The sequence below is a fragment of the Quercus robur genome, chromosome 8 (assembly GCF_932294415.1).
Source record: "Quercus robur chromosome 8, dhQueRobu3.1, whole genome shotgun sequence".
NCBI lineage: Eukaryota > Viridiplantae > Streptophyta > Magnoliopsida > Fagales > Fagaceae > Quercus > Quercus robur.
In genome coordinates this window covers 60,566,705-60,677,625 of record NC_065541.1, presented here as the reverse complement: position 1 = coordinate 60,677,625, position 110,921 = coordinate 60,566,705, and the positions used below count along the sequence as shown (strand labels likewise).

General features: G+C 33.4%; 13 protein-coding genes across 17 annotated transcripts; 4 read left to right on the top strand and 9 right to left on the bottom strand.

The window, feature by feature from the left end:
- The first annotated feature begins 5,824 nt into the window (after positions 1-5,824).
- LOC126697427 (zinc finger protein ZAT12-like) lies at positions 5,825-6,699 on the top strand. The gene has a single exon (XM_050394422.1). It carries the CDS (start codon positions 5,958-5,960, stop codon positions 6,522-6,524), a length of 567 nt encoding a protein of 188 aa, XP_050250379.1. The 5' UTR covers positions 5,825-5,957; the 3' UTR covers positions 6,525-6,699.
- An 11,081-nt stretch (positions 6,700-17,780) lies between these two features.
- LOC126697426 (uncharacterized) lies at positions 17,781-18,480 on the bottom strand. Its single transcript, XM_050394421.1, has 2 exons — positions 18,144-18,480; positions 17,781-18,016 (listed from the first exon to the last, which is right to left on the bottom strand). The coding sequence occupies exons 1-2, from the start codon at positions 18,219-18,221 to the stop codon at positions 17,930-17,932; spliced, it is 165 nt and encodes a 54-aa protein (XP_050250378.1). The 5' UTR covers positions 18,222-18,480; the 3' UTR covers positions 17,781-17,929.
- A 1,931-nt stretch (positions 18,481-20,411) lies between these two features.
- LOC126697425 (protein SOSEKI 5-like) lies at positions 20,412-22,853 on the bottom strand. The gene is made up of 3 exons (XM_050394420.1): positions 22,035-22,853; positions 21,801-21,870; positions 20,412-21,396 (listed from the first exon to the last, which is right to left on the bottom strand). The coding sequence occupies exons 1-3, from the start codon at positions 22,252-22,254 to the stop codon at positions 20,790-20,792; spliced, it is 897 nt and encodes a 298-aa protein (XP_050250377.1). The 5' UTR covers positions 22,255-22,853; the 3' UTR covers positions 20,412-20,789.
- A 697-nt stretch (positions 22,854-23,550) lies between these two features.
- Positions 23,551-27,166, bottom strand: LOC126697424 (phragmoplastin interacting protein 1). Its single transcript, XM_050394419.1, has 4 exons — positions 26,512-27,166; positions 25,644-25,815; positions 24,468-24,514; positions 23,551-24,372 (listed from the first exon to the last, which is right to left on the bottom strand). Exons 1-4 carry the CDS (start codon positions 27,039-27,041, stop codon positions 23,796-23,798), a joined length of 1,326 nt encoding a protein of 441 aa, XP_050250376.1. The 5' UTR covers positions 27,042-27,166; the 3' UTR covers positions 23,551-23,795.
- A 14,151-nt stretch (positions 27,167-41,317) lies between these two features.
- Positions 41,318-43,561, top strand: LOC126697423 (F-box protein At2g39490). 2 transcript variants are annotated; one of them, XM_050394416.1, is made up of 4 exons: positions 41,318-41,480; positions 41,562-42,374; positions 42,505-42,663; positions 43,177-43,561. In XM_050394416.1, exons 2-4 carry the CDS (start codon positions 41,568-41,570, stop codon positions 43,513-43,515), a joined length of 1,305 nt encoding a protein of 434 aa, XP_050250373.1. In that variant the 5' UTR covers positions 41,318-41,480; positions 41,562-41,567; the 3' UTR covers positions 43,516-43,561. The 2 variants fall into 2 exon arrangements, with proteins under 2 accessions (XP_050250373.1, XP_050250374.1); XM_050394417.1 differs by having other exon boundaries at positions 41,411-42,374.
- Positions 43,562-45,648: 2,087 nt separating this feature from the next.
- LOC126697422 (aquaporin TIP1-3) lies at positions 45,649-47,621 on the bottom strand. Its single transcript, XM_050394415.1, has 3 exons — positions 47,364-47,621; positions 46,796-47,046; positions 45,649-46,207 (listed from the first exon to the last, which is right to left on the bottom strand). Exons 1-3 carry the CDS (start codon positions 47,494-47,496, stop codon positions 45,833-45,835), a joined length of 759 nt encoding a protein of 252 aa, XP_050250372.1. The 5' UTR covers positions 47,497-47,621; the 3' UTR covers positions 45,649-45,832.
- Positions 47,622-54,858: 7,237 nt separating this feature from the next.
- LOC126697419 (receptor-like protein kinase THESEUS 1) lies at positions 54,859-58,058 on the bottom strand. Of its 2 annotated transcripts, XM_050394414.1 has the most exons (2): positions 57,789-58,056; positions 54,859-57,340 (listed from the first exon to the last, which is right to left on the bottom strand). In XM_050394414.1, the coding sequence occupies exon 2, from the start codon at positions 57,159-57,161 to the stop codon at positions 55,206-55,208; it is 1,956 nt and encodes a 651-aa protein (XP_050250371.1). In that variant the 5' UTR covers positions 57,162-57,340; positions 57,789-58,056; the 3' UTR covers positions 54,859-55,205. The 2 variants fall into 2 exon arrangements, with proteins under 2 accessions (XP_050250371.1, XP_050250370.1); XM_050394413.1 differs by having other exon boundaries at positions 54,859-58,058.
- Positions 58,059-61,483: 3,425 nt separating this feature from the next.
- On the top strand, positions 61,484-64,390 carry LOC126697418 (photosynthetic NDH subunit of lumenal location 1, chloroplastic). The gene is made up of 8 exons (XM_050394412.1): positions 61,484-61,659; positions 61,771-61,870; positions 62,439-62,522; positions 62,622-62,695; positions 62,907-63,029; positions 63,109-63,180; positions 63,282-63,378; positions 64,132-64,390. The coding sequence occupies exons 1-8, from the start codon at positions 61,570-61,572 to the stop codon at positions 64,233-64,235; spliced, it is 744 nt and encodes a 247-aa protein (XP_050250369.1). The 5' UTR covers positions 61,484-61,569; the 3' UTR covers positions 64,236-64,390.
- A 1,969-nt stretch (positions 64,391-66,359) lies between these two features.
- On the bottom strand, positions 66,360-78,862 carry LOC126697417 (ABC transporter B family member 20). Its single transcript, XM_050394411.1, has 11 exons — positions 78,061-78,862; positions 75,601-75,655; positions 75,336-75,511; positions 75,008-75,208; positions 72,059-72,318; positions 71,664-71,974; positions 71,246-71,466; positions 70,798-71,138; positions 69,768-70,552; positions 69,436-69,677; positions 66,360-68,164 (listed from the first exon to the last, which is right to left on the bottom strand). Exons 1-11 carry the CDS (start codon positions 78,445-78,447, stop codon positions 66,935-66,937), a joined length of 4,209 nt encoding a protein of 1,402 aa, XP_050250368.1. The 5' UTR covers positions 78,448-78,862; the 3' UTR covers positions 66,360-66,934.
- Positions 78,863-82,589: 3,727 nt separating this feature from the next.
- LOC126697416 (psbP-like protein 1, chloroplastic) lies at positions 82,590-85,916 on the top strand. 2 transcript variants are annotated; one of them, XM_050394409.1, is made up of 8 exons: positions 82,590-82,764; positions 82,866-82,968; positions 83,593-83,673; positions 83,883-83,965; positions 84,114-84,236; positions 84,357-84,428; positions 85,151-85,247; positions 85,601-85,916. In XM_050394409.1, the coding sequence occupies exons 1-8, from the start codon at positions 82,699-82,701 to the stop codon at positions 85,702-85,704; spliced, it is 729 nt and encodes a 242-aa protein (XP_050250366.1). In that variant the 5' UTR covers positions 82,590-82,698; the 3' UTR covers positions 85,705-85,916. The 2 variants fall into 2 exon arrangements, with proteins under 2 accessions (XP_050250366.1, XP_050250367.1); XM_050394410.1 differs by having other exon boundaries at positions 82,598-82,764; positions 82,872-82,968.
- A 2,143-nt stretch (positions 85,917-88,059) lies between these two features.
- LOC126697409 (60S ribosomal protein L23a) lies at positions 88,060-90,530 on the bottom strand. 2 transcript variants are annotated; one of them, XM_050394405.1, is made up of 4 exons: positions 90,432-90,530; positions 90,226-90,281; positions 88,760-89,123; positions 88,060-88,400 (listed from the first exon to the last, which is right to left on the bottom strand). In XM_050394405.1, the coding sequence occupies exons 2-4, from the start codon at positions 90,239-90,241 to the stop codon at positions 88,316-88,318; spliced, it is 465 nt and encodes a 154-aa protein (XP_050250362.1). In that variant the 5' UTR covers positions 90,242-90,281; positions 90,432-90,530; the 3' UTR covers positions 88,060-88,315. The 2 variants fall into 2 exon arrangements, with proteins under 2 accessions (XP_050250362.1, XP_050250363.1); XM_050394406.1 differs by lacking the exon at positions 90,432-90,530 and having other exon boundaries at positions 90,226-90,283.
- A 3,549-nt stretch (positions 90,531-94,079) lies between these two features.
- Positions 94,080-94,885, bottom strand: LOC126696566 (uncharacterized). Its single transcript, XM_050393284.1, has 2 exons — positions 94,280-94,885; positions 94,080-94,157 (listed from the first exon to the last, which is right to left on the bottom strand). Exons 1-2 carry the CDS (start codon positions 94,883-94,885, stop codon positions 94,080-94,082), a joined length of 684 nt encoding a protein of 227 aa, XP_050249241.1.
- A 1,774-nt stretch (positions 94,886-96,659) lies between these two features.
- On the bottom strand, positions 96,660-98,033 carry LOC126696565 (uncharacterized). Its single transcript, XM_050393283.1, has 2 exons — positions 97,431-98,033; positions 96,660-96,755 (listed from the first exon to the last, which is right to left on the bottom strand). The coding sequence occupies exons 1-2, from the start codon at positions 98,031-98,033 to the stop codon at positions 96,660-96,662; spliced, it is 699 nt and encodes a 232-aa protein (XP_050249240.1).
- Between the last annotated feature and the right edge of the window lie 12,888 nt (positions 98,034-110,921).

Genomic DNA, 110,921 nt, shown 5'->3' with positions numbered 1-110,921 from the left:
TACTGCAAAAAAAAAAACTCAAAAATTTAGATATTAAAACTTCTAAAAGACCAAAAAATATTAAAAAATCGGATGATTCACTGCTTAAAAATTATTGAAAATATGACTAAACAATAGAGAAATATAAAAGAAAGTTGGGTTACATTCAAAAAAATAATTTCAATTATTGCAAGTTTTTTTTATCTTTTAAAAAATGGCTAAAGAGAGTTTGGTGGTTCATATACGAAAATCACTTTTTAAAAAATACATGAAATGCCATAAAATAATTCTTTTTAACAAAGTAGAGGAAAAGAAAATAACATAAGAAGAGCTCATACCTCTACTCGGTTTAAAAAAAAAAAATTTGGGGTTTGCATTGCTTTTATAGTATTCATGATTAATTTCGCAAATTTTGAGATAAATTATCAACTTTTGAGTTTGAGTTCAAGTTGAACTTCTTAGAGAGATAGAGTTTCACTCCTTATTAAGTTTGAATTAAACAAAAATAATTTTATTTTAAAAAATGATGAGTTTGAGTTTAATTTGGACTTGTTAGAGAGATAAAGTTTCACTTCTTATTAAATTTGGACTAAACAAAAATAATTTTATTTAAATAAAATGATAATTTTATTTAAATATTATGCTGACGTGGGTTGTTTAAAAAAAATGATGAGTTTGAGTTTAAGTTGGACTTGTTAGAGAGATAGAGTTTCACTCCTTGTTAAGTTTGGACTAAACAAAAATAATTTTATTTAAATATTGTGCTGTTGTGGAAAATTGTGAGAGTTTCAGAGGTTTTGGTTATATATATATTATTTAAATATTGTGCTGACGTAGGTTGTTTAAAAAAATGATAAGTTTGAGTCTAAATTAGACTTGTTAGAGAGATAGAGTTTCACTTTTTATTAAGTTTGGACTAAACAAAATAATTTTATTTAAATAAAATGATAATTTTATTTAAATATTGTGTTAACGTGAAAAATTGTTAGAGTTTCTGTTATATATATATATATACACACACACACACACATTAGTGCTACGTCCATAATATTTTTACAATATTTTCACAACAAATCATAGATGCTTAATTGTTATTAGTTAATTTTTTTTTTTTTTGTTTTTGTTTTAGAAAGTTATTGGTTCAAATTTGAACCTACCACTAAGATTGTTTTTTTACCCTAACAATAACAATCAGTAACAACCTGTTACTTAGAATTTGTTTTGAAAATGTTGTGGACATAGCATTTCTCTTAAAATTATTAACATAGTTTATTTTAAATAAAAATATATTACCAAATTCTTAAAAAAAAATTAAAATACTACTCTAATAAATCTCAATTATTAAAATTTTTAAGAAATTTAAACTGGATTTATTTATTTAAACTATTTTATGCCTATTATAAATTTTTTCTTTTTTTTGTTTTGGTTTTAGTAAAAAATTGGTATTACATTATGTGTTTTCACCATTGTTATTTTATTTTTATTATTGAAATATTTTCTTAGATTGCATATAGTTTTTGATTAATCCATGAATCAAACGAGCATAATACTAATTTTACATGAAAGGAGGACATGGGTCATTTTTTATTTGGATAGCAGAGGCCAGAGGACATGGATCATTATAGTAAAATTAGTGTAAATTACACCTTAAAGTTTGTGGGTTTTTGGATTTTATATATTGGAGTTTCAAAATTTGTATTTTGCCTCTTGAAATTATATTTTATTTGCATCAAACAACTCCTCCATCCATATTTTCACTAATTTCCATATAAACTTTCATGCATGTTTTGTTTGTCCAATAAAATAATGCCATGTGGCATAATGAAAATTACGTGACATTATTTTATTAAACAAATTAAACACACACTACAAATTTGTGTAGCACTTAACGAAAAATAAGGACATAAGAGTTGTTGATGGAAACAAAATATAATTTCAGTATTTATTTTATTGTTTGATTTCTATTGTATTTGTAGGGACACAGTTTACAGCCCAAGTCCGAAATGTGTGGGATATTGACCCAATAAACCCAATACAATAAATTTGTAGAGAGTGGGTCGAAGAACTATGCCCTAATAAATTTGACAACGGCTAGTATGAGTTTGGAAGATAATCAAGTAAGAACAAAGAAGGTAAAGCCAAACGACTTCACCGTCCGAGGAGGTCCAACTTATATAAATTGGTTACAATTGAATACAAGAACAGTTTAGATTACTACAGTGTTCTCTCTCTCTATTTTCTGATCCTCTTCTCATGGAGGGTTTTTCACATTATATATCTCCCTTTGGACCATCTTCATCCTACACTTGTTGATTATTTAAGTCCTTACTTGAGTACCTATCCCATCAGACACCCTCTTTGGTTTTTTGTGAGTTGTGGTAGTTAAGGCAGCACTGTTTAGAAGTCTTCTCCACATAAATGCGATCAAAAAAGTATCTGTAGTGCATTTAATGCGATGGTGGCGGCTTTCCCTTAGATATTTTTGGGTTCCCTTTCTTTTCGCATGTTCATGAGGCATGTCCCTATCATTGGAGCTTCTTGGAGGATCACTCTAATTGCTAGAGTACATACTTGAGCTACATTCATCATATCCGAGGAGGAGTTCCTCCTCGGACCACCTCCCCTTTGTTCCTTACTCATGAGACTTTAAATTGGAATTTCTAATAACTATTTGTTCATTTTCGGACCATCCAACGTCCTCAGACAAAGCCCAAGGCCCAATATACGATTCTGGGCCCTTAACCCTACAGTATTAATGAAAATTTTTATTTAATTTATCTATGTAGTTGTATAATACAACTATATAAGCATTCTTATCAAACAAGAAAACCATTTAATATACATGTATATATAAGTATAAGACCAATGCTAGTTCCAATTAACATTGAACAATAGGATTCAAGGGAAGTACTATTCGGATAAGGAGTATATGGATCATCTATCTCTCAAAGAGATGTGTTATGTCCATAATATTTTCACAACAAATTATAAGTGGTTAGTTGTTATTGTTTCTAATTTGAACTTATTACTGAAATTACTTTTCTACCCCACCAATAATAACCTATAACAACTTGTTACATAAAATTTGTTATAAAAATATTGTAAAAATGTTGCGGACACAGCATTTCTCATCTCTCAAAATCCAGCTACTTTTCTTTAGGTAGAAGATGCTACAATATTTCAAACTAATTTAAAGAAAAAAATCTCAAAGAATCTTCCTTTTTATTAATTCCTTGGACATAGCAGAAGAAAATTATATATTTGTGGATAAGCGATAAACTTTGTTGAGGTTTCTTGAGGAAGTCAAGTTTAAAGCTATTTCAAATTTATTTAAATAAAAAAATCTCAAAGAATCTTCCTTTTTTTTCCTTGGACATAAAAGAAGAAAATTATATGTTTGTGGATAAGTGATAAACTTTGTTGAGGTTTCTTATGGAAGTCATGTTTGGAAACAAAGAAGTTTGTGCAATGAAAGTTCCACAACTTAACAATGGTTGACTGACACACATACATTAATAAAGTAGTATCAGTCTTTGTTGAACAACCTCGAAGTGAATTAGTTGAATAGCACCATTTATATACCTTATACAAAGAATCCAAATTCCAAAGGCACCCATTTCCAACTTGATGAAGCAAAGTCATTCTCTTCACTTTCACAGAAATTATCTAACAACCCACGATAGCAACTCCATTAAAGATTGCCGATTTGTTTGTTTTTCTTTCTTAAAGAGATAAACCTAATTATTTGTAGTGCAAATCTACAAGTTGTTCTTTGACACTCACTTAGGACCCATATGGATTTGGCTATGTATGGTTAACATCGATAGTCCACGTCATGAGGATGACACAGATACAATTAGGCAAGCAATATTGATGCCCTAAGATTGTTAGACACGGAACTAGAACAGTCTACACGGTACGCCAAACTTTCCACCTCAAGTTTACATAAAATTCAACATCAAAATTATGGGCGAAAACGTGGAGTGTGTGTGTGTGTGTGTTCCCTACACAAAAATGACTCACCACCTGCAAAAAGAGAACAGGAGTGTGTGTGTGTTCCCTCCACAAAAACAAAACAATGCAATAGAAAGATAATAACGTTTCACAACCTGCTGCGTGAAAATCATGAAAAATTGATAGTCTTTTTTTTTTTAAAAAAAAGAATCTCTAGAGGATTTGAAAGTCACTATGGGATTAAGATTTCCAAGATTTAGTCAAGGTTTAGAAATTAGCACAAAACCCAACTACTTAGCAATCGTTTTTTTTTTTTTTTTTGGGTGGGGGGGGGTGCTATTATATGATTTTCCATGTGTTGGTTATTGATTAATTATTCAAATTTAACCTCTAAAAAATAAATTAAAAACTTTTTTTTTTTAAATTTGATAATTAGAATCTTTATCTCTATATATTAAGAGTAGCAGAAAGTTAGTTATGGCTTAAAAATGTCAAAAATACCCCTAATCTAATTAGATAATCTTTATTCTTAAAAAAATAAAAATAAAAATTGGGTCAAAATTATAATTCAACAAAATTCAAAAAAAAAAAAAAAAAAACACTACCAGAAAAACTTTTTTTCCTAAAAATTAGCATTCTCTATTTAAATATATCTCAAACATTTTTTATAGAATTTTTTTCGAGAGGTGCTACATCCACAAAATTTTCATAACAAATCATAGGTGGTTAGTTGTTATTGGTTCAAAGTTGAACCTAACACTAAAATTACTTTTTTGCCCCGACAATAACAACCAGTAACAACCTGCCACTTAGGATTTGTTGTAAAAATGTTATGAAAATGTTGTAGACATATCATTTTTCTTTTTTCTATAAAAACTAGCAAACATTAAACCAGCAATTTACTCCATTTCAAATCCTAAATTTTAGTGTTTTTTTTTTTTTTTTTTTTTACAAGATAGAAATTCTACTTGTATCTATGTGTGAAACTTACTCCTGGAGACTTGAACTCTAACATTTACCCTTACACCCCACAAGCACTTATACCTATGGAGTGACTATCGCACCAAAGGTGTGCAGTGGTTAAATTTTAGTTTCTTAAAAATTCCTTCTTGTATAACCTTTACTAACAATAGATAAGTTCAAATTGAAAATTACATTAAACTAAAAAAAAAAAAAAAAAACCTCATTACACGTTCGGAGTGCGCGCGTGTGAAAAATACTCACAGATGGTTTTATTTATTTCCTCGAAATTGGTTTATGATAAATTATTTCCCAATTGAAATTACTAGGAATAGGATAAAACGTATCCTTAACGATCAAGTATACAACAAAATTTGGGTCCCTTTTAAAGGAATTTAATTCATAGCAACCATTTTAATAATAAAGAATTTAATGGGTTTGCACAGATTTTTGTTGAGAACGCGGTTCTTGGTTCCTTTGATTAAGTCTGGCGACTCGTGCCCACAATTGGCACAATTTCCCTTCGCTGACTCACGTTGCTGCTTGCTTGTGCACTAGGCTGGGTGTTTCCTCTTTCATACTAGGGGAGTACTAAGATTTGGATTCTTCTAGAAGTTGAAGATTCTCGGAAATGCTCACTTGAGGCTTTAACACTTAGAGACTTGTTCTCTGTTCATTATTAGCTCAGCCTTGTGCTCATGCTTACGTTTTTACATATGTCAGTTTGTTCACACACAATCCACCCCATATTTTACTTCCCCAAAACCCCCATTAGTCACCTTGTTTTATCATGCAATTAACGAGGTTATTAGTGTCATTCTGAAATGTCAACTTTATAAAAAAAAGTCACACTCTTCAACTAACAAAAATTTACTGAAAAAAAAAAAAAAAAAAAAACCCAGCCAACTCTATAAATATGAATTGCCCATAGACTAGTTAAGTTTCATTCAGTTCTTTATGTCAAACAAAAGCTACTTTTATTTTTCAAACCAAAAATCCTGAAACCTTTTCAAACGTAACTTGATTTCTCAAAAAACCCAGTTTTTGTTTTTGTTTTCTGAGCCATGATGAAGAGAGAGAGAGAGTTTGATCATAGTGTAACCGTGGCAAACTGCTTGATGCTACTCTCTCGTGGGAGTGAAATTGAAGCTTTCTCCAACTCTCCTAGCCGTGTTTTTGAATGCAAAACATGTAACCGGCAATTCCCATCGTTTCAAGCACTGGGTGGTCACCGGGCAAGCCACAAGAAGCCGAGGTTGATGGGAGGAGAGCATGGAAGCCTTGATTCCCAGTCACAAGGCTCACCAACCAAGCCCAAAACACACGAGTGCTCAGTCTGTGGCCTTGAGTTTGCAATAGGTCAGGCTTTGGGGGGTCACATGAGGAGGCATAGGACAGCCTTGAATGAAAGCCAAGTCCCTTTGAATCTTACGGAAAACATGCAAGGTCCTCTAAGTTTCACTTCCTCACAAGGCTCGGCGACTAGTCCTCTAAGTTTCGCTTCCTCACAAGGCTTGTCGACTATTAATAGTCGACGAGCCTTGTGTCTGGATCTGAACTTGACTCCTTTGGAGAATGACTTGGTGATTCTGAAGCTGAAGCCAGCACCCATGGTTGATTGTTTTTTGTAATTATCAGTTAAGCTAGCTTAATTAATTATGTAGTCATGATCAATGTCTCTTTTTTTTTTTTTTTTTTTTTTTGTTTGTATACGGAATGATCAATGTTTTATGCATGCTGTAGTTTACAATCTATACCTTTGTTCATTTATACAGAATAATCACACATCTATATTTACATATATAATTTAGTCCAATTTTTTGAAATTAGTATATATATATATTCAAATTTGAGACAGAGAGAAGGAAGGCTGCCAAGTGTGGTTTACCCTAGAAAACACACACGAGCGATTGTAATACTTTGATGCAATACCCAGGTGCTAATATATTAGAAGTGTGCTGAAATTTTATTACAAATTCGTAGAAGAAAATATATTTGAATCATTCTATAACAACAAATAATGGTTGATTTCTCATTGTTACCAGCTATGTATCATATGGTATATTATGAATTATTACAAATACTTTTTTTTTTTTTTATGAGAAAATATTACAACTACTTGATCAATGATAAAAATAATAATTAGAAAATAAAAGAAAAGCTTGATTGGTTGGTCTGTGGGTCAATAATAAAAAAAAAAATTAAGTAAATTAGTTAAGTGCAAAATGTATGACTATAATATTCTTCAAGAAGAGAAAACAATCACTCCTTGCTTTAACTAATTGAAATATCATTTTCATTACAATTTAATCTGTCCAATGCGATCTAAAAAGATTGTGTAGTGTCGTTCTCGGGCTAATACTTTGATATTATCTCATACTATCAAAATGTCAATTCAAAATTTTGAATTAAAATATGACAATTTGTGTTTTACATATATATATATATATATAATATTTCGATAGTAATAAGGTGGATTTAAGCCATGGTTTTCCTTAGAATTTAACAATTTACCGAGTTGAGATTATCATTAATCAGTAATCACCCAATTAAAGTGTCATGGAAAAGAAAACTATATATATTATAGCTTGTTGTTGTAGTATATATCAATACTTCAATATAAAAACCAGGCCATTTAAATTAATTTTTCCAGGTCATGGTGATCTAGAAGAAAACTGAATTTGAGTCTCCAAATCACAGTGCCGTGTGGTTCATAATACTGACTTGCCAAAATAAATAAATAAATGAAGAAGAAGAAGAATAAATCGTATGGTACATGTTTCAGTCAGTATCATTAAAAGCTGGCGTAGACTATTTGATCTACTATAGGTGTAGTAAGCCCGAAGCACAAGTTTGTCATGTCCCATCCATGTGTGTCTCGCAAGTAAGAATTGTGCGTGTTGGGCACAAGCTTTGTCATGTCTCACACAAATATATTGAAACTTCACACCAATTGATCAGGATCAATGTGTTTTTGTTTTTATTGTTTTTTAAAAACAATATAGTGTTAGACTAAATAAACTATAAATTACATCCAGTACGGTTACGAACGAATAAAGGAATGTGCTAGTTTTTTTTTCCAAGAATTAGACAATGACTGCTATTCTTGGCTGTGGGCCTGTGGCTAAACCCATGCCTGCCTTGATATTCATAAATATATTTGAGTAGCATAGTTTTTTGGCTAACTAGCTGAGTTTACTTGCCTCGTAAGATAATATAAATCGATAATTTAATCACTATTGACTTTGCTTTGGTACTATGAGAACATAAATAACAACATAATTGTCTTTATCACCATCATCAATCACTAATAGCCTCAGCTTCACCGTCCGCAGGCTCGTCATTGATTACTGAAAGCAAAGGAAAGAAATATATATATAAATATATATATATATATACATACACATTTAAAATTGATAAATTAAATATTGCTAGTGGGTGAACAAGCTTAGCTCAAATCAAATAATCGAGTCTAAGGTCAAATTATTGGCTTGTGTCCAAAACTGCTAAACCACTTCTTAAATTCATTTAAAATATGGACAAAGGTCTTGCTCAAATAATTTACACAAAAAGTCACAAAATATTAAGTATTATTAATCAACCAAAATAAATAAATAAATAAAGGTATTTCCTTGTTATTTCTTAATTAATGCTTTGTCAAAATTTTCCTCCATTGTAATTGTTATAACGTTACTATAAACGAGCACCACTTTACACGATCAACAATTTTTTTCTCTTTTATTTTTGGTCCTAGCTAGCCAGATTGGTAAACATAAATATATACAGCAATTTAAAGTTATTTGCACGCTACAACTTAGGCATTAATTAGTGCAAGACTGTACAGGTAGCTAGGTTATATACACAGTTGGTGCAACCGATTGTCGAATTTTTGACTAAATTCTGCTAACAACCATAGGTACCAGTTTGGACTTTATCTGAAGCATTCTTTGCTTCTTCTTCTTCTTCTTCTTTTTTTTTTTTTTTTTTTTTTTTTTTTTTTTTTTTTTTTTTTGATCTTATCACATTCTTTGCTTCTTAGTCAAGCTAAAAACAGAGTTGACTTTCTTAATTTCTGCCATTAGATTTTACACTAGTTTCGCAACTGGGAGCAGTATTCAAATTGAATTGAGATTTTAGAGTGTATAAAATAATCAATGCGTACCTGTATCTATATCTATACAAACAGTAATTAATTAGAACACACAAGCATACGAATTTGCAGATGTATATATATATATATATATATATATATATGTATGTATGTCTACTATTTATGTACAAGCTTGGAAACTAATGGTTAGGAAGACTCAAGTAATATATATGGCACTGAATGAAAATCAAGTTATAATTTTTTTTTTTTTTTTTTTGCTTCTGTTTTTTCTTTTTTCTTTAAGGGATTTTTTTTTTTATTTTTTTATTTGTAGGTACATACAACCATTGGAATATCGGTATTTGGAAAATATATTAAAAATCGATCTTAGGTGCTATATAAATTTCCCTGGTACAAAACCCTAATGATGAAGTAAAAAATTTAGATTTCTTTGTGGTGAGCCGTGAAACCCTAGTAGGTTAAACACTTGTAGTTAGATCGTCCAATCACGTATATTCTTCTATTTTTTGTATTATGTTTGTTACGTTTTTGTTTGGATCATTATCCGTGAGTTGTATATTGCACATCAAAATGTATAAATATTGTTCGGCATCATCGTCAATTCCTGCAAAAACTTCTATATTTTATTTTATATAAAAACCTACTTTTTATATTTTACATAACTATTTTTCAAAAACACTCATATTAAATTATTTATTTTATATTATATTTCATTAAAATATTTCTTTATAAATTTTATATTAATCACTCAAATTAATCATCCCTCTATGCGTATATGAATAAAAAAGTATTAAAAACTAAATTTGCACATAAATAATAACCATGTATATTTACACATATGGTTATTATAGCAAAAAATGTAAATATACATATTTATAGATGGATTGAAGTAGGTAGCTTTTGAAGTTAAATTTGTAAATTTGATACAATTTTTCTATAATACATATACATATATGAGTGCTCTAAGGTACTGCCCGTGTTAATGTGTGTGGGAACTCAGAATTTCAGCAAGTTAATATAGATATTAGTATTACATGTGCAAAGTGCATACCTTTGAAAAAGCCAAAAAACTGAAAAAGTCATACCCAAGAAATTAAGAAGACGTGTATATGAGTCAGTATTCACCTACCCTGAAAAGCATACAGGTACAACCAAAAGATGATAATCATGTAATTAAGTAAGTGGTGACGATAAGAGAAAAGAGAATTTCCTTTTGGTTGCAGGAATTAGAGTACAAGTTACATAGCTAAAGCTCAAGTTATTTAAGTGTGAAGCCGCAGCAGCAATCTCTCTCTTTCCTTGCATTGATCATTTCCATTCTATCATTTTCCAAAACGTAATTTCCTTTGAATTTCACATATCATGTGTAACAGAGTCTTTTTTTAACCACTTCACTTTTAAAGTCCTCATCCTGTGTATCAAATTAATCCATTCCACGTACTCAAATGCTTTATATGACACAGAGAGAGATCTTAAGAACAAAGTCACAGAACGGACCATAAAAGTCAGTATTTTATGTCCACCATTAGTGCTATCAGATAATATATATGGTCCCGCAAGAAGCTGGTAGCTAGTGTGTCTTGACACTGCTGGTGATGAGGAATATAAATTGACTTGAAATTGTATGACCAAGACAGTTGCATGAACTAGGCCATGTCATTTGTAATTTCGTGTGAACATTTAGCCATATTACCAAGACACATATCTAGATATTGCAGTTTTGCCCCTAATTACCAATGCCAACTTATCAAACTCCGTCGATCTCAAAAATTAATTGGTATCTTGATCTGATAATAAGGACAAAATTTGGCTCAATGACTAAATTAATATTATTATATACTTTGAAAATCTAACTGTTGAATTGCATATTTTTTATATTCCTAATGCTTATGTCAAATTTCGTATTAATAAGATATTATTTACTATTCAATTCATAAACTTATTTTTTATGCATAATTTTAGACTACAAAAAACTAAAAAATTTAAATATTTAATTGATGACATAACTATTGATTTTTGATCTTCTGAAAATTTTGCAAGCATGTGTAGTATAAGAAGATGATGCAATCAGTGCTAGATTTGTCAAAATTCACATTCGATAAAAATATTGAGTAAAGTTGTAGCCATTAGGTACAACTAAGTTTATAGCTAAACTTTGTCCTGATAATAAAGATTAATTATCACGGAACAGACACTACAAGTTGAAAATCTATTTTATTTATGTATAAAATAAATAAATAAATAAAAATTTCAGCTTATCAGATTGGGGCACTTTGTTATAAGACACGCTCAATATACAGTTTGAGGCCTAATGTGATCATTTTAAATTTTGATATTTAAATATCACCTAAAATAATATTTAGTTAATGTTCTATATTATATATATTTTTAAAAATTAAATTATTCTTACTTTTAATATGATTAATTTAGTTAATAGTGATTAGCTTGAATTTATATTAATCCATAATTTTTTTGAGTATTCTAAAATAAATACAATTCATATATATATATATATATATTTAAAAATCACTTATTATCCTTAGATCAAAGTTTAGTAACAAAATTAGTTGTAACCTAAGGCGCAAACCATACTCAATAAAATAAACATTATTACATATTTTGAAAATCTAACCATGTCAAATTTTGTGTTAGTTGGATATTATTTACTATATGATCTATAAATTTATATTTTATGCATAATTTTAAAATACAAAAACGGGTAATTTAAACAATGTATTGATGACATAGCTATTGATTTTTAAATTTTTAGAAATTTTGCAACTATAAAGAATATAAAAAGAAGATTTTATCTAATGGTAGATTTGTCAAAATTCACCTCCAATAAAAAAATATTGAGTAAGGTTGTAGGCTAAGGCTACAACCAATTTTGTAACTAAATTTTGTCTTTATCCCTAGGCCAAGGCCTAGACCGACCTTGCTTTGTTAGTTTTATTATAATAAAAAATGACAATAGCATTAGAGGAATGCAACACATCATGAAAGGCTACAAAGACAAAAAATGACATGATTAACACATGATGGATGAGATGCTACTCTCTCACTAAAAGTATTACGAGTAGAGCATGTTATAACACAATGGATAAGTATTCTAAAAGACTAAAAATGATGTTACATGTGGTGCAAATAACACCAAAAAGACATCAAATATAGATAGAGACTCACATTCCAAGCAAGGGACACATTGCAGGACTAATCATCATTGTTATCATGCTTGGTTATTGTTAGTTTCAGGTTATTGTATATCTTAACACGTTGATAAGAATAAGGTAAAATTTAACGAATATCCTAAGAACATTGATCTAAGATTTTTTTTTTTTTTTTTTAATTATGAAAAAAAAGTAACTGAATTTTTTGACTCATTTTTATTCACTATAGTTACTTTATCATATTGATATTTACTCTCTCAATATGCAATTACTTTAGTACCATAAGCATTATTCTAACTTTTTTTTGATAAGATATTCTAACTTTATCTTATGGTAAAACTTAGCATCAATGCGACAATATTGATTTTTTTTTTTTTTTTTGGGTAGAAAAAAAGGGGTTTTTTTTTGGGGGGGGGGGGGGGTGGGGGGTGTGGACGGGGGGCGATATTGATATGATATCTATAGATATTTATATATATTTTTAGAATAGATTACTTTTATTGCACTTTGACGTAGTTAAGCATTAAATTCCATCTTTTTCCATTGACATAGTTGCTACTTCATATTACTATCACAATCAATGTGGCGTAGTTAACTTAATTAGAAAATATAATTGCTTTAGATAAATAATAAAGTCTTACTTCTTTTTAGACGAAGTTGGATTATGAAATTGAGATATATTGAGATCAATGATGCAGTTTACTACCAAACCAACTCGCAAATTAAAAAGTAAGTGCAAACATGCATATCATTAAGTTATGATTAAGGAAAAATAATCGATGGTCGCCTATGTTAATTGGTTATATCATGAATTAGTATTATTCACAAGCTGCCAAAAATAAATATATATAAATTGGTTAGGGGATTTGTTGCAAAAAAAAGTAGAGGACGAAGAAGAAGAAGTGGGATTTGTTGATACATCAACTTACTAAGTTGGAGTTGAGGTATTTTTTAAATGACTTGGTATTTTACAATTGGTCCAGCTGATCCCAATATTGTAGGGATTGCAACGCATATTTGCACCTGTGCAATTCTAGAACCACAAATTATTCCACAATTTTTACGTGGCAAACTGTGAGTAGTTTCTTATCACTTCCACATGAACTCGCTATTTTTTCTTCACCACTCACTTTCTACTGTATCATAGTTATGGCAAAAAAGTTAAATAATTATTTGAGGTTATGCTAGTACTATATAAAGTGGCATAACTTGTGCCACAACTCGCCCACGTGGCAAGTTATAATTGGTAGAGGAGTGATGATGGGTCCATGTAAAGACACCACTCATAACTCGTCACGTGGACGAGTTGTGACACAAATTGTGCCACTTTATGTGGCACCAGTGTAACTCAATTATTTGTGGTACTAGATTTAAGAACCAAAATTATTCTTTCTTTTTTTTTTTTTTTTTTTTTTGGCTTTTTTAGGCTTTATCTGGGGGAAGGGAGGTTTTGTCGTTGTCTTCTTCTTCTTCTTTTTTAATTTTTGGTATTCTCTTGAGTAACAACGGTTCAAAAAAAGTATGCTAATTAATTTCAAGTTCAATAAACGTTTCTTGAATGGATCTGGTAGCTAAACAATTGCTCAGCCGGTCTTATAAGTACCTTGGTCTGTTGGTCTAACTTGTCCTACCAAGAACTCCTAAACAGTACTTTTAAGTTTGAACTACTCTTTGCTTCCTGGTCAAGCTAATACACCACTTTGACTTCCTCACCATCGTTTTACCCTGGCTTAGAATTTGGATTTGGTGAAACCGTTCAACTTGGATCAATGATATTATATATATATATATATATATATATATATATATATATATTCACACACTTAAAATACAAGTTGAAATACAATTACTTTGCTTGTATAAGACTAAAATCACTTTGCCTGCACTCCAAATGGAATTAGATATAATGAAGTTGGATTAGAGTTATTTAACAAATTTGGACTTTGAGCACTAATCAAGAGTCTTGTATTTTAGTACACATAACCTGTTTCTTTTTAGGAGAATTTTAGTATTCAAATCTCTCATTCTCCGTTAACACACCTATCAAATTAAATTCGAAAACGAAAAAAATTGGACATTAATATATTTAAGCAAATCAAATATGAAGTAGGTAGTTTAGTTACCTTCTCTTTGAGTGAGTCCTCACTCACTGACGTGGAAAGGAAAATGATAGGATAAACAACACGTACTAGATCATTGGTGACCATAAAGACTTAAAGAAGTAAGGATTACTCAACAATATTCAGGGAAAAACAAAAAATAACAAAAACAAAAAACAAAAACAAAAACTTGTAGACTACTCTGCAAGTCTTGCCGTGGAATCTTTATTAATGGTTGGCTCGATCGTACTCGCTCAAAATACTATGTCTGAACTTGTCTTCTTCTAACTTTTATCTATCATTGTCCTTTCATTACTTTCTTCGATTTCCGTATTCAATGTGTAACACCATCTTAATATGACTGCACCTTTAAAAGTCTACATGGATACGAAATATTTTAATACCAAGTATTTGAAATGCCTTGTTAAGTTTAACTTGTAAGAGAGAGAGAGAGAGAGGATTATTACTAATGAAGTCAAAGTCCTTTGTTTGTATTATCAAATATGGTTGTGTGAGAGTTTGAAAATATCTTGCAAGCCATACTGAGTATTGACTTTGGCATTGACTATTGGGGTATAATCCCATGGATATTCCACTAAAAATGCTAATCTCTCTTGATCTTAAAAATATAGTACAAGAGTTCGCAAAATGTTACCTACTATAATGACACAACATAAATACCGTCTTTCTAAACTGTCCATTCAAATTAGGGACAATAAATACAAAATACATATATACCTATCTAATCTTAACTATTCATATATTATTATAAAATAATATCTTTTATATTTACGTTCAAAATTAAGTAGGCAGAGACATACAAACAAAAAGTACGCATCATATAACTTCTTTTAATCATTTTCCTTGGCGATGAATGAAGGTCTATGGACATGGGAATAGGTTTTTACATAACATTGCAATGCAAATTTAACAGACAGTTTACTAGGAGAAACTCAGAAAACTCTCATGTCAGAAAAGTGAGCATTGTTATTGTTTTTGTTTTTTTTTTTTAGTAAGTTGTACAAGCACTCATTTTGATCCATAACCTCTACTTCTACCTAGTATTTGTGTTTAGCATAAGCAAGTCTTCCAAATTCTATCCTCGTGTATGCATGTCTTGCACTTTTCGATGCATCTAGGATCCGTTTGGATTGAACTTATTTTTGTTGAAACTGAAAACTGAAAATACTATAACAAAATAATTTTTAAATGTGTAAATAGTGTCGTAGGACCCGTGAACAATACATGAACAGTGTTTTTTGTCCCCTACACAGTAAAATCATGTGATATTACTATTCACGCGTAGGGAAAAAAAAAAGTCTGAAAATGCAAAACGTAAACACCACATTTAGTTGAATCCAAACGGGTACCTAGTACTCACCCTACAATGTGGCTCATTTTTTTCAAATCCCATCTTACCCCACCTAGGGGTGATAAGAATTAAGATCCAGTGCTAGGGCAATTGCACCATCCAATTACCTTTCAAGAGTTGAGATTAAAAGTTAAAAAGTGCACTTTTAATCTCAACCCTTGGATCAGAAAATTTTTTAACCTTTTCACTTCTTATCTTTTGAACTTTTCTTTCTCACATTAGTGCAATTGTACACCAGATCTAATTTCATCTTGAGGCCATCGTCTTGAAGCAGTATTGCTATGTTAAGGGAAGAAACATAGAAAATACAGACAACAACAACATTACAAGGTTCATAGATTTGGACATGTAATTATGCCCTAGTGATAACAATCAAACATCTTCACTTCCAAGAGCAATTACTACAAGATATGCAAATCCATCAAAAGATTGAAGGGGAAATGAAACTCGTATACTATATTACATAAAAATACCATACATGTCCACAATTGAAATGATACATCAAGCATCCCTGAGAAATTCTCTTGAAGATTTTAAGAATATTCCAAGAAAAAGAAAGAGACAACTACAGAAAAATGACCAAAATGCTCACATCCTGGTCACTCTCACAACTTAGATCACCTTAAAATCAATTAGTTTCCAAATTATAACCCTCATATTCTCAAAAGTAAATCATGGTATTCATGGGGACATAATATCAAGTGAAGACATTAGAATGCAATCTGATCTTTGATAGAAAATTGAGTAGCAGCATGAATTCCTTTTCTGTCACTAGTAGAAAGCAACAGCAAACATTTGTTTCTACACCAGCATTTCATCTAATTCATGTCAATGTTATGGATTCTACCTTTACAGTGGAATAATTTCAAGTGAAGACATTAGATGCATGTAGTAACAAGAATGCATTCTGCTCTTTGATGGAGAATTGAGTAAAAGCATGAGGTCCTTTTCTACCACTAATGGAAATCAACAATTAAAATTTGTCCCTATACCATCATTCCATCCAACTCATGTCAACAGACTCAACACTATAGGTTTGTGTTTACACAATTTCCTACTGTGGCAAGTACTGGCAAAGTTATAAGAATTGTTTCTTCAAGCAGTGATGATACCCCCGTTGGGCTATTCTAGCTATCACCATTCACCAATTGCTACCACAAGTCGTTGAATAACAAAATTTAGGGGCATTGAAGTTACAAGACATTGGAATTTTACTAATAAGAATTTCAAGGACACCCACCAGGGAATGAAAGAAGAGGAGGGGGGGCTACTCACATCTAATGTGGCAGTCAAGTGTTAACTAAATATCCCAAAAGATTATCACAATTTGTTATACATAAAAGCCGAGTAATACAAAGCACATATATGTTAAGGCACCAATTTCTTTATTATTTGACACTTGTGAAAGAACATAGCAACATTGTTTTATCCTATCATATTGTTATAACACCATAAAATGGCCTTCATCCTACGCCATTATTTCTTGATTCCTGCATGTTAGAAGCTGCAGATGTACCAGGATAAAACGTCCCATGTTTACTGTCTTTCCATTTCTTTTCCATATCTATCATACAACTGGTGTGAAGAAAATCTCAATGGTCACAAGATATAAGCTACTCAAAGCTACATATATTTATTAGCAAGAGTGGTATTACTTACAACTTCAACTAGTTCTATAACTTTAACTGATAGATGTATTTGCTATCAAATTTGCCTTTGATTATGCTACTCATTTACGCAAAAATTATGTATGGATTCAACGTGGTGTCTCACTGAACTTAGAATCTTCATCTAACCATGAACATTACAAACTGTCCTATAAAACAACCAAACTCCATCTTAAGGATTCTGAATTCAGCCTTTCAGTCAAGGAGTTATGCAAGTTTTTACAAGTTTCTTTCCAACACATAACCACTTTATTTTCTCAATATCAAAAGCATTGTACAGCATCCACATTAAGCAAAGTACCATTTGAAATACTTCAAGCTATCCTTCCCAATTCCCATTACTAAAAACTTAGTGTATATCTGTGGTGCCGCCCATAAAATTAGATCCAAGCCCACAACACTAATATCTTCAACCAACATGCTAGCAAGTAACCAAGCCAATCAGAGCAAAAACTAGACAATATTCAAAAATTAAGAAATGGGTCTTTTTATTTACATAAAGACTGTAAATTTGTGATCAGTTTCACAAGTATTCTCCAAAAAAGAAACAAGCTTTTTGACTTAAAAACTTTGCCCCCAAAATGTAGCTCTGCTTAAATCTAATCTAATATCAAAGTGACTCATTCTTCAGCATCACTAGTGTTTTGATCAATATTACCAAACTTCTGCTTGAATGAGTCTTGCCTCTGCAACCATATCATGTGCCCCTGCACCAAAACCCACAAAATTTTCCACAAATTCTATCACAAAATTGAATGAATGTAGTATTATATAATACAGTGTTGAGTGTACTACAACAGTGTGGGTTGGGGGATGTATAAGAATTTAGCTTACTTGGAGAGCAGCAGCCCAGGCAATGAGAAAAGAGGCGAACCAGAATTTCTTGTCCTTGAGCAGATTCTTCACTTCCATGTTCAAATTCAAAACCCTAACCCTTGAAATGCTCTGCCTTTGTTGCCTTTATTTTTGATCGGTAAAACAGAGCTTTTGAAAATAAAATTTTGTTTTTGGACCAGAGATTAGTAGATTTGGAAACAAAGCTTGCCTATATTGATGTAGCCCAAAACCTTTAGAAAAGGTGGGTTAGGCTTGGCCCAGTTCATGCTGATACTACACTAACTCTGGTTATGTTTGGTTTGAAGGGAAAGGAAAGTAAATCCAGTGTTTGGTTTAGATGAATAGTGAAAAAAAAAAAAAATGGAAAAGTGAACTATATATTTTCCACTCAGGCCCATCATTTCCTTTCCTTGAAAAGGAGAGAGAATAAATAGCTTTATGGGTAGAGCCCATTGATAAGCCATTTTCTTTTCTCTGACCCTTTTTCTTTCTTTTCCATCTCCCTTGTGTTTTCCAAACATAGTGTAAGTCTTCTTACCAAAATTTTAAAATGGGTTATGATCCTCAATTGATTAAATACCGGCATTCGGTCAACTTCGATTCATTTCAATTTCATTAGGTCAATTCGGTCTAATCAATCTATTTCAGTTCATTTCGGTCCACTTTGGTGTATTTTAGTTTATTTTGGTCTCACTAGATAAGTTCGGTCCATTTGGTCCACTCTGATGCATTTCAGTCCATTTTGATACCATTGGGTAAGTTCTGTCTATTTTGGACCATTCAATTTATTTAATTTACTTCAATCTATTTTGGCCTACTTTGGTCTATTTCGGTGCACCTACTTTTTTTTTTTTGAGAAATAAACTAACTGTTAAACATACACACTTAATTACACTCTCTCACCAAGTTCAAATACATTTGGGTTAAGAGTACTCATTAAGAATAGAAAAAAGACAAATTTGGGTTAATAGTACCTATTCTAAAATCTAAATCCGAATTTATTAAAAAATATAAATTTCAAACTCGTATTCATAATCAACGGCATTATTTACTCCCCATTATTAAGCGGTGCATGTGATCAAGCTCACGTGGTTGTTCTAGCTTAGATTCAAATTCACTGGAAGCTGAAAAAACTAATCAACATGGGCAAGAGAGTTTCAGTTTTTAAAGATTTTTTATTGGGATATTGCACATATATGTTGCATCTTGAATTAAAAAATGAAGAGAGATGCCATTTGGCTTTATGAGAGGAGAAGGAGCCAGAGATGTCATACAATTTAGTAAATATATTAAAAAATAACAATAGCCTAAACTTTGGGAGAAAAGTGCAAAAAGACATAGGGCTCCACTAGACAAAAGATCATTAAGAAACTGCAAAAATCATAATCGAACCCTTGCAGTTGGTTAATATTTTTGTTTTCTTTGGCAAGGAAGGAACAAGAACCATGGAGTTGGTCAACAGCAAATCTACTGATCTCTGCTTAAATAAAGAAATATTTTAGTGAAAGAAAAATACTATTTTGTTTACAAGTGTACAGTTAGTTTACTTTTTTGTTTGCATGCAGTATGGAAGAAAAATACTAATCATTTCTAATATGAACATCCATATTTATAAATTCTAAAAGTAGGGTCTAGGGAGAAGTTCTGCTATACACAATGTAGAATTATCAATTTAATTTCTTTTCAATACAGAAAAGTGAGTCATTCTATGATTAGTATAATTCAATTTCCATGTTGGTTATGGTACTTGTAAATTGGTAGTGTTACTTGGCTATCCCAGAAATGAAAAATTGGATTTGAATTCTCTAACCTTTCGTTAGTCCGTTAGTAGTTGTAAGGGGGAATAAACATTTTTTATATATATAATTACATGAATTTGGGAAATAAGAGTGGGGTTGATACTTATGTGAGACACAAATTATATGGAAATTATTCTCGAAGTGGATTTTCTCATAGTCCATCAATTTTATATGATGAGCTAACTGTCTCACTGTAGACATTTATCTGTTTCTAATGTACTTAAAGCAATCAAACAGAGAATCAAGTGATAGTATAGGATAATGACATTCTTTATTGTGTCTCATATTTGTGATTCAAATCCCATATTTCCTCCCCTCTCATTATCTACCTATAAAAAAGAAAAGAAAAGAAAAGAAGCTCAGCCACACAGATCAATCAAAAGGAAGCTAAGCAAGGAGTATAAGACAAAAGATACAAATACATTCCATAAGCAATGCTTTACAAGCGAAAAATACATCATGAATATGTACATCAAACATTCAATCCAATCATTGAAAACCGCATTGGCCCATGTCTTCAAATTTCAAAAGCAACAAAGAAATCCCAACTAATGACCTCATGAACTGTAGAACAAAATTCTTCTATCACAATAAGAGTGTTACACTTTATAGTGCACTGACTATAATGTGCATAGCTCATTTCTTGATAAATATATCCACAACTCATTTTTGTACTTCTTATGGTACTTGTCCTACTTTACACACTCTAGATTCTCTCTGTTTCATTTGAAATACACATGGCCCATTTTACGATTAAAAATTTATTTTGTAGAACTTACAGCCCTGAATGTCACTTTATTTAAAAGTTTAAATAACATGAAATGGATCCATTCTTGCTATTGACTCACAATCGATCTTTGATCCCTCTTGATCCACAACTGATCAACTGCATCAGAACCTTAGATGCCTTCTTCTTCTTCTCACTGGGACAATCATTCTCCGCCAGCAGATTTCTAACACGAACCTCCTTAGACCCCTCCAAACTACCTAACCCTCCAAAACCATCCTTTGAAAATGCCAAGTGAACCTCTTCATGACCCTTCATCTCAGTTACATCATTCCCTTCACACTCTTCAACTTTTTCACTATCCTTCCTTTTCTGCCTCCCCTTATCCTCAGTCTGTGTGGCTGCATTATTAGATGCTTTTGCAGCAAATTCCCCACCAGCTCTGGCCTTGTAAACTTCATATTCACGAAGGTCATCAAATGAATTCCATGACTGATTCTTTTTCCTCACAATGACTGTAGGGATATTGGAGTCTATACTCGAAGTGCTTGTGTCGAAGGAATTGTTTGAGGTTGATGATATTGATGATACTGTTTCATAGGATCGAAAGCTTAAAGAAGTTTCAAGGAGTTGTGAACCTTTGAAAACGTATTCTTGGCCGTGACAAGGGTATATGAAGTCATTGTCAGACAAGTCTTGCCACACAAATCCATTCTTGTAGCTCCTGAATGAAAAAATAATATATAAAAATTAAATGACACAATCTATTTGGTTGCTGAAAAATAATATGAAGAAAATTTCAAGATAGTATTAAAATTTTGACTCTTACGATTAGTTTATTAATTGTTTAGCTGAAAAGGTTTGGTTTATACCTAGGAAAAATTACAAATTTAGTACTTTAATTTAGTACTTTTAGTCTTACAATTTGATGTGTCACCAATCGCAAAAAAGTAATTTAAACATTGATTTATTATGTTGTTGAAGTGACATCAATCACGTTCATTATTAGGTTAGTTTGTAAGCCTTTGACAGTAAAATTGGTAGTGGCTTTAGCATTTTTCCAATTTCTTAGAAACCGGCCAGAGTTTAAAGGAGCAAAATATGTGCAGGGAATATAATTAGATTTACCTTTTTGAAGACCAGGAATACATGTTGGCCATGCCTTGTCCTCGAAGAAAATTTAGTCTGTTCATCACATCTGAGAAACAGAAAATTTTAAACAAGAAGATACTACTAATATTGAATTTTCATACTGTGTTTAGTGCACTTTTGGGTCTCTGACTCTTTAGTATTCAAGCTTCATATTTGATCAAGTGATACTATTGAGTTTTACTGTGTTTTGTTCTGTTTTACGGAATTTACCTCTGAGATAGAGTCCTTTTGGTGAAGAGAGAGGGACCTCCATGAAATGAGGTTGCTCGAGCTGGCCATTGCGGGAGAGGTAGTAAATGACGGGAACTTTTTGCTCAGTTGTCTTCGACTTTGGCTCCATCCAAACCTTGGTTCTCTCGGGACTAGTGTCTCTGTCTTGCCATTGCCTTGGCATGCATGACACTTTCCTTCCTGCTGAATCGACTGCCATAATTATCTGAATAAAGTAAAGCAATTCATTACTTAAGGTACATAAAAAAAAATATAGTTGGGAAACGTGAAGTTTTAAAAAGTTATATATAGGTAGTCAGGGAGATCATATTTATAAGAACATGGCTTGGGAAATGACAGAAGTAATATATAGTAATATAGAGCATGGCTGGTGGATTTGGTTAGTCAATAGAGGGAGCAAACCGACAGCTTTTATCAAACAAAGAAGTAAAACAATTGAAGTTTTGCCCATCAAATTTTGTCATTGCTGAAATTTGAATCAACATCAACCAATCTTAAGGTCATTTGCATATAAGTTTATGCAGCAAATTTCTTATGAGGCAATAATTTAGAACGATCTCTGTAATGTTTGGTGCAAGTGTAGGGCCAAATGCCAACATGTTCCATAAAATGTATTGTCTATTATTAACAAGCTCACGGGTTAAAGTAGGCTTAAGACAAAACTTCTTTTTTCAATGCATCAGTAAAAGCCAAAGGCTAGTCCCGTGAAACCATGACGCTCTTGGAAGGCAAGTTGGACCATATCCTATAGCTGCCAAACTGAAACCACGGAAGCTAATAGAGAATCTGCTGACTCTGAAGCTCCAAACAGGAGCTATTACTGACTAAGGCTAAGCTTGATTTATCAAATACTATCTCCCGGCCATCCATTATGTGCTGCTGAGTGCAAGAACTCTTCCACTCCAGTTTTTCTAGTCACAAATAGGAAGAAATGTCCAAAATCATATTAAATGTTACGAGAGTCGTGATCACTTACAATATTTCTGTCACATTTTTGGCTAGCTAGTGCTAAGCTTCGTCTGAGATTTGGAAAATCAACCAATTTGTTTGACATTTGGTTTGTTTCAAGTATTTGGATAGAATAGAATCATGAATTACTATTTACCATTGAGTCCAAACAGAATCCTTTAAAGGGGATTGTGTCCTTTCTGGAATAAGCACAAGACCAACCTCAGAACGCAATTGAACACCATCCAGAGCTATCCTTAAACGTTGCTCATAAGAAGCCCGGATGTTGTGAACTTTGCTTGGCCCAAAGGGGTTGTGGAAGAAACCATAGGTGATGGCTGATACAGAAAATGCTAAAGCTACAATCAATTTTATTATAAAAAGGTTTACAAACTAAGGAGATACATGACAATGATTGTGATTAATACCAGTCTCACTAGATCAGACGGGGCAACAAAAAGTGTACCATCCGAATGATTGAAAATTAATGACCTAATGAAACAACAATAAGATTTACATCATTTATATGAGTAATAATAGGAGAAAGTAATCAAATATAATGTGCTTCACTGATTCCTTAGACTCTTTGCAGCAATCATTTTGAACAAAATTTGGAATACTAACTTTAACAGCAACTACACGTGGCTGTTCAGGCCGTTCCAACAAAGTTAAGCAAAAGTTGTTCCTAAAAAGAGAAATAAAATTAAACAAAAAGAAAACTATTTCACCTATCTATGAATATTGATAGATCAACAGAAACAAAGGATGGCAATTCTGTAACTCCCTATATGCTTAACTAGCACCAGAATTTGTTGGATCAGCATTTTGCTTCTTTGGACAAGCTGATGATAGATGGCCCTTTTCACCACACTCATAGCATGTTCTCCTCCTTATCTTACCACTGACTGAACTCTGTTCAGCTTTATCAGCTACTTGATTTGCAGCATTATCAGCTATTTGATTTGTAGTATTATCAGCTCCTTGACTTGTAGCATTATCAGCTACTTCGCTTGTATGCGCAGATCTTGACTTGATTCCCGCTCCTTTCATAGGGACTGCACAACTGATCTTGACAGGTCTTCCGCACACAATTTGTTGATCCAACTTTAATGCCATTGTCAGTGACAAACTGTCAGAGAAATCAACATGGGCATAGCCACGGAACTCCCCTGTTTCCTTGTCCTCACCAAAACGTATAGATGATATATTGCAGTCGGAAAAAAATTTCCGCAGTTCATCCTCCGTTATATCCCATGACAAATTTCCAACATAGATTCTATTGTATCCCTCAACAATTTTGGGGGCAAAATCAGGTAATTTGATGACTCTTGTTGCCTTATAAGGCTGGATTTTTAGATACAGTCCACCCCTGATACATTAGAAGCTACATAAGCATGATGTGGAATTACGCAAAAACAATATATATGGGTAATTGAAGGGAAATTTTGTGTATATGCTACTCACATATCAGCTCCATCAAGGGCCAAGGCTCGTTTAGCTGCAGCTTCAGTCTGTAAAAATGTAAGAGTTAGATCAAGCAAAGCAGGAATTGAAAATTTAACAGTAAGATCAAGCAGACCAGGAATTAGGAAACAAGAACCATTCAGGATTCAGCAAATTTCAGGAAAAAATAAAGAATCTCAAACCCTTGGAAACTTTGCCTTTTTGTTTTTCAGCAAATTTAAGTTGCTCTATCCAATCTGTTAACCAGTTTATATGCCATCATAGTAGAAATTGGCCTCTCTGCTATTCCATAAAGATTTAGTTGACAATGAAAATAAGGAACTTTTATCCATGTATGCGGTGCATGCCTAAGGTATAAATGAGCCTACATTTCAAGGCATGCTCCTAATATCTTACATGCATCACATACGAGGGAGCATGCATTTGAAAGGATAATGCCAAAGGTTGGGTATTAACATTGAAGTACAGCAAGAAACAAGAGGCTTGAAATTAGTTAAAAATTGAAACCCTTGTGATTCCTACAAGAAAGAAGCCACCTTCAACTAAGAATGGTCAAGAGGTATAGCAACATGTGCCTCCCCAAACTATGCCCAAAGAGGTTCTAGTCCAGCTCAATGGTCAAACCGGAAAAACAAACAGTCCAGGTAGGAACCATCTTGTTCCTTTTGTTCCTTCTTTCTCTGTCACCACCACCACCACCACCCCCAACCCCTACCCCTTTTCATTTTCTCTTGCAAACAAACACAGTTTTTTATTGGAAGTCATGGACTTAATGGTTTCAAACCCATGATGGCATGACCTCACATTCCACCCATACTTGTGGGAGGAGGAACTGCCATTTGCCAGAACTCATTGGCCACTTCCAAGCAGACACACACATGGCCACAACCTTTCTCAATTTTTTGAAAACAAGATCTCATGATTTGGACCAATCTTGTGCTAGGCTGGCCAGTTAGGTTTTTAGATCACCTCAGTAATCTTAAAAAACAAGAGCATTGATGTGATATCTTCATATTTATAAGTTTATTTTCACTTGTTTTCTATAGCAACCAATATCTAGCTTTTAAGGGAGCAAAAAAACTCATCAAAGTTATGTTACAATTGTAATTATCAAAATAGAAAAACTTCCCAGTCTAAATTATCTAAATGCGGTAGACAATCTACGTAATTACTTACCTTGAAACTAATAATGGCAATTCCTCTGAACTTCCCACTCTCAGGAAACTTCATACAATCAATTTCAGTTATAGTACCACAGCTTTCAAAGAAACTTCGAATATCATCCTCCGTCGAGTAATATGGAATGCCTCCAACATAGATTTTTTTAACAACCTCCTCATATGATTGACTGTTAAACAATATAGAAAACACGCATAATGAGTGAAAAGCTACAAAACCATCATCATTCCCATAGAGAAAGAAGACACCATCAATTCAAACTAAAATCCTTTTTTACATAAGAAGATGATTTTTTGTTTATTTAAGGAAAATGTAGGGGAGAGGACCTAAAACGATCTAATATCTTTAAACTTAGGTTTTGCCATTGTTATGGCCAATGTAAATCAAAATACAACTATTTGGCTTAGTGGCTGTGAGTTACACTATTCAGTTCTTATATTATAAACCAACATCAAGCATTAACTTAAAATTCGGAATATATATAGGAATACATGTTTTGTATGAAATCACTGCACCTACCCAAGTTAGTCTCTACAGTCATTAGTAAAAGCATCATATTTAGAGTGGAAAAAGCAATGTCATGCTCAATATGTTGATTTCCTTCTCCTTTTGCCAGTTTCTCTAGCCAACCAAAACAGAATAACAAATGCATTCAATATCAATACCACACAATCAACTCAAAACCACAATATATAAACAAATTTAGAACTCAATGAAGAACAAATACTTTTCCTACTGTATACTAAGAAGAAGCTAAGACCTCATAACTTCCTATATGCCAAATAAACACAACATAATCATACAAACAAAGGTGAACAAAAATGACAAAACCCAAAATGGGCACAAGGGTATCTTCTCAAATTACCTCTCACCATTCTTATTTGTCTCCATGACCCCTTTCCCTTCACTCCCAAGCTCAGCAGCATTGTTCTCTTCCTCACTCTTACCCTCCTCCTTCTTCTTCTTAACCTTTTTCTTCTTCTTCTTCTTATTAGATTTCTTGGCCTCCTTCACAACCCCATTTTCCTCTGAATCCAAAGCAACATCCTTTACCTCCTCCTCCTCTCTCTTCCTCTTCTTTTTCTTCTTCTTCTCAACCAAACTCTCAGACCCACCTTCTTTCTCTTCAGGGTCACCACCACCACCACTTCTCCTACTCTTCACAGCCTCTGGGTCCTCTAAAGATAACTTTTTTCTGCGTTTCTCTCTCTTTGTCAATCTGGGTTTTTGCGTCGCCGAGTCTATAAGCTCTTTCAGAGACAATTGGGGCTTTGCATTCGGGTCTGGTTTTGTCGGACCACCGTTATTCGGGTCTGATTCTGACACGGTTTTCGTTATTGTCTCGGCTAGCTCGGCTCTTAGCTTTCTCTTTAGCTTCTTGTTCGATAAAACCATCCTTACAATACTACAACAATGGCGGCTTGCTCTTCCACACAGAGAGAGACGAACCGTTTGGGGGGTTTTCTTTGTAAAGCTAAGAAGTAGTGAAACGCACCGTTTTTCTCGAACAGCGCAGCGGAGAAGATAGTAAACTACATGAGTTTGTTTTGCCGTTTTCACTTGCAGACTGTGGGTCGTTTAGTATCCACGTCAGCTAAATGGAAAAGAAAAAAGAAAAAAAAAAAAAAACATTTTACCATCCTAAACTATACTCTAGATTACATTTTGTACTGTAAGTTTTTTAAATGCACTCTAAACAATGACTCTTGCTACACTGTACATCCTAATATTAAGTTTGCTGTTAACTTGGAGGAAAATAAAAAGTTTAAGATGCAAAGTGTAATCAAGAGTATTGTTTAGAGTGGTAAAGTGTAATTTTTCCTTTATTTTTAATGGATTGAGAAGATGGGAAATTGGTTCATTTCACATTATATCATACCTTTCCATCCAAGTTATTGGCAAACTTAATGTCGGGGTGCAAAGTATAACAAGGGTAATAGTTTAGAGTGCAAAATATGCATTCGAAAAATTTAAGGTGCAAAGTGTAACTTGGGGTATAGTTTAGAGTAATAAAGTATGATTCAAAAAAAAAAAAAAAAAAACCCTTTGATCGGACCACACCTTTTTATCCTATGACTAAAGTTTAGTTGCAAAATGATTAGATTATAATCTTACTCAATAAAATAAAATTATTATATATTTTGAAAATCTAACATTAAATTGCATGTTCTTTACACTTTTAATACACGTGTCAATTGGATATTATTTACCATATGACCTATTAGCTTATATTTTATGCATAATTTTAAACTACAAAAACTTCCAATTTAAACAATTTATTGATGATATAGTTATTAATTTTTAATTTTCTAAAAATTTTACAAGTATGGAAGATATAATAAGAAGATGTAATCCAATGGTAGATTTGTTAAAATTCACTTCCAATAAAAAAAATATTAAGTAAAGTTATAAACTGCGGCTACAACCAATTTTGTAAATAAACCTTGTCTATAAATCTATTTTGTCAAAATTCACCTTCAATTAAAAAATATTGAGTAAATTTGTAGACTAAAGTTACAACCAATTTTGTAACTAAACTTTGTCCATAAATCTATTTATGAGAAAATATTTTTCAAATTTTGATTGAATTAGTGAAATAAAAGTAACATTTATTTTACTTTGGTGTGTGTGTGTCTATGTGTGTGTGTGTATATAAGTTAGGTTTAGAAGTCGTGATTGTACCAAATGACTTCACTAAATTGTAGCGATTTTCTTTCTCAAAAAAAAAAAAAAAAAAAAAATTTGTAGCAAATTTTTCTAAGTTGTAGTTGCACCAAGTGGTTTCACAAAATTAGTTTGAAGGGTTTGGCTTACTTCCAGTACTTTTTAAACTGGAATCTCCTTTGATTTTAATAAGAAACGGTCACATCACCCACTAACTAAATAAAATGTGGAAATTAAAACTCACTATCACTTGCTATTGTGTATTTAAAACAAAAGGACACCTCCAGTTAAAAAAGTACTAGAGGTAAACCAAACCCTATTTTGAATGAAAACAATTTTTTAGATAGAGTCAACAACTTATTAGTTCTTATTAATTTCTTTAGATAAAATAACAATAAGTGTTTTAAGGAAACATGCAACATGCATTTTCTAGTTGATAAAAACAAATGTAGTTGTTTAAAGAAGTGATTGATTATTGTGGTTTTATGGACTTGGGTTATGAGGGTTCAAAATACACTTGGAGTAGGCATTTTGAGAATGGTAATTCAATTTGGGAACGACTTGATAGGTGCTTGGCCACTAGTAGTTGGTTTTTAAAATTACCAGGTACAAAAGTTCATCACTTGAGGTGTGATTCATCAGACCATATTCCTCTCCATATTACCATCAAGATTGGACCCTCCTTTGCGGAAAAAATTATTCTAATTTGAGGAGATGTGGTTGTCAAATAGGGGGTGTGAGGAGGTAGTTTTTTCGGCATGGAAAGGTGATGGAACTTTCAAGTTTAATGGAGATGTTTTGGCCAAAGTTGACAAATGTGGGAAGGATTTGACTTGGTGGGACAAAAACGTTTTTGGAAATGTGCGAAGAGAATTGGACCGATTGAAGAAGCTTCTACTAAAAGCTGAAGAAGCAACCATGGTCAATGGGAATAACTTTCGGGTGAGACAACTAAAGAAAGAGATTGATGTATTGCTGGATAGGGAGTCTACTATGTGGGCTCAAAGGTCAAGATTACTTTGGACAAGGAATGGGGATAGAAACACAAAATATTTCCATGCTTGTGCAACAAGAAGGTATAGAAGAAATAAGGTGGAGGGTATTAGAGATGAGGAATGTAATTGGCGTGTCCAGCAAAGTGATATTGCAGGAGTGTTGGTTGACTACTTCAAGCCCTTTTTTCTTCAAGTGAGTCAAATGGGTATTAGAAGGTGTTGTCATGTGTCCCTACAATTATTGATGAGAATATGAATAATATGTTAAGCCAAGAATTTAGTGAACAAGAAGTAGATACTGCCTTGAAGCAAATGGCACCCCTCAAGGCTCCTAGGCCGGATGGAATGTCAACACTTTTTTACCAACACTTTTGGGGCACAGTTGGTCAAGACATCACTTCTTCCATTTTAACATGGTTGAATTCAGGTATCCTACCCATTCCTCTAAACCATACGTTTATTGCTCTCATTCCCAAAATTCATAATCTTGAACATGCTCACTAATATCACCCCATTAGCCTTTGTAGTGTTATTTATAAGATCTATTCAAAAGTCCTTGCAAATCAGTTGAAAAAATTAATCCCACACATTATAACAGAACACCAAACGACCTTCATAAAAGATAGATTGATATCTGATAACATCTTGGTGGCTTTTGAAACCCTACATAGCCTACAAAATTATAAGTCTAGAACTCATGGTTTTATGGCAATTAAACTAGATATAAGTAAGGCTTATGGTTGGGTAGATTGGAATTTCCTTGAAAAACTCATGAGGAAATTGGGGTTTAATGAAAGGTGGGTGCAGTTGATTATGGGGTGTGTGAAAACAATTTCCTACTCGGTCCTAGTAAATGGTGAACTATGAGGTTTGATTCAACCTACCCATGGGATTAGACAGGGTGATCCACTATTTCCTTTTCTATTTTTGCTTTGTATTGAAGGGCTGAATGGGCTTATAAAGAGAGCGGAAAGTAATGGTGACATACATGGTTTTTCTCTTTGTAGGAGAGGACCAAAACTAACCCATTTGCTCTTCGCAAACGATAGTCTTCTCTTTTGCAAGGCAATTATGGAAGAATGTGGCAAGGTGTTGGAGATTTTGGACATGTATGAAGCAGTTTTGGGACAAAAGGTTAATAGGATCAAGACATCATTATTTTTCAGCAACTACACCTCCACTGAAGTGAAGCATGAGATTATGGTGGCCTTGGACGTTCTTGAAATTAAGCAATATGATCGGTATTTGGGTCTTCCTTCCTTTGTGGGTAAAGGTAAAAAAGCAAGATTTAACTACATCAAGGAGAGGGTGTGGAGAAAATTGCAAGGGTGGGAAGGAAAATTACTATCTCAAGCGGGTAGGGAAGTTTTGTTGAAGGCAGTTATTCAAGTTATTCCCACCTACACAATGGGATGTTTTAAACTACCCATTGGCTTGTGCAATGAAATCAAAGTTTTAATTAAGAAATTTTGGTGGAGACAACAAGGAGATCGGAGAAAAATTCATTGGGTGAGGTGGGAAGAAATGACAAAGTTCAAGACAATTGGTGGAATGGGGTTTAGAGATCTAGCCATGTTTAATGACTCATTACTAGCAAAACAGGCCTGGAGACTTTTGCACAACCAAACCTCTCTCTTTTACAAGGTGTTCAAGGCACGTTTTTCCCCAACACAACAATCATGGAAGCTTCAGATTCAAGGATGGGGTCGTATGCTTGGAAGAGTATTTTGGTAGGGAGGGATATCATTCAAAGGGGTTCAAGATGGAGGATTGGAAACGATGAGAAAATAAACATATGGCAACACCGGTGGCTACCAAGAAAACAACTTCCTCTTTTGCCCATATGCCCTATTGAAGACTTTGAAAACAATATAGTGAGTTGCCTAATTGATCAAAACACAAGGCAGTGGCATACGGACTTGGTGGATGGGCTTTTTGTGGAGGAAGATGCTGAGTTGATAAAAAAATTCCACTAAGCCGAACAGTAAAGGAGGATGTCCTATACTGGCCTTATTCAAGTAATGGTGAGTATAGCTATAAAACAGGCTATAGATTTCTTAAGGAAGAAGTAGAGCTGATGGACACAGACATGGTACCACTACTTAGGGACAAATAGTTATGGAAGACCATTTGGGCTATGCGTGTGCCTTAGAAGGTAAAGACCTTTATATGGAGGGCTTGCCGCAATGCAATGCCAACAAAGCAAGCTTTGGTGAGAAGAACCATCATCACTGGCCCCATATGCGAATAGTGTAAAGATGCTGTTGAGGATCCGTTGCATGCATTATGGTCCTATGCAGAAGTTGATATAGTTTGGGCAGATCGGACCTTATGGGATTTTCGTAGTTGAAGCTCTTCGCATTTATGGCTTGGTCAGTTTGGAGCCAACGAAACCAAGTCCGTGTACAAGCACTTGCAATAGCGCTTCACGACATGGCTGAGGTCTCAAAACTCTCCTTGAAGGACTATCGCTCCAAGCTCCTGGACACCGAACCTCAAGTACAGAATCGAAGTCAAAGCTCTCGGTCTCATTGGACGCCTCCTCTAGTGAATTTGGTCAAAATAAACTTCGACGGCACGGTATTTTCAAAGGAAAACAAGTTAGGAATAGGTGTGGTGGTCCAGGATGAAAACGGATTGGTTTTAGGCTCATGCACCAAGCGTCTGCCCCAGGCTTACAGTGCAGTGGAGGTTGAAGCAATGGCGGCAACGGCAGCTTTGGACTTCGCTAGTGAGATGGGTATGAGGTAGGCTATCCTTGAGGGGGACTCCTTGGCTGTTATAAAAGCTTTGATAGAGGTTGAACAATCATTATCTCCAACAGGTCTGCTACTGGAGGATGTGAGGTTATTTTCTCAAAGATTTGAAAAATTGCTTTACTCTCATACTAAAAGAAAAGACAACTTTATTTTCTACCACACATTCAGTCCTCTATACAAGCTAATTTGGCTTGCTTGTATTAATAATATTTACACCTTTCACTCTCAAAAAAAAAAAAAAGTTATTTAGATTAGTAACAATAAGTGTTTTAACAAAACATGCAACATGCATTTTAGATAAAATAATAATAAATGTTTCAACAAAACATGCAACATCTATCTAAGTTTCAATTAATTGAGACAACAATTTATTTATTCTTATCAATTTCTTTAAATAAAGTAACAGTTATAGTTTTTAGACCTGGACCATGCAACGAACCGTAAAAACAAAATGTTTAAGATTTTTGAGGTTTAATCGAAATTCGATTGAGGTTAGACCGTGATGAAATAAGAATTTATTAATATAAAAATAAAATAAAGTACCACAAAATTCAAAAATTTTAACTAAAATAATATTTAAAGAGGTTAAATATATCTTCTATAATCTATATAAAAAATGAGAGTTTTGGTGGTTTGTTTTGCATATAGATGGTGGTTTTGTAGAGCTTTTTGGTTTTGTTGCTTGGTCAATACCACTAATAAAAAAAAGGAGAGTTTTGGTGGTTTGTTTTGCATATAGTTGGTTGTTTTGTAAAGTTTTCTGATTTTGCTACTTGGTCAATACCACTGACAAAAGTGTGTGATGCAATAGGCTATGTAGTCACTTTTTGCCCCCCTTTTTTTTTCCCAAATTTGGTAGGTTGTGGTTGGGAAGGAGTATTGAGAGTTGAAGTTGTTTGGTTGTTGACGATAAATGGGTCATGAATGTTTTTAGGGTTTGGCAAGTTAGTTGTCAGTTTGAGCTTGTGTGTGTGTGTGTTTTATTTTTATTTTTTTATTATTTCACACTTTGTTATTGGAAAAGTTGTTATATTGTAGGTATTGCATATATTCACCAATTATAGGAGATAAGGTCCCAAATTTTACAAAATTAATTTTTAACTTGTCCCAACGAAAAATTATGTATTTTTTTAATAATTAAAGTACTATACAAAGGACAAACAAAGGGCTTATGATATTGTATGTATTTAAATTAGGAAAATGTTGAAACAATAAATGTTGTTAACAACATGAGGGTTTGGGAACTATTTTTTGAAATATTTTATTGAGAGAATGATAAAACAATAAAAGTTATTGACAACTTTTTATAATTCCTTTGAAAATGATGTCAAAACTTTCCTATTATAATTTATTAACAATTGCCTTAAGGGTATCCATTAACATGACCCTTTAAATTATAGGTGGGGGATTTTATCCAAACAAAAAAACATGTCTAATTTATGGCTTTGTGCACAAAAAATGTAATGTATTCAATAAGTGAAGCAAATATGCTCTTGCAATCTTACTTTGTTTTTGAGTAGCTGTTTTTTTATTTTATTTTGGCCATTCGAGGAATGCACATTGCATCAAAGTGTGAATTGCCATTTGTTGTTGGACTAATATGTTTTCCGTATAAGGTTTTGTAGTTCTATTTTAAAGACCAATGAACACTAGCCTTTTTTGATATGGAATATAGACTTCCAAAGATATGCTTGCTACTTTTCTACTGAAATTTCCAATATTGTATGAAATTGGTACTTCTCTTTAAGGAGGTGAAGGAACAACCAACTAAGAAAAGATAAAACTTGGTCTTAAGCAAGAGAAGATTGTTGAACCATTCAAAAGGAATTCATAAGGATAAATATTTAATACTCACAAATAAGGATAAATACAATATTAATAAATGCATTTATTTCATTCCATATATGAGCTCCTTAACATTTGGCACATACATTGTAGTTAATAGCACAAAAACTTCAAAAGTCTAATATCATAGATATTAGATTTATATTCGTAAAGAAAACAAAAATCTACTACAATTTTAAACTTATCTATAAATACTATGTTAGGAACCCATGAGTAGAACTCACATTTGAAAACCGGCTTGCAAGAGAAAAATGCCTAAGAGCTTATAAACACATGGTTAAGCTTATATTTAATCCATTTGGGACACTAAGATCATAACATACTATATAACCGAAGTCGTGGACTTTTTGTTAACTTCATGAGAATTTGGCACATCAATTTTTCATGTCTAACAAATTTACACCTTAGTTATTTATTTAATTATTATTTTTAACGTTTATTTTCAGCTCCCTGATGCCCTGTTTGTTTTTTTTTTTTCCATCCCCAACCTACAAAATCGATCACTTCCGCTCCCTCAACTCAGCCAAAACCGACACTGAATTCATCATTCTCTCAAGACCCAACCAAAAGATGCAAAGAAAGATAAGTGAAAATCCAATATGGGTCTAACTCCTTTGTTGAAAACACACTCTATACCTCCTCTTCTGCTTCTTTTAAATCTCAAAGACTCTTCTTCTTCTTCTTCAAAAACAAAGTTAGGATTTATTTTTAAGGTTGAGATCAATCAATTGTTAAGTCTGGTCATCTTTCTTTGTGAGCTTATTAGCAATGTCTCTAATATAGACCATTAATATAGATCTGCTATGTTGCTCAAACCTTGATTAAGTTTTATGCCTAAAACTATTTGGAAAATTAAAAGAAGAAGAAATTTAGTAGGTTTTTTTTTTTTTTTTTTTTTTTTAACGTTCATATTTGTTTGATATGTTAGTAATTGTGGCCATTCCGGCCTATTTTGGTGAATTTTGGCCGAAATTAAATGAAGCTAGCTTTTAAGAAAGAAAAAAAGAGTAGAAGAAAAAGAAGAAATTTATAGCTATGAATTGTGGTGGACGAGGCTCCAGTAAATTTTGCAAACCTTTTTACAAGATTACATATGAACCACACAGAAAGTTAAATTAATTGACAAAAAAAAAAAAAAAAGATGAATACAAAGTTATTTGAACAACCATCTAAAAAAACTTTATTTTTGCCTCTTCCTCATTAAAAAAAATATAATAAAATAACTTACATTGGAGGCTTGAAGGGTTTTTTTTTTTTGAGAATCAAATCAGCATGTTGTATTAAAAAAGCTGAGCAAAACTAGCCAAAATCGGTTAAGAGAATAGAGTTTATGTGTCTTGGAACATTCTCCATTCACATCATAAGACACGACTGACATGTTTAATAAGGTTATGAACAACTAAGTTACCATGTCTATAAATATGAGAAAAGAAAACGGACGAAAAAGAAGCCGACAAAATTTTGGCCTCAACCTCATGTCACAACTAGGCTACTCCTTCCCACAAATCAATAACCCACTAAAACACATTTATTATTTTATTTATTCATTTTACCGTTTCATTAGTTCTGGTGGACAATGGCATTTTACTTGATGTGGTTCATATTTGTTTGCTAAAAAAATACTCCTTTTTTCTTTTATTTTTTAATTTTTTTTTTATAAATGCTACGTCCGCAATATTTTCTCAACGCTTTTTATAACAAAACATATGTGATAAGTTTTTATTGGTTCTAATTTGAATCTATAACTTAAATTATGTTTTTGCCCACTCATAACAATCTACCACTTAGGATTTATTGTAAAAGTGCTGTGAAAATATTATGGATATAACATTTCTTTCTCTTTTTTTTTTCTTTTTTTTTTCCCCATTGACAACTTATTCTTACCCCACTTATTACCAAAGTAACTTTAACTGTTTACTAGCCTAAAATATCTTTAAACTTTATAGTGCTAAAAAACAAAAGCTTAAATATTAAGTGAGCTCAACAATTGCAAATCCTGTTTCTTCTTATCTTAAAACTGGACATAGCACTTACCCTTTTTCAAAGCCACCTATTATGCAAGTTTTGGAATTATTTTTTGAGATAGTCATGATTCTCCTCTTATAGTCCATACTAAATTAATTTCTTGCCAAGGAAACCCATTGTGGATGGCTGCCATGCTCTATTGAGTGTTACACTCTTGTCACAAACTATGGATCAAGGATTTGATTGTGGAGCTTGCCAACTCAAAGTTGCTGGCATCAATTGGGTTGCATGAACTATGCTTGAATGAGATTTCGGATGTGTTAGAACAAATTCATGTATTTTTTTGTGAAATAGGTAGGACATATATCCTGTAGGATAATTTCTAGACTATGTAATAAGTAAGCGCAAGTGTTGGAGTTCTATCGCTTTTGAATTTTTTTTATTAAAAAAGAATATTTAGAATGTTTTATAAATATTTCATATTTGGAATTTTCCCATGCATCGCACGGATTAACGAATAGTCAATATATATATATATATATATATATATATATAAAAGTAGAGACCTCATGTGGGAAAGCACGATATTCTACCAAATGGCACATTGTATGATATCCTTCTCATTTAAGCTTCCACCTCATCTAAATTTAGCATTTATGTCAAACTATTAAGTAATAACAAATGCATTTATTTCAATGTATTAATAAAATTCAAAAATTTTGTATACATTTATAACTTTACATGCTTTGAATTGACATGGATGTATTTAAAAAGTCATGGGAAATGTAGGAATAAAATTCAAAGAATTTTTATATATTTATAACTTTACATGCTTTGAATTGATACAGATAGATCTAAAAAGTCATGAGTAAGGTGGGAATAAAAAAAACTTTTCAATTTTCAGTGTAAGACTAACTTCAATGCAGAATTGCAAGAGTCAAATTCAATGAATTGGGCAAATATTATTTGTCTCCACATCAATTCAATATCAATCAATATATATATTGTAAGGACTCAATTTGTAACGATCTCAAACTCGTATTGGGTTCGAATGCTAAAGGCCCAAACAATAAATTTGTAGAGCGTGGATATAAAAGAACTGGATTAACTTCAAAAAAAAAAAAAAAACGATTAAACTTAACGTTTTTAGATGGATTAACACAAATATTACGATCAATTTCTCTTTGAAACAAGCTAAGTTCTTTATTTCATAAGGTTTTTCTCTAGGCGTCACTTGTTTAGAAGTTCCGATATTTTCTCTCAATGCATTCTTCCATATTATATACTGCCCTCTTGGTGTCATCTTCACCACACACGTGTAGGTTGGATTCAGAGGATCCCTTCCTGTCCCATCCGACACTTTCTGGAACCTTCATTCAGCAGCTGTAAGGTTGCTTCATCACTGTTCAGGCATCACTTCCACATTAATGCGGCCAGAGAGTTGGTTGAGAGGCAATTAATGTGGAGGCAGCAGTTGTTAAAGATATTTGTTTATCTTTTCTTTCTTACCCTTGGTCCCATGTCTCACCTTTAGTGGTAATGTAGCTGTGAAGTGTGTTTGTAACAATATGGCGTTCAGGTCGTCCTCGGACACATATTGCCGAGAAGGATTTTGTCATCGGATGAATACTGGACCCATCTCATGTGATATCTACTCTTCTTTTCATTTGGTTCCTCTTATAACTTTATACGGGTCTCCTCGAATGGTTTAACGTCCTCAGATGGGCCACAGGCCCAGTTAACACAGTTTTAATAATTATTGATTAACTTGCTCTCACATATATATATATATATATATATATATATATAAGCAGAGACCTTACGTGAGAAAGCATGAGTTTTTGCCAAGTTGCACATTGTATGACATCCTTCTCATTTGGGCTTTCACCTTATCTAAATTTAGCATTTATGTCAAACTATTAAGTAATGACAAATGCATTTATTTCAATCTATTAATAAAATTCAAAGAATTTGTATACATTTATAACTTTACATGCTTTGAATTGATACGGATGAATTAAAAAGTCATGGGAAATGTAGGAATAAAATTCAAAAGAACTTATATACATTAATAACTTTACATGCTTTGAATTGATACGGATGGATCTAAAAAGTCATGAGAAATGTAGGAATCAAAAAACTTTTCAATTTTCTACATAAGACTAATTTCAATGCAGAATTGCAAAAGTCGAATTCAATGAATTGGGCAAATATTATTTGTCTCCACATTTGTCTAGTATAAATCTCCATTTTCATTGGACTTAAAAATTAAATTTCCATAATTTTCTCACAATATCTTTGTATTTCTTTCTAAGAGGTATGTTAATTTTCAAAATATTACGTTCGTCTTAAATATTTCGTTTAAATTTTATGTATATGATTTTACTTATGGAGTATTGTAAATCTCCTTACCTTTCTTTGTTTTTAAAATGTCTCCTGTGTAAGGTGTGGGTTCAAAACTAGTAATTAAAAATAAGATGATATTTTTTTTAATTTATTAAGAACATTAAAAAATAAAGTATCTCTTATATTATTTAAAATATTTCTGAAAATTTAGACAAGATAATTAATTTTTTAACTTCTTTTTACTTGTCTTCAATCTTCATTCATTTTCTCTCTACCCGGCCCCACTTCGCAATGCTTTTTCTTCTCTTTCTTATCTTTCTTACGTTTTCCCCTATCTTGTTTTATTCTCTCTAGTCTTATCTATAAACACCAATCCTAATGGGAAATGTTAATAGATAAATGATAGAAAAATATATAAACGTAGTCCCACAGCTTATTTAAATATTTGTTTTCTCTCTATGAAGTTTGTCCTATAGCTTATAATGCTAAAAAATGACATAAAATTGCAAAAAAGATAAAAAGTAAAATAAATAAAAAAAAGTAAAAAAAAGTTGTTAATAAACACCTTACAATGCAATTGAATTATCTTTCTATCCTCTTATTCTCTCTTCTAGTCTTTCTTAAGGATTCGTTTTGTTGGAGGGGCAGAAAAGTAGGTGATAAAAAATTGTAAGAGAATAGAAAAGATTTTAATTTCTCTGATTTTTGTTTGATTATGAGTGGAAAAGTAGAGGGATGAAAAAAAAAATGAGTTTGTATAAATTTACTCATACACCATTGTTAAAAAATGATGGCCAATTAAAACAAAAAAGTTACAACAACCAAAAAAAAAAAAAAAAAAGCAATCACCCAATGTATTAAAAAATAAAAATCATGTAAAAAAAAAAAAAAAAAAAAAAAAACAAAACAAAACAACTATCACACCCACAACCACAACCCAGGAAGGGGGAGAAAGGAAGAGGCAACATTCCCAAGAAAGCACCAAAAAAAAAAAAAAAATTTGTATGACAATTTTGTCTATTAACCAGCCCAATTTTCTCCTTTAATTTTTTTCTCCATTTTGAATAAAAAACTTGTTGGTCGGCCCGGGAAGAAAACTCTTGGGCCTCACTATTTATTTTTCTTCCTCTTTATCTAAAATAATATACTCCAAAAAAGTTTTCCTTCCTAATTTCTCTCTTTTCTTTATTTGTTTTGGTCAGCTCCAAGAAAAGAATGCCTGCAAAATTTCTCTTTGAAAATGCATGATTCAACTTTCTATTCTAGAAACTCTCATGCCAACGTAAGTTCGCTCTCCCTTGTCCATTACTCTATTACTTCAGTCTCTCTAATCTCTATCACTCTCACCTCTCTCTCAGCCTTTCTTATAGAATGCATAAATTTTCTCATAGAATTTAGAGACTTTCCTATAAATATATAGAATTACCCAAAAAAAATATACGGACTTTTTCATAAAATATACAGAACTTCCCACAAAATGCATAGACTTTCACATAAAATGTATAGACTTTCCACAAAGTGTATAGATTTCCCACAAAATATACATTCCACCCGACTTATCATGTTATATTTTTTCAAAATTTTCATGTCGGCTTACTGTTTTCAAGATAAATGACTAAAGGCACAAAACAACCAAGGAGAAAGCACCAAATTACAAACGGCGTTCCTCCAGATGATTTCAACAAAAGCTACAGGCCCATACTAAAATCAAATTATTAGATTTTGTTATTTTATTCAAACCCCACAAGCAGACAAGCACATAGTCTATTACTATAATCCTATAAATTTGTTCATAAATTCTTCGCTACATTTTTTTAAAGATACAATAACTTTATGGAAGAAGTGTAATTACAAAATACTCTTAAAATAAGGATCTCCTCTCACGTCAAACAATTATGTTAGCATTGACAAGTTTCACTGACCAATCAATCGAACGTTTCCATGGAACTTTAATCAAACAAAGCAAAACCTGTTTTAGCGACAAATTCACCTACAATTTCACGATAATAAGTTATAATCCGTTGACTATTTCAAGTTTTCAACCGGCTTACAATGCATGTTTCTTAAATCTCTCTTAATTTCTTGAACCAACTCATTTGTCATGTTCTATCAAATTGTGAAGGAAAAACAAAAACAAAAAAGACCTTCCATTTCTCATTTTCATGTTAACATTTTGCTTTTTAGACTCATGAACAGCTCATTTAGCTAAAATTTAATATTTTTTATTGAAAGTGTAGAAAAAAAAAAGTTAAAAACTAACTTAATAGTACCAAAAAGTGCAATAAAACTTATAAATAGTATAAAAAAGATGCTACAAAATCAAATAAGCTGAAAGTTTTCATCACTGCCCAAATGGACTCTTAGGGTTTGTTTGGATATCGCTTATTGTTGAAAATTGAAAATACTACAGTAAAATAATTTTTAAATGTGTGAATAGTGTCGTGGGATCCAAGTTAGAAGTTATATTTGTCAAAAGAGGTACTTGTGGGTCTTGTGAACAGTGCACTTGACCCATCCAAGGAAACGTAGACGCGGATAGCAACACGTTTGCGTTGCTATCCAAACCCACTCTTAATATAAAATTTCCCTTCCTTAAAAAAAAAAAAAAAAGACCATTTCTTGAGGAAACTCTTCATAATTGAATGACTATAATTACATATTGGTTTTTTTTTGGTTATTTTTGCCTAAAGTCCCTGATATCAAGCTAGACTGTGAAGTAACCAAAAAATTAAGAAGAAGAAAATGTGCAAGTGCAACTCTTGAAATGGACTTAGGGACCGCAATAGATGTCATGTGACAAATTTTATATTAGGATGCCGCCTATTTGACAAGTAAAATGCCTTTGCTTACGAAGACGACCATTTCATTATTCACACCCTAATTTATTTTCTAATTATCTTGAATCCAACACCTGGAGCAAAGCTATCTCATCCCATTGGTTGGCACTGTCCCTTGTTATTAAATAAAAGGCTAGTCTAAGCTTTGATCAACTGAGGCTAGTATTTCTTTTCCCCTAAGCCTCATCAATGTCTATTACTAATTGAAAAAGATTTATACGCTACTATGATATATATATATATTATAGTATGAAAGTCAAAAGGCTGAAAACCATAGAATTGGTCCTAATGCTACAGTCCCCTTTTAAGGGTGGAGCTTAATTAGGATAAAAAGCCTTAGAGGATGAGAGGTATCAGGACTAAAAGCCCAATATAAACTTGGTTGAGTCTTCAAACACCTGAGACAGAGAGGCTATCAAAAAAGTAAGAACTATTATACTCTTTTTCTTTGATACGGCATAATTGTTCTGTTAGTCTACTAAGACCACTCTCATTTTGCAACAGGAATTCATGGAAGAAAATACAGTGGATTTGCTAAGCAGTTTACCAGATGAAATCCTCGGCCGGATCATTTCCTTTCTCCCTTCTGAATCTGCACTACAAACAAGCTTCCTTTCGACTAGATGGGCAAGCCTATGGAACACAGTTTTAGTGCAGCATGGAACTACAGAAGCTGCTGTCGCTGCAATTTCTGAATTCTTAACTCATTTTGATGAGCTTGATCCATTAAGGCAACCCCGGAGGCTTCAATACCACTTTGGCAAAGGTAGTACTAGTATCCTCTTAGCTACCATTGCGGCTAATAATAAACTTCACATGGAGTTATCTACTGGCAAGCAAGAGTTTCAAAAGCAGTTTGATTGGCAGTTGGGACTGAATCACCAAAGCCTTACTGACCAGCCGAGTTCATCTACCTTCTTTGTCAAAACCCTTTTTCTAAAATCTGTAGGCTTTCAATCCAAAGAGGCAGTGTCCTCTATAGTATCAAATTTTCAGTTTCTTGAAAGCTTGAAAATCATTGAGTGCAATGGATTACAAACTTTAGAAATTGACTCCAGTCCAAGGCTTAAAAGCTTAACCATCTTTGATTGTCCTCAACTGAAATCTCTCTTCATAAGGTCTTTGAAACTTAGATCTTTCCGGTATCGGGGTCTGCTTCCTTGGCTCTTGGCTGAAAATCATTTTAATCTGAAAGATGCAATGCTGGATTTCAGACAAGGGCCAGGCGACAGTAGCTTTGGAAGTTATGATTTTGACCCAAGTCTATTAACCATAAAGAACGCTGAAATTCTTACACTATGCAAATGGACTTTTGAGGTATGTTCTGCTAATTTCTGCATTTTCTAGTACTGATTTCAAAGTTTTATGATGCTTGAAACACATGCCACTGATAGCCCATGTTGTCCCCTTATCTTACATAAATAAGTTCATATCGTTTATTTTGCAGAAATTGATTTGGCCATCCATTTCCTATTTACATGGAAATTTCCAGTTCTACAGATTGAAAGAGTTATGGTGGATCGATAATTCCTCAGAAGGATATAACAGTGATGCCTTAATCTCATTCCTAAAACTGTGTCCTGCCTTGGAACAACTTTTTGTTACTGTAAGTTTCTTCAACAGGAAAAAAAATGGAACTCACATCATTTGCATTGTTCCACTGATCTGCTTAACCCTTCTTTTTCCTTTATTTATTTATTTATTATTTTTTAGAAGACTCAACCATTGTTATTGATAAACTGCCACTAATTCCAAAAGGCTTAATTTATTAGTTAATGGTTAATTTAATTATCTAAGGTTAAATAAATGGGTGTTTCCTTTAGTCCACGAGCATTTTTATTTTTTAATTCTTGAAATTTAAAATAATCGCTTTAAGTCCCTTAGTTAGATGACATGAGCAAATTAAGAACTAGCATGTTATTATTTCATTAGACACATGGATCACTTTAAGCTTTTTAGTAATTAAAAACGATTATTTTAAGTTTATTAAAGATTAAAGGCTATCACTTTAAATTGTAGAGACTAAAATCGCTCATGGGCTAAAGTAAAAAAAAAAAAAACCAATGCCTTATTTTGGCAATCAATTAACCATTATTCTAACAGTTATGTTTTTCTGCAGGTTGACACTAAGAGTTACTCCATGCCGATCACTACTACATACTCAAAGAAAGTGGCTAGGCATTCAAAGCTTGAACATCTCAAAGTGGTCAAATTGGTGGGATTTACAAACGAAGAGGATGAACTCTCATTGGCAGAACATTTGACTAAGTTAGCTGTGAAAGAGCCATTAATTATAGCAACGGCAGATGGGATTTGCTTGCGTAGTTTAGTTAAGGTTCATTTGTATCAACCAAAGCTAAATCAAACGCAAGTGAAGTATACACACAACTACAAGTTTGTCGAAGAAAATGGAGATATTAATGAGCTATGCGTAAATCATGCCCACATGGGGTTATAAATGTAACAAAGACATATACTGCTATAATAATATAATGTTGACAGCACTGTAGCTTCGGTAGCTCAATCAGCTTCAATCAGCTGTAGCTTCTGTTGTGTATTTTATTAAAAAAAAAATAAAAATTGACATGTCAAAAGCTGCTGCTTAAAAAATTGGTAACTTTTTTTTTTTTTTTTTTGATGAAAAAAAAACGGCAACTTGTAAATAAAAGTACCTCTACTGTTTGTGTTGCAACTTACACGAACAAATATATAATGGCCATAGGCCAATAAATTCTTGCAAAGGTCCATACATAAACCCAATCAACAAAATGGCCCAAGTATGACAGAATGATTTTTGTACACACTTTGAGCCTAAAGAAAGAAGAAGCATGTGGACTTGGAGCACATACATTTCTGAGCCCAAAAGTGTCTCAGTGTAAGTCAAAAGTCAAGAAAAACTCCGCATATCTTTTATTTCACTCAATGTTTCATTTCATGGCTCATTTCACCTATTCACTCTCATTAAATGCTCACTGGCATAATCTCCTAAATTTAGCAGTCTCATTAGTCATCACGCTAGAAACCCTCAAAGAAAGCTGCCTAAGACATTAGATTACCCAAAATCATTAGTCATATTAGGCTAGTATTTGTGTTCAGTTCTTGAGACAACGCAGCTAGCCTTCGCCACAAAATGTGTTAACTAGAGTAGCAAACTCAACCCCCATCTTGAACCCGGGTCCAAAAGCGAAGCCAATCTAGACTTGAAACATGGCAACACAAAGAAAAGACCCCCAACAAGTTGTTCTTAAACTATTTCAGCCAAGCACAAAACAAAGCAAAGTTCTGGCCAAAAGATGAAACATAGATCTGAAAAAGAGTCAAGGAATCACCTTCTGTATTCATTTTGTATATCTCAAAATTTTACTTTGAAAAAAAAGAATCATCTCAAACAGACAATTGAGCATACAGTTTTAGCCTTAAAAACTTAGAGGTCTTCAAATTTGTTGTTAAGGCGTTTTTAGTAATATGTCGACATTATATTTTATACGTTGCTCTAATTATAGTTTTTTGCAACAATGTGCAACCCCAAGCTTGTTTGTTACTGAACAGTGTCCTAAGGCTAAGGATTGCTACAATAAGTAGCACTTTCATCCTGTAACTATTTTTACATGAAACTGACATACGGGAAAGGAGCCTTTCAATTAAATTCTCCAATTCCTTCTCATTTTTAGCTGGAAGTGAGATAAGTGAGATTTATTTAATTTATAAATGTCACGTGTCTTACATCTAAATAAAAGTTAGAGATTCAATGGGAAGAGGTCTTATCCCACATATACTTATAAGTGTAGCTTTGATTGTGGTACATATTTTTTTCACTTTAAAAAAAAAAAAAAAAAAAAAAAATTTGAAAGGGTACTTGAACCTTAGAAAATAAACTCTAACTCTAAGGATTTATAATTAATACATATTTTCATTTCTCTACTTGGTGTGCCATACAAAGGAATGTGCTGGGCTGCTGGCTGCCATGCATTTTTCATTCCAGTAGTTTCTTTATTAGAACTCCTGCTTTGCATCTCATCTTATTTTAATATTTCTTGAGATTGTAAAGCTTATCTAAAACGTGGAAGTGGTATTGTGTACTAATAATGTTCAAAAACGAGTGTGTAATAATTATTATCCTAAATGAAAATGGAAGAACTTGGAATCCCTATGATCTCCAATAATCCTGGAAGAAGTGGGGGGTTTATTTGTGTTTTTGACTTATTCATTAATAAAATATAACTGCCTTTATTATTATTATTATTTTATTATTTTTTTTTTTTTGGATTGCTTACTTTCCCTTGTCTAACATTTGGTCATAAAAACTGCACGCTTTAGAGTGAAATTCATTTAAATGTTTAATTATTATGCAAATACCTTGTTGGGTTATAACCTCAAAGGGTCAAAGGTTTGGTTCCCCAATTTACACTACTAGTCATGCAATCCAAAAATTTTAGTGCTCCCCATGTCTCAACTAAATATGATCAGTACCAAATATGACTAATTTTGTCCAAGGTGAATAATCATGTGCAAAAGCTGCTCAACTAAATGATAGCAAAACAAAGAAGACATCCAAGAATATAGATTCTCAAAAACGAAAAAGAAAAAGACATCCAAGAAGCTCATTCATTCCTAAAACATAGATGAAACAACACCACCAAAACCTATAACAAGAGTACATGAAATCCAAAGTACACTCCCCAGCCCATTACAAGAATAATCACTTTTTTTTCCCCATTATTCTTCTCTCCATAACATGGAAGGAGAGGTTTAAATCTTAAGAAGATACAACATTTCTAAAAATCATTGGTGGGAAGTGGCTCATGTGTACTCTGCCCAATAAAGATGGTGTCATAGACAATGGCTGCAATGGCAGCACCAACCATTGGGCCTAGCCAGTAGACCCAGTGGTTAGTCCATGACCAGCTAACCACAGCAGGACCAAAGGAGACTGCTGGGTTCATGGATGCACCATCAAAGGCACCACCAACTAATATATTAGCCCCCACAATGAGACCAATTGCAAGTGGTGCAACTATGCCTATGTTCCCCTTCTTTGGATCCACTGCTGTGGCATAGACTGTATAGACAAGGCCAAAGGTCATCACAATCTCAAAAACTACAGCATTCCATACAGACACTCCAGATGATAGGGAGAATGCTGATGTTTCCTGCAAAATGGGTCAAGTACAAAGTCAAAAGTTAGGCATAAAAAACATTATATTTGATTTGAAAGTATACCTAATATAGAATAAATCATTGATTTGAAGTGTATGGTTGGGGCTTATGAACCAAGGGGAAAGAGTCAAATAGACTCACTTTATGGACACAATAAATTTCAGAATTCTTTTTGACAATTTGTTGAGGCGACATACATTACTTTCACGTGAGATTATCACTAACCTCTTTTATGTTGTACACCTATCACAATTTATCATCTCACCAATTATAAAAAATATTATTAAATTTGTTGTGTTGTTAGATTTACTTTAACAAATATTGTCCTTATCAATAAAAAAAAATTAATATATATATTGTCTTTAGGTAAAAAATTTCAAATCGTTCAATTTAATGTTAACTTAAATACTATTGCTTCAAAATTTAGACAATACTGATTTCTACAAACTACCTCAAAATTAAATTCACACAAATAAATGAGAAAACTGCATTAAATTAGTCAAAATTTCAAATCTTACAATAGAAATATAATTGCATATTGTTCGTCTAAGATATAAAATTTCATTTCCAAAGTTTCTTACCAGTCCACCAGTGGCAAACTTGAGAAGCAAGCAAGCCACAACTGAACCAAGCAACTGTGCAATCCAATACAAAATGCTCCTCAACAAAGAAATGTTGCCTCCAATAAAAGCACCAAATGTCACAGCCGGATTTACGTGCCCTCCAGAAATGTTTGCACCAACCGAAACCGCCACAAAAAGTGCGAATGCATGAGCCAATGCAGCAGCTACAAGGCCAGATGGTGTGGTTGGTCCATCACCAGTAAGCTTGTCTGCAAAAATATCCACCAATAAGTCCTTGCCAATTATGAGAAAGTAACACTCATAAAATCCAATCGCGACACCAATTCCATGAGATAAGTTATGTGTCCGTTTACTACTACTTATTTTTCAGTAGTTTAAAAATAAGGAACTATTTAATAACGTTGTTTTAATTAAAAAAGTGTTATGAAAATACGTACGATTGTTTAACAATACAACCAAACAAACTCTAAATTTTAATGAAAAAACTCTATACAAAAAAGAAAAAAGAAATTTAAACATGATTTGGTATTGCATGAAAAACTTATATTTGAAATGAAGATCTTACTGAAAGCCATGCCAGAGCCTTCTCCAGCAAAAACAAAAATAACCATAGAGAAAAACTCTGCAAATGCAGCTTTAATGGCATCGGGATGGCTTGCCTCTCCCGGTGAACCAATTGCAATTCTACTAATTGGCATTTTTGTTGAATTTCTTTTTAGCTCTTCTTCTTCTTTCTCTTGAGCTGGAGAGTTTTATTACTAGTTTCTTTGCTTCTTTCTCTCTTGTTTATGTACTAGTAATATCAGCTTATATTAGTAGAATTTAGTTAGGACAGTTCTTTATATACACCAGGATTAACGGCTAGGGAACCGGTCTAGCCGGTACGCGTTTAAAAAAACATACTTACGATCAATGATTAAGGGTTTTCTCGAAGCCCACGTGTCGGTCACTTTACAGCTAAAAGAGTTGGTCCTATGTCTGCCACGTGTGTGGTTGTGATTGAATTTAGGTTTTGATTGAATCGGCGATGTCCGTAATTGGATCGCCAACAAGTGACACGTGGTGGACCCCAACTGAAATTTTATCCAATAAACCTCGTGCGCGCGCGCGATTTGGTCGGCGAGTTTTTTTGGATTTAGACAAGAACCTCGAACCGACCTTTGAAAATTCCAAATCAAACGTGCGTTTGGTTTTTGTAAGTTTGGGGTGTTTGGTATATGCATTTAAAAATTAAAAATTGTTATTTAAAAATATGTGTGAAAATATATGTGCTTAAAAAATGTGTAAAAATACGAATAATGTTATTTAAAAACTGAAAATTATTGTTTAAAAACATGTACCAAACATCCCTTGAGTTTTTGTAATGTGTTGGTGGGACCATTGAGGTTAGGTTGAGTCGGCTCTTAATGGGCCTACATGGGTCCCAATAGTTATTAATATCGACCGTCGAAAGTGGTGGGCCATTGTGGATGTATTTGGATCGTGTGGTGGAAGTAGGTAAAAGTTTGCAAAGACAAGCTTGATTATTTGTTTTGCATTAAATCCAAATAGACTACATAACTAATAAATTATCATTCCCCTCAAAAAAAAAAAAAAATAATAATAATAATAAATTATCACTTACGACTTCATAGGAAATGATTGATCTCAGTTACTTTTTTTTTATAGGATTGATTTCAGTGACTTAATCTTTGTTTAATCACATTTCCCTTTATTGAGGAGCAAGTTAAACATGTGTAATAATAGAAACAGTTGGCTGCTTATATTTGATAGGAAATTTTCTGTAAAGATCTTTTTTTTTTTTTTTTTTGATAGAATAAGAAAAAATAATTTAAAGAAAAGCTATTTATAGTTAAAAGAAAACCCCTATTAAAGGTATGATTTATTTTCTAGAAGTTGTTTTCTACTAAAATTTTCTAAAAAACAACTCTATTACATATTAAGCTAAATTAGGGAAGTCAAGTGATAGTTTTCCAACTCATTTTTAAGATCACTACTAAACATAATAATAATAATAATAAATGAGATAGTATTTTACAAAAAGACGGGTTCAAGTTATACATAATGTAACTCCATAAGAGTTACACTTTTTATAAGCCATAGATTTCTAAGAGATCTAATGGTTGAAAAAACATCATTAAATGTTAATATTTTTCATCTTACTACCTAATTAATACTAGTATTTTTTTCTCTCTCCTTATTTATTGCCTTCCACTTGATTAAAGGGCACTACCATTTTCAATAACTTGCAAACCTTACATATGCTTGAATGAGATTAGAATCTCACACTAAAGTCAACACAAAAGCTTATGCTTTCTTGGGTCCAAAATTATTTAGACAAATCCATAGCTATAAATATAATAAATAAAAACCAATGTCTTGATAATTAGTAATCATCTACCAAATCAAAATTTACCAATATGAAAATATAAATACTTCACAAACAAAAGACAAATTTATATAAGCAATTGTTGCTCAACATTAATGCTTATTATGTGGACCAATTACGAAAACAACTTTAGCACAATTTACTTACTCATCCCGCCATTATATTTATATTTATATTTAAAGCTTATTTTGGTCCATATGTCAATTTGAGTGAAAAAAGGCATTTCTTTTGGTAAGTTTTATTAAGAGGTAATCTTGTAATGGTTTTGTTCTGCGTTAATATATAGTTGTTTTTCTCTTAAATATTTAGTTTTGATAATTGGGTGTAGTTTTAACTTTTGTTTCAATCACTGCTTCATATTCTTCCTTCTTCTTTAGTTGACTTTTGGGTTCCTTTTTTACTTTTCATTTTCTTCTGCTCTTTTTTCTTTTGGTGTTGAATCCTGTTTATTGCATTTGAACAGAGATTTTTTTTTGAAAAAAAAATTCTTGGGTCTAGTGCTCTGTTTGGAAACTGAAAAAATGAGCAAGAATAAAGGTAAATTGCAAATCTGATTGATATTGAAAAAAACAATTTTGGACCCAAGAAAGCATAAGCTTTTGTGTTGTCTTTATCGTGAGATTCTAATCTCACTCAAGCATATGTAAGTTTTGCAAGTTATTGAAAATGGTAGTGCCCTTTAATCAAGTGGAAGGCAATAAATAAGGAGAGAGAAAAAAATGCTAGTATTAATTAGGTAGTAAGATGGAAAGTATTAACATTTAATAATGTTTTTCAACCATTAAATCTCTTAAAAATTTATGGTTTATTAAAGATATAACTCTTTTGGAATTATACAAGGTATAACTTGAACTCATTTCTTTCACAAAATATTTTTTGAAAAATAAATCATTTTTCAAAAAAGCGTTAACCTTGAAACAAATGGAGCCTAAACTCACATGTATGGGCATATAGCAACATTTTGTGAAAGATCTCAAATGAGAGTTATACTGATATGTGCTCTAGCTTTTTGACTTTTCAAGAGAAATTGGGTTAAGGGATATCATTGTTTAGGGTGTTTCAATACTTTTTTTTTTTTTTTTTTTAACATAGCATTCAACCAATTACAAAAATTTCAATATCAATCATATCATCCAAGATGTAAAAAAGAGTCAAGGTTTTTTCCACAAGTTAAATTCCAATTTGTTTTCAAAAAATTTAATAAAGCTATCAATAAAATCTCAAAATATAGATGTAGAAATTAAAAGGTATATGGTGTTTCCGCCATATGCACATCATACTCATAGGTTACGAGTTTCACATGTGAATAGTGCCCACAAATTGTGAATTATGTTGCATAACAAAAGGATAAACTTTAATCAATGACATGTAAAAAGGATAAACTTTGTAAACTTAAATGAGTACAAATAAGATAAACTTCAATCCCCAAAGTCAACACCTTTCCATTTTTACAGCATTCCTATTTTGGGATTCTATTTTCCGTAAAAATTTGGTTGGAAGATATACTAGCTTTTCTTGTAAAACAAGTTTTGTTTTTTAATAATTCAATTATTGCAATAATTTGGTTGCAAAATAATTCAATTGATGACATGTAAAAAACAAAAGGATAAACTTTTGAAAACTTAAATTAGTAAACAAAAATGGATAACTTCATCACCCAATGATTATTCATAGGAGTATATTCTAATCAACTTAGCACCAAAAACATGATTTTTTTTTAATAATTCGTTTGTTGCAATAATTTGGTTGGAAGATAATTCAATTGATGACATACAAAAACAAAAGGATAAACTTTTGAAAACTTGAATTAGTAAACAAATCTATATATTACTAAAAGATGAAACGTAGCGTTTAATGCTGCTGCTCTCACATTACGCCACATCAGCTACCACGTCATTTTTTTTTTTTTTTTTAAATATAATATGTCCTACAATTTTAAAATGATTTTTACAATATTCAGCCCTATAAATGCAACCCACTACTTATTTATTTACTTCCATTATCACCCTATAATAAATCTAGCCCACTACTTATTTATTTACTTTCACTATCACCCTATAATAAATCTGTATAATTAATCCAACCCACCTCTTATTTATTTAGTTCCACTATCAAGCCCAACCCAAAGATTTTTCAATTCAGCTTTAAGGTTTTGTGTGAGCCTTTTCAACTTAAAGGAAAATAAAAAATAAAAAACAAACAAACAAAAAATAAAACGTTGAAGCCTTTCAAGCTTTAGGGTTTTTTTTTTTTTTTTTTTCAATTTTCTTATAATTGTTTTTAACATTTATTTTTTTAATATTTACACTTCTCCAACCTTTCTCTCTCCCTTGCCATTTCATCTCCCCACTACTTCTTCAATCTTTCTCTCTCCCTTACCTTTTCATCTCCCCATTACCCTCTACATTAATATCATTCTTCCTCTTTCCCTTCATCTTCCTTTATTTTTGTCTCTTCTTATTCACACCCTCTTACTATAAATTTGTCACTATCTTTTCTATTCTAGGCATAGTTTTCCCTCAAAAAAAAAAAAGGTTCCCTCTCTCTCTCTCTAAATTTTTTGGTGGATTTTTTATTTTTATTTTTCTTGCATCTCTACTTTAGGTTGATAATTTTTTATATTCTTTAAAACTCTATTTTGGGTTAATGCGATTTAATTTTGTTTTTTAAATTGTGATTTAGTTTTGTTTTTTAAATTGTTGTTGTTGTTGTTGTTGTTGTTTTTATTTATTTTTTATTTATTTTTTATTTTTTTATTCTCTTTGATTGTTAAATATTATCCTATTGTGTTCTAAAGAATTAAATATAGCATATAAAAATATAATATTATTCTATTACATAGCATGATTTGGATAATTTGGTATTTATTCTGTTACATAGCATGATTTTTTATAGTACTCAATTTAGATGTTAAACTATGAAACTTTACTAATTTTTGTTTATTTTCTAATCCTTTGTGGTGGACAAAGTACTCTTCATAGTTGTATTAGAAGTACTTTATAATGCCATTTATTTAAAGAAAAGCAAATGTTAGCCAAATGAAAATAACCGGATAGGTGACAAATTTTAACTTTTGCAATTTTATTTTTTTTATTATTATTTTATAACAATGCATGTATAGAAATTTAATTCTTAGATTTTGCTAATAATTGTTTATTTGATAATATGTTTTGGGCGGCCGAAATTATAATTTCTACAAAGAAAATAACCTTAATAGATTATCAAAAACAAAATTTTATCATAATATTGGTTCAATTAATCATTGTTAAGTTTTATTAATTTTTTTTAGTTTATGTTTTTTTGGTGTTTTGGATTGTTCCTATATTACATTTATGATTGTTCCTATAATAAATAAAAATATAATTATGAAATACATTACTCATTATTAGATTAGTTTAAATTGTAAATTTTTTTTTAATAAAACCACCATAAAATAATTATCACGCGCAACGCGCGGGTTCGCGACTAGTAAGAATAAAATTCATCACCTAATGATTATTCATAGGAGTATATTGTAATCAGCTTAGCAACAAAAAAAACCTATATCCTCAAGCGTATCATATTTAGCTGTCAAGATCATAATACTGAAAGCTTATAAACAAGATATATCTCTAAGCAATCCTTCATACAGCAACTCAGTGATCTCACCTATATTTGACGATTGCAAGCATCTGGCTTTGCAAATTCCCCAAGTTCGTATTAAACATATCTATCGAGAGGTTAATAAATATGCGGATCGTTTAGCTAATTCAGGTCATTCACAACCTTTAGATTTTGTTGTCCATTCTGCCCCACCTGTGGACTTGATATCCTCTGTTGAGTCTGATTGTCATGGTGTATTTTGTAACAGGCTTTGCCCTGAGTTTTCTCTTTCTTGTTGGTTGAATAATATGTCCATTCTACCCAAAAAACAAAAAAATAAATAAATAAACAAGATATAGAAAAATCATTCAAAAGTGAGAAACAGTGGGCCTGTTTGGCTATTACTCCGTGATGGAATGGTTTCTTGGGAAGTACTTAATCGAGATGGTGGTTTCACTGACCTATGCTCAAATTATTTTGGCAATTATGTCTCTTCTTTGTTGCCAATTTTAGTGGGAATTCTCTGCTCAAGTTCATCCAAAAGTCTTAGGAAAGAGAAATAAGCACGCGGGGTTTGTAGCTTTATATATATGGTCCAAAATAAAAGAAGAAAAGAGTAGTTGCACAATGTTAAAAAGTTGCTCTCAAAAAACATTGCTTTGGTGACAAATTATCTTTGAACATCATGCATATAAATTTCAAATGCCGACAAAAGGACTAGTATCTTTTTTATCTCTAGTGGACCGACCATGTTTTTGAATTGTTGCAAAAGGAGCTGAATTCTCGTGCATCAACCTGCATCATTTGCTATGATTGAGTTTGTTTTGTCCCATATAAGTCCAAGTTTGAGCAGATATTCCAGCTGACACTGATATACCAGAGAGTTGATAATCATGTCTGAGGTTGGAATAAAAATTTTGGGATCACATTTTGCAAGCAATACTGGTTTTTCTATGGTATGGTACTGATTAAATGGACTGACCTATGAAATTTCAAGAGCCTGACTGAGACAATACCTGGCTCACATCATGAGGAAGCTATAAAATTGGACCTAGACATTGGAAGCTAAAATTGGACTAAGCAGTCTGTGAGACTTAGACATCATTAACAAAAATATTCTGATTTATTTGACTCTAAAATTGGACTTTTTTTTTTATGGATCTAAAATTGGACCTTTGAAACTTATTTAGACTGTTAGAATTTAGTACTCAGTTGTCTTCCAAGGTCCTTGACCTTGAGGAAGCATCATCACCTTTCAATATGTTTTTACTTTTTAGTTTTTACTACTAATAGTCTAATACTATTTTCTGAACCTTCACTAATTATGCATTGAAATCCTCCTAAATAAATCCTAGTACTTCTATAGATGTCTCAGTACTAACAGACTGAAACATAGGCTTCCCCATTCACATGCTAAAAATGAAGGGACGGAAACAGAGATATAAATGGAAGATTTGAGGCAGAAATCTTCTGCAGGGTAATTTCTTGGTAGCTGGAGTTGCAAGACTCTGACTTTACATGTTCCATTTTGTTGTAACCTTTTACTTAACATCATATTTGCCAAAGATACAATCCGAAAAATTTATAATCTAAAACCAATTTGCACAAAGGGTTTGGTCCAAAAGTTGTTCAGCTGTGCTCACCATACATTGGCCTGTAAGAAAGAATTGTTGCCTTTGTCTACAGATTCAGAGGCTGTCCTTCACTAATGGCTGTTATGATCCAGACAATGTTATTGCAGATTTCACAGAAAAATCTTAGAAGTGAAGTATTAAAGATACTGTCGTTTATGGGTTACAAATGTAATGGCCAAAGAGGCCCAAATACATTTTAGGCCCAATTAGGGAGAACCTAACTCTTATATATACACTACTTATGGTTCATTGTATACACAGTTCATGATAGTAAATATGTAGCTGCTAGGGGTTTCCTCTGTGAACAAGGCTGTCAAGCAAAACCACGTAAATCCTTGTTTTTTTCTCTATTGCTTCTGCTTCATATCAACATCAATTATATATTCTATATCTTCAAAATTTAACTAGAAGTAACAAAGGATTCTCTTGAACATTAAAAAATTTTATCACGCAAGTGCAGTCCAAACACAAACCTTTGAAAATGTAATTAATAATTATGAGCACAAACAACAGAAAGATCAACTTGGGCAGATTAAAACTAAGCATGTGGCAACATAAACAGGAATCAGTCAGGGAAGCGAGCCATGTAAGTAAAGGAAGACGTTCATTGTCAGCGTTTCATTGCATTTATCTGAAAAGCTATGAAACTATCAGCTTCTAAGAGGTCAGCCTATTGGAAGTCATGATCAAGATTGACTACTTATACAAGACTCAATGTAAAAAGAAAATTTTCTGTTTTTGGTAAAATACAAGAACTAACATTCTCAACAAAAATTCATGTTAGAGGCTACCTCTTGCCAAACTATCTTCCACTTGGATCCCCCAACTGTGAGAATACTCCACTTGATGTTACTGTATCAGATTCTTTGTAGCTAACACTGTCAGCACCACCACCTTCAGCGGTTTCAATTTGGGGAACCCATTCTGGAATATCCGGAATATAATTTGCACTGTTCTCAGCCGAAACCATTTGTATAGAAGCGTCTTGAAGCTGAAGAGCATACTCCAAATTCCACAAGATGTCTCCCATTGTGGGCCTGTCAGTCCCATATTCAGCTAGGCACTTCTCTGCTGTTTCACCAAATTTTCGCAGGGATTCAAGATTAACAGATCCTACAAGATGGGGATCTATTATCTTCTCTAACTGCCCCCTCTTTTGCCAGTACATGGCCCATTCTGCTATGTTAACCTGTTCCCTTGGAAGAGAAGGGTTTATAGCTGGCCTAGCACATAGCACCTCCATTAGTACTACTCCAAAAGAATACACATCAGATTTTTCTGTGAGTTGTTGTCGACGAAAGTACTCAGGATCGAGGTAACCAAAGCTCCCCTTCACTGCTGTACTCACATGGGTTTGATCCAGAGTGGGGCCTAATTTAGACAATCCAAAATCTGCCACTTTTGCAGTGAGATTTTCATCAAGTAGTATGTTGGTTGTTTTAACATCACGGTGGATAATACTCTCTGCTGCTCCAGTATGAAGGTAGTGCAAACCTTTTGCAGCTCCAATGCAAATTTGAAGCCTTTGCTTCCAAGTTAATGGGGGAAGTCCTGAGCCATACAAGTGCTTACGAAGGGGACCGCCAGCCATGAACTCATAGACAAGGATCATCTCATCAAGCTCTTCACAGTAGCCAATAAGAGAAACCAGGTGTCTGTGACGGAGCTTGGAAAGCATCTCTATTTCATTTCTGAATTCAGTAAATCCTTGCTGGGATCTTGGGTTTCCTCGCTTTACTGCAACCACATCCCCATTTTCTAGCACTGCTTTATAAACCTTCCCAAAACCCCCAACACCAAGAACCAAGTGTTCATCAAAGTTCTTTGTTGCTTCACGAACCTCAGAGAAAGCTAGAACACGGCTCAGACTACGAGAATGTGCTGTTGAAGCAAAGCTACCAATTGAAACTTTGCTATCAGAATTTCCTACGTGTGTAGCAAGTGGCAACCAAACTGAGCTCTGCCGCTTTGGCTTCTTTGGATGGCACAAATACAAGTAAAAAGCCGCTGAGATGAGCGCCAAAAATGCAAAACCGATTGAAGAAGTAATTGCCAGCAGTACCCACTTTTTTCTCTTGGGGGTCTTGGAATCAATATAATCTGGTCTAAGATTTCTGACAAGGCTGTCACTGGGATTGCTCATTTTCATTATCTCCAAACCATTTAGAATTGCATTGGTTGGGAAATACCTTAGATCAGGAGGACCTACTTGAACCAAAATCCGATTTGAGACCATTGAAACATTGGCAACAAAGTCTATGAAGTAAGCAGCTGACAATTCCATTGTTTTGCTTGAGATATCGAAAGAATCTAGAGCAGATTGATTGTTAATATACACATTGAAAACCAAATTATGAAGACTTGCGCTAACAATGTCACAAAAATGCATCCTAATAAGATAGGTGAACATGGGTTCAACTTCAAATGCCCATGAAATGTTAAACCTCTGATCAGTGACATTTGCATCCGCCATTTCTTGTGCCGTTGCATAAACCCAATTGGGTGCAATTTCTACTGATACCCCATCAAGGTATTTGACCAAACTGGGATTAACTACTACATTCCGAGCTGTAGCAGCATGAACAAGAAAAGATTGATCTGGTTCCCATATCCTCGATTGTGAATCATTCTTAGGAGTTAGAAGTGGACCTCCCATGTTAATTCTGTAAGCCGTCTCAAAAGCTACATGAGTGGGGATCTCAACTGCAGGCCCTAGTGGCACAGGCAATGCACTAGGAGGGAATTGCCCCTCAGGCATAGAAACTACCTCTATTCCACTAATAAATGCAATTGAACCATTGAAGGGAGACAGGGTTAGCACCAACTTTTCTGAACTCGAACCACCCACCTCAATTGCATATTCTTTAAAGAGACAGGACTGTTTGCCTGACTTGGAAAAAGAAAACCCATGAAGCAGCACAATTCCATTGGCCAAAACTGAAAATACCGCAGATTTCAAATTATAATGTGGACTCTCCACTGGACAAAAATGCAACCTTAGCCAATGGCGGCCAATCTGCTTAGTATTGATAGTGTAGGTAGAAGTTTCTTTAAAAACCCGAGCAGAATTATAAAGAATTGAGTCATTTGACTTGCCTATTTTGTTTCCAGAAACCACAATGTGGGAATTTGGAGACAACCCAACATACTGATTCCAAGAATCAGGCTCAAAAACCCGGCCATCGTCGAGTTTCAACGCCTTACTTCCACCACAATCAATCAAAATACTATCTTTTGGAATAAAAGAAGCGCTTGTAATGAATGGAACATAAAGAACACATAAAATCCAGGTAAAGTACAAACAATTGGAATGACACATGTCTTCACACATAATATCTGCTCAAGCTAAACCAATATAGTGCAGAAAATGAAGATAGGAACGTACATTTGGATCACCCACCTCTGCATTCTCACTCAGTTCTTTATAATCATCCAGCTAGAACAATGTTGAAGAAGAGCAACTTGAATGAAAGAAGGCGTGCCTGTTTGTGTAAAAGAGACAGATAAAGAGAAAGCTTATCACTGAAAAAGGAAAAGGAAAAAGTAGGCACGTTTGGGGTTAGCTAGTGTGGGAGTGATAATGGTAATGCCCCTGTTTCCAAGATCTAGTTTGTGAGTCTCCAGGGACTCAGAGTCCTGGTGAGAGCTTTAAATATTATCTTTGTTTTCTTAAAGAAAACGAAAAAGAAATAAAAGTAACATTAAAATTTGCGAAGTAAAGAACTGATTTAACTGTAACTTTATGGTTAGTTTGTTTCTTTCTATATTTCGCGGCAATATGATTGGGTGCTTGAACTTGATGTTCCAGCCAAAAAAATAAAAGTCAGGGAGTTATGATTAAACAGTTTATTAATAAAGAAAATTTAAAATCATTTTAGTTCTAAAGGCTTTGTAGTTGAATTGGCACCTTCCTATATATAAAGTGTTTGGAATCTAGGAAAAATTATTCAAGCTGCGGAATTAATAGCATGTTATAATTATTTCTCAAAAAAAAAATTTATTTTAGTTCTAGTGGTGATCAGTGACCTCTTTTATGGGCCTGGCCAATGAGGAGAGATCAAGGAATTCTAGAGTAGTTGGATTGCATTCATTACATCTCCTCAACAAATTACATATTTATATCCCTTTGAAATAACATGACATGATATAATATTGATTGGTGCTTATTACCAAAAAAAAAAATATTGATTGGTGCTGACATGATATAATATTGACTGGTGCATGTCCTTAATAATTTTACTTTATTCTTTTAGTAATGTCATCTGCACAGCAGATTTTATAGCAAACTTCAAGACAGTTGTAATTGATATAATATCACTTCACGTAATCACTAATTATATTATCTTTATTATACACTAGTATAATTCAGATAATGGTACTATTTACATATATAATTGATGTATATTTTAAATATAGAGTACAACAAAAGATGAATACTCATATTTTATATATATATATATATATATATATATATGATATTTCTCTTACTTTCCTCTTCCTTTTTATGCTAGTTGGTCTACACAAAAGTTTGCTTTATGGTAGATGTGCTCGAACTTTACGTGCCAGCCTCTAGCTAGGAGGTCCTTACAACTAGAAACAAATACAAATGTTTATGGTAAGACTGTTAGCTCATCATGTAAAATTGATGGACTAAGGGAAAATCCACTTCAAGAATAATGTCCACGTAATCCTTGTTTCACATAAGCGTCAACTCCACTCTTATTGCCCAAATTAATGTAATTACCTATATGAAAAATGTTTTTTTTTTCCTTTACAACAAGTAACGAAGAATTGAGAATTCAAATCTAAGTTCACCTTTATGAGATAACCAAGTAACACTACCAAGTTACAAGAAACTTAACTAACATGGAAATTGAATTGTACTAATCTTAGAATGACTCACTTATCTGTACGAAAAAGAAATTAAATTGATAATTTTTACCTTAAGTATCGCAGAACTTCTCCCTAGACCCTAATGTTAGAATTTATAAATATGGATGTTAATATTAAAAAAGTGTTTCGTATTTTTATTCCATAAACGCATGCAAACAAAAAGTTAACCAACTGTACACCTGTAAGTTGTAACTAATAAGAAATTCATTAAGGCCTTAAGGGTAGCGTGAAAAGTTTCCCTAGGGAATATAAAACCTCTAAAATATTCTTTACTAAAGCAATGATCAGTAGATTTTCTGTTGACCAACTCCATGGTTCTTGTTCCTTCCTAGCCAAAGAAAACAAAAATATTAACCAACTGCAAGGGTTCGATTATGATTTTTGCAGTTTCTTAATGATCTTTTGTCTAGTGGAGCCCTTTGTCTTTTGCACACTTCTCCCAAAGTTTAGGCTATTATTATTTTTTTAATATATTTACAAAATTTTATTACATCTCTGGCTCCTCTCAAAAGGGTAATTGGCATCTCTCTTGATTTGTGAATCCAAGATGCAACATATATGTGCAATATACCAATAAAAAATCTTTAAAATCTAGAACTCTATAGCCCATGTTGATTAGTTTTTTCAGCTTCCAGTGACTTTGAATCTAAGTTAGAACAACCCTGTGAGCTTAATCACATGCACCACTTAATAAATGGGGAGTGAATAATGCCTTTTATTATGAGTATGAGTTTGAGATCTATATTTTTTAATAAATTGGGATTTTAAATAGGTATTCTCAACCTAAATCTATTTTGAGATAAACTGAGATGGGCCAAACTGGACCAAATTAACCGAAAGGACCAAAATGGACTGATGTGGACTGAACTGGACCGAATGAGACAGAAATGACTGAAGTGAACCAAATGGACTGAGGTGGGCCGAAAAGACAAAAATGGACTGATGTGGACTGAAGTAAACCGAATGGATGGATCAAAATGGACTGAGGTGGACTGAACTAGACCGAATGGGACAAAAAGGATTGAAGTGGACCAAAAAAAGACCAAAATGGACTGAACTGGACCGAATAGGACAGAAAGGATTGAAGTGGACCGAAGTGGACTGAGATGGACTAAACTGGACTGAATGGGAAAGAAAGGATTGAAGTGGACCAAAATGGACTGAGGTGGGCCGAAAAGACCGAAATAAACTGAGATGGACTGAATTGGACCGAATGTACAAAAGTGGACCGAAATGGACTGAGGTTGACTGAAAAGACTGAAATGGACTGAGGTAGACTGAATGTACAGAATTAGACCGAAATCGACCGAATAGACCAAATTGGATGGAATAGACTGAAGTTGACCAAATAGACTGAAATGGACCAAGTCAACTAAAGTGAACTGAAATGTGACACTGATGTGGCTCAATGAAAGTGGAGCAATAATAAATACTACGTTTCATCTTTTAGATATTATATAGATATAAGTATAGATTGGAAATAAATTATTAAAAAAATTTGATTCCAAAATCTACCTTACTGTGTGACATTGTACAAAATTAAAGTACAGAATTGTACACCAAGACCTAAAAATAAAAGTACAAAATTGTACACTTTTGGAATCCTAAGTTTGGAGAGATTTTTTATTGTGATCTTTCTTGTTTGATTTCATTTTTATATTGGTCATGTTGTGACTTAATAGTGTAACTTATTTGGAATTTAACTGTCAAATTACTAACAAAAACTGATGTCATGACCAATACAAAAATGGAATTAGACAAATTTTGAAATGAAAATGGTCAAGAACAAAATAGCCCAAACTCTAAAGACTAGAATTGAATTTTAGTCCTAGGTTCGAAATCCCTTGCTAGTTTTTTTATACCACATGGGATTTATTTCTATAATAACTTGGTATGTGTGGAACAATGAGCTATATACACTCGAGAGAGGAGTGAGATACTAAAAAAGGTTTGAATACCATCATTTGTTAAGCGGTTAAAAAAAAAAAAATCTAGAGTAAAAGGGGGTAGATCCGGCAATTATACTGGGCTGGGCTGGGCTACGTTATGCATGCAGGACTTGGGCTTTTTTTTTTTTTCCTTCTTTCTTCTTGGGCTAGAGCAGGCAGGACTCATGCGCTGCTAGCCCAGTCTTGAGTCTGGCTTATCCCCCTAAAATTAAGCTCTCCCACTCATTAGGCTCTGTATCATCCACTAAGAAAAGGAAACACAAGTCCAACATCAAGCTCGTAACCATCACGAAAGGACAAGCTGCACTATCCAATAGCCACTTTATGAGAAGCCAGAACTGCTTCTCTTACCAGTTGAATATGGCTGTGTCCTCACTCTCATTGAGCTGGGTTTCAACCACTTCATCCAACAAAGTCAGTGCATGAGCTTCTTCCTCTCTGGTCTCTTAACATTCTTTTATTCAGATTATATATGCATCTCTAACATAAAGTATTTGGTTTTGTGCAACATGCATCATTTTCCAGTTGAATTTGCCTTACTCCAACGACTTACCTAGAGATACCGCATTGTCTTCACGTAACAACACCATCACATGCTCAAGAGAGACAGCCTCCAGTGATGAAAGTAAGTGCACCCACCTGAATTCTATTCACACTTTTCAATCTTGTGCATGATTGCATATTATACTTCACAGACATGCCTATTTGGAAGATTGTTTTCTCATCAAAATTGCCTTTGATAACAAGGCGTTCTATGCTTAGTTATGGTGTTGTCCTAAATTGAACTTTACATGGCATGGTTCATTTGATGTTTCATCATAATCAGTAAGTAAACTATCAGTTTTATCTTGGAGAAATGGTAGACCCCTGGTTTTTTTTTTCAAGTAACCAGGGTTAGTGAGGATTGGGTAGGCCTTGTGTTCTGATCATCCAGAGGATTTTTTTTTTCATTAATAACAATAGAAATATTAGTGACACTTGCTAGTATAATACCATTCCGTTTAGATGAATTGCACTATAATTGATGGCAAGTGCTCTCCAATGCTTAGGTGAAACACATGATCACTTCAAAAAATTCTTTAATGGGTTGTTAAATTGTTATCATATGCTTGTTCTAGACTATGATTGGATTTCATAACATTATGAACTTCTATGTCTATCATGTCAATAGCCCTGATCCTGCTGAATTTTAGGTCACTGCAAGAGAAGGCTGCTATTATTGAAAGTTGGAGCACTGACTGCCAGTTTACTCCCTGCAAGTTCCCTTTTTGCTCAAGGTATCATGGTCGGTAGTTACTTTGTTTGACTTTATAACTCTATGTTAATATGAAGCAGTACTTGCAAATATTAACTTGATATTGTATCATGCTCTGTAGAAATACCAGCAAATTATCGAGCTTTTGTTGACTCTGAAGATGGGTATTCTTATGTTTACCCCTCAGAATGGAGGGTAAGAAAATTTCATTAGGGCAATGATACTCTCACATCTACTTTTATGTTTTAAATGTGGAGATTTTATTTTCGGCTTTTAAAATGTGTATATAAGCGTATTAATTGTAGATATTGTGTAAAATGAGTGTGAGAGAATACTTTCCCATTTCATTATGTAAGGAAGACTGAATTTTTTCTGTAGAGGTAATTTCTATTTGTCTCTTGTTCAGGAATTCGACTTCAGGGCTCATGATTCTGCATTTAAGGACAAATTTATGCAATTGCATAATGTTAGGGTGAGATTTATACCAACTGATAAAAAAGACATCCATGATATGGGCCCAATGGAAGAGGTAAGGAATTGCAATTTTTTCTTAGTCCTTTTTTTTAGAGGACTCTAAATGGTCTTCACCAGTAACTATGTTTTAACAGGTCGTTTACTATTTGGTGAAACATGTGTATGCTGCACCTAATCAAGTAGCTGATATAATTAACATGCAAGAGGTTTGTACCTTCCTCTTCTCACTTCCTCTCTTAAGAAAAATTCCAGTGTCTATGACTCCAGAATGTCCAGGAAAGATATAATTTCTCTCCTCTGGATGCAGAAAACTGTTGATGGGAAAAATTATTACACCATTGAGTTCCAACTTACATCTCCAAATTTTTCTACTGTTTCTTTTGCAACCATAGCAATTGGAAATGGTAAGTATCCTACCATTTAGAAGTATCATAATCATAAATGTTTCCATTTCCGAACCAACATCATGCATCTTAACTCATTTGTCTCTAAGAAAGAAGCTCCCATTTAAAACATTTATCACGGATATAAAAAAGAACTTAAAATCAATTGAAACATTTAATTTTGTGTACAGACACATAAACACTGTTGGGGAGGTACGTGCATTGAGATAGGAATGTGAGAAGGAAGTTAGTTCTAGAGTTTTTAGATTGGGAAAAGTACCCCATGACCATCATGACATAAACAACCACTCACAATAATACTGTTTCTTTAATGTTCTGCTTCCCTGTTTTATTTGTGTTACTACATCATCATGCATCAATCGTATATGTTACCAGACCAGCGGGGTTATTGATCTTGCAGAAAGCTCACCAAAAGTTGCATCTAGCTTTACTGGTCTGGGAAACTGAGAAATTCAAATTGTTAAAAACCTGTGTCATTAGAAAAGCAAGCCAGTGAATGATGTAGAAAGGAATATAGTCTTACATTTAACCTTAGGCTGTCACATTGGCAGTGTAGATGTGTACCAGAAAAATCTGAGAACTTCCCCAAAAAACAATAAAAGGCAGCAGCTCCAGTTAGCCCCAACACAAGTGAATGATGAATAGCATTACTAGTGAATCACAACATAGCAATTCAACACCAATGGAAGTGGAAAAATCACTTTTGTAAAATGCTATCCTAAATAAATCATAAACAACTTTCTCTTTGTACAGGAAGATATTACACTATGATTGTCGTTGCAAATGAAAGGCGTTGGAGAAGATATCGCGATAGGCTTAAAGTGATAGCAGACTCTTTTAAGGTGCTTGACATCTGAAAACTGTTGGAGAGCTGGCAATCTCAGCATGTGAATGTTAATTTGTTTTTCCTTTTGCTTAATTGTTAATTTACGTTATGTATATATTAAAGAAAAAAAATTAGCTTCATACAACTATCATCATCTTCATCATATTTAAGTGATTAATTATTTCACTTGAGTTTCACTAAATAATGTCTTATTTTGCAACTGCCCCATTATACATAACATGGTAAAGGTTCTCTGCAAAATTAAAGCTCCATTTATTGTGCAGATGGTGAGGGTTTTATTACCACAATTCTTTCAAGTTAAAGATTCAATCGAGCTAATCAATAGTTTGGACGGACATTGCAAATTGAATGGAAGATTAGGGTGGAAAATGTTATTTGCTCTTAAGTAAAAGACAAACAACTTCAAATTATAGTAAAAATGAGAAGATACATTACTTCATTTTTTATTTTGCTTGAAAACGTGGTCAAAATTTATAAAATATACACTAAAGATACTCTTTTACTTGTTTAGTGTCCTAAACTAGTTGATTTTTATAATATCTTATGAATTAAAAAAAAAAGAAAAAAGAAAAAAGAAAGATAAGTATGCTTAAATTTGAATTATTATATAAGGTGAGATTTTTTTAGGAAATATAATGTATTTTATATTCAATTATTATATAAGGTAAAATATTTTGTAAATAATGTAATGTGTGATTAGAATTTGTTTCGTACTAATCCTTACAAATAGTTGTATGTCTTGAATAGCTTAAAAATGAAGTAAATATAAGTAAATTCATCACCTATATTAAAAAAAAAAAATACAAGACTTTAATAACATATAAAAAAATGTAATTTTATTAAAAATTTACCAACATTACATTGAGAATGTGACATTATTGTCAATAAAATTGCTCCTCTTTCTACACAAACCTCTCCTCCCAAAACATCATCAAAGTGGACTGAATAAACTGAAATGGACCTAATAGACCAAATGACCTGAAATGGACTAAGTAAACCAAAATGGACTAAAATACTATGTTGATGTGGCTCAATAAAAGCATAATAACAATAAATAATACGTTTTAACTTTTAGATATTAATAATATATTATATAAATATAATCCAATCACATATTTTTTAAAATCGTGAAAATTTGTGTTGCAAGACATTTTGAAATTTTTAATTTTTGGATTTTAATTTCTAGGTTTGTGTTCTTAGATCTGGGTTTGTGTTCTTGATGTTCTTATTCAAGACACACTTAAATCTTAATTCATGTGATTTTTGGTTTTTAATTTTGTTTTTAATGTTTTTTAGTTAGTTAAAATTAATAAATTAATTTTTTTAATTCAGATACTGACGTGGCATTTTTTAATGGCAAAATAAATTTTTTTATTATTATTTTAATAGTTCTGTCTGCCACGTAGGATGGGGTTGTTAGGGTACTGATGGAAATGACTAAAATGAGACGCATTTTCCAGAATAAGGACTAAAAACAGTGGAAAAAAAAAAAAAAAAAACCAAAATGAGAATCGCGTGAAAATGTAAGGACGAAAATGAATTTTTCACCTAAAAAAAAAGGACCAGAAACGTAACTATAAGAGCGGGCTAGGGTGAACACACAACTAATGAGGGAAGACTGCAATATTGAGATGGTTGGAAGACATGCTAAACCTGAAGGATAAGAACCACCTTTGTGTAGCGTAAACCACACCTCTTAGGTTTAAGGAAAGAAAGATTATTGTTTCACACTATTGTTTCACACTCTCCTGTACACTCCGTACACACTTTCTCACCTGGTATCTACATTTTTCCAGAATGTTCACATTTATTGCATGATATGTATGTATCAAGAGTGTATAAAGAAAGTGTGAGACAATCAAATTCCTTGAGAAAATAAGACATGTCATAAAAGTAGATTTGATATAAAATTAGTCTTTATTATTTTCAATTTCAGCTATGAGGGGGAAAAAGCTATAGAATTCACTCCAAATCTGTACACAAAACTCTAGGAGTTTATGCCAAATTAGGCAGGACACCAAATGCCAAATTACATGCTCAATGCTCCAAGTACAGCACAAGTCAGCGAGTGATAATCAGCCAATTCACAATTACAGAATCTAACAACGGGAGCTTCATGGCATATTTTAACTCGTGGGATCAAACAGGCAAAACTGAATAGCTTGTAAATTATCAGTATTTATTTACAAAGGTTACAGCTTTTTATCCTCCTGAACTTTCTACATTTTTCACAATGGAAGTAAAACTTATAAGAAAAATAAATACGTCATCATCGAAGCTAGAGAGAGAGTTTCACTAAAAATGTAAAAAGAAAACCACACCTCAGTAGAAAAACTAGAATTAATTCCAACCCACTGCTTGAAAAGCAAATCAATATACCATGGAGACAACCAATCTAGCGATGCCTGTCTCCAAAAGAATAAGCATCCAGCCCCGAGAGAACATCCTCCTCAAAGGCCAACCCACTCCAAAAACCCTACTTCTAAAACCTACTTTTGCACAACGTATCTAGCACTGCCGCCACTGCATTCTCACTGCCCCTGCCATATAAACAATGTTATCAGCCTCAGCAGTCTCATTCTCCCTGCCTACTCTGGAGACTCCACCATAATTCTCAAGGAAACAACCATCGGTATAGATATCACAGTGATTCAGATTGAGCAGAATGAGAAGATAAAGGGCCAAACCCAAACAATCACAAAACCCATTCTAAACGAGTCGGTGCTGACGCAAACCTTTTCCGAAATGAGGTTGCATCAAACGGACATAAAGACCATTCTTTGCCACCAAAGAATCATGGCTCCCTTCCTCTACAATTCGTCCCCCATTTAGAACTACAATATTGTCCACATGCCTCATCATTGCAGCCCTGTGGGCTATCAGAATGGTTGTTTTGTTCCCCATGATCAATGTATCTAGAGCCTCCTGCACCACCCGACTTGACTCAGACTCAATGGATGAGCTTGCTTCATCTAATAACAAGATGGGTGCATTCTTTAGCACTACCCGAGCAATTGCAATTCTCTGTTTCTGTCCTGGAGTCAGATCCACACCCCTCATTCCCACATGTGTGTCATAACCATGAGGCAAGCTGCTGATGAAATGGTGTGCATTTGCTATTCTCGCAGCCTCTTTCATCTCAGCTTCACTAGCATTGTGCCTAGCATATATAATATTTTCCCTAATGGTTGTTGAGAATATAATTGGTTCCTGCTGAACAAGACCCAGGTGGCTCCTCAACCATCTCAAATTATAAAGTTTCAAATCTCGTCCATCCAGTAGTACTTGACCAGCAACCGGATCATAAAATCTCTGAATCAAAGAGATTATGGTACTCTTTCCAGACCCTGAAACTCCCACAACAGCTACAGTTTGCCCCCCATTCACTTTAAGACTGAAATTGCTCAACACCAACATTTCTGGGCGAGTGGGATAACAGAAATCGATATTTTTCAACTCAATGCTTCCATAAACATTAGGTGGCTTTAATGCCGTGTTATCATCTGGTTCAATCTTAGGCACTCGATCTATGATCTCAAATACTGAAATAAGAGATTTACGTCGTTTAAGTATGTACGGAGCCAATCCAAAAGGCTCCACCAGTGCAAATGTAGCAAAAGAGAAAACCATATACTCCTTGAGAGCAGTAGGTAGGTCCATATATTTGTACTTTACGGAGTATGCAGTGTACCAGAGGAGAAGGGCATTACAGGCAAAAAGTAAAAACTGTGAAAAGCCAAATGCAAAACCTATGGCCATTCCATGAAGGAAACTCTGCTTGAATATTTTCTTCAGTTGCAACCTGTAGAGCTCCATTACCTTGTTACCAGCACAGAATGCTACAACAGTGTATATGTTTCTAACTGCATCCTCAAGGACTAAAGATGCCTTCCTGTGCATCTCCTGGATACCCCTCGAAAATCCAGCAAGCCACAATTTCTGCATTATTTAAATAAGAAGCTATTAAGGATTTGGGCGCAAAATATTCAGATACATTAGTACTTCATTATCAAAAAATGAGTAAGTGAAAGCGAATCATATACACGGAACTTTTGCATCTACAGAATACAAATATATTAGAGCAGCAGATATTTCATAAATCCAGGCACATCAGTAAGGTTAATAAATTGACTAAACGATCATAAAAAAGTAGATCCAAATATAAAGACAATATAGCTATTACCTAAACACAATATTGACCCTTTTTTGGGTCACCATAAAGCTATAGAGTTGGCAACTGTGTCTAAGACATGGAAAAAGCACCTCCTTATAGATCAAACAATGTATAAAATCAATTCTTTTTAATAGTAATTAGAAAAACAAATATAGTTTGCTGTGTGTTTGTGAAAATCAATTAATGAAATGATGCATACACCAATAGTTATTCAGCCCCGCACCGCAAGGGTGTGCATGCAAAAGCAAATACATGTGTGAGGTGCATACATTGTTTTTGTAGGATGGATTGGATAATATGGGACGAGAATTATTGTGGTCACTATTGGCTGATTACAATTAGCTAGCTGAGTGTGTGTGAAGTGGTTTTATGTGGATGAGTCAATGGAGTTGATGCACAGGCTTCTGTCATGGGACCCATAAGAACCAATTGGTTTTGGATTAAATAATGCAAAAGCCTAGTTTATTTTATTTTATTTTTTTCAATAGATTCAATAGGATTTGGATCATTGGCATCCACTCCATGATCATTGCTCTTTATCATCAGATCAAGACACCAATTGGTCTTTTTGAGATCCCTTATTCAACGACAAGAGACTTAACTAGTTGAGTAGACTGAAACCTACAAAAACTTTAAATGGAATTATTCTTAATGCCTATTCTGGAGTTTAGGTTTTAGTAATTTCCTTCCTAAGCATTTTAGGTATTTTGTAATCACCTTTATGTTCATGTCATGAACAAGTCATTACTTGTAGCCATTGAAGATAACGAAAATATGAGGTATTCCCATGCAAAACAAACAGAATTTCAGTGATTCAATATAACAGTGAAAAACATACCATTTTTAATGATAAAAATTTCAATTAAAATAAAAACTTTTTTGCATGTAGATCGTTTTCTACTAAAAAACAGAGCCTAAAAGTAAAGCTCCTCGAAGCTGATGAAAACAATAGATATATGCAACATGGACTGATTAATGAATTTATTATTTATCAGAAATATAAATTTGGGATCACAACTGAACTATCAGTACAGACCTGTGCAATAGCGGAAAGAGTGAGAATTGGCAGGGTTGCCAACGCCACAAGTGCTAATCGCCATTGCAGCAACATCCCGATTAGAACAGCCACAAGAACAGCAGCACTGTCCTGTATAAATATGGAAAGCCTGTTGCTAAAAGCAGCTCGCACAAATGTAGCATCATTTGCCAAGCGCATGGATAAGGTGTCAGCACTATTTTCCTCTTCATCAAACCATCCAACTTCATTGCGCAACATTGCTGTCACATGGAATAGATAAGGTTATATGAATAAACACAATTCTGTTATCTAAAGAAAACTACTACAATAGTAAGGAAAGAGTCATGCACCTGAGAACATCATTCTACGCACTCGTTCAGTCATCTTCTCCCCCATTATACCAAAGTAGAAGTGCTGCAAGAAATTGGCAACCACTGTTACCACACCCATGCAGGCAATGATCAAACACAATTTGTTTACTTCACGTCCCAAGTGATGATGTTCTTCAACATAGTATGCTGTGACTATCAGTGCAATAACATAAGCAAGAAGGGGATTAAAAGATCCGAAGATAGCAGCACCAGTGCTTCCTAACACAGCGTAAAGCCACTCTGCAAGACTAAGTTCTGCCAACCTCCAAAATGATGGTACTTCCCGAATCCGTGTATTTTTTGCTTCCTTCACTTTCACTGGAGTATCACCAGCTTGACTATGCGGTCGACTAAAAGTCTGTGAATGGGAACGTTCATTTTTGGGATCAGATGTCAAAAGGGGTGAAACAGGGGATTCAGGATCTGAACCATTTGATGTTTGTCGATGTGCAGCCTGTACATCAATCTTGGGTAACTCTGGTAGTCTCATTTCAAAACTATCCTGCCTTCTGATTGAAGGTTCCTTATCTGCTGCATCCATAGGCTGACCATTTTCCAGCATCTTCTCTGGTGGTGGGCTCCTAGCTTTGGGTGATTCCTGTGAGTTAAAGGTGCTCTCTGAGGACCGGAACATGCCAGAAGCTCTTTGGAGAGAGGGTGATTTGACCATTTTAGGAGATGATGGTTCTTGGAAGCTATTACTTGCTGAAGAATCCTTTTCAATTTGGAAAGCTGCAGTCTCCTTGTAGTTTCTCAATGGAATCCTGGATGTAGCGTACATAAACAGCACCTATTTAGATTGCAACTTAGAAAAAAAAAGGAAGTGGGAATTGGTTGGGGGGGGGGGGGGGGGGGAGGGGGGCGCGGATTTAACATCCTGGCAAACAAGTTCAGAAGTAACAAAATATATATTTCCTCACAACGAAACAACATGCTTAAACAAATTATTGCTAGGTAGTCACCCAGAATGCTCCATGCCAACAAATGCGTATTTGCTTTTGTATTATACCTCCTAGGAATTTTCGCAGCCTCTTCGCATTTGAGAAGCTCTGCATAAAGGCCATCCAAGGTTAGTAATTCATCATGTGTACCCATTTCTACAAGTTGACCCTCTTCCATAACAGCTATGTAATCAGCATTCCTTATAAGACTAAGCCGCCGAGCTATTATTATTGTTGAGCGTCCCAACATGAGGAGATCTAGAGCCTCCTGAACAGCTTTTTCAGCTTCAAAATCAAGTCCACCAGTAACTTCATCAAGCAGAAGAATTGATGGATTTAGAAGCACTGCTCTAGCAATAGAAAGTTTTATTTTCTGCTCTTCTGTTAATGCTAATCCAGCCCTACCCACCTGAAAAGAAACTGAGTTATTTAATTTAATGAACAAAAAATGATCCAGAAGGTGCCAAGAAACATTGATCGGAGTTAATAAATGAATATTTTGTCTTTCAAATTCACCTGTGTATCATATCCTCTCCCAAGTGAACTAATAAAAGTATGTGCATGTGCTATTTTAGCAGCTTCTTCAATTTGATCGCAGGTAGCATCCCTCCCGTAAGCAATATTGTCTCTTATACTCAAACTTAGCAAAGCAGGTTCCTGGGTAACTAGTCCAATTTGGCTTCTTAGCCATTCCAGTTTCAGGTTCTTAATATTTTCCCCATCCAAGAGAACTTCTCCTGCACCACAGAATATTAAAACCATTAGAATCTGCAAGCATACTGTGGATTTCAATGGGACCTTGTTGAGATATCATACGCAACATTGTAAGAGGAGAGGTATGTGACCACTGTACCCCACACAAAACATGCACACACCCCAAATAAATACAAAAAAAAAAAAAAGGAGAGGAAATTAAAAATTAAGACCATCGTACCTAATGTAGGATCATAAAACCGCTCCATAAGTGGGATAATACTGCTTTTTCCAGAGCCATTTCTGCCAACAAGTGCCACTGCTTTCTTAGCAGGTACAGTGAGGTAAAACCCACTCAAAATAGGGATTTCAGGACGAGACAGATAGCTGAAATATACATTCCTAAACTCGATATTTCCTTGCACTGAACCTGGGGTAGTTCCATCTTGAGTAACTGCAGAGGATGATCGGCTTATCATCTCAAAAAGTCTATAAGCAGCAATTCGCCCTTGGTCAAATGAATAGAAGTTTGTTGCAGCTTGATTCAGCCCACTAAGAAAGACAGAAAAATGACATGTAACAAAAACAGTAGAAATGATCATCACAACCAAGGAAAAAAAATTGAGAAAGACTTACAGGCCACTTAAAATTATAGCAAATAGAGCTGTTATAATTTCACCACCATGAGCTTTTCCATGTGTAATTAGGAACCTTCCAACCCACAGTTGTAAGGCACAAGAACATATTGCAAGCCCATATGTGAATCCAAGACCAAGTCCTTGCACAAGGCTTATTAATATACCATATCTCAGAGTTGCTTGTAGTGACGTTGCATAAGAATACTTTGCCAATGTTTCATTTGTAAATGCATATAACGTTCTAATGTAGGAGACTGCCTGCATGATTTCAGAAATTACTTACGCTTCAGAATACTGGCATTAAATGCTTTACCAAAATGACTACAATTATAATTCAAAATTGTTCCTAAGTTGAACAAAATACCTGCCACTTCATAAAAGAAATTTAAAGAAGTAAGAAGTCTCACCAATTCAACAAATACAATTCAACAAACACATGCTGAAAGTACTGGCCAACAATAGAATAGAAATGTGTTGCTTGTTATGTTCTTGGAAAATAATTTTCAGAAAACAGCTTTCGAAACACAACAGTTGTGACTTTGAGCATTGATGTTAACAAGAATAACCTTCCAAAATCTGCTTTTGCAAACACATTCACAAATGTGCTTTCATACTGTTTATTTTTAAGAAGAGGCAACTGTTCTTGGAGAATAGAACCAAATAGGCCCTTTGCTTCTATAGGTAATTCCCAAATTGCTCATGAAAAGATGACCACACAAGTTGTTCCATCACCATCAGTCAATTATATGATCTACCCAATACAAATACATAGATGATGATGATGATGATAATAATAATAAACCTTAATAAATGCAGAAAATATTTATAGAAATAAGTTTGTAGAGATCATTTAATAATTATAGTACATACACAAAGTCTTATAAGCATTCAGTTTCTCCTCATCCATAGCTTTTTTTTTCAGACATTCCCTGAGAAGCAAAGGAGCTACACATAGCCAGCAACTCTTATAGGGTTTAAAAGGCAAAGAGAGCCTACTTTTTCTTCCTTTTTATTTTTAAAAAAAAATAAATAAAGAAAATCAACCTTTTAATAGTCAGATAAGAGCTGTGCAGAATTGGGAATTGGAATCTTTGTAGAATTTCATGGAGATAGTTTATAGTGCATCAGTAAATGGCAGTGGGGAGGATAAACTGTGCTGGAAACCAGATAAGAACAAGGGATTTACAGCGAGCGGTTACTACAAGATTCTACTTGGCAATGGTGATCTTTCTTTCCCTTGGAAGAGCATATGGAAATCAAGGATTCCTTCTAGAGTTGCTTTCTTTATTTGAACCGCAGCTTTGGTGAAAATCTTGACAATTGACAATTTACAGAAAAAGAATATGTGGCTTTTAGATGGGTGTTATATGTATAAATGAAATAGGGAATCAGTTGGCCATCTCTTACTTCACTGTCCTATTGCTACAGAATTGTGGTCTATGGTGTTTGGTTTATTAGAGTTTGTTGGGAGTTTGCGGGTAGCTGCCCTGCATTGTTTGATGTGGTGTATATGGAGAACTGGAGTTTTGAGGACTCACAAAGAACTATGGCCAATCTCAAATTACTCCTCTTTAGAACTTTTTAGGATTGGATGTCAGCTTTGCACAGTCTGACTTTATGTTCTGTTTTTTATTTAATAAATTCATGTAATATCCGTGTTTGATTGTATGGTCCCCAGATGTATACTCCCTCCATACTTGCGCAACTCTTTTATTTTATTATATATATATATATATATATATATATATATATATATCAATAAAATTGCATTACTTAACAAAAAAAGAGAGCCAGAAAGAGGCTCTATTAAGGACACCGTTGGTAAAAACACAGTAAAGCACCCCCCCCCCCCCAAAAAAAAAAAAAACTAATTGCGGCAAACTTGATAAAGAGATAAAGTCAGTAATTTGTTTTCAGTTAATCTATAATTGTTGCAGAGGCAGGAGAGTGTATTGCCTGAGCCTTTCAGATGCTCGCATAGAGAGAGAAGGGGACTAGGGATATGAGATGTAGTGAAGTTTTCATCACTTGAGCAGAAAGCATGTCAGTTCAACAATGTTATCTGACAAGAATCATACATTGAAGAAGGTTCCTAGAGGTCTCTCAAAAGGATCTTAATATAAAATTTAAATATAAAAAAATAAAAAAAGGGTTGGGGTTCAGAAGAGAAATCATCACCAGCAGAAGAGAACCCAAATCTGAAAATTTTACACATTGGTAATAGCGAGAGGTAAAAACAAAAGAATAACATGTTAGAGAAGAAAAGCAAGCAACAGAGAAAAGAGAAACCATCAAAGACTCATAAGAGAGGGTATTCTCAACCCCCACAAAATCTCTCATACTCAGACAACCAGATTCAAAAGGAGGCGGGATATCAAGTTGGAAATAAGGTATTGTTTCCATTGAGCTTTGGGTGTTGACTTAGTTGCAACATCCACATATATTCTTCTTTCACAAGAGAGGGTATTCTCAGCCTCCACAAAATCTCTCTCATACTCAAAAGACCAGATTCAGGAGGTGACAGGATATCAAGCTGGAAAAATTTTCCATTGAACATTGGGTGCTGAGTTAGTTGCAACATCTATAAGTATTCTTCTTTTAATATATGTTTGATAAGTAGCCCTGGAAATTATATATATTTTTTACAAGATTCATGTGGCAAAGTGATTGGTATGATGGCATCTAATTTAAGAAACAGCTGCAGACACATTCAAACCAGTGGCTCCACAACTTTAACAGAATCTGCAATGGAGCAGATCTTATAATACAATGAGTAATCTGAACCAAAATTACAAAAATAAACACAAAACACTACTCTTACTGCATACAAGTTATTATTATTCTTTGAAAGGCCAGAAATGATACTTTCCTTATCTTTTTTGGGGTTTTTTTTTAAGGGGGGCTGGGGGGTTTTTAAGTGGGAAATAAAAGTAAAATATAAATAGACCTGTTCAGCAATGCTAGCTGCTTCAGCATATGCATCTTGAATATTCTCAGCAAGCCTGTGAAGAAATATATTTGATATTCCTCCAGCGGCTACAATGAATGGACCAGTGCCTAATGTTATAAGTGCAATCTGCCAACAGTTGACAAATCCAATAACAAGACCACTGAAAAATGTAGCCATATTATGAATATAATTTCCAACCTGTATCATCAGAGGCCAATAAACAGATTAGACAAAATAATGCATGCAGAGAAAATCATTATTGTAAAGAGAATTCACAAAACACAACAAAAATACACGCAAGGCAATTTGTTAAATCTTAACTTACTTTTTCACTAAGAGCAGATTGAATAAGTAACACATCACTCAATACTTGACTCACAATGTCCCCGTTGTTCCCATAGGTATCAAAAAAACTCATGTCTTGGTTAAGTAATACTTGCACATAATTTGACCTGATGACAGCAGTCTGCCTTTCCCCAGTCAAAATCCAGCATGACACCTCTATTACACAGAACAAGTTAATATTGAAGGCAGCAAACATGATACAAAAGCAGGAATAACGTAATGACTAATTCTGATAGATGATTTACCAATCCAACCAGCACCGAAAACACCCACAGCAATATACAGGATTGTTAAAGTAAGCTGCAGCAAAACAATAAAATAGTCCATGAAAATAAGCTCATATCTAGAATACTAGTTCACATATGAAAGAATCAATGTAAAATTCATATTGTCAACTTCTAAATCGCAAAGAGAACTAACCAAATAAGGATGGGCGAAACACAAAATATGCCAATGATAATAACAGACGGCTGTTACTTAAAACAGAAAGAACGGGAAAAGCATGGCAGGAGAATCTAAGCCCCAAAGAAAATCAAAAGCCAACTATTTGTTAATAGACTTTTCTGCCACAGAAATGATTTTTCATTTTTATGGCTAAAAAGTGATAATATGGTCAAATAAGATACTTTTTCTTTCAGATGGAAACTTCAGAACTAAAGGAACCTCACAAATCATGGACCTGAGTCATACTTAAAAATAAACAAAAAAAGGTCATGGACCTGAGTTGTATTTGCAGTTTACATTTATCTTAGTCATTGTTATAATGTTTTGACTGAATAATATTGCTAATTACTTTTAGGCCATCACTTCACAGGGAAATGAAAATCCATACTACATGGATTTTTTTATTAGACCTTTTCCCAATAATTAAATACAACTAAATCAATTTTATGTATCTTTCTTAGTTAAACCCTTATAATTTTCATTAAAAAGAGGAGGAGGGAGAAAAAATAATTATTATAATAACTTTATAAAGAAGAGAATAATTTAGGCAAAAAAGAAATAATATATGCGTTTACCCTGCTCCAGCCCCAAAATAAACAATAACAACAACAACAACAACAACAAAGCCTTAGTCTCAAATGTTTTGGGCTGTGGATCCTCAACAAGATGTCTAGCCCCAAAATAAAGATGCTACAACATATAGTACCCTAATTGACAAACAAACTCAAACAAGAAGCCATTAAGTGGTTAGCCAATTCCAGTAATGAACAAAGTACAAGAGTAACAAGATGTCACTCTCCAAGTAGATTTATGACCACCAATTCTGTCCTCACATAAACTGCTATAGCACTATCATCATTATTTGAAAACCAATCAATATATCAGACTAGCACGACATCCTCCCTCTGGACTACCAGTTCCGTAAGCATGCTCTATTCTTCGTAGTGAAGAAATGTATTTGGAATCTGAATAAAAAAGAATGTTGAATTTTTCAAATAAGGTACAACTTTTAATGCCAAAAATGGTTCTTCAAATGGCAAAAGACCTTAGGCGCAAACCGCCAATGAGCTCTGGTTCAAACGGCATCTCCTCTCCTTGTAATGTGTAATTACCAATATTATAATAATAATTTTTTAAAAAAAATCCCTAGGTGCAGACAAACAATAGCCCATCCAAATATCTGATAGTCACACCTTCTAGAGATTGTAGAAGACTAAACTGATAAATGATAATAATACAACAAAAATATTTGAGAACTAAGAACAATATTCAATATGATCAATATCTTTCTATTTCAGCTCACATAGCGGGCCTTCGATGCCAAATGAGTTCTTCAAGAACCTTTTTTTTTTTTTTTTTTTTTTTTTTTTTTTTTAAATAATAGAAATTGAATTGAATAAAAAAGAACCCCTCACAGCCTCACTACACAAAATGTATACTAAGAGAGCGTCCTTCAAAAACCTCTTGAAAGTCAAGTGCCAATTGCCATTATTAACCTCCAGCCCAAAATAAAATTGTAGTCTGATTAATTCTTTATAAAATTAGTCTAAGCATCTAGTAAGCTTGTTCTACTCCATATTGATCTAGGCTTCCCTCTAAGTGCAACATATATGTAGTAAATGGCAACTTTAGTATTTTAGAGCCAGCCAAAAAAAGTACCAACTACACTCATCTAAGCCCAGGTAAAACTATTCAGCTAAGTTGCCTTAACACTATTCAATTCTCGAAAACAAAACAGCGGGAACATGAGACTCAAAGAACAAACTTCAGCAATCCTTTGTTCTCTTCGCTAACAAAAGAATGATATTAAAGCAGTGAAGTCGCGCAAGCCCTTCGCTTTCCTTCATATATAAGGAATGAATTGTTGAGTTTCAGCCTAGCCACAACTCGTAACGAAATTCACAGAACCTTTTGCAATCGTAATCCGTACCAAACCGATTCTTCGCAAAGTAATAGAACAGTATACAATACATTAAAAGCAATAACCTAAAATAACTCAGCAACCAAAACTATGAACTTCATAGTTGCCAATCAAATAGCATAAACAAATAAATAAAAAACCAAAATTTTGAATTTCTTATTCAATATTTCGTCAAGTTAGCTAAGCTAAACACAATTAGTAAAGTTAAGCTTAATTAAACCTAATAAAGCTCAACAAAAACCCTAATTTGTTCTATATCACCAAAAAACTAATGTGTAGCACCAAAATTAGGGTTTCAGAAACTGTAAAAAAGAGCATAAAGAAAAAAAAAAAAAATTACCTCCCCAAGCTTATCGAGCTGTAGTTGTTGATTTCCATCATTGTGAGGACGGATAATGAGGACGTGGACGATCTTCGCGAAGTAGTGAAGGTAAACGACGAGGGCGGTTCCGTGAGCGGCGGCGGCGAAGGAGCCGACGAACATGAGCGCCCAGTCGAGGTTGTCGGCGCAAGCGAAGAGCCTGGAGAAAGGCACGGCGGCCGGAGGCGGCTCGATCTCCTCGGGCTCGTCGATCTCGTCCTCCTGCTCGAGCTGCTGAGCCGCCGTGTCCGCGCTCTGGTCGAGGTACGGCGACGGCGACTCGGGCGGCTCGGACACCTCGGACACGGGCGTTAACGGCTGTATGTGCGGCGGGGACCACCCGAACAGTCCCCTAGAGATCATCATCTTCCCCCCACACCCCTCCTAACACACACACACACACACTCACACACACACAAAAAAAAACACACGCAGACACACACACTATCTAACTCAGTAAATCTTATCTGAATCGCTTTCCCTCTAAATTTAGCAGATCTGCTAAATTTAGAGGACCGATTGATTTCTCGAACGCACAAATATTTTCTTTTCAAAAAAATTGAAAACTTCTTCGCGTTTTTTGCTTATTTTCTCTCTCCTAAAAGCAACAGCAACAACAACAACAACAATAACAACGAAGAACAGAGAGAAATGAGAGTCGTGACTCGTGGCGGGTGGGTTTGTGTGACTCAGTCAAAGAAAGAAAGCGGAGAGAGAGAAAAGATTTGAGAGGGTGGAATTTTTGACTCACCCATGGGGACACCAAAAAGTCTCTGAAACTCTCTCTCCGTTTTTTTTTTTTAAATAAATAAATAATAAATAAATAAAATTATGGTTAACGGTCAAATGCCGGCGAAACGGTATTTGAGTTGGTTAACCTGAAAATGTTTGGTGGTGTTTTTGGTAAATTCGGTGACCAATGATGGGTGTTGGTAAATGTGTTCACAGCTGTATGAGGTAGTGGGTGTGAATCTTAATTTACGTTTAAGTCCTTTTTAGTTTGTGAGAGGTGGTGACACTTGGCGTTTTTTTAGTGGACCATTTTTATTAATTTATGAAAAATAAAAAATAAAAAATAAATATATAAATTGTTGTGTTTGACGCTAAATGATAAATATATATCTTTTGCCATAATTTGCTTATACGACAAATTGTAAGTGATGAAATAAAAGTAGGTCTACAATTTTACTGCTAACGACTTATTAGGTAGATAAATTATGACAAAAATTATAATTCTAGCATTATGCACGCCAGGAGCGAGGGAGGGAACATGGGGATGGAACTTTTTTTATTTTTTAAATGCCAGTCCATTTGCTCTGTTCCACGCCTTTCCTTTTTGGTTTTTTTGTTTTTTTATTCAATTTTTTATAATTTACCTTTTTTGGATGTGGGATGTGTTGTATTTGTCTATTTCATTCCTTTTCTTTCTTTTTATTTTATTTTTTTGTTTTTATTTATTTTTTTTTTTTTTTTTGTTTAATCAAATACGTCTTCATGCATACACAAACAAGACATGTAAATTGCTCAGTCTGTTTGTGTTTTTTTTTTTTTTCTCCTCTATGTAGGGATGTCCATGGGTCAAGTTATGAGGATTTTTTTACCCAATTCATTATGATGGGTTAAAAAAAATTCAATCTAACCCAACCCACATGGATCGGGTTAAACCTATGGGTTTGACAATTTTTTTATTACTATTATTATTAAATTAAGTAGAAAAAAAATATAAATATAAATATATTTAAAAATTCAAAGATTAGTATCAACGTAACTCCTTAAAGGTAAACAATACTAATAACTAAACAACAATAGTAATTTACTAGGATTTGTGTGAACTAATTGGCTTTTATATAGAATATGAAAAGTTGGTTATTTTAAAAAATTTATTAATTATATAATTGTGGGGACCATGGCCCAAAATAATGTATTGGGCCTTGGGCCTTGTCCGAGGACACTAACAAGTCCAAGGAGAGAAATACGACTCAAATTATATACGTTACAAGCTTCTTCAGTGGGAGACAAGGAGAAGATGGGCCGAGGAGGAACTCCTCCTCGGACATGGCAAATCCAGGCCAAGTGTATACTCAAGTAGTTGAAGTATGTCCTCTGAACACGTGAAAGGGAAAAAAACTCAAACTATCTAAGAAAAAGCTTTCACCATCACATTAAATGCATTGCAACTACTTTTCTGGCCGCATTAATGTGGAGAAGACCCTTGAACAATATTGCCTTGGCTGCCGCAACTCACAACAGACTGAAAGGGATGTCTGATGGGATGGGTGCTCAAGTGGGGGTCCAGGTGATCAACAAATGTAAGGTCCAGATAATTAGGAAGAGCCTATATAATGTGGAAAAACCCCCATGAAGCGTGGAGAGCGAAAAAGAAGAAGATAATATAGTAGCATGTAAAAGAACCCTAATGTGGTGATTTGTATTCATAAGTAAAATTCTAGTCTCCTCGGATAAAAGGTCCTTTGATCATAATAGTTTTTATTCTTGTCTGATTGTTCCTTAATCCCATGCAAGCCATTGCTCAACTCATCTAAACCTAGTTTTTTGACCCATACTCTAAAAAATTCATTGTATTGGGCTTTTTGGACCAGGATTTCATACAGTTTGAGCTTGGGCTCCAAACTTTGCCCCTACAATAATATATTTTAAATATATGAGTGGATCAGGTTAGGTTTGACGGGTTTGGAATTTTATAACCCGAACTCAATCCAACCCACTATTAAAAAAAAATTTGTAACCCAACCCAACCCACCAAATCCTAAAAACTAACCCAACCCAATGGGTCGGGTCAGTTTTGGTAGGTTGGCAATTTGGCTGCACACCCCTATAGCTCTATGGGAGTATTGCTCTTTCATGACATGATTGCATAAGAAAATGTGTTTGCAACAACTTTGAAAATGACATTTTCATTTGTCATATTTTAACCAATTAAGCTTTCGATTTATTTATCTAAAGTAAAAAAAAAAAAAAAAAACTTCCTAGGATTTGCTAAAGCATTTCTATTTTCAATTGAATAATTCAAAAGATATTATGACATGTAATGCCTATTGGAGAAGGATGAAATCTTATACCATATTTAGTTTGTTAAATGTATAAAGCTGCTAATGAAATTGAGCTTTAGCTTTAATGTTTGTATCATTAGGAGCGGACACCATAGATCGAATTTCTTTCTTTAAAAAAAAATATATTTGTATTTAAAAGAGCATTTAATACTTACTCCTTCTTTGATGTTATTTGATTGAATTTGAGAATGAAAGATCTAAATCAATCAAGGCTGTGTTTTAGTTAATAATATCAACTAAGATGATCATCAACACGCATGATAGGTGTAAAATTTATTCTCATTTTCAATATAAGTGATTAGTCTATTTTGGGTATAAAAAAAATTATATGATATTGCTCCACAAAATGTTACTTAGTTAACAACATTAGGGTTTGTTCATTTGAGATTATTTTCATCCTAAAAGAGAATATACACTTTTTTTTTTTAAAGTATCATACTTTTTAATGTACAGTAGTACCTTTACATAATAAACACAAGAGAAAATTTACATTTTTTTTTTTTTTTATGCGAAGAAAATTTACATTTTAAACTCTATAATTTAGGAATGTAGTAAATTAAACCATGAAATTTTTAAAAGTAGCAAAATAAACATCAACCCATTTTGTTTGAGGTTTAATATTAGTCGAGGGTTTAATTTTTTTTACTTTTGAAACTATAGGATTTAATTTATTATTTTTTAAAACATCAAAGGTTTAAGTTATTGCTTTTGAAACTGCAAGACTTTTTTTTTTTTTTGAAACAGTAAGATTTATTTTGTTACACCTCTTAAACTGTATGGTTTGAAATTTAAATTCCCCAAGCTAAATAAATTGATGAAAACAAATTCATCCGAAGTAGAGATAAAAATATTGAATATTCTTAAGTTAGTTAATAATAAATTAGGTGATAATGACAAAACAATGTCTTCACAAATTTATTTGAGAGATTACAACAAATTTTGGAATCAAGATACATAAAAAGAACATAAATTTAACATGACAATTCACAATAAACTATTCAATTCAAAAGCAACGATGTCTAATCTTATAAACAAGATTATGTATTCATGACCTTTTATGTTACCCAAAGAAAAGATACCAATCTTTTATAGTAAGATAGGAATGGAGGTTAAATAAAAAAAAAAGAAAAAAAGAAGGCCTCAATTATTTTGCTTTTTATCAAAAAGGCCTCCATTATTTGTTGAACATAAAGATAACCATCCAACTAAAGATTCAAGGAACTAATAACCTTTTTTTCCCTTTTACATCAAATGAGAGAAAAGGATTTCTTTCCATGAAAAAGAAAGAACAAAAAGATTAAAAAAAAAAACACAAAAAAAAAAAAACCTTAATGATGTAGCCACAAGATGTGTCATATCTAGGAGGCCTATTGTCAGTGAGTCCAAAATGTTTGAAGCCAACTACCAAGTACCAAAACTATAACAGATAAGTAGACCAAGATAGAGAAAAATAGATAACATAAAGTCTCCACCACAAAGTCCATAGACACCCAAGATTTTCTAAGTCCTAAAAGGTTCACAAGCAAAAACCCCATCATCACCAACAATGGTGTCTCTGCAAAACTCACCCTCAGTCCACAGAACATCATTGTTCCTCAACTCTTTCCCTCAGGTTCTCACTCTCACTCTTTCTCTCATTATCTTCGTCTCTCAATTTTTGTTTATTTTTTCATAACATGTTTATTTGGTTATATTAATGTTATTATGGCTTAGTCACAGAAGCACAGCACGTTACCTTGTTGTAGAAGAGCTGGCATTTCTTTTCTCATTAAAGCTGAACAAGCAGCTAGTTCCTCAACTGGGTCTCTTTCTCAAGGTTGATTAATTTTTTCTTGAATTTAAATGTGCATTATTATAATTTATTGCTTTGTATTTAAAAATTAGACATGAAACCGTGGCTCAATTTGTTTTCTATTAGATATGCACGTGGAAATCCAGTACAAGTAATCAATATTTGCACTTTCTTTTTCTTTAATTTAATGCTAAAGAACCCCATAAATTCATTGAGTCCAACTGGAATTGTTAATTCTCTTGAGTTGTTTGAAACTTCTCCATCTTAAATTTAATTTAATTTAATTTAAAAGTGTCTTGGCTTTTACCTCGTCCCTAGGCCAATAGGTCAATTATTTATACAATTAGTTTATAGGTTATTGTTATGTCTCTAGCCTAGATGGCCTTTGGCACATGAATGCAGTTGGTTGTCATGATTCTAGTTTGTTCTTTTGAGTATGTATATGTTATGTATGAGTGAGTGTATACAGAGGCAAGTACACACATTATACTTTGTTTAATAGTATAGTTTTTTTTTTAAGCATCTCTCTTTTTTCAATGAACAACTGTACTTTTGAATAATAATCAAAATAAGCTAATGAAAATAAGTTCATTCAAACATACAACATTGACTACATATCCTTTTAATTTTCATTTTAAATTTTGGCAGATAGACCCGGGAGACGCCAAGTGCTAGCTATTGGGGCAGTTGCCCCTGGGGTTTTTCTGGTCAATCAAAATTCCAAATCCTGTAAGAATTATTAATCTCAATATGCTGTGGATTTTACCTTCTTTCAAGCCTCCCTTTTAAAGTTTTCCTTTCAAGAAGTTTGGTTTTCCACATCTTTGTACTAATGTAGTGCTCATCCAGGAAAGCAATGCCTGCTATTTGTGCAGTGCATTGGTTTCCTTAAATAATGATGGCTGATATCCTAAGAGTACACCCTTGATATGGCTCAGTTGCTGCAGAAACTAAGAAGGGATATTTGTCAGTCACGGACAAGAAAGATGGATACTCTTTTGTTTATCCATTTGGGTGGCAGGTGTGCTTTGCCACATTTTATGTGCTTCTTTTTTGTTTATAATGTATGTATCTCATGTCAGCCTTTTTTGGTTGGTCTATCAGTAAACTACTAAATACCATAAGTTAAGAGTAGCTCCTCTATGTTCTGTTGTATTGGGAGTTGGCAGGAAGTAGTGGTTGAAGGTCAAGACAAGGTTTTTAAAGATGTCATTGAACCATTAGAAACTGTTAGTGTGAATGTGATCCCAACAAGCAAACAGGACATTCGAGAACTTGGGTCAGCACAAGAGGTTAGCCTTATAATCTGTAGAATTAACATCTTTAACCATTCTTACTTTGTCCATTCCTTAAATTGCTGTGTATATTGGTGTATGATAAGGTTTCAATTACTCAACATACTATTATCACAGATTGCCGAAACATTGATCACAAAGGTCTTGGCCCCTCCTTCCCAAAAAACAAAGCTAATTGAGGCAGCAGAGGTTTGACTCCCTTAATAAGCTTTGTTAATCAGAATTGTGCTTTACATAGTTTTGCTCATGGCTAATACACTGCAATGTATATATAATATTCCCTGTAATATGGAAATTCGTTATATTAGTCTCTTCTCTTTTTGAAACTTGATCATTTTTAAGTTTGGTGGCAAGTTATTCTCAAAAAAAAAAAAAAAAAAAAAAAAAAAGTTTGGTGGAAAGTTTATTTCTACTACAGTTTGAATTTAGTCTCAGAGATTACTATACTTAGTTTGTCTTTAACTCCAATCCAAATTTATCTTCATAAGTCAATGATATGTCAATTTTCTTTCATCTGTTCTATTTTCTTCACTAAAAGAGTACACATATGTCAACAATAAAGTTATACTGTTTTTTTTTTTTGAGAATTATGACCTTAAACTCCAATAAGTTAGGCCAAGTACAAATACATAAGGAAGAGATAATGAAATGTTTGTTTATGTAATAATTACAGATGCCAGTCTACTTTCATTCCGTTCTGACTCAATGAGGCTGCCCTCAATATTGCGTTTTTGGCTGCCATTTTATCATCTACTTGTAGATTTTACAGCTAAGGTCATTAGGGGAGGAAAATTCCACAATTCTGGAACCGTACTTCTAAAATAAGAATAGAGCACACATAAGAATAGAGCAAGTTTTCAACTATTACTTCCAAAATTGTTGATTGATTATTCATTCTTTGTATGTTACAGCATGACGTTGATGGGAAAGCATATTACACATTTGAGTTCATTGCTAAGGCTCCAAACTACACTCGCCATGCTCTCAGCACAGTCTCCATAGGCAATGGTATGGTGTGCTTACTATATTTGGATATGTTGAGATTCTTAGGTGCATGAGTAAGCATCACTGTAGAGATTACTCATTATCACTGCCACAGACCCTCGCCTGCTCCTAATAGATTTACTACTTATTTGGGAAAGAAAGGACTGATTGTGGATTAAGGACAGGTTCACATCCACATAATTATTCCCTCACAACATTATTGGGCCAGAACGACTACTCACTAGGATTTCAGACTATATCCCACATGAAACAACTTATTATACCATCAACTTAGGGTAGCACTGAAAAATTAAGTTTCTTTCTGGTAAAAAAGTCTGCTTTTCAGTTTTAATTGAGAATCACATTGATACTGGCAGGTAAGTTCTACACTTTGACTACAGGGGCCAATGAGAGGAGGTGGGAGAAGATGAAAGACAAATTGCACACGATCGTTGACTCCTTCCAACTTTTCAATGTTTGATGTTATCATTCAATTTTCTCATTTCCATTAGGAAGAGACCATTTTCTGAACTGCGAGTGCATTTTCCTGAATTGTCCAAGAGCCAATACTAGTTAGTAACTAGTACTGTTCAATTTTTACATACTAAGAAGCAGTGCATTGATGAGGAATGGCTATAATGAAATTACATTGAAAGTTATATAATCTATGTGCAGGAAAGCATTTTTGCCAAATGAGTGAACATTATGAATTTATGATGCACATAAATCTTTCATTCCTATTGAAGGCCAGGATGACTTTTTGTTTTATTTTAATAATTGGTCAAGATGACTATATAAAATAACATTTCATTGAGTTGTTAAATCATTATTTAAACATGAGATCCTTTGTGGTCTATTTTATACACGACACAAATTGGTATCTTTCATGTCTCATTTCCCACTGGGGTTGGTATTTTGCAACCAAAGGAGTGCCGAAATTCAGATTTTAAATTTCAAAAATTCTGGTTATAAATTATAATGGAGGAGAATCCCACAATCGCTGCTTTCTTATATTCTCAAGTTAGGCGCAAAGCTTTTCATGGCAACTAATATTTAATTTTTATTATTATCCAGTGTTCAACAGATAAAATAGAAATAATATCACTAGATATATTCCCTTTTTTCTCTATAAAAAATTATTAATTTTTGTGGATATATCAATTGATACATTTCTTTTTTTCTCTATAAAAAATTTGTAATTTTTGTGGATATATCAATTGATACATTTATGCATGAATTTAAGATAATAATACAAATATCGCGAGTTATTTTATACTATACCGAAATTCTTAGGTATACTATATATCCGCATTATAAAGAGTTTTGAGTTTTTATACTATACTGAGATTCTTAGGTATACAATATACCCATTTTATAAAGAGATGAGTGAATTTTTTATACAATACTGAGATTCTTAAGTATACCATGTATATACTTTATAAAGATATTAAGATCCGGTACAATAACTAACCCACTTTACAAAGAGATTGAGTGAGTTTTTTATACAGTACCAAAATTCTTAAGCATATCATATACCCACTTTATAAAGAGTACACTTCAATGATAAACCCTGCTAGATGACTGGAAGCTGATCAGGCCATACCTCATCCATTGACCAGTTCACTTAGTTATTTTGAGCACTAAAATGATAAACTCTGCTAAACATGCTTTGCAGACGTCACTGCGTTTCACAGCAAAAGTGCGTCATCAAAAGTATATAACAAGCCAAGCCTGCCATGCAAAATACAATGGTCTAATCCAAAGATTACATCGTGCAAAATCTTAAAGGTCTGGGTCTGTAACGTTGTTTGGTTGATAGCGGAGATGACCAAAACACAAATTACAAGTCCAAGTTTAAAGTTGGTATCAAACTGTCAGATCAGCTGAGACATAAAATTGCAAGATACAGTTCCTCAAGTACTGAAGCTTTTTAGGTTCCTATTGCTTATGTGGTTATATAGAAAAATAAGTCATGTTTGAATATTGCTTATTTTGTTGAAAATGAAAATTTATTGTGGAAAGTACTGTAGATAAAGGTAAAAATTAGTTGAAATAATTATGACTAGTAAAAAAAGTGATGAATAGTATCAAAAAGTAAATATAAATAGTATCAAAAAGTAAATAAACAGTAACATGAAACCCGCCAAAATTTCAGCAATACACAAAAATCTTTCCTTCTAAGCGCAATCCAAACGCTGCTTTAGAATTTAATGGTCCTTAGAGAAACGTAACATTGTTTGTGTTGCGATGAATAATGCAACCACATGGTTAAATTTTAAATTTAATTGTCCTAAGTTCTCTGCCATTACGACCATGTATAGTCTCATTCATTTCCCTAAGTTCTTTGCTATTACCACCATGTATAATCTCATTCATTAGCAGAATACGTACAAATCATCGCAAGCCTCTGTATGAAACATCAACTGCCTTTGTGTTGCCATAGCTCCCATGTCTATTGTTTCTTGTGTTGCCATAGCTCCCATGTCTGTTGTATCGAATGGGGAACCATTTACAGAACAGTGCAAACAAGACTAAGTAAACATAAAAACAGTTGATCTAGCATCCATTTGGCTACGGCTGATTCTGCATCTATGTTTTCTTTTTCTTTTTTTTCTTTTTTTGAGAAACGCATTTAAGAAAATAATTTCTTAAATGCAGTGAGTCCCGTGCACTGTTTACAAGACTCACAAATCTCTTTTTTCAACAAAACTTTCATTAAAAATAGATTTCACAGCATTATTCACACATTTAAAAATTATTTTGCTACAGTATTTTCAACAAAATAAGCACAGTCCAAACACACCCCTAATACACATCTGTTTTGCAGCAAAAATGGTTCTATGAAACGGAAGAAATGGCATTGCAAATAGAAAAGATAGGGTAACCAATGGCAAATCACCACCACAAATAACTCACATCATCCTAATCAGCATCCAATTGCAAAAGTTGTAAAAAAGATATAGATCCCAATACAAATTTAAATAACCAACTGATATTTGTAGTCCTAACAGAATGCCTCATTACTATCAAAACTGTCATAGCAAGGAAGGACACAGTCACTTTGCTCAAGACACTGGATACAAAGTTATATCTTAGATGATGCCAATCTTGTTTGCCACGTCCAAGGCATCATAGTCTGGTGTCAACCTAACATACGCCTTCTTAGTTCCATCGGGCCTGCAGCACAAAAATCAAAGTCTCTAAATTTTCCAACCTTGTCTATGCAAATAGAAAGCAGTGTAAAAGAACAATAAGAAGTGCCAGAATGATGAAAGCTTCAAATGTTAGCTGTAGCACCACAGATTGTTCAATCTACAGCAGAATTATTAGTGGTTTATTAAGTTGTAGACAGTCCACTCTCTTTCCCATGTAACAAAACACCAAAAATCTTAGTAATAGGATTTCAAAAAAAGACAAATTTATTACAAAACAATCCAGATTTCTTCTCTTATATATCATGTCAAACGTTTTAACAGAAAACAAGTAAACCAACTTAACTTGCTTGCTGATCTTAGGTGTGAATTACTGAAATTTACCTGATCAAAGTGTTCACTTTCTTGGCCTGAATATCATACATCTTCTTCACAGCATCCTTGATCTTCTTCTTGTCAGCACGGATGTCAACAATGAAAACCAGGGTGTTGTTGTCTTCAATCTTCTTCATTGCAGACTCGGTAGTCAATGGAAACTTGAGAATCTGATAATGGTCCAACTTATTTCTAGGTGGAGCACTGATGCGAGGATACTTGGGGTTCCTTGCCTTCTTCAATGTCCTTGGCCGATGAAATGTGACAGATGTCCTGATCTTCTTAGTCTTCTTCTTAAAGGTTGCTCCAGACTTCACAGCCTTGGCAGCCTTCAAGGCTTGAGCCTTTGGATCAGACTTTTTTGTGCTGTCAGCTGTAGAAGATAAAGCTTTAAATCTCAAGTACAGCAAGAAGGTATAAACATGAATACTGTGAACATTTTCATTGTGTAACATGGTAGGAGTTACGCTCATGTGTGCTAAACAAATCAACAATACAGAAACACTTTACAGTAACAAATTTACAGAAACACTGATTAGTACAGGAATCCCTATTAACAAAACTACTTTCCTTGCCCTGATGTTTAACAATTAACACAAATAATGAACGGGCAAAGAGTATATCAAAGAGAAAACCATCTCCATGAGATTTCCACACATTTTCTCTAAAGCATACCGTTGAAGTAGGAGTTTCAGCATCCTCATTTTTTTTACGGTAAAGTTGCATTAATATCCGATGGGTCTTGAACCCATGACATCACCCTCCACCTAACACTGGCAAGGGGGAGGAGGTACTAATTGAGCTAGAGTGCATTGCCGAGTTTTGGATTCCTCATTTCCAAATGAAAATAAAAAATTAGGACCCCAAATGCTCTAGTCCATAATCCATATGGCACATAGACCCAACATGCCCAACTAAAGTTGTTAGATGTAAGAAGAGGATTTTCAAAGCCCACCCCTTCACCCCACCTCATCGCCCACCCGACAATACATAAACATAGCCAATGACCTTTAGGTCAAATGGCATTTGATAGTGTTTCCAACAGAGAAAGCAGGATTAATAACCTCCCTCCACACTAATATATACGTATGCATTAGGAAATTATAACGCACCAAGTACCAATTTTACAGCAAAAACATTAATTTTATGGATCTCAAGCTTTGCGCTATCCTATAGCATAACCATAGGAACACCAGAAACTTATATACATAGAAAAAAAAACATATATGTGCTATACACCCATTAAATATTTATACTGCCAATTTGATTATAAGATTACAAACACCCATCACCAATTTTTTTTTTATTACTACACAAATCATTCGCCTCAGAATCTAATATTTAGCACCTGTAAGATAATACAAACGTAGATTGCTCACCATAGTAAAAAGCAGAAACCCAAAAACATACATAGATTAACATTGGAATAACCCAAAAACAAAAATAAAAAGATCAAGTTGGAAGGAGAAATGTACCTTTAGCAGGAGCCATTGCAAAACGAAGAAAACTCTATCCAAAATCACTTCCTTACCTAAAAAATACAAAAACCAAAGCAAAAACAAAAGCACGAAAAAAGGGTTAGTCTTTGATATTGTCAAATACCCACTTCGATTTTTCAGATCTAGATGCAGGAAAATCGAAGTAAGAGCAAAGTGAAAATGGGGTTTTAGGAGATAGTAACCTGTGTGAGAGAGAGAGAGAGAGAGAGAGAGAGACAGTGCGGCTGAGTAGGGTTTTCAAGCGGAGACGATGAATGCAGTTTTATATAGATAACAGAATTACCGATATAACCTTGTCACGTTGAGCACTTAGCATAAGCCCTAGCTGCCGCTTTGGGATGGGCTTTGGATATTGTATAACGTATTTGGGCTTGTTGGATATATGTTGCCCTTTTGTACCTATTTCTAGGCCCATGGAAGTGTTGTGTTGTATGCTTTGCCTTTTAAGCAGTATTATTTTTTTATTAAAATTTTAACTGAAATCATTTATGTGATATGCCATTTAATATGTTTGCTTATAAATATTTAAAAAAATATTTTTTCAAAAATTGTTAAAACGATTTCAAAATTTTTTTTTTGTTTCTCAAAAAAGAAAAATGATTTGGATAGAATGATTAGATGAATTCGTTTTGAAAAAAATAAGTGACTAAATTGACAAAAATAAAATTTTAAGGCCTAATGTGACTATTGAAGTGAAATTCAAGAGACTAAATTAAATTTTAACCTAAAACCAATGTTAGAGAGAGACGATGGAATATTACCATTTAATAAAGCTACTTTCCCATAATAAGAAATATAGGAATTCGTGAAAATTAATTGGTGTGTATATTAAAATTAACAAAAATATATAATTCAACCATCGAATTCTCAAAATATTAAGAATAATATCATAAAGAATTACATGAGCATAATTACACAAGTGTACCACTCATGTTGCTAATGAAAAATTAGAAATTCTTGATAACACAAATAAGATAGGAGAGAATTTTTAAAATTTTGGTAATAGAGTTCCACTAAAAGTTAATTATGTAAATAATTTTAATATATTTATAATGCACCATTTGAGAGAGAGAGAGAGAGAGAGAGAGAGAGAGAGAGAGAGAGAGAGGACAGTTTATATATATGATATATAGTATATGATAAAAATTAAGGGCTTAAGGTATAGATCTTTTTAGAATTTTGGGTTAGGAGATTTTAGAATTTTTTTTGTTGATAATTTGATAGTTAGAGAATGGGAGGTTTGAACTTTAGATGTTTTGATTGAAAACACTATAAAGTGTCAACTAAACTACAAAGGCTCTTGGCTAAGACCTTACTTTATTTTAGATGAAAAAATGTCATTAGAGCCAAAATCACATTCATCACCATATTGTTTTCTTTTAAAGAAAAAAAAAAAAAAAAACACCTCCAAAACGCTTTTACTTTTTTGAAAAGAAATTTAAAAGAGGTTGAGGTTGCATTTGTAATACAAGAGTGAAGAGACTCCTTTTGCAATGCCAAGCTCCCCATATAATTTGACACGAGACAGTCTTTCAATGGATGTAATTAAGTACTCCTCTCAAATGGTTCCATTGATTTGCAATGCATTGGATTAGTGTTTTTTTTTTTTTTTTTTTTGAAGCATTATAAAATTATTATTAAAACCCTTTTATTTTTAATTGTATTGCTGAATCATGTAAATTTTGTGTGTTAATTTTTTCTTATATTATCTCTATTATCAATGGTATTGCTAAGATATGAAATTTTCAACAGAACACAGATTGCCCCTGAATTCTGAATGTTGATAGCATACAAGATTGTAATGCATTTGAAGAAATTGTGGTTGAAATCTATGAAAAAAAATTGGTATTTTTGGAATACAGTAGCATGGTACTTCATTGTCTCACATGAATAGTACATCTAATAATAAATATAATCAATGAGACTTATTATTATATGAAAAAAAAAAATTGAGTAACACATCGCATTATAACATGAGTACTAGAAAATTACTTGAAATCCACCAAATCAAATACCATAACCCAATTCTAATAATAAAATATTAAAATCCTCTCTCTTGGTATCGTAGGAGATTTTTTTTTTTTTTTTTCCCTCTCAAAGAGGAAGAGACTGCACTTTATTTGGTAAAGTGATGTAATACATTTTGTTTTTAGTTTGATAGTTACAACTTCCAACAATGGAATATAGAATTCAAACTATAATTCCCCTTATAAAAAAAAAAGTGAGTAATGATGCTAAATTATTAGTTTCATGATTATATGAGATTATTAAGGTTTAAACTTATCCTAAGTAGGGGATTGGTAAAGATCTCTATATAAAATATAAAAGGACAGCGTCTCCCCCCCCCCCCCCCCCCCAAAAAATATATATATACACACACACTACTATTTAAGAGGTTTCCCTTATTTGAGATCTTCATTTTTTTTTAGTTCAAAAATGTCCATACACCTCTATGTTGAAGTAGAGACAAAATTAAAGGATAATTCGGTAAAAATATAACTTTAAGGGTATGTTTGGTTGGGGTAAAAACAGGGAGAATGGAAAATAGGGTAAAAAATGACATTTTTCACTGTTTGGTTGAGAGGGGGAGGAGGAGAGAAAAGTGGTGGGGCCCACAAGTTTTCTCTCATCCCCTTTCAAAATACAATCTCTCCAAATTGGAGTGAAAAGTGAGAAAAATATTTGGACAAAATTGCCCCCACCTCTAATTAACGTTTATGATTTTTTTTTTTTTACTTTTCTTTTGTAAAGTTGGCTTGCTCTTTTTGTTTTGTTTTTTTTTTCTTTGTTTTTTTCTTTTGACTTTTCCTTTGTAACGTTGGCTTTTTGTTTTTGTTTTTGTTTTCTTTGTCAGGTGATAGGTTCTTCTTCTTTTCCTTCTTCTTTTTTTTTCTTAATTTTTATTTTTATTATTGTTTTAAGAAAACACTTTTGGATGATTTTTTATGCTATTTTTTTAAATGTCCACTTTCATCTATGCACAATTTTAAAAAAAAGTATAATGTATTACCTTTTGTTTTATTTAAGAGGGACATTATGGTAAATTTATACAAACCTTATTTTCAACCAAATTAAAAAGTTTTTCATCCCTCCACTTTTCCATCCTCTCAACCAAACACAAATGAGAAAAACTAAAAACTTTACTATCCTCCCACTTTTCCATCTTCCATCTATTTCTATACTCTCACTTTTTCATCCTCCCAACCAAACGGATTCTAACTCTCACTATAACATTGTCTAAAAAATAAGATCACTCTCTTGTTGATTTTCGAATTGTTTTATTCACTTATAAATTAAATTCTCAAAATAAAAATTATATATATAAAATAAAAACACAATTTTTTTTTCTACAAATAAACATGTAATATTTGTTCATTTTTTGAAACTAGCCTCATAACTCTTGGTTGTATTAGTAATTATAAATACATAATATTAATAAGAAAACGTGTAAACCTCAAATTGGAATTAATGAAAATTTATGACACTATAAAAAAAAAAAGTCATTGCACGCGCGAAATGCATGTAATGAGGCTAGTATATATAAAAAGACTAACACTATTACATGCTCATTTCCTAAATAATGATAGTAATAATAAATGGGAGTGAAAAAAGAAAAGAAAAAGATAAAGATAAAGATGCAAATAAAAACTCATCATTCAAATTTCAAAGTTCAAACCAAGACAACCATTTAGACCGAACAAAACAAATAGTTCAGAAAAATTACAAAACCCATATTCCATTTCCTAACACATGCTCTCATTCAAATCATCCCCACAATCCACCCCAAAATTAACAAACTTGATTTCCACGAAGGTGCAACCATAACGTCCCTATGCTCCCATATTCCCAAGGAAAACACTGCTTAAAACAGTCTTGGACTGCAATGAGGCTTTCAGCAACTTCAAACCCTATCAATAAAAATGAAAAGAAACATTAATTAATAGCTAAAATCAAAATGAACAAATACGGTCTGTAAGATAATGGGAAACAAAACAAATAGCATATATTATATATATACATATATATATACCTCATCCATGCCCAAATCAACAACCCTCTCCTCAAGTGCACCAACTTCCTTGACACTAAACTTCTGGAGCAAAGCAATACTGGATATAGTAGACATAGGCTTCACTACCAAGTCATCCATCACCATATAAGTCACCACCCCTTTCACATAGCCACCCTCATCATCGGAAGACGCCACTTTTTCCAAGGCAATATATGGTATTTTAGTGTTCATATAGCAATTGCAATTTGGACAAGCGGCACGTGGATCATCAGCCACATTTCTGTGGAAATTTGGGCACATGTAAAACTTTTTTCCGATCATCGTTTCATCAGCCGAAAGCAGGAGAGGGAGATCAGAAGCACTGATAGGAGTTTTGGGCTTCAGTATGGCGTCCTTGCTCTGGTTTGGCTGCAAGTAAGTCTCACTGAGAGTTTCAACGCTCTCATACAAATTTCCTAGGGAACCCACCATGCTATTCTTGGTCAGTAGACGAATTACAGTCCCAACTGGCAGAGAAAGAAGGTTAAAAAGGAAGTCTACAAAGTCCTTTCCAGTTTCTGCAAATAAGACTTTTTTTCCCTTTGTGTCAATGAGGAGCTTCAAACTCACTTTGGAGGATGCCATTGCTATCAACGCCGATCGAAATTAGTGGCTGTGCTTATAAGGACATGTAGATCTATTCTATATATAATATGGCTGGACAGAGGCTATAATAAATAATAATTAATACATAGGGAAGATAAATAGTTTTAGAAAAGAATATTGCTGCATGCATGCCAATGTTGGCTTTCCCATGAGGCCATGAAAGTATTTAATGTTTTATTGGGCCAATTAAGGCCATGCCTAACGGGAAAGAACAAATTGGAATTACTTACCCAACTTTTTTTTGAAAATAGATAATACAATTTTTTGTTTATTTATTAGAATCAACTAAAATAGTTGTTGGTGTTATAATGTTTAGGGTTTTTAGGGTAACTCGAGATTCTAAAATTCAACTATTTCATTGATAACTTAGCGGAAAATGATCCTATCCACGTGAAATATACCAATTTCATTAAATGTTAAAGTGAGTTGGTTGGGTTTACAACATCATCACTTCTCAAACAAATACAGTATTAACTAAGTTAAAATCCGTGTAGCTCACCATTTTTCATATTTTTATAATTTTATGTATCTAATAAAGATATTTATGATACTAATTCCATATCCAATAAAGATATTTTATTGTATAGATTTAATATTTCCTAGCAAATTTAAGGCCATAAGGTCGGCTCAATATGATTTGAGACTTAAGGTAATAATTTTAAGTAAAATATATATTTTCCTATATTCAAATTTCAAGATTTTTTGTCAAGAGACTTGTAACTCAATTGATATCATTTAATGTTTCCAACAGAGATATTTGGCCATTGTAGTAATGGCTCATGAGCTCTAACCTTCTTCTAACTTATTCCACAAACAAACTCATTAGCACTAATATGAAATTTCAGTACACCCATGGAACTTACATTTAGAGGTCTTAGAATTTTTGAGCTTTGAATGAAAAACAATTTTCTGACAGTTTAGGATCTTGAGCTTTGAATGAAAAACAATTTTCTGACAGTTTAGGATCTTCCAAATAGGCTTAGGACGCTACCCATCTCGGTGAAAAATGTGTAAAATAGGACTTTTATTGGTAGAATACAGTTTAAACTTAAAAAAGAATAAACAAATAACGATAATAAAGTGCCACAAATTGCACAAGTACATGATCAAGCGAAGTAAAATATTCACGGTTTGGCTACTAAGCTAGTCGCTTGAGACATCATATTAAAAAACGAACATGGGTAAACTTTGTTTCATTTTGAAGCCTTGAGGTCTACCTTCTATTGAAACAAATTTCACTCAAAAACTTGTTATTAGAAAAATATGACAGTACAGTAGTACGTTTCACTCAAAATGGAAAATGTTGACATGGTTACTTTGCCTTTAGAAGGACACTAGCAACACAATAATCCAAATTTAATTTAGATTCTTGATTGGGTTTCCACTTTAATATATTATATAAGATAAATTAAGTATACTTAAATTTGAGAAGGCATAATGGTATAAGTGAACTTGCAAGTCTTTCTCCCTCCCACACCCAAGCAATCTTATCGATAATTAATGTAGTAGTAAACACAAATTAAAGATGAAAGAATTATGTATTCCCAAGTAGCAAAACTGCATTTTTTTTTTCTTGAAAAGAAAAAGAAAACTTAGCAAAATTTTGCACCAAAAGTTGTTGAACATATTGGCTAACAAACATAAACACAAGGGTTCATTACATTGCAAAACAAGATTTGACATTAAGAACGCAATTGTAACAAAACAAAACAAAATTAATTTGCCAATCACACGGAATTCAGAAAATTGATACTTATTTCTCCATCTTGACTTCCTTCTTCATCATTGGGAGGAAAACATCAGTTAGAATACCCTTCGATTGCAGAGAAGCCTTGAGCAATTTCAAACCCTAACAATAAGCCAAAATGCACAAGCAAAATATTTATTAATAAAAAAGGTGACACTTTCACAATACAGAACTTCAGTGTGTTTTTATTATGATTGAGTGGATAGCGAAGGAAGGGGATACAACAATAGGTTTTTAAGTAAAAATGGTAGGTTTTAGGCATATTTGCTTCCTGACCCTTGCCTTCCACACTTTACAAGCACTTATACTTATATAGTGACTATCGCACCAAAAGTGTACGGTAATTGTAGCCATTAAAATTAATGATCTTTTGTTGTTATTATTATTATTATTTTGCAAATAACTTTGAAATGCAAATTGAACAAGAATAACTCCATGCCCTATTTATTTTTTGACTGAGAAAATATGCCCATGCCCATGCCCACGCCATGCCATTACTCGATATATTATATATGTACTCTAAAATCATGACAGTTTCTACTTGCCAGTCAAGCTGAATCTGATGATATATATATTGAGCAAACCAGTCTAGCTAAGATTAAAAGACCACTTAAGGTTTAGGTATAAGGCCTTAGATAGAAAAATAAGTAGAACCCAACCTCAGTTTTAAGAAGCTTTTAATTGTTAGTATAATTTTCAACAAATGAAAGAACAGAAATTAAAATATGTAAAAGAATGAGTGTGGTAATTAAAAAAGAAAAGAGTGATTAAACATACCACATCCATGTCCAAATCAACCACTTTCTCGTCAAGGGCCCCTATGTCCTTGACATTAAACTTGTTACGAAGAGTGCCAATAATTGAGGTCAACGGTTCCACCGCCAAATCATCCGACACCATGTACGTAATCGTCCCTTTCACGTACCCTCCCTCCCCGGAGGAGGGTTTTGACGATGGGCCTATAAGTTTATAAGAGTAGTTCATAGGTCTGTTGCACATAGGACAGTTTAGGCCATAATCTTTGGACATATATGTGTGCTTTTCATAACACCCAAAGATTGTCCAGGGTGTTGAAAATTCGACGTCTAGCAATTGGAGGAGAGGGTCTGCACAACCACCGGAGACGTAAACTTTGGGCTTCAGGAGAGTGTCTTTGAGTACGTTTGGTTGAAGGTAAGCACCGCTAGAATTTTGAATGCTCTCGTAAATGTTATGCAAGCCGCTCAATACTTCTCGATTGAGATGTGGAAGGAGAGTTCCGACTGGTGGTGCCAGAAAGTTAAAGAGGAAGTCGATGAATTCCTTGCCCGCTTCAACAAACAGCACTCGGCTATTCTTTCTATCTATATAAAGCTTCATGCTCACTTTAGAGGACGCCATTGTAATTCTTTAGGCTGATTTAGTTCAGAAAATTTGAAGTGGCAGTGTTGACTGTTGATAGGTGCATTATATAGGTCTATATATAATTGGAAAGAAGCTTTAGCGTATGGGAAAGAGGAATGGTCTTATGTTTAAGTGAACCATGTACGTTTTCATTGAAAATATCATGAGGCGCTATGTATTAGTGTGGGAAAATTGAACCATATGCATGTTTCTGGAAACGTGATGAGGTGCCAACGTTGGCTTTCCCAAGAAAGTATGTAAGTTTTTTTGTGCCAATTAAGGCCCATTAATAAATAATGGGAATGAGCGAAACAGAATTACTACTAGTTTGGCTTTTTTTTCTTTTTTTTTTTTAATAGAAATGTTTAAGCTTTTGGCAATATTTTTCACACTAATTAGGTTGGTAAGATCTTATGGATTTTCATTTAGGTCTACTATTAACATGAAATTTTTTTTATTTATCATTAACAATTTGTGTCCTTGACATGACTTTTTTTTATTTACCACATCAACAATTATCAAATTATTTGCATCTCTAGACTTTCTCTCAAAGTTTAATTCCAGGACTTTAATATTGGATATAGCAAAATACCTCAAGCTTCATGGTGTGAGTTAGAGTTATGATTACTGAGTAGGGATGGTAAAAATGTCTTCGTCCCACCTAACTCTCACATTCCGTCCCACACAGGGTTAGCCCAAACAACGATATTAGGCAAAACAACAACAAATAATAATAATAATAATTAAAAAAAAACCATAATAATTCAAATTTGTAACTCCCTTAACTCATTTCATAAAAAATAATCTTTAATTCCATTTTTCCAAAAAAAAAAAATAATATTACTATTGGAGAGATACCATAACCGTGAGTCTTTACTCTCCTTGCCGTTATGGTAGTAGCAATTCTGTTCTTTTCGGCAGCTTAATTGGCTCACTCTCACTTACTTTATTACTCTTGTTTCAATATTCTCAATTCTAATTTTATCTCTCATTCTATCCTTTTTGCCTTTTCATTTTGTTAGTTGAAGGAACTTATAAAACTTCATATATCCATGTGTTTTTTTTTTTTAGTTTCGATATAATTAAATTCTCTTTTTAATAAATTTTTTTTATAATGTAAATTTGATGACAATCCTTGTAAAAATTTCTAGAGAACAATCGTATTGGGTAATGTAAATATAAATGTTAAAGGAATTTTAGTATGCACAAAACAAGACATTACCCGGACCTCTAATTGTAAAATATTTCACAATAGTGCTACAATACCGCCTTCCTTATATGACGGTACTATAGCAACTGGTATAATTTTAGATTAATTTTTACTTGTACTGTCTCACACTCTCTGTCTCCCACTCTCCCTTTGATCTCACTTCCTCTTCCCTGATTCTCTCTCTCTCTCTCTCACGGTGCAGCATTTTTTCTGGCGTGTTTAGGTTTTTTCTCACTTCGTCTTCTCCGGGTTTTTTCTCTCTGTGTGTAGTTGGTTGAGATCGGCATGGGTGCGCTTGGTTGGGTTAGCTTGGTCCGACGTGGGTAGTGCTTGGTTGGGTTTGCTTGGTCTAGCGTGTGGTTTGATGATGTGCTTGCTTGGTCCGGCGTGGGTTTGCTTGGTCCGATCTCTACCGATCTGTTGTGTTTCAGTGGTGGATGGTTGCGGTGGCGATGGGTTTGATGAGTGTGGGTGTGTGTGTGTGTGGGGGGTTGGGTTTGTGACTAATGTGGTGGTAGTGGTGGGGGATTGTGGTGGTGGTGGGTGTTGATGATGGTGGAGGTGGGGGTGGGGGTTGTCGTGGCAGTGGTTTGCTGATGTGGGTTTGTGGTGGTGGCAGTGGCGGTGGTGGTGCCGGGTTTGTTTGGTTATTTTTTAATGGGTTTGTGGTTGGTTTGTGGCTGGATATTTGCTGGTTTTGTGGTGGGTTTGGTGTCATGGTGGTTGTTGTGTGGTGGTGATTGGGTTGCTGTGTAGAGGTGGTGTGGTTGAGAGGGTGGTTACAGGCCCCCGCCAACGGGATCTTCAAAATAAACTGACACTACAGTATCAGATAAATTTATATGCATGGCTATTTTTTTTTTTTTTTTTGTTTTTTGATAAGTATGCATAGCTATTGTTTTTTTATTTTGATAATGTATGCATAGCTATTGTTGTAACTTGTAAGAGATTGGAAGGGTAGAGTAATTAAAGTTGCTGGCACAGGGATGAAAGGCAATATAATAGTGAGTGCAGCTGAGGCAAAAGGATTTAAATGGGCAATTTTATTGAGTCAAGAACTAAATTTGAGAAAAGTAATAATGAAGGAGACCCAAAGGTTTCTATAGGTGTTATTAACAAAGCTTTGAAAGGAGAAAGACCCATCTCTATTCCTTGGGAAGCGTAAGCTTTGAGTTTTGTAGAAGACCCTTGTGATGTGGCCAAAGAACGTTTGGTCGGAGATTTTTAAGCATGGTTTAAAATGATGGAAAACTATAGTTTAAAAAATACTGTGAAAATATATATTTTTAAAGTAATTATAATAAAAAAAATTGTGTTTGATATTATATTTCAATTTTATTGTGAGTTGTGTGTTTGGTATATGTTTTTTTTATATTAAAGAAAAAAGAAAAATATTTATGAATATTCTTAGGACATTAGTTAATAATCTATTTTAGAAAAATTTTGATATTATTTTTATAAAAAATAAAAAAAATAATCAAAACATTATTTATTTTTCATAAAAAAAATTTTAATTGAATTATTAATCAATATTTAAAGCACTCATTAACATAACAAAATAACCAAATAAACTGACAAAATTGTACCACTTTATAATTTTTTATTCGAAGAGAGAGGAAAAAGAGGGCAGCTGACATGGGAGAGAGGGATAGCTCTGTGGTGTGTTGTCTAATCCGCATTGTCTAATCCAAAAGCTACCGTGAGGAGCTTTCTAAAATAAATTTTTAAACACCTTAATTTGAGCCACGTTTCTATAACACCTTTAAAAAAACTATTTTACTAAACATAATATATATTTTTTGAAACAACAATTTTCAGTGTTTAATAACTGAAACCAAACTGCCCCAAGATTCAATGGAAGGTCTGAAGGTGATTATGAAGGATGCTTTAATTGTATTTTGTATTTATTTATTTTCTAACGAAGCTTGTCTGGCCTCAAAAAAAAAATCCCAATTTTATAAGCTACTAGTCATTTGGTGGAATATGTCAGGGATATGCAAAATTTTACACTTTTTACCGTAACTCACCGTATGACAAACTATAAATGATAGATGTCAAATACTAAGCTCACAATTACTGGGCCTTATAATCTAGTAGTACTCGGTTCTCCTTGTAACCGTTGGAGCGAGAATTCTATCCCTTGCAATAAACAATTACCCAACAAAAAAAAAATACTGAGCTCACAAATCCACCATTTATAACTTGCGAAATTATGTAATTTTCTTTGCGTCTTTAGCTTTGCTAGTCATTTGGTCCATTTCTACAATATTATACCTTTTAAAAAAAAAAATTTATTTTTGGATTTACATCAATATGTACTGATATTTCATGTCTTATTGAACTACAAAATACACATCTGTTAAGGACATATTTTGTGTAATTAGCTAATCATTTGACAAAACGCACTTTACTTGTATTTGGATAGATCTAGGATGTGTTTAATACTTTAAGAAATATGTTATTCAAGTCTAGTATTAAAGTCATGAAGATTGGACCAAGAAACAAGTGAAGAAAAGCTGTTCACTAAAACTGGACAAATAGCTCAACATCTGCGGACAGATAGCTCGACACTTGCTCGACAGATAGCTATCTATCGAGGTTTAATGAGGCTCGACAGATACTATCTATCGAGGTTACGGGAATTCAGATTTTCAGATCTGATTTTCGGCCAATGCTGACATGTATGTGTAGGGTTTCTTTTCTCACAACCCTAGACATATATAAGGCTTATTTTAGAGGCCGTCACATATGAGAATATAAGGAAAACATATGCAAAAGGTGACCGATGCCTTATTCTCTCTGAAAGAAGCTACTGCGTCTTTGCGCCTTAGGGTTTTGTAATCAAGTGCTTCTTGATCTTCATTGTTGATGAAGTGAAGAACTTTGCAGCCAACATCTTCTTCAAGTTGGTGTGTTAGTCACGTACTGAGAGCCATGCATCATTGGTTAGTCACATACTGGGATCTGTGCAAAAAGGGTGGCGTTCATATATTGAAAAATTCAGAGGTTCTAAGCAGTAAAATATTTCTGCTGTAAGTTCATCTATGGGAATTGTAGAGTCTAGGGACAAAGGTTTTGTACTAGATTTGAAACTTCTCTTTATTATAGTGGATTGCTTTTCGGGAAGGTTTCCCCCCAGGTTTTTTACTGTGAAACTAGTTTGTTTCATTAGTTTTCTTGGGTCATCATATCTTGTCTTATTTATTTTTTCCGCTGCATGATTTTGACATGATATTGATGTTCATTTGTTTTAACAAGTTTTATTCATAATAAATTTAATTAACAATTTAGGTTTAAAACTTATTAATTCTATCAACCGGGGTGTAAATTTCCCAACAAGTGGTATCAGAGCAGGTTCACTCTGATTGAATTAATTTCCTAAGTGTAATCCTTGACCCCCGTTGTCATGGATCGTAGACAATCTCTTTTGATTCCTCCTTTATTTAATGACACTAATTATGCGTACTGGAAAGTTCATATGAAAGTTTTTTTGCAGGCTTTAGGTGAATAGGTATGGCAAGTTGTTGAAGTTGGCTGGATTAAGCCAAAGGATGCGCCAGTGGATTGGGATGAAACAATAATCATAACGGCAAATTTCAACAATAGGGCCTTGAATGCATTGTTTTGTGGGTGACCAATGTGGAATTCAAGAAAATATCATCCACGGAAGTTGCCAAGGAAGCATGGACCATTCTTGAGACCACCTATGAAGGTACCAAGGCAGTAAAGATTGTGAAGCTTCAAAGACTCACTAGTAGTTTTGAAGAAATAAGAATGGAGGAGGATGAAACATTTTGATGAGTTCTATGCTAAACTCATGGATATTGTGAATTCTGTCTTCAATCTTGGAGAATCTATAGTAGAATCCAAGATTGTTAGAAAAATCATTTGGTCCTTACCTGAAAGATTCCATGCCAAGATCACTGCCATTGAAGAAGTGAAGGACATTAATCAACTTCCTTTGACTGAGCTTGTAGGGAACCTTTAAACCTATGAGATGGGATTAGGCTCAATGGGAAAAGGTGGAAAGAGTAAAAACTTGGCTCTTAAAGGTATAGAGGAAGAGATTGAGGACTCTGAAGATGAAGATCAAAGTGATGAAGATGAAGATGATGATGAGGATGAGGATCTAACCTTCATAACTAATGAGATTATCAAGCTTCTTTAATTTAGGAAAAAGGATAAGGGCAAACCTCCTAGGAAATCTAAATCCTTAAGGAAGGGCAAGAATGAGAAACCCCTCATCCAATTACATGAGTGCAAAGGTTTTGGTCACATAAGGATAGAGTGCCCAAACTACCTTATGAAGGAAAAGACCAATGAGTCAAATGATAAAGGGTTGGTTGCTACTTGGAGTGATACTGAGAATGACTCTTCTGATGAGTATGTGGATGAATGTAGTCACGTTATGGCCTTTGCTGCCTCAACCGATAAGGTGATTATGGAGAGTGCTAGTGACAGTGAGGATTCTTCTAATGATGAAGTACCCAAGAAGTTGACCCTTGAGGAAGCCTATGATAAGCTATGCACTGAATTTATAAAATCTAAAAAGATTTCTCATCTTTGTAGAAAAGAGCTTAATGTGTTAAAAATTGAAAAAGCTGATCTGTTAGTCAAACTAGATGAGACTACAAGGTTAGTTGAGACTCTTGTTGTGGAGAACGCCTCATTAGAAGAGAAAATCAAAAATCTTGAGGTAGAGCTTAGTCAAGCTAGAACTCAAATAGAAAGGATGTCTAGTGCAAAACTTGATGAGGTATTGAGTGCTCAAAAGCCTAATTGTGATAAGACTGGCTTAGGATATGTTGTCTCCTCCAGCCCCTTCTCTTCCACGACTTTTGGATCAAAGATTGTCTTTGTGCTTCAATCTAAGAAAGGTGATAAAGGTATGAAATCTAAAACTGAATTGACTAATTCTAAATCCTTTGTTAAACCTCATGTTTGTCACCATTACGGTGTTTTTAGACACATTCGTCCTAATTGCTTTAAGTTGTATCCTCATAAGCAATTGTCCAAACGGTCATAGGTTTCCTCTCAAGGACCTACACCTTTGTTTGGAGATTTATTAAAATTTTTGAGCTTTTTAACTCACTTTCAGGAGAATTCTAATTCTTCTATGTCCTTTAGTAGACATAGTAGGACACGTGTCTTTTCATCTTCACGGCCAAAGACTCGTGTCGTGTGGGTGAGAAAGGAGCCTAAGACTTAATTGTCTTTTCTGTTTGTCATCTGCTTTAATTCTTTTTATCTAAAGTAGGACTCTTTTTGCTTGTTCAAGTCTAATATTAAAGTCATGAAGATTGGACCAAGAAACAAGTGAAGAAAAGTTGTTCACTAAAACTGGACAGATAACTCGACAGCTGCTCAATAGATAGATATCTATCGAGGTTTAATGAGGCTTGACAAATACTATCTATCGAGGTTACGGGAATTCAGATTTTCAGATCTGATTTTCTGCCCATGTTAACATGTATGTGTAGGGTTTCTTTTCTCACAACTCTAGACATATATAAAGCTTATTTAAGAAGCCATCACATATGAGAATATAAGGATAACATATGCAAAAGGTGACCGATACCTTATTCTCTCTAAAATAAGCTACTGCGTCTTTACGACTTAGGGTTTTGTAACCCAATGCTTCTTGATCTTCATTGTTGATGAAGTGAAGAACTTTGCAGCCAACATCTTCTTTAAGTTGGTGTGTTAGTCACATACTGGGAGCCGTGCATCATTGATTAGTCACGTACTGGGATCCATGCAAAAAGGGTGGCATTTATATATTGAAGAGTACAGAGGTTCTAAAGCGGTAAAAGGTTTCTGCTGTAAATTCATCTACAGGGATTGTAGAGTTTAGGGACAAAGTGTTTGTACTAGATCTAAAACTTCTCTTTACTATAGTGGATTGCTTTTCGGGAAGGTTTCCCCCCCGGTTTTTTTACTGTGAAACTAGTTTGTTCCTGGGTAGTAAACCTCGAATCCACGAGGGGTTCCTTGAATCCATGAGGTGATAGGTCTGGAATCCACCATAGACACAAGTCTGAATTTTTTATTGATCATAAACTATTAAAAACGTTTACAGACTTAGGGGCCTATTTAAGGGCTCCTTAAAACTTGACAGGCAAGAAAATATAATCTAAAATAACTCCTAATTGATACCTAACCATGACAGGAATCAAATTTGACCTAAAAAGCATTAAATGCACCTAAAAACAAGGAAATAAATCACCTAAATCTAAAATAACGTTTTTTTTTTTACATAAAAATACCAAAAATAATAAATTACAATAATTAAATAGTAAATTGTGTCCTACATTACTTTCTCTACTTCCTCTCCCACTGTCTGTTCTCTTTTTTTTTTTTTTTTTTTTGATCTTTTCCTTTGTCGTAGCTCAGCACTTGTTTCTCTCTTCTCTAATGGTAGCAGCAAGCTCTCCACGAGCAAGGAAAGCAGTAAGCTCTCCATGGCAGTGGTGACAACGGCCTTGATTTGAGTTTAGGTTGATGGGTTTTCTGTTGAAAGTTTGATTTTGGGTTCTAAGTTGTTGAGTCTTCCATTGAAGGTTTGATTTTTGGTTAGATTTTTCTTTGGTTTTGGTTGATTTTGTGATTGGATTATCATGGGTCTGGATGGGTTGTGGTGGTGGTGGTGATTGAGTGATGGTTAGGTGGTGTTGATTTTGGGTTAATTCTCTGTGCTAGGTTGCGGTGTTTGGTGGTGGCGCTGGCGCCTTCTTCCCTGCGCTAGTTTGTTGCAGTTTGATGGAGGAGAGAGAAAAAAAAGAATAAAAAAATCGGCAAAACATGAACAGTAACCGTGTAAATATACCGGTTTACTGTTCATTTACACCGGCTGGGTATATTTTACGCATTTTTACCTTCACTGATGTTGATGTTTTTTTGGCTCAAAAGGTGTAAAATTAGTCAAAATGTGTATTTTACATAATTATAAAATAGTTGATGAGCTGATATGAATGTTGCCTATAAAGCTACTTCAGTTAAGGAAAATTTTGAAAATCCAGGGGGATGATGAGACTGATGAGGGAAGAATCAGAGTTATGGTGAGGTGAAAAAGTAAATTAAAAAAAAAATATATAGAGGGAGAGTGAGCCCTAAAGAGGAGAAAAGGTGTGAAGAGGAGAGCATTTGGGAAATTGAAAAAAGAAGAAGAAATAAATGTGGTTTGACATTGGTTAAATCTTGACATGATTTTGGCAGGTGAGAGACTGAGAGAGAATAGAGGGAAAACTAATCTAAAACAAAAAGGAAAAACTAAATTCGAATTTGCGTTGGGATACTCTAACTGTTTGGACTTTAGCTAATAAAGACAAAAAACAATCACTACTACAATAGTTTGCATACAAATAACAAAATAAATAGTGTTTTACCCATAGAATATTTGTTATTGTATCAAGTAAATGTGGATTTTGTAAAGTTTAAATTTATAATTCTATTTTTGTTGGTTTTAATTATGTGTCAAATTTAATAGTATTATGTTCAATCATGTTCCTGCATATTTGTGGGAATTAATGTAAGGGTTAAGTGTGAAAGTTTTGTGAAGACAGTGAATTTCGTGACTTGCTTGCAACTAGCTCACGAGTGGACGACCTGTGAAAAGCCACGTGAAAAGCACGTGTCGGAAGCTAAAAAGACTTATGCCAGGATGGTTTTCCTGAGTCACTTTGCACCTTGGTCAATTAGTGAGTGATCTGCGAAACTCTCTGTTTAGATGATTTTAAAAAGTGCTTACCTCATTTCTTTACACACATTACCCACAAAATTGTAAGGAGACCACCAGAAAGAAAACCCTAACGATACATTTAAGAGTTAGGGATTGTAAACTCACAATCATCTACACAAATTCTCTTAGTTTTTCTCTACTCCTATCTCTTCAATCATAAATCCTTGAGAGGTTCTTAACTCAAACACTTACCTCATCCAACCTAAGTGTTGAGAGAAGTTTTGGTGTGTATGGGAAGTATTGGAAGAAGCCATTGATTGGCGGATGCAATTTGGAACTAATTGTAGGATTCAGATAACTACTGATGATGTGACTCGGTGAAGCCCGTTAATAATTGGAATTTGGAAGGTTCAAATACAGTGAGTAGATTAGGCTTGGAGAGTCTTTTTGATATTCTTATACTCAAACTTTATTCACTAGTGGATCGATTCAGCTTGAAGGGCGACAGTGAGGTTTTTCGTTGAGTACTTCAGTTTCCTCTTCGATAACAAGTCTCGGTATTATTTTGTAATGTGCATTGATAATAGCTTAATTTTGTATATTTATATCATTGTTAGAAAGCATCATCTTAAGTATTTTGAGGTAATTCATGCATTTTATATTTGGTTTTGGAATAATGCCAGTTAATCAATTTTGTGCTTAATTGAATTTTATTGCATATATTTGTTTTTTGTAGGAGAATGAAATTAAATAAGTGGATTTGTGCAAAGAAGAAAGCTAATGGACTTTACTTTTATAAGGGCCATGATGAAGTTAAAGAAGGTCAACCCAATTAAATTTAAGTCCAATTGGAGCAAGGAATCAAAGGAAATTTCCTCCAAATCCAAGTCCAATTCGAATTAGGATTCCAGCCTACACATCAATTAGTATTTTTGGCATAAATTTCTGCTAAGAAGTCCAATTGAGATAATTCAAGTTGGGCTGAAAATTTAACTTAAAGGGCAACAACTTTGTTTTTTACCAATAGTTCGAATTCTGATGTTAAATTGGCCAAAATCGTCGGTTAATTGAAACCTAAAAATCTGAGATTTTCTCCAAACGGGAATTCAACTTGTTATAGGATTCCTTGACCTATTTAAAGGCTCTTTAGGGCAAAATTCAAAGGAAAAGGAGGCTAGTGCTAGGGCTGGGATGCAAAACTGAAAATTGGAGCAAGAGGCAGTGCCGCATGTGTCTTCTCCATGACAGCATTGTGACTATTTCTTTCTCTATTTTATTTGTCTAGTTTAATGCTTAGTATTTTATTCTTCTATTTTATTTCAATTACCATGAGTAGCTAAATATATAATTAGGGTTGAGAATGAAACCTTGTTAAAGATTATCAGTAATATTTATGTGATTTGATTTTTCCCACAATAGTCGTTCTTTAATGATTTAAATTGTTCTTACTTCATATCAATTGACTAGAATGAGATTCTAGATATGAGTTCAATCATGTTTTTCTCATGATTTAGGATTTGTCTTAATTAATTGAATGCTTGGTTTATGATTTCTTGATTTTAAAATTGGATATCTTTTATAATTTGTTTGGCTACGGATACAATTGATGATTTGATTTTGTACCTAGGAAGCGAAGAAGAACATGCTTTCGATATTTAAATAGAAATTTTAATGATAATATTTTCCATGGTAGCAAGATTGATTTCTAGATTATCATGTAGTGGTTTGGAAAAATTAATGATCATAAACATATGCTGATATGAATTAACAAAACGGATTCCAAAACCTTAAATCATTTCTCTAGATTGTTTACATCTCTTTATTGTTTTATATTATATCTTTGCTTAGTTTAATTATTTGCTTAGTATATTTAATTTCAAACAACCAATTTTTATTAAACTAGATTAGGATTAATTTGATTAATTTTCCTACGTTCATTCAAGTCCCTATAGGTTCGATCTCATTATTGTCAAACTATACTTCGATACGGTTTGTACACTTGCGAGTATTTTAAAATTTCACAACATCTTGTGTTTGTATCTCTCTTTCCTACCCTTTAAACTTTACATTTATTGTTTATTGTATATGCTTAGGCCTTAAAGAGTTGTTATGATTTCATTGTGTTACACTTACTCTTATTCAACACTTAGTTAAGTAGGGTAAAAGCAATTTAGTGGTAAGTTTTTATTTGGGGGTCTAAACAAGCATTACTGTTTTACACTATTTGAGCTTTCAATTCTTTTTTTTTTTAGAATCAATTAAACATGGACCTTACCGTGAAAATAGGTATCAAACACATTTTTAATTTGAAAAATGATATGTCTATAATATTTTTATAACATTTTTAGTAAAAATTATGTAAAAGGTAATGATTGGTGGAGCAAAAAAATCATTTCAGTGGTAAATTCAACTTAGAACTAATAACAATTGACCAACTATGATTTATTTCTATAATTTGGGAAAAAAAAAAGTATTTGCCCCTAATTTACAAACTATGTAACAAAATGACCATGTTTTGAAACTATTTAATTAGCAAAATGCCTCAATTTTTGAAACTCAATTTTAATTAAATCGAGTTACAGATGAAACTCGATATTAGCAGTGTCGAGTTCTATGCATATTTTGATAATTAAATTTTTTTGAAAATTTAAGTGAAGCTTGACATTTGCTAATGTTGAGTTCCATTTAAAAATATACATATAACTCGATTTTGAGGATATTGAATTTTACTTGGAACTCGATTTTGCAAAAACACATTTCGCTAAATAGTTTCGAAATAAAGGCATTTTGTTGCATAGTTTGTAAATTAGGGGCAAATGCCATTTTTCCTCCAAACGAAGTCATAATTCTAGAAGAAAAATGATGCTGCTTAAAAACTCAGCAAAGTCCAACCATTATAAGGTGAAAATTAACAGAAACACATGTAGACGCAGAGTTTAGACGAGAGAAGAGTAAGCAAATTGTCAATTACATTGCTAAGCCTGATTTGGCATTTAGAAACATATTTGGAACAAAACAAAAAAGCATTAATCTAGCAATTCCACAAAATTCGAACAATTCAAAATTCATAGTAGTACTTCATCTAGACTTCTTGTTTCACCGTCGGGAGGAAACATCAGTTAGAACATTTTTCGACTGCAGAGAAGCCTTAAGCAGCTTCAAACCCTAACAATAAACCAGATACAAGAGCAAAATAGTTATTTTACCACTATCTAGTAGAAAAAAAAGAATAACAATTTCAAATTTCCACTAAATTTATTTCTTTTTCTTCTTTTGAAGATAATCAAAGATGAAAAATTAAGGAGAAAAACTTCATACTTTATTTTTTATGGACAGTGGTTTTCCCTATTTTTCTTAACTATAATTTTACAAATTTGTTTAGCCTACAATATAATGGAATGTAAACTAATAATGTAAGGTTGAATTTATTCTACCATCTGTTGGCTTTATTCTGTACCAAATTTGCTTGTATTTCAGCAATTAGATACCCTGTATTTAGATAGGAATCATGTAAGGGTTGTGTGTGAAAGAGTGTGAAAAATTCAAGTATGTGTGCATTCAAGAGGATTCTCGCGATTGTTGACTTGCCAAAATGTTACACGTGAAGCATGCAGGATGCTAAAGGGTCACGACAGTTGGAGCACTACAGGACAAAAAGGATGGTCTGGCCAGTCATTATTTTGCCACTCAAACTCGCGACTCATCCCAGTTGAGTGTGAGTTGCCAGAACAACTTGTTTTGCAGAAAAATGTCTTTTCATATTCCTCATGTACACTACTATAAATACCCTTATACCCACGAAATGTAAAGTGATAGTTTTTAGACCCCTTAGACAATTGATTAAACCTAGGTAATTAGCCAAGTTGTTATTTAGTCCAATTAAACAAGTCTAGGTTATCACAATTATAAAGATCAAATCATGCAAAACAGCGAAAAATAAATAACACACGATATGATCACCCAGGAAACCAAACCGGTAAAAACCTGGGGAGGATTT

Bases quoted from the DNA above. Each gene is read 5' to 3' on its own strand.
- LOC126697427 (XM_050394422.1), top strand. From the start codon at position 5,958: ATGATGAAGAGAGAGAGAGAGTTTGATCATAGTGTAACCGTGGCAAAC.
- LOC126697426 (XM_050394421.1), bottom strand. From the start codon at position 18,221: ATGGAAGTGAAGAATCTGCTCAAGGACAAGAAATTCTGGTTCGCCTCT. The intron at 18,017-18,143 runs GTAAGCTAAATT...GTTTTGGTGCAG, and splicing joins CCTGGGCTGCTGCTCTCCAA to GGGCACATGATATGGTTGCA.
- LOC126697425 (XM_050394420.1), bottom strand. From the start codon at position 22,254: ATGGCAGTCGATTCAGCAGGAAGGAAAGTGTCATGCATGCCAAGGCAA. The intron at 21,871-22,034 runs GTAAATTCCGTA...TCTGTTTCTCAG, and splicing joins AAAAGGACTCTATCTCAGAG to ATGTGATGAACAGACTAAAT. The intron at 21,397-21,800 runs GTAAATCTAATT...TTTTTCATTCAG, and splicing joins TATTCCTGGTCTTCAAAAAG to GAGCTACAAGAATGGATTTG.
- LOC126697424 (XM_050394419.1), bottom strand. From the start codon at position 27,041: ATGGTTTTATCGAACAAGAAGCTAAAGAGAAAGCTAAGAGCCGAGCTA. The intron at 25,816-26,511 runs GTAATTTGAGAA...ATTGTTTAACAG, and splicing joins ACAAATAAGAATGGTGAGAG to TCAATCATATGAGGAGGTTG. The intron at 24,515-25,643 runs GTAAGTAATTAC...ACATTTTTACAG, and splicing joins TTGCCATTATTAGTTTCAAG to ACTGAAGCTGCAGCTAAACG.
- LOC126697423 (XM_050394416.1), top strand. From the start codon at position 41,568: ATGGAAGAAAATACAGTGGATTTGCTAAGCAGTTTACCAGATGAAATC. The intron at 42,375-42,504 runs GTATGTTCTGCT...TTTATTTTGCAG, and splicing joins TATGCAAATGGACTTTTGAG to AAATTGATTTGGCCATCCAT. The intron at 42,664-43,176 runs GTAAGTTTCTTC...GTTTTTCTGCAG, and splicing joins TGGAACAACTTTTTGTTACT to GTTGACACTAAGAGTTACTC.
- LOC126697422 (XM_050394415.1), bottom strand. From the start codon at position 47,496: ATGCCAATTAGTAGAATTGCAATTGGTTCACCGGGAGAGGCAAGCCAT. The intron at 47,047-47,363 runs GTAAGATCTTCA...ATATTTTTGCAG, and splicing joins AGGCTCTGGCATGGCTTTCA to ACAAGCTTACTGGTGATGGA. The intron at 46,208-46,795 runs GTAAGAAACTTT...CCCATTTTGCAG, and splicing joins AGTTTGCCACTGGTGGACTG to GAAACATCAGCATTCTCCCT.
- LOC126697419 (XM_050394413.1), bottom strand. From the start codon at position 57,734: ATGTGTGAAGACATGTGTCATTCCAATTGTTTGTACTTTACCTGGATT.
- LOC126697418 (XM_050394412.1), top strand. From the start codon at position 61,570: ATGAGAAGCCAGAACTGCTTCTCTTACCAGTTGAATATGGCTGTGTCC. The intron at 62,696-62,906 runs GTAAGAAAATTT...TCTCTTGTTCAG, and splicing joins TTTACCCCTCAGAATGGAGG to GAATTCGACTTCAGGGCTCA. The intron at 63,379-64,131 runs GTAAGTATCCTA...CTCTTTGTACAG, and splicing joins AACCATAGCAATTGGAAATG to GAAGATATTACACTATGATT.
- LOC126697417 (XM_050394411.1), bottom strand. From the start codon at position 78,447: ATGATGATCTCTAGGGGACTGTTCGGGTGGTCCCCGCCGCACATACAG. The intron at 75,209-75,335 runs GTAAGTTAAGAT...CTGATGATACAG, and splicing joins AATCTGCTCTTAGTGAAAAA to GTTGGAAATTATATTCATAA. The intron at 70,553-70,797 runs GTATAATACAAA...CGCTACATCCAG, and splicing joins GCTGCGAAAATTCCTAGGAG to GATTCCATTGAGAAACTACA.
- LOC126697416 (XM_050394409.1), top strand. From the start codon at position 82,699: ATGGTGTCTCTGCAAAACTCACCCTCAGTCCACAGAACATCATTGTTC. The intron at 82,969-83,592 runs GTTGATTAATTT...AAATTTTGGCAG, and splicing joins AACTGGGTCTCTTTCTCAAG to ATAGACCCGGGAGACGCCAA. The intron at 84,237-84,356 runs GTTAGCCTTATA...CTATTATCACAG, and splicing joins AACTTGGGTCAGCACAAGAG to ATTGCCGAAACATTGATCAC.
- LOC126697409 (XM_050394405.1), bottom strand. The intron at 88,401-88,759 runs GTAAATTTCAGT...TTTGTGCTGCAG, and splicing joins AAAGTGAACACTTTGATCAG to GCCCGATGGAACTAAGAAGG.
- LOC126696566 (XM_050393284.1), bottom strand. From the start codon at position 94,885: ATGGCATCCTCCAAAGTGAGTTTGAAGCTCCTCATTGACACAAAGGGA. The intron at 94,158-94,279 runs GTATATATATAT...TTTTATTGATAG, and splicing joins TTGATTTGGGCATGGATGAG to GGTTTGAAGTTGCTGAAAGC.
- LOC126696565 (XM_050393283.1), bottom strand. From the start codon at position 98,033: ATGGCGTCCTCTAAAGTGAGCATGAAGCTTTATATAGATAGAAAGAAT. The intron at 96,756-97,430 runs GTATGTTTAATC...GCTTATTGTTAG, and splicing joins TTGATTTGGACATGGATGTG to GGTTTGAAATTGCTCAAGGC.